The following is a 144179-nucleotide window of genomic DNA, read 5'->3' as shown; positions in this document are numbered from 1 at the left end:
ATCCCAGGACAAGGGCAGAGGAACGCTACAATATGGCACATGGGTGAACTAGGAGAGTGATAGAAAGGACCTTCGGCCTCCTGAAGGCCAGGTTCTGGTGCCTCCATATGACAGGTGGTTCTCTCTACTACTCACCAAAGAAGGTGTGCCAGATCATCGTGGCCTGCTGTATGCTGCACAACCTGGCTTTGCGATGACAGGTGCCTTTTCTGCAGGAGGATGGTCCAGAAGGAGGTCTTGTTGAAGCTGTGGAGCGTGTGGATTGTGAAGAATAGGAGGCAGAAGAAGAGGATATTGACAACAGAAACAACGTGATTCAGCAATACTTTCAGTGAGACACAGGTAAGAAGACATCACTGCCTCCTACATCTCATACAATTGTTAAACCTATCATAAGTCTACCACTTTCACCCAGTGTATGGACCCTGACCTGTCACTTTGCCTTTCCATTTCACAGATGTGGGTCCCACTGTGTGACCTCTGCTATGTTACCTCATGGACTAGAGCTGTGTGAAATAGGAATGTTGACAATACAATAGACATTGCTATGTTCCTTAGTTATTGCACATACACATTTGTGAAACCACAGACTGATTCCAGATTGTATTGTGATTCAATGGTGTTTATTTAAGTGCAAATTAGTGGAGCGGGTTGGAAAATGTCCAGGGGTGATGGTGGAGGAATGTCCATGGCAGAGTCCAGTTATTTGTCTCACAGGTGCACTGTCCAAAGGGGCATAGGAAGTGGAGCTAGGGTAGTTAATGGATGGACAGGGTGACGAAGTGGGACAGAAGGATGACATTCAGGGTGGTCTCATTTCTTGGCGGGGGTCTTGGCATTGTTCTCTGTCTTTGTCCTGGATCTCACGGACCATTTGTGGGGGGGTTCTCCATCTGCAGGTGGTGGGGTGCTGGTGTCGTGGTCCTGTGGCGGTGCCTCCTGTCCACTAGCGCCAGCAGAGGTGGTGGGCAGTTCATTATTGAGGCTAGTGTCAAGGGCCCCTTGTTGTGCCACAGTGTCCCTCCTGGTGTTCACAAGGTCCTTCAGCACCCCTACAATGGTGACCGGGGTGGTGTTGATGGACTTCAGTTCCTCCCTGATCACCAAATACTGTTATTCCTGCAGCTGCTGGGTCTCCTGAAACTTGGCCAGTACCGTTGCCATCGTCTCCTGGGAATGATGGTACGCTCCCATGATGTTGGAGAGGGCCTCGTGGAGAGTGGGTTCCCTGGGCCTGTCCTCCACCTGTCGCACAGCAGTCCTCCCAGTTCCCCTGTTTTCCTGTTCCTCTGTCCCCTGAACTGTGTGCCCACTGCCACTGCCCCCAGGTCCCTGATGTTCTTGGGTTTTGGGTTTGCCTGGGTTCTCTGTAGTGGTGGACACAATGCTGCTTGACGTGTCTGGGGAGAGAGGTATGGGCCTGCTGGGTGGGTGCTGTGCTGGTGTTTCCTGAGGGGGGAGGCTCTATGGTGTCATGTGCCAGTGTGTGGGGAAACAACTGTCCAAGGTCCCAGATGAGCCAGGCTGGTCATCTAGATCCAGTTGGACAGAGCTGCTGTTATCACTGTGGGCCTCTTCTGTGGGGGGTTGGACATGTCTGGAACCTCCTGTCCGGTGATGTTGGGTAGAGGTCCTGCAGGGGTGTAAAGGCATGATTATTGCATCTGTGTGTGCCATTGTGTGCAATGGGTGGGTGACCCTGTACCCCAGTGCTTACATTCTTGTCTAGGACCTTGTGTGATATTTGGTTTGGGGATCTGTGTGGGTATGTGTAGTGGACATGCTTTGGTGATGGGTGTCCATGCTTTGGTGTTGCATGTAGGGCTTGGTGTTGAGATGGGTGGGTTGTGGTAGTGGGACATTTGTGAGGTGTTGGAGTGATGGGGGTGAGGGTGAGGGTGGGGTATGTGATAGCATGCAGGTGGGTAATGGGGATGTGATAGTTAAGATCTGACTTACCAGAGTCCATTACTCCATCTACTCCTGCGAGGCCCTCAGGATACAGTATAGCCAAGACTTGCTCCTCCCATGTTGTTAGTTGTGGGGGAGGAGGCGGGGGTCCACGTCCAGTCCTCTGAACTCCAATCTGGTGTCTTGAGACTACGGAATGCACCTTGCCCCGTAGGCCATTCCACCTCTTCCTGATGTCATCCCTAGTTCTTGGGTGCTGTCCCACTGCGTAGACCCTATCTACGAATCAGGCGCCATAGCTCCATCTTCCTAGCAATGGAGGTGTGCTGCACCTGTGATCTGAATAGCTGTAGCTCTACCCGGACGATTTCCTCCACCATGACCCTGAGCTCCTCCTCAGAGAACCTGGGGTGTCTTTGCGGTGCCATCGTGTGGTGTGGGTGATGTGTGAGGTGGTGTGTGTTGTGATGTGTGAGGGGATGTGTTTGTGTATGTTGTGTGAGGTGTGTGGATGTTGTGTGAGTGATGGTGTTGTGTGTCTGTGGATGCTAGTTTGGTGTTGGTGGTGTCTCTCTCTGTGCTTCGTTCTCAATTTTTGTCGTAGGGGGTTGTGGGTGATGTGGGTGTGTGTTTTATATTTTATTGAGTGTGTGGGAGTGGTGTGTGTATGTGTATCAGGTGTGTGTATTTCAATTTGTCCAATGTGGTTGTGTTTTGTAAATGTGTGTGTATTTTGAGTGCGGCGGTGTGTACCACCAATGGAATACCACGGTTGAAAGACCGCCACGTGGATTTGTGGGTTGTGATAGTGTGGGCGTTTTCCTGTTAGTGTGACGGTGGAGGTTTTGTTAACGCAAGTTTATCACTGACCTTTGGTGTGGTGGACTTGTGTGGGTGTCTAGATTTTGGCGGATTCCTGCCTGTGGGTTGTAATAGCTGTAGCAGATTTCCGCGGCCGCAGCGGTGTGTTGGCGGTCTTCTGCACGGCGGTAAGCTGCATTTACCGCCAATGTTGTAATGAGGGCCTTTGTCCCTTGTGAACGTTTCAGCAGTACCAATTCCTGATGGGATTTTGTGGGATAAAGTTCCATTTGATATATGTGGGCCTACTGAAGTCATTCAAATTCCATATGTCTTTAAGGTTTCAAATACTGATGTAATTACAGCTGGTGTTGTATCTGATGACTGGGAGGTTCAAACAGTTGATTCCATGTTAGACAAAATGAAGGATTACACTGTATTTGAAAGTGATGATGTGTACACTAACACAAAGAATTATGGAGAGATGTTCTGTTATGACAACTGGGGACATTACAACCTGCACCGTGCAGCTAGACACAGAACAATAGTTAATTACATACAGTGGGAACACTGTTCAACTCCGCCTGTGGGGAGCCCAAAACATTATTCAGATAAATTCACATGATTATCTGGGCATGACATCAAGAATGCAGAGTTATACTATTTCAAGTTACCACCTTCTAAAATTAGGAACATTTTGCTAACAAATACAACATTTATTTATTCAGAATCCTTTGTTTCCTGACTTGCAGTTGAAGGCTACGAATACTGGAAGATGATGTAAATACTGTATAGGGAATGCAAGATTGGCAAATTCAGGGTAGGAAAGCTTTATTTAGAGCGTGCCTTATTCCTGTGCAAATTATCATTTTAAATTACACAATTCAACAGATATCCTGTATAGGGTTAACCAAAATGAAGGAAATGAATGCGTCCATTATCCACACACTGGCAAAATTCACCAATTAGGAGTCCTTCCTGAATGTCACTGAGGAAGAATTAGATGCAAAGGTTCAGGCTGGTACCAATAATTCACCTCTTTCCAGTCCTGGCGAGTGGTTATTATCCAATAGACACAAATGGGTGTCAGGTGCATTTTGTGAATTTCTCTGGGGGTTTCAAGATTAGACGGCCGGACCCTTGCTTTGTCTCGGGTCAACAATCGGGTATAGTTACTACATATAGGTGGTCATTACAACCCTGGCGGATGGTGTTAAAGCTGCGGAAATACCGCAAACAGGCCGGCGGACAAAAAAAGGGAATTATGACCCTGGCGGAAACCGCCAACAAAGACAGCCACTTTAACACATCGCCCGCCACGGCGGTACAGACAAGCAGCGCAGCGGTTACTGCCAACAGACAGGCGGGAGACAATGTACCGCCCACAGTATTACAACCCGCCAATCCGCCACCTTTTCCGGGGCGGATTCACTGTGGATAAAAACACGGCGGAAACAGCATTTGCTATGGGAAAACGCTCACCTGAACAAATCCCACGAGGAACGAGGACTCGATGGACCCGGAATTACAAATACTCCCTGCCCTTGTGTTTCTGCTCCTCTATGAACAACAGCTACGTAGGCGTAGAAGACACTGGTGAGTACTGCACCTACGACACGGGGGAGGGGGGAGGCAAAAGTTAGGGGGACACCCACCAAACACCCCCACCCTCACATATTACAACATACACACCAATGCATTCACAAAAATCAACAACCCACAATCCCCCCGGAAGAATGAAAAGACAATGCGAAATTCGGTCAAACATTATAATGTGCCAATATACATGTCATACAAAAATATACAGATATATATTTGAAAATCACTCATAATTATATACAATACGAGAAGTAGTGCAGATATGTACACAACAATGTCCGTGCACCAACAGTCCAAAAATGCATGGGCGAGGCCCACAAACGACACCTGACCACAATCGGAGAGAACACTGCCGGGGCATCAGATAGAAATACTACAGGCCCCCCCGGGGGGAACGGAAGGGGGGGCACCTCAGCCAGATGAATGCGAAGCCAGATCCATGACGGGGCTCCATGCCCAATGATGTATCCTGGGGAGTGCAAAGCCACAGTCTCTCAAGTCTCTACACTGGGTGGGTTGCCCACTGTGCCATCCTGGGGAGTGCAAAGCCACAGTCTCTCAATTCTCTACAGTGGGTGGCTTGCCCACTGTGCCATCCTGGGGAGTGCAAAGCCACAGTCTCTCAAGTCTCTACAGTGGGTGGCTTGCCCACTGTGCCATCCTGGGGAGTGCAAAGCCTCAGTCTCTCAAGTAGATGCAGTTCTCTACTGATACTGGGTGGGACTGGTGCCCATACTGGATGAGTCTCCCCATGAAAGTTCATGTCCTGTCACTGTCCCAGCTGCACATGGGATAAGGATGCCTGATGTGGCAGCTTTTTCATTCCTACACGGTGCTTGCCCTGTTCAACGGTCTTCACCATGGCGGTCTTTGCCCTGTTCAGCGGTGCTTTGCCATGGCGGTCTTTGCCCTCTTCAGCGGTGCTTTGACATGGCGGTCATTGCCCTGTTCAGCGGTCTTTACTATGGCGGTCTTTGCCCTGTTCAGCGGTGCTTTGACATGGCGGTTCTGGACTGTTCAGCAGTGCTTTGACATGCCGGTTCTGGACTGTTCAGCGGTGCTTTGCCATGGCGGTCTTTGCCCTGTTCAGCGGTGTTTTGACATGGCGGTTCTGGACTGTTCAGCGGTGCTTTGCCATGGCGGTCTTTGCCCTGTGCAGCGGTGCTTTGACATGGCGATTCTGATACCGACATTGGTGTGTGGCATGACGATCTCTACACTGGCCCTAGTGGCCCGTGCACTCCACAATCCCTGAACACGCACCACTGGTATTGGAGGCTTTTTGGCTGCGGCGCTGCAACGGGACTGATGAATTGGAGGGTGGGGTGGGGGCAAAAAGGTCAATTTAACAGAGGGACAGTTTCTGACGAACACTGGGATGGGTAGCTGGAGGGGGTCTGGGAGTGGAGGAAGAGGAGGTGGTTGTCGGAGGTGTTACTTTAGCTGTTTTGGGTGCAGGTGCAGGTACTGGAGGCTGTCGTGAGGTGGATGGATGTTGGATGAGTGATTGCCGGCGTTTGTGTACTTTGGGAGGGGGCGTCACAGACACACTGGGAGAGGACACAGGGGACGTGTAAATGGCAGTGGAGGTGGTGAGTGCAGGTGAGTGGCTTGTGGTGCTGGGTGTCCTGGTGCGATTCCTGATGCCTGTAGATGTGGTGAATGCAGGTGTGTGTGTAGACGAGACTGGGAGGGAGAAGGGAGAAGAGGAGGAGGGGGACACAGTGGAGACAGTGGATGATGCTGTGTCTGTATGGGTGTGATGCTTGTGTGAGTGCCTGTGGGATGTGTGGTGCCTATGTTTGCTTGAGCTACTTTTGGGTGTTGACTTGTGTGCATGCTGGTCTGTAGGTGTGCTGGGATGGGCTGGGGTTCAGGGGATTGGGTCTGGGTGGAGGAAGTTGGAGGGGGGAGGCTCGACACAGGGACATTGGCTGCCATCTGTGCTGAGGCCAGAGATTGCAGGGTTCGCTGAAGGACAGCCTGACCAGAATGAATGCCCTCCACGAATCCATTACCGTGTTGCAACTCTCGTTCTACACCCTGGATGGCATTCACAATGGTAGACTGCCCAACAGCGAGTGACCTGAGGAGGTCAATGGCCTCCTCACTGAGGGCAGCAGGGGTGACTGGGGCAGGGCCTGAGGTGCCTGGGGCAAAGGTGATGCCCACCCTCCTGGGTGAGCGGGCACGGGGCGAAGGCTGAGGGGCTGCTGGCAGGGCGGTGCTGGTAGGGGATGTGGCGGCTGTACCTGTAGAAGTGGGGCGCACAGATGGTGCCGCCACCACAGGGGAGTTCCCATCGGCGGACGAGTCCGTGTCGCTGGCTGGTGATCCGGTGGCCGACGTGAAGCTCCCCTCGCCCTCCGTCCCACTGGTGCATTCAGAGTCCGTGGTGTGGCCCTCCATGGCCATGTGGGATGCAGCTCCCTCGTGCTCCGGTGCCACTGTACCTCCTCCTGTTGATGCTGATGTACAAAAGGACAGGGAGATCAGGAAAAGGGGGGGAGACAGAAGAAAGAGAGTTTTCGTGCATGGCATTCCGCTACCGTTGGCGGACAAGACAGACGCAGCAGCCCCCTGCATTACGCCGTGCTCCTGCACTCTACACACGCAATTTCTGGGTTATGGCCTACATGGCAATGGTGGACATCTGCGCACATGGATGCCACAGGGCCACTATACCTCGACTTGGCACTCTGCTGAGGTGGGGTAGAGTGCCACATGGCCTACATTACAGAGGGGCCTTGCCTACCTAACTTGCCCTGGCCTAGGGACACCCACAGCCCACCTCCCCCACCCAGACACCTCCACTGCACGCAAAGTCCGCAGAATGAGGTTGTACTCACCCCCTTGTGTCTGCTGTGATGCCCCCAAGAGCCCATCCAACTCCGGGCACGCCACCGCCAGGATCCTGAACATCAGGGGGGTCATGGTGCGACAGGCACCCCTCACACGTTGGGAGGCCATCCCCAGCTGGGCCTCCGCCGTCTTCTTGCTCCGGCGGCGAATGTCCTCCCATCTTTTACGGCAGTGGGTGCTCCATCTGTGGTAGACCCCCAGGGTCCGGACGTCCTTGGCGATGGCACGCCAAATATCTTTTTTCTGGTGGGCGCTGACTTACATGAATTGTACAGGGGGAAAAGAAAAGTTATTACCAACTGCACCGTCACAGTCATTGGCCCCCATCCCTACCCTTGCCATGATGCACATGCACTCACCGTGGCTTCATGCACACCTCAATCTCCCCCCCATCTTTCATCCACCCCACTCCACACAGGCATAGCCTATACAGCATGCTCCCAGTGAATTTACCTGTTTGTCTGGAGGACCGTGGAGTAGCGTGTACTGGGGAGTACCCCATCCACGAGTTTCTCCAACTCCTCCGATGTGAAGGCAGGGGCCCTTTCCCCAGTCACTCTTCCAGACAGAGGTCACAGCAGCACTTGCAGTGTAGGTCCTCTCCTGTCGAATATCAGGTATCGAGTGATTAAACAGATAGAAAATGGCGGTCACGTCCGCGGCGGTGCGTACCGTCATCGCCGGCATACATCGTCATTGGCTCCTGGGACCCATAGGGTCCAATGTTAACCAATGCAGGATTGAGCCGCAGTCTTCTACCGCCTACCGCGATGGTGTACAACGCCAGCGCAGTTACCTCACATCCCATTGTCCCGCTTTACAGGTCAGGCAGCAGCCATTTCAGGGGCCCACATGGCTTAATTTTTAATTGCGTCACACATACCTAGGCCTAGCATCAACACACATACAGGCCAAATATCGGATTATGATTCGTGTTTGGTGTAAGCGGTGTTTACATACCTCTCAGTTGTTTGACTCTGTGCTCGCTGTTGTCCTTCATAGGCACCGTCCGCTGGGACATGTGAGGAGATGGCGGCATCCTCCGGTGTACAGACCGCTGGTGGACCTGTCGACAATGGAGAAAAGACATGTGATCATCACCTACAGGCTTGACCGTGCCACAATCCAGGAACTGTGTGCCCAGTTGGAGCCAGACCTGATGTCAGCTATCCACCATCCCACAGGAATCCCCCATCAAGTGCAGGTGCTCTCAGTGCTCCATTTCCTTGCAAGAGGGTCATTTCAAACAACAGTGGCCATAGCATCAGGGATGTCCCTGCCTATGTTTTCCAACGTGTTGTCCAGAGTGTTGTCTGCCCTGCTGAAACACGTGCAGAGCTATATCGTTTTCCCTCAGGTGGAGGATTTGCCTACAGTGAAAGGAGACTTCTATGCCCTGGAACATATCCCCAACATCAAAGGAGCCATTGATGGGATACATGTGGCTTTGGTCCCCCCCGCAGGAGTGAACAGGTGTACAGAAACCGGAAGAGTTATCATTCCATGAATGTGCAGATGGTGTGTTTGGCAGACCAGTACATCTCCCATGTGAATGCCAAGTTCCCTGGCTCAATGCATGACGCTTACATCCTGCGGAATAGCAGCATCCCTTATGTGATGGGTCAACTCCAGAGGCACTGTGTGTGGCTATTAGGTGAGCACCTGGAAGCAAGTCAGTGGGAATGGTTGTCTGGATCTGGGGATATCACTCCAGGTTAGTGTGTGTCTAACAGTTGTCCCTCACCATTTGCAGGTGACTCTGGTTACCCCAACCTGTCATGGCTACTGACCCCAGTGAGAAATCCCAGGACAAGGGCAGAGGAATGCTACAATGAGGCCCATGGGTGAACACGGCGCATAATAGAGCGGACCTTCAGCCTCCTGAAGGCCAGGTTCAGGTGCCTCCATTTGACAGGTGGATCCCTATTCTACTCACCAAAGAAGGTGTGCCAGATCATCGCGGCCTGCTGTATGCTTCACTACTTAGCTTTGCGACGACAGGTGCCTTTTCTGCAGGAGGATGGTCCAGATGGCGGTGTTGTTGCAGCTGTGGAGCCTGTGAACAGTGAAGATGAGGAAGCAGAAGAAGAGGACATGGACAACAGGAACTCAGAGATCCTGCAATATTTCCAGTGAGACACAGGTAAGAATACAAACCTGTCCACACCAGTAATCACCATCACAGCCGGCAGTGATCATCATGGACCCCTGTTCTCCATAGTCTTCAATGTTAACCAATGAGAAGTTGCAAGGCGGTTCAGACCACCCTCTGCCATGACGACAAATGCTGGTGGAGTGAGGTCACTTCCACCTTTCCTCTGCATGCAGGACAGGCGGATGCCATTTTCTGATGATCTTGACCATGGTAGTCAATGATATGTGCATCATAGGTACTTCAAGGCAATTCCTACATGTCTACATTAAACATTTGGTGGCAGAATCTGACTCATAAGTTTGAGCTCACACCAGTGCACTGCTTGCAGAAGAGTAGTTGACAAAAATGTTAAATGTTACAATACAAATCACGTCTCACAAACTAGACTACATCTGTGAAGCAGTATGACCATTTAATTAAATTTCATAATGTCAGAAATCCGTTTGCATCTAAAGGTCACCAAAGCAGATTTCAATAATTGGTTGCCTGAAATGTTTGAGAAAGCTCTTTAAACTGTGATATTGTGTGTTTCCCTCCGTCCTGCTATCACACACTTGTGATGTTTGGTTTGTCCAGATACCAACCACTGCGGAGGAGGAGGAATGCACCCGTGTTCAGACCCCTAGTTGACTTGGCTACAATGGAGGAATGCCATATAATACTCACCTATCGTCTGGACAGGGCCAAAATCACGGACCTGTGTGAACAATTGGAACCAGATCTCATTCCTGCTCCTTTTAGTCCTACTGCAATACCTCCTACAATACAGGTGCTGTCAGTGCTCCACTTTCTGGCCTGTGAATAATTTCAGATGCCAGTGGGCTTGGCTGCAGGTATGTCTCAGCCAATGTTTACTAAAGTGCTGAAAAGAGTTCTGAATGCCTTGCTGAAGCACATGAGCAGCTATAACACATTCCCCCAAAGTGATGATTTGACCACTTTTAAGGCTGCATTCTATACAATGGGAAATATTCCACATGTGATTGGGGCCACTGACGAGACCCATATTGCTTTGGTCCTTCCCAGGATAAATGAGCAGTTGTTCAGAAATAGGAAGAGTTACCATTCTATAAATGTGCAGATCTTGTCGCTTGCTGATCAGTATATTTCTCACATTACTGCCAAGTTTCCAGGATCTGTACATGATGCCTGCGTAATGAAGAACAGCAGTGTCCCACAGATGATGGCACAACTACAGAGAGAGTTTGGGTCATTGGTGAGCATGATGTTTCACACAATGTATGTCACAGTGTGTTACCTGGAGTTGTACTCTGTGGTATTGTACACATGTAGGGGCATATTTATACTCCGTTTGCGCCGAATTCCCATCGTTTTTTTCGACGCAAATTCGACGCAAAACTAACTCCATATTTATACTTTGGCGTTAGACGCGTCTAGCGCCAAAGTTCATGGAGTTAGCGTCATTTTTTTGCGTGAACACCTTCCTTGCGTTAATGATATGCAAGGTAGGCGTTCCCGTCTGCAAAAATGACGCCCGGGAGTGGGCGGGACTAAAATACCCGCATTTGCGCCGGATTTTAGCGCCTGGGTCAGGGCAGGCGTTAAGGGACCTGTGGGCTCAGAATGAGCCCAGAGGTGCCCTCCCCAGCCCCCAGGGACACCCCCTGCCACCCTTGCCCACCCCAGGAGGACACCCAAGGATGGAGGGACCCACCCCAGGGACATTAAGGTAAGTCCAGGTAAGTATTTTTTTTTGTGGCATAGGGGGGCCTGATTTGTGCCCCCCTACATGCCACTATGCCCAATGACCATGCCCAGGGGACAGAAGTCCCCTGGGCAAGGCAATTGGGCAAGGGGGCATGACTCCTGTCTTTGCTAAGACAGGAGTCATTTCAATGGGGGATGGGCATCGTAAAAAAATGGCGCAAATCGGGTTGTGGCGATTTTTTTGCCTCAGCCTGACTTGCACCATTTCTGGACGCCCATACGCCATTTTCCCCCTACGCCGGCGCTGCCTGGTGTACGTCGTTTTTTTTAACGCACACCAGACAGCGCCGGCGGCTAACGCCGGCTAACGTCATTCAATAAATACGGCGCCCGCATGGCGCTTCAGAATGGCGTTAGCCGGCGCTAGTTTTTTTTACGCAAAACTGCGTTGGCGCAGTTTTGCATCAAAAAGTATAAATATGGGCCGTAATGTGAGTTTCTCACTATTTCCAAGTGACTCCTGCTACCCAGAACTATCCTGGTTGTTGACATAGTGAGGAATCCGAGGACAGAGGCAGAGAATCGATAAAATGAGGCACATGGACAGACCAGAAAAGTAATCAAAAGAACATTTGGGCTACTGAAAGCCAGGTTCAGGTGCTTACATATTTCTGGTGGATCCCTACTCTACTCCCCTGTAAAGGTCTGCCAGATAGTTGTGGTCTGCTGCATGCTTCAAAATGTGGCCCTCAAAAGACATGTGCCATTCCTGCAGTTGGAAGGGGGAGCCAATGCACCTGTGGCAGCAGAGGAAACTCAGGACAGTGTTGAAGATGGGGAGGAGGAGGGTGTGGACAACCGGATACATTTGATACACTAGTACTTCCAATGACAGTCAGGTAAGTCTGTAGTTCTGTTCATACCACCAGTTTAATAAAGAGCTGTGTGGAAGCAATGGTGTACAAACCTCCAATGTGTGCATGATGAAATCTACCACTGTTCCATCTGTGGTTGGTGTAGCCAGTGGTCTGATGATTGGTTAAAAGAGCTATTTCTGACTGTGCAAGCTATTAACTGTTTTGCAGTTTCACATGTATGCCCAAGTCCAACTGTGTCCCCAGTCCATACAGTACTTAGCGTTTGTTGCAGGAAATGTAGTGTGAGTTTAAATGTGCTTACACAACCTGTGATTTCATTGTCCCTGACAGTTTGGCCTGGACTTGGTGTTATAGAGGAGGGATTGGCTTACTGAGAACATGGCATTGCTCATACCATGGTATCTTGTCTAAGGCCGTTACAAAAGTTGTGTATTGCTCACAGCTAGTGTTTGGAGTTAACTGCATTGCAAAACATTAACGTGATGTGACCAGATGAATGTAGGCTGTCATGTTACAGGGGCCCATGTTGCTTTACATCCCTTTACTACCAATTTGAATGTCACTAAAGGCTTCTCTTTTTTCAGATGTTGGTGTGGTCACTACTGTGTACTCATGGAATTCCTACAGACTGCTATCACACAGTTTGGTGGATGTTGTCTTGTGGCAAGCACTTACACTGGTAATGTATACTCCAAGCTGTCTGTACATTAGATGGATTCACACTTCACATGATATTTGCACATGGAATAAAGTTCAATACATCACATATACATGCAAGACACAAATCGTTCTGTTGTGTTTAAGTGTGTTTAATACAATTACAAAAAGGTAGGGATAATGCAATTGAGTGGAGTGATGGTGGACAAAATCTTCAGTGTAGAGGCCCAGTTAGTTTGTAACACAGGTCCAGTATCCATGGGGCCATAGGACAAAGGAGCAATGGCAGTCCAAACTGAACAAGGTGCCTCAGTGGCACACAAGGGAGAAATGTTAGTGAGGCTCACTTCCTGGCAGTGGTTTTGGTCTAGGCTACAGTCTCTGTAGGAGGTCTGGCTCACAGAAAACGTTTGCGGGTGGTTCCTCTGCTACAGAGGGAGGGGTGCTGGTGGGCTGTGAGTCCTGTGGCAGGTCCTCCAGTCCACTAGCTGCAGCAGATGTGTAGGGCTGGTCAGTACTCTAGCTAGCAGAAGGGGCCTGCTGGTATGTTGTGGACTCACACATGATGGTGGCAATTTCACTGAGCACCCCTGCATTGGAGGCCATGTTGGCATTGTGGGCCTGCAACTGTTGCATGACCTCCTGGTGGTGTTGCCGCTGCAGCCTCTGGTTCTCCTGCAAGGTGTTAAGTACCAGGCCCATCCTGTCCTGGGATTTCTGATATGCTCCCAGGACTTGTGACAGTGCCTCCTCAGCAGTCATTTCTCTGAGTTGGGTCACCCGTTGGTGCACAGATATCCTACAGGCCCCCTGTGCCTGTGGTCCCTGAACTGTGTGCCCACTCCCACTGACACCAGGACCTTCTTCGTCTTGCCTGAGAGGTGTTGACTACAGTCCCTGTACAGGTGGGCACACTGTTGATTGACATGTCTTGGGGACAGAGGTTTGGGGACGTTGGGTGGCTGCTATTGTCGTCCGATGTGGGGTGCTCTGGGGTGGACTAGGTGTTGCTTGTGGTGTCTGACTGACCAGCAGTACCAGATGGGCCAGAAATATCTTCCAGATCCAGACATCCAGAGTAGCTGTCGTCACTGGGACCTTCGTCTGGTGGAGGACTGGGTAGACGAGGCACATGCTGGTATCCTGTGGGCATGCATGATAGTTGTTAATTTCATCCTCAGATATATGTTAAGCATTTATGGGTTTCCTAATGGGATATGTGTGATTTTGCCACCTTCTGTTTGTGTATGATGATGCATTGTGGGATTGGTATTGCTTCATGGTGACCATGCATTACTTATCTTTGTGAATGACAACCTTGGAGAGGTGTGATTTAAGTGGGTTGGGCATTCAGGGGAATATTGTTGAGGGTCATTATGGGGGTGGTTCTAAGTTTGGGATAGAGTGGTTGAAGTGAGATAGGGTGACATGCCATGCAGGTGTATGTGGTGGTAAAGAAGTATGGGTGTCTTACCAGTGTCCAGCCCTCTAGTTATTCCAGTGAGACCCTCAGGATGCAGGATAGCCAAGACCTTCTCCTCTCATGTTGTCAACTGTGGGGGAGGAGGTCGGGGTCCACCCCCAGTCTTCATGATGGCAATGTGGTGCCTGGATGCCATTGCATGCACCTTCCCCCGTAGGTAGTTCAACCTCTTCCTTATGTTGTCCCTTGTGCGTGGATAGGTTCCCACATAGTTCACTTTGTCTACGATTCTCCGCCATAGCTCCATCTTCCTGGCAATGGATATCTGACAGCTGTGGCTCTACCCTCGAGATTTCGTCTACCATGACCCACAACTCCTCATCAGTGAAACGGGGGTTCTTTTGTGGGGACATCACGATTGTGTAGTGTGTGTATTGTTCAGAGGGTGGAATGTTTGGTGGGGGTGCAGGTTGTATGAGGATGTGAGATGCTGTGAAGTAGTGATTGAGTGCAGTGGTGTTGTGTGTGTTTGGTGTAGAGGTATGATGTGTGGTGTGTGATAAGTGAAGGGTGTACAGGTGGCTGTGGCTTGTGTGTTCAGTTCTAGGGATATGTGGGCTGGCAATGTGTAGCAGAATTTGGGATTTTGCAAAGAATTGTGGTTTGTGTGGGGTGTGCAGGGTGTGTGTATGTGTATCAGGTGTGGGTAATCCAGTCTGGCCAATGTTGGCTTCTTTTGTCGTGGAGTGGCAAAATTGACCGCTGTGGTGATTCGTAGGTTGTAATTTGGAGGGCAGTTTGTTGTTGGTGTGGTGGTAAGGGTGGTGGGACCGACTCTCTCCCGCCTTCACTGAACCTGGCGGTGTTGAATTTATGGCTGTTTTCAGGTAGTTTTGTTTTTGTGACTCATGATACAGTGGGTGAATTGCAGTCTCTGCGGCTGTCTTTTGGTTGCTGTCACCACAGCGGTCTTCGGTATAGCCTGCCAAAGTCGTAATGAGGGCCACTGTTTTGGAAGATTTTGTGAAGATTCATCAAAAGGCCCCAAATATATAGCAAAGTCAAAAAATGCTTTTTCGTTTAAACTAGGCCCTAACCATATATATATATATATATATATATATATATATATATATATATATATATATATATATGTACACACAGAGAAATATCAAATTAACTGAAAAGACAAAGGTTACACAGACATTATAGTTAGGTTCTGAATTTACTTGTACAAAACCATAGAACTTCAGCAGTTATAGTTAGAATTATTTCAAGTAACTATAACTTGAGCCCTTACTTAATTATAACTTGTGCTCTCGCCATGCACAGTTTTCTCTTCTTCTATTGCAAATGTTGCAGTGATAATATCAAAGATGCCATAGAAGGTATCATCAATGATGTAATAGTGGAGTAATTTGCTGGGCATGGTGAAGGCATGGTGAAGGTGATTGCCACTAGATAGTTATAGTTAGGATTAAGGGGCATTTTGCGCCGAATGTGTGTCAAACATTTTGACGCACATTCGGCGCAAACTGTGCACCATATTTAACGTTAATGACATGCAAGGTAGGCGTTCCCGCCCCAAAAATTACTTTAAGGCCTGTGCGCCTTATTTATAGCCTGATGTGCGCCGTTTTTTAACGCCTGGGTGAGGACAGGCGTCAAGGGACCTGTGGGCTCATGTCCAGCGGTGCCTTTCCCTGCCCCCAAGGACACCTCCTGCCACCCTCGCCCACCCCTGGAGGACACCCATGGATGGGGGGACCCATCCCAGGTAAGTACAGGTAAGTTGAGGTAAGTATTTTTTTATATTTTTTTAAGTGGCATAGGGGGTCCTAATTTGGGCCACCCTACATGCCACTGTGCCCAATGACCATGCCCAGGGGACAGATGTCATTGGGCAAGGGGGCATGACTCCTGTCTTTGCTAAGACAGGAGTAATTTCAATAGGGGTTGTGCGTCAGAAAATGCTGTAAGTCCGGTTTGAGGCAAAAATCTTTGCCTCAAACCTGATTTGCACCATTTTTTGACACACAACCCCCATTTTCAACTACGCCGGTGCTGCCTGGTTTGAGTAATTTTTTTTTACTCTGACCAGTCCGTAGCGCCTGCTAACTTCATTCCATATAGAAGGCGCCCGCACGGGAATGCCTACTTTGCATCTCATTAAGGCAAGGTAGGTCTCCTCTTCCAGAAAATGACTTTAACTCCATAAATTTGGCGCTAGACGGGTCTAGCACCAAGGTATAAATATGGAGTTAGATTTGCACCGAATTAGAGAAAAAAAAAATGACGCTAATTTGGTGCAAACAGAGTATAAATATGCCCCTTAATGACTCATGATGGAGCTGAATGGATAGACATGAGATTTTTGGGAATTGCAAGTGTCAATAGCAATGAGAGAGGAGGAAATAGAGAGTTACAACTGAGACCGTTGGAATCACATTTTATAATATAGCTTAAAACTAAGAGTCCGAGGGGCCTCAATGGGGATGAAGAATTACATTATCATCTATAAATTTAGGAGTAATAATGTTTGTCTTAATATACTTACCTAAAAGTAGGAATGTGGAAATGAGAGAAATAATCCTATGGAATAAGACAAATATTCCCCATGTGATTGGTTTAGAAATGGACGTGATCAATATTTTTAACTGTGATATTTTCTGCACTTAACTAATTTTGTATAATTTGGTAAACCTATGGTGGATGGGACTCTGTTTGTTGTTTTTTAATTTGATAAATTCATCTCATTTCTAACAGACTACATGTCCCATAAGGCATTAGTAGGGGCAATAGGAGAGACACTATAAATAAGAGACACTGAAATGAGACTAGTTACTGTGATCAAGACCAGCAGGTCGAAACACGTCAGTGGTGATGGATGGTGACTGTTTTTGACTGCAATAAATAAAGAAGAGAAAAATCTTTTCCTCCTGGAGTGCAGGTGCAGTTGTTATCAACTGTTTGTTTTCAATTTGTGGGAGGAATGGTCCATTACTCAGATCTGCACCAGCATGAAATAGCGCGCCATAAGGAGGACCAATTTGTTTGTTTTGTGTAATGGATTTATGGCAGTGCCCGACATTGTGAAAGTAAGAGACGAGGATAATCCAAAATACTGTGGGGAAGTGATTGCTTTTACCAATAACGATGATATACTCTTTGAAAATAAAGCTCAAGTCACACAACTGGGAACAAACACATGTGACTGTTTAAAGACGCGAGGGAGAGTTAACAACCATTGCGCTTAGAGTTTTTGTTTTAGAATACGGAGCCTCTTAAACTGGCATGCGACTCTTGAGAAACACGGAGGTGTGCTGATCTAATGGATTAACAAAGGCACAACAAAAGGAGCCATGTAAACAGAATGGTAATGGGTAATTTCTAATTTTGGGAAGCAGCTAACTCACGTTTATTTAACACGCATCCTAGGAAAACGTGGTGCTGCTTTCCGTCTGTGATCAAAGCTCAGTAATATAATTGATCGTACAGATTAACTAATGAGAGTGTGGAGCCTCGTGTTGTGACTAGCTAAACTTTACATATGAATGATATAACGATTTGGGGGCAAAATTTGGGAGTATATTCGTCGTTACGTATGGACACTTTAAAAAGCATTCATTTATAACCATATCAATCGATAAATGAACGTTTGAAATGAATACCATTATTAGATATTTGTGATGCAGTGGATTTGGTTTTGGATAATAATAGGCAATATAGAATGAAAAGACAACCTAAAGGGGTTCTATTATTTGCCTATTTGAATATATATATGGAATGTCGGTGCGATCCAATAAGGGAATTCTTAATTATCTATGAAGTGTCTTTCGCTTTTCCCTTATGAAGGATTGGGAGGAATATTTTGTAGATTAATAAGAAGCAAGTCAGTTTAAAAAATAAAAAAGAACTGTCACCTATCTGTTCACTTTGGAGTATTTAGTCCATATCGGACCCACCACAACATAGAATAATAAACTTAGGCTTGGGAACAGCCCTTATTGTTCAGGAATATGGAAGCAAGAGCAGCCAAAAGAGAACAAAGAACAGAATGCATATTTGATAAAGACAAAGGCCCTCATTACAACAGCCGCTTACCGCCGTGCAGAAGACCGCCAACACACGGCCGTGGAATTCCGCCACAGCTATTATGACCCACAGCACGGAATCCGCCAAAATTCAGACACCCACACAAGTCCACCACACCAAAGGTCAAAGATAAACTGGCGAAAACAAAACCTCTACCGTTACGCCAACAGAAATACTCCCACACTATCACGACACAGAAATCCACGCGGCGGTCTTTCAACCGCGGTATTCCATTGGCGGTACACACCACCGCGCTCAAAATACACACACACTTACAAAACACAACCACATTGGACAATTCGAAATACACATACCTGATACACATACACACACCACTCCCACACACCGATTACAATAAAAAAAACACACCCACATCACCCACAAACCCCTACGACCACAATTACTGAGAGAAGGCCAGAGAGAGACACCACAAACAACTACCAAGCATCCACAGGCACGCAATAGCATCACCCACAGAACTTCCACGCACCTCACACAACACACCACTAAATATCACCCCACTTATCACAACACACACCACCCCACACATCACCCACACCACCCCATGGCACGGCAAAGACACCCCAGGTTCTCTGAGGAGGAGCTCAGGGTCATGGTGGAGGAAATCGTCCGGGTAGAGCCACAGCTATTCGGATCACAGGTGCAGCACACCTCCATAGCTAGGAAGATGGAGCTATGGCGAAGAATTGTGGACAGGGTTAACGCAGTGGGACAGCATCAAGAAATAGGGATGGCATCAGGAAGAGGTAGAACGACCTACAGGGTCTCAAGGCACCACCTCCTCCTCCCCCACAACTAACAACATGGGAGAAGCAGGTCTTGGCGATTCTGCATCCTGAAGGCCTCGCAGGAGTAGATGGAGGAATGGACTCTGATAAGTCAACGCTTTACTATTACATCCCCCATCCTACCTGTATGCCATCACATACCCCCACCCTCGCCTCACCCCCATCACTCCTACTCCTCACAAATGTCCCAACATCACAACCCACCCATCCCAACACCAAGCCCTGCATGCAACAACAAAGCATGGACACCCATCACCAAAGCATGGCCACTGCACATACCCATACACCCCAGTAAACCACCATCACACAAGGTCCCACACAGGAATGCAAGCACTGGGGTACACAGACACCCACCTATTGCATACCATGGCACACACAGATGTAATAACATCCTTTTATCCCCTTGCAGGACCCCTACCCAATGTCAACAGACAGGAGGGTCCACACATGTCCACACCACCAACAGAAGAGGCCCACAGTGATGACAACAGCTCGGTCCAACTGGATCAAGATGACCAGCCCGGCCCATCGTGGACTTCGGGAAAGTCGGTTCCCCTCACACAGTCACAGGCCACTACAGACCTTCCCCCCTCTGGAAACACCAGCACAGCACCCACCCAGCGGGCCCATACCTCTGTCCCCAGGACACATCAATCAGCAGTGTGTCCACCACTACAGGGAACCCAGGATAACCCACCATCCCAACAACAACAGGGACCTGGGGGCAGTGGTAGTGGGCACAAGGTCCAGGGGACGGAGGCCCAGGAACACAGGGGAACTGGGAGGACTGCTTTGCGACAGGGGGAGGACAGGCCACCACTCCCAGTAGACGATGGCAACTGTACTGGCCAAGTTTCAGGAGACCCAGCCCCTGCAGGAGGAACAGTATTTGGGGTTCAGGGAGGAACTCAGAGCCATCAATCCCACCCTGGGCACCATCGTAGGTGTGCTGAAGGAAGTTCTCAACACCAGGAGGGACACTGTGGCACAACAAGGGGACCCTGACACTAGCATGGACGATGAACTGCCCACCACCTCCGCCGGTGCTAGTGGACAGGAGGCACCGCCACAGGACCACCACACCAGCACCCCACCCCCTGCAGAGGGAGAACCAGCCCGCAAACGGTCCGTGAGATCCAGGACAAAGACAGAGAACGATGCCAAGACCCCCGCCAAGAAATGAGACCACCCTGAATGTCATCCTTCTGTCCCACTTTGTCACCCTGTCCATCCTCAAACCGCCCCAGCTCCACTTCCTACGCCCTTTTGGGCAATGCACCTGTGAGACTAATAGACTGGACTCAACCATGGACATTCCTCCACTATCACCCCTCACCATTTTACAACCCCCTTCAATATTGAGCACTTAAATAAACACCCTTGAAGCACAAAACAATCTGGAGTCAGTCTGTGATTTTGAAATGGTGTATTAGCAATTACGTAACAAAATGCTCTTTCAATTGTAATGTCAACATACCTATGTCACACAGCTCTAGTCCATGAGGAAACAAAGCAGATGTCACACTGTGGGACCCACATCTGTGAAATCGTAAGGGAAAGTGACAACTCAGTGACACTACACTGGGTGAAAACGACAGACAGTGGAGAGGTAGTAGTGTTAAAGTACATGTAGTAGGCAAGTTTTGTATTCTTACCTGTGTCCCACTGGAAATATTGCAGGATCACCGAGTTCCTGTTGTCCGTGTCCTCTTCTTCTGCTTCCTCGTCTTCACTGTCCACAGGCTCCACAGCTGTAACAACACCGCTATTTGGACCATACACCTGCAGAAAAGGCAGCTGTCATCGCAAAGCTAAGTTGTGAGACATACAGCAGGCCACGATGAACTGGCACACCTTCTTTGGTGAGTAGAATAGGGATCCACCTGTCATATGGAGGCACCTGAACCTGGCCTTCAGGAGACTGAAGGTCCGCTCTATTATTCGCCGAGTTCGCCCATGGGCCTCATTGTAGCGTTCCTCTGCCCTCGTCCTGGGATTCCTCACGGGGGTCAATAGCCATGACAGGTTGGGGTAACCAGAGTCACCTGCAAATGGCGAGGGACAACTGTTAGACACACACTAACCTGTGGGGATATCCCCAGACCCAGACAACCATTCCCACTGACTTGCTTCCAGGTGCTTACCTATTAGCCACACATGGTGCCTCTGGAGTTGCCAAATACCCCATCAAATAAGGGAGGCTGCTATTCCGCAGGATGTAGGCATCATACACTGAGTCATCGAACTTGGCATTAACATGGGAGATGTACTGGTCTCCCAAACACACCATCTGCTCATTCATGGAATGATAACTCTTCCAGTTTCTGTACACCTGTTCACTCCTGCAGGGGGGGGTACCAAAGCCACATGGGTCCCACCAATGGCACCTGTGATGTTAGGGATATGTCCCAGGGCATAGAAGTCTCCTTTCACTGTAGGCAAATCCTCCACCTGAGGAAAAACGATGTAGCTCCGCATGTGTTTCAGCGGGGCAGACAACACTCTGGACAACACGTTGGAAAACATAGGCTGGGACATCCCTGATGCTATGGCCACTGTTTGAAATGAACCACTTGCAAGGAAATGGAGTACTGACATCCCCTGCACTTGAGGGGGGATTCCTGTGGGATGGCGGATAGCTGACATCAGGTCTGGCTCCAGCTGGGCACACAGTTCCTGGATTGTGGCACGGTCAAGCCTGTAGGTGATGATCACATGTCTTTCCTCCATTGTCGACAGGTGCACCAACGGTCTGTACACCGGAGGATGCCCCCATCTCCTCACATGTCCCAGCAGACGGTGCCTATGAAGGACAATAGCGAGCACAGAGTCAACCAACTCAGAGCTACGTACCTACAGCTTACACAGAACAAGAATCATAATCCGAAAATTGTTGTTTGTTGAGGCTAGGCCTAGGTATGTGTGACGCAGTTAAAAATTAAGCCATCTGGGCCCCTGAAATGGCAGCTGCCTGACCTGTAAAGTGGGACAATGGGATGTGAGGTAACTTCGCTGGCGTTGTACACCGTCGCGGTAGGCGGTCAAAGACCGCAGCGCAATGCTGCATTGGTTAACATTGGATCCTATGGGTCCCAGGAGCCAATGATGATGTACGCCGGCGGTGACGGTACACACCACCGCGGACATGACCGCCATTTTCCATCTGTTCAGTCACTCGATACCTGATCTTTGACAGGAGAGGACCTACACTGCAAATGCTGCTGTGACCTCGGTCTGGAAGAGACAACGGCTCATGCGTCTGGAAAAGGGCCCCTGCCTTCACATCGGAGGAGTTGGAGAAACTTGTGGATGGGGTCCTCCCCCAGTATACGCTACTGTACAGTCCTCCAGACAAACAGGTAAGTACACTGGGAGCATGCTGTATGGGCTATGCCTGTGTGCAGTGGGGTGGATGAAAGATGGGGGGGGGATTGAGGCGTGCATGAAACAACGGTGAGCGCATGTGCATCATGGCAAGGGTAGGGATGGGGCCAATTACTGTGACGGTGCATTTGGTAATAACTTTTCTTTTCCCCCCGTACTATTCATGTAGGTCAGCGCCCACCAGAAAAAAGATATTTGGCATGCCATTGCCAAAGACGTCTGGACCCTGGGGGTCTCCCACAGACGGAGCACCCACTGCCGGAAGAGATGGGAGGACATTCGCCGCTGGAGCAAGAAGACGGCGGAGGCCTAGCTGGGGATGGCCTCCCAACGTGGGAGGGGTGCGCATTGCTCCATGACCTCCCTGATGTTCAGGATCCTGGCGATGGCGTACCCAGAGTTGGATGGGCGCTTGGGGGCATCACAGCAGCCACAAGGGGGTGAGTACACTCTCATTCTGCTGATTTTGCACGCAGTGGAGGTGTCTGGGTGGGAGAGGTGGGCTGTGGGTTTTCCTAGGCCAGGGCGAGTTTAGTAGTCAAGGTCCCCTTGTTCTGGCAGACCCTGTGGCACCCCAACCCACCTGTGTACAGTGCCAAGTACACCTAGTCAGGCTCCTGTGTCATCATTGTGTGCAGATGTCATCCATAGCATTGTAGGCCATGTCCCAGGGATTGAACAGTGGAGCCCAAGTGCACGGCGTAGTGCAGGGGGCTTCTGTGTCTGTCGTGTCCGCCAACGGTAGCGGTAATGCATGCACTCAACATGTCTTTCTTCTGTTGTCCCCCCCTTTTTGTGGTCTCCCTGTTCTTGTGTGCATTAGCATCATCAGGCAGAGGAGCAGTGGCACCAGAGCAGGAGGGAGCTGCATCCCACATGGCCCTGGAGGGCGACACTACGAACTCGGAGTTCACCAGTGGGATGGAGAGCGAGGGGAGCTCCACGGCGGGGACAGGAGCTGACACCAGTGACACGGACTCGTCCTCTGATGGGAGCTCCCTTGTGGTGGCAGCAACATCTGTGCCCCCGCATCTACAGGTACAGCCGCCCCCCCCTACCAGCACCGCCCTCCAGCAGCCCCTCAGCCTTTGACCCGTGTCAGCTCACCCATGAGCGTGGGCATCGCCTTCGCCCCAGGCACCTCAGCCCCTGCCCCAGTCACCCCTGCAGTCCTCATTGAGGAGGCCATTGACCTCCTCAGGTTCCTCACTGTTGGGCAGTCTACCATTTTGAATGCCATCCAGGGTGTAGAAAGGCAGTTGCAACAAACAAATTCATTCCTGGAGGGCATTCATTCTGGTCAGGCAGCCCTTCAGCGAGCTTTTCAGACTCTGGCCTCAGCACTGATGGCAGCCATTGTCCCTGTCTCTAGCCTCCCCCCTCCAACTTCCTCCACCCAGACCCAATCCCCTGTACCTCAGCCTATCCCAAGCACACCTTCAGACCAGCATGCACACACCTCAACACACAAGGGAAGCTCAGGCAAACATAAGCACCACACATCCCACAGGCACTCACGCAAGCATCACACACATGCAGACACACCAACATCCACTGCCTCCACTGTGTCCCCCTCTTCCTCGTCTCCCTCCTCCCTCCCAGTCTCATCTACACTCACACATGCATGCACTACATCTACAGCCTCTACTGCCATCACCAGCACACACACCACCACACCCCGCTCACGTGCAGTCACCACCCCCACTGCCATTCACACGTCCCCTATGACCTCTCCCAGTGTGTCTGTGATGCCACCTCCCAAGATACACAAACGCAGGCACACACCCAACCAACAGCCATCCACCTCACGACAGCCTCCAGCACATGCACCTTCACCCAAAGTCACCAAACGAACACCTCCTATAACCACAACCTCTTCTTCGACTCCCAAACCCCCTCCAGCTACCGGTCCCAGTGTTTCCCAAAAACTTTTCCTGTCCAACCTTGACCTCTTTCCCACACCTCCCCCACCCTGTCTGCCTCCTAGGGACCGACTCTCCAGGTCCCAACCTAGCACCTCAACCACAACATCTCCGGGACCAGTGGTGCCTGTAGTCACCGGAATCTGGAGTGCACCGGCCACCAGGGCAGCCAGTGTGGCACAGAGCCACAGCATGGACAGTCCCCCACCTGTGAAGCATCAAAAGTTGGCCAGTGCCCGGCCCGGCGGGAAAGGGGGAAGACTGCAGCCACCAATGCCGCTGCCAGGGGTTCAGGTGGGAGTGTGGAGTCAGGTGCGACTCCTTCCAAGGTGGGGAAGGGGCACAAGAAACCTTGCAAGTCTGGGAAGAGCAGCACGGCGGAGAAGACCACCATCATCCCCGCTGCGCAGAAGGCCACCACCATCATCCCCGCTGCCCAGGAGGCCACTGCCATCCTCCCCGCTGCCCAGGAGGCCACCGCCAGCACCTGCCCTGCTGCCCAAGAGGCCAACGCCAAAAGCCCCTCAGCCCAGGAGGCCACCGCCAACATCCCCGCTGCCCAGGAGGCCACCGCCAGTGGCAGCCCCGCTGGGCCAGAGAGGACCGCCAGCACCAGCCCCACTGGGCCAGACACGACTGCCAGCACCAGCCCCGCTGGGCCAGAGAGGACCGCCAGCACCAGCCCCGCTGGGCCAGAAACGAGCGCCAGCACCAGCCCCGCTGGGCCAGAGAGGACCCCCAGCAACAGCCCCGCTGGGCCAGTGAGGACCACCAGCACCAGCCCCGCTGGGCCAGAGAGGACTGCCAGCACCAGCCCCGCTGGGCCAGACACGACCGCCAGCACCATCCCCGCTGGGCCATGAAGGACCGCCAGCAGCTGAGTCACTGCAAAGGATCCCCCCGCAACAAGCACCGCTGAACAGGGCGCCGCCGCCACAAGCACCGCTCAACAGGGCACCGCTGCCACAAGCACCGCTGAACAGGCCACCGCCACCACAAGCACCGCTGAACAGGGCACCGCCACCACAATCACCGCTGAACAGGCCACCGCCATCACAAGCACCGCTGAACAGGGCACCGCCACCACAAGCACTGGTGGCCCATGAGCACCAAGGGCACTGACGCTACTGAGTCTGTCACAAGCAGGATGAAGCACTCTGGGCACCAAGCCCCCTCCAGAACCAGTGGAAAAATACATTCACTACCTCAGTCGTTGGCAGGATGAAGCACTCTGGGCACCAAGCCCCCTCCAGAACCAGTGGAGAAATACATCCACTACCTCAGTTCTTAGCAGGATGAAGCACGGCCTGTTGGCGGTCTTACTGTCGCTTTAACACTGTCCGCCAGGGTTGTAATGACCACCAAAGTTTGTAATTCAACCACTACAAATCTAACGGGAGCTACACACATGGAGAATAACTTGAAATGGCTATATGTCAAGTTAGAACGGTTACTGAAAAAGGAGATTGCTAAGAGTTGGGAGTGTCTCACATTGGAGAAATATATAGAAGTGGGGAGAGTACCTAGGGGTTTGAGGATTTTCACATTGCCGAACCAACCAGATACAAAATTGGAAATGCTTGAGGAATGGGGAGCTAATACCATGAAACGTTCTAAAAATATGATGCGTATTATTATTAAATATGCAAAGAAGGATATTGAGGAGATTTTTAAAAACATACAGGAAATAGAAGGAAATAATATGTGTTAAATAAGGAGGATGAAAGTAATAAACTGAGAACTATGATCGAAAATAATTTGGAGAAATATGAAAATATAATAGAAGAGCGAAAACAGAGGAAGTTTAGAAGAGATGAAATTGATTATGAAACTGGCAGAATCCTAACATTTGCTAAAAGGTTTGATGTATTGAAACAACAAACAAATATGGGGGTTGAAAAGACGAGTTGTTCCCCGGAGACAACGTTAAGTGAATCGGATGTGGAATTGAGTGAAGGAGAATGAATGCCTACAACTGTAAACAAAGTAACTTTTTTAGATGAAATGAAACTGATCTATATGGATCAGAGAACACCAAAGGGCAGAGGCAGAGGTCAGACACGAGTAAGAGGGAGAAGACTTGGAGCAGAACGAGGAAAAGTCGGAAAACAAGGAGGGGACATAGAAAAAACAAGAGGTTACCCACTGAGAAGCAAACAAAAGAACTAAATGGACCAATGGAATTGGAACAGGATGTAAACTTGATAGTCAATCTTTCCAATCATGAATTGACGCAAGAGGAAAGAACTCTTTAAACAGAGGGTTAACGTTCTGTCCTGAGAAGCACTATGATTATGTAGAAACTAGAGTGGATCTATGTAAATATGTGCGGAAATTAAAATTGGCAAAATTCTTAGCAAAAAGTGCGCCCAAGAAAGTTATGAACAATGATGCGGTCTGACCAGTTCAAGCTTGACTATTCAACAAAAATCTGAAATTAAGACTATGGGGGTTATTACAACTTTGGAGGAGGTGTTAATCCGGCCCAAAAGTGACGGTAAAGTGACGGATATACCACCAGCCGTATTACGAGTTCCATAGGATATAATGGACTCGTAATACGGCTGGTGGTATATCCGTCACTTTACCGTCACTTTTGGGCCGGATTAACACCTCCTCCAAAGTTGGAATAACCCCCTTTGTTTGATCTAATGCATAATCTTGAAGATGATCAGTTTACAGAGACACAAGTTTTGGAGGAATTGCAGATTGAAACATCAGGACATTGCTGCACAGACTTCAAGCCCAAATCAAAATTTTGTCCTGTATTGTCACCAGGAAATAGAATGGATACATTCCATGACCTGGTGATAGATGACCTTGACAAGATTACTAAGACTAAAAATAAGAAAAGTGAAAATATCACTCTACAGGAACGCCACATGTCAAAGGACACTACCCTGCCCTCACACAAAGGACTGCCATGCCTTCTAATGAGCCCCTGGCAGATAGGATTGAACTGTCAGGGGACCTTGTGCACTTCTAAGCCACTCTTTGAAGTCTCCCCCACTTCAAAGGCACATTTCGGTATTTAAACAGGGCCTCTGCCCCTACCAACTCAGACACTTCCTGGAGAAGAGAACCTGAACCAGAACCTGCAACCTGCCAAGAAGAACTGCCTGGCTGCCTAATGGACTCACCTGACTGCTTTCTGTGAAGGACTGCTGCCTTGCTGTTGCCCTGCTACCTTGCTTTTCTTTGGCTATGCTGAGAAGTGCTCTCCAGAAGTGCTTGGATAGAGCTTCCCTCCTGTTCCCTGAAGTCTCAGGACCAAAAAGATTTAATCTCTGCAAGAGGACTGCTTGTGCAGCAAAAATTTACACACAGCCTGCCAGAAACGAGACACAGCCTGCATCACGGTGGAAAGTTCACTGCACCGTGAACCGGAATGAGACAGCCCGACTTCACAATAAGAAGATCGATGCAGCATCAGCGAAGTGACCGGAAATTTTACGCTCAGCCCACTGGATCGAAGCACAGCCGAGCTGGAACGATGCAGCCCGACTTCCAGTGAGGAATCGACACAGTGCCTGTCATGCAGTAGAAATGTCCACGCAATGCGCACCGGATCAACGCACCCCCTGTGACTTCATCCTGTCAGCACTGGAATTCCACGCATCTGTCACGACTTACGTGCTGCTTTAACCTGGAGTCTGCAGAACGAGTGGTGTGGGTCTTGTTCTTAAATGTTCGGCCTTGGCCCAGGTAGGGGTGGCTCTTTCTGGTAGCCACGGTGCTGCAGGCAATGGGAACGCCAAGAGCAGACCGTGTCGTGTGACCGTGCAGAAGTAGCGCCAGAGGAAAAAAAACCTAAAAAGTGGAAAAAACCTCCAAAAAGATAGGTTCCTGAAACAGGAACAAAAAAGAACAGGTATCAACAGAGGCAAAATACAGGAAAATATATGGGAAGGGAGAAAACACATAAAGGAGGGCACAACCAGATAGCCAGAAAAAGCAGAAAAGAAAAGAACAGGTGAGTGGAGGGGGTCAGACCTTCCTGTGAGAGGGATGCGCGAAAGTAGAACGGGGCCCCATGCCCAATTTGGGGCCTCGGAGAACGCAGAGCAGCCTAGGGGCGCGGCCCGTCTTGTGACCGCGTGCTGCGGGCCGAGCCGAATGTTCGGCTCGTGCTGCGTGCAGCGGCGCAACAGCATTGTCCCTGTTGTGTCCGAAAACGCCGCTACCCAAAGACGATCCAAGACCGAGCACCGGAAATCGACGCAAAGCCTTCCCTGCGTGAAAAATAAATGACGCATCGCTGTGTGCGGCACAAAAAATCGATGCACACCTCCCTATTTTCCATGCATCTCCTCCTCTGCTGTTCCCTGCGGAGATTTTGAATGCAAACCAGGTACTTTGTGCTTGCAAGAGGCATTTATTGCTTTTAAGAGACTAAAGACACTTTATATCATTTTTACAGTGATAGCTCAACATATACTTATTGCATCTTAATCGTTTTGACTTGCATTTATCCAGATAAATATCATATATTTTTCTAAACACTGTGTGGTGTATTTTTGTGGTGTTCTACTGTATTATTGCATGATTTATTGCACAAATACTTTACACATTGTCTGCTAAGTAAAGGATGACTGCTCAGTGCCAAGCTACTGGAAGGTGGGCACAGGATAATTTGGATTGTGTGTCTTACCCAGACTAGGTTGAAGGTCCTTGCTTGGACAGGGGGTAACCTGACTGCCAACCAAAGACCCACTTTCTAACAAATGCTATACCAAAGAAGATAAGATTTATTTTCAAGAGGTACCATCACAGTATTTTGATCAGTTGAAAGGATGGTTTAAGGAACAATTATTAAGTTTGGATGAGATTAAATTTTTAAAGAATGATTTTTCAGTTTTGGCAACATTATATTTACTCCCTAAAATACATAAAAATAGAACAGGTCCACCAGGGAGACCAATAATTTCCTCTAAGAACAGCTTATTTTAAAATACATTCATTTATGTGGACCATTTTCTAATTCCATTTGGGCAGAATCTGGCCTGTTATTTAAAAGATACAAAGATTTTCTTAAGATAATTCACAACATTGGCGGGGAGAATTCATACATCATGGCTTGTTTTGATGTTTAAAGTATTTATCCAAGTATCACAAAGATGGTTTGTCAGCAAGTAGATATTTTCTATGAGCTAGAGGGATCAATTACTCGGCCAATACCCACATTATTAGCAGTGATTAACATTTGTTTGACAGAAAATGTCTTTCTTTTTGAGCAGTGGTTATATAAACAAATACAAGGGACAGTAATGGACACCTGCTTCACCCCCAGTTATGACAATTTATTGGTGGGCTGGTAGGAGGAGCAGGTGCTCTGGGACTCCAAGATGACACAATGGACTGACCAGATTATTATCTCGTTACTGTAAAAAGAAGACATCTTTTGCATTTGGAATGGTAGTGAGAGTGATCTATCTGAGTTCTCTGGGGAATTGAGTAACAATGATCTAAACTACAAGTTCACCATGAGTCCTAGTAGGGACACTATTAATGCCAGAATAAGTGTACATGAAAATATACTACACATGACCCTGTTTAGGAAAGAAATTGCAGGCAATTCTGTTTTACATGCCCACAGTAGCCATCCTCCGAGTTTTAGATGGAGCATACCTCGCAGTGAATTTCTCAGTGTCAAGTGCAATTGCATCTCAGAGGATAGTTATAAAATGGCATGTGACCTGATGTTTTGAAGGTTTAAAGCCTGGAGATATCATGACAGACATCTGGATGCAGCTAAGAAGAGAGCAGATCAAGTTAGCGGAGATAATAATCTTTTTGAACAATGTAAAACATCTGAAAAAAATTCCAAACAGAATTCCATACATTTCATTACCAAATTTTCTGAAGGGTCATATGCCCTCAAAAGGATAATGAAAAGAAGATTGGATATCCTTACACAGGATCCAGTCCTAAAAAATAAGATTGGCAGTCATCCACAAATAATATATCAGAGAAATGTCTCGCTGAAGGATATGTTAGACCATAGTAACCTCAAAACTAAGACCAGCACTTGTTGGACCGAGTGAAAGGTTCTAAAATATGTAGCCATTGCAAAGCCTGCAAGTATAGTAGAGAAAATACAGGAGGTAGTGTTGAAGTAAGCCTCAGCAAGGCCTACTAGTGCAAGGGGTTCACCCGTCTCTGCACAAAGTCCTCAGACCATATAGGAAGAAGTTGGCACAGAAACTGAAATAAAAGACAAAGTTTAATAAACCTCATGAGGTGGTACTACAGTTCAAACAGCTCTCTTCGGTAATGTTTGAAGTAGCACACTGAACTGAGAGAGCATGGTCCTTTTATACCCACGCAGGGGCTAAAAGGAGGTGGTGCAATTATAAAAGCAAGACTTCTATACATATAAGGTCATGTGGAAATCCACAGTCGACAGGTAGGAGGGGCTAACAGTTTTCAAGGACTAACAGCTGCAGACCTTACTGGGCATGTGCGAAAGTGGGAGATGCTAAATATAACTTGTCACTAGGCAGATTTTCAAGAGTAGTTAACAGAAAGGGAGGACAGAGCACATGGTGAGCACATGCAGCATGTGGCAGAGAAAATGGCTGCCATGAATACAAAATGGATTCCGCAAAATCTTCACAATAGTTGCTAAATACAAGATGTCTTCTGCTAATGCTTAATCTAATCGTTGCTAAACTACAACAGACGACCCTTTCAGCATTAGCTGAAGACATTCGTCTTTCTGGGATAATCTAAATATTCATCTTGTATATTTATGCTCATCATTTCAGCTATTTCCTTATCTAACATGTGTTGTGCTTTCATTTCTGTAATATTTCTTTAGTAGGCATACAAGCAGTAATACACATGGAGCAGAACATTGGACCACACTGAATACAGATATAGCATGTGAAAAATATTGCAATCATTACACACACCTGACCACCCAACAGGTAGTTGGTAATATCCATAGTTACCACAAACAAAATATGTATTATGTGAAGCTGTAAAACTACTATTATTTACACCCTCAATAGTAAAAATCAAGGTACAATCGCTTATCCCACTGGAATTCGCCCAATGTTACGTATACATAAATCTACTTTAGTTTTTGTAACAGAAATCACAATTTGTTCTTTCTTGTCAGAGTCTCTTATATTTGTGAGGACATATGGTATTGAAACATTGTCCGGTTGATACTCTTCCCATTCCCATTTAGTTCCTTTAGCTTGGGGATACCCATCTTTGTCTTGGTAGCATACTTTATTAAGGCGAAAAAAAAAAAAAGTCCGCCCTCTGTACGTTTTCCAGATGCAAACAAAAATGTGTACCAAGCTTGACAAGAACCATTGTGTGAAAAAGGAAGAGGAATGAAAGGTGTTCCTCCTTTCTTTTGATGCGCAGGTATCATTCCACATACCCAACAGTTAGTAGTATTTGTGGCATTATGAGTATGATGCAACATCTGAATGAAAATATTATTGCAGTACGATTGACGGTGCTTCTGCTCATGATAGGGAAGCGTAAAGTAATAGTGATCCTCTGGTACTGGAGTAGTGGCAACAAAAAACTTACGAGCAGGAGCCTTCTTTTCAACAAACCAGGTGATTATTGCTATAACCACCAAAACAACAACAAACCCCATAGTACTAATGATCAGTTTGTTATTCATTTCAGCAACAGTGATAATCGACCCTTTCAGAAATTAATTAAAAACAATCGTTGGAGCTCTTATCCCTGGGCAGCCGCTGATTTCTTCACCACGGGTGTTCTGCTTTCCTACTTATCTCGTTTTCAGAGCTTACAGAACATATCAAGAATGCACTTCTGAGTTCAAAGAAGACTTTTATTGTTGTTAATTCTTCCCCACCCACAAGTTCGTAAGAGACGAATTAATAGATTTCAAGCACACGTTCAATGAAAACAAAATATATTTGCAATGTACACAGCAGGTTATATATATAAGATATTGAATGCAAAGCAAAACAAATACTTCACCGTGTGAGAAACTATTTACAGCTTCATCTTTCTAGGGTCTGCAAGTTGATGACTCCAGTCAACTGCGAGAAAGAGATAATCTACCCACACGGGATACTGGCAACTGGCACCAAGTTCCAGTCCGAAGTCAGGCAGATTCGAATCTAATTCTCTGAAGCCTGTGAGCCACCCTTAGAAAAGCGTTTCCCCTCCTCTCAGACCCGGGAAAACTACGCAAGCCTTTGGAGATTGGCCAGATCTCCTAGACTGCTCCTCTTGCCAAGCTTGAGCCGAAAGGAAAAACACCAGATGTACCCTCTCTTATCAGGTCTAGTCTAGTATGAGAAGAAAACAGCTTGGTTCATCTTGTGCAAAAACACAGCTTGGAAAAATACAGCTTGAATTCTCAACTGCAATGTCTAACTCCACGTTAAAGGCAATAGGCAGCTAACCTAAATATCAAATGCAATGTCTAATGTCATGTCAAAGCCAATAGGCAACTGAACTGAATACAAAATGCAATGTCTAATATCATGTCAAAGCCAATAGGTAGCTGAGCTGAATACAACATGTAATGTATAATATCATGTCAAAGCCAATAGGCAGCTAAGCTGAATACAAAATGCAATGCCTAATATCATGTCAAAGCCAATAGGCAGCCAAGCTGAATACAAAATGCAATGTCTAATATCATGTCAAAGCCAATAGGCAGCTAAACTGAATACAAAATGCAATGTATCTAATAGCATGTCAAAGCCAATAGGCAGAATACAGAATGTAATGGGTAATGCAATGTCAAAGCCAGTAGGCGGCTAAACTGGATACAGAAAGTAATGGCCAATGCCATGTCAAAGCCAATAGGTGGCTAGGCTGAACAAAACATATAGGGGGTCATTCCGGCCCCGGCGGTCGGGGTTGGCGGGAGCACCGCCAACAGGCTGGCGGTGCCCCGCAGGGCATTCTGACTGCGGCGGTTTGGCCGCGGTCAGAACAGGAAAACCGGCGGTGTCCCGCCGGTTTTCCGCTGCCCTGGGAATCCCCCACGGCGGCGCAGCTTGCTGCGCCGCCATGGGGATTCCGACACCCCATACCGCCATCCTGTTCCTGGCGGTTCCGCCCGCCAGGAACAGGATGGCGGTGAGGGGTGTCGTGGGGCCCCTGGGGGCCCCGGCAGTGCCCATGTCAGTGGCATGGGCACTGCAGGGGCCCCCGTAAGAGGGCCCCACTTTGTATTTCAGTGTCTGCTTTGCAGACACTGAAATACGCGACGGGTGCCACTGCACCCGTCGCACATCCTCCACTCCGCCGGCTCCATTCGGAGCCGGCATCCTCATGGAGGGGTGTTTCCCACTGGGCTGGCGGGCGGCCTTTTGGCGGTCGCCCGCTAGCCCAGTGGGAAACCCAGAATACCCGCGGCGGTCTTTTGACCGCGCAGCGGTATTCTGGCGGTTCCCTCCAGGCGGGCGGCTCCCGCCGCCCGCCGGGGTCAGAATGACCCCCATAATGTGCTACTGGTGAACATTGAGCAACTAATATGCACAGTGGTGAAACACAAAGTCATTGGTCAAACTCCATTAATATCATCACAACGGGCTAAGACGGGTGTCACTACTCTAATGCATGGCTGATCCACCCCCTTGCCACATTGGCTCTCCGTTTCACTAACCCAGGGCGGTAGCTCAACCAGTTTTTTTCAAAACAATTTCAGATTCTTTCCTCGGTCTCAAATTATATCACAACCCTCCAGAAGTCGTATGCTCCGGGAAGAACTCCGCAGATTCGTCAGGTGATATAGCACGGCCTTTCTCCGTAGTCAAAATCTCTCGATGATCGGTCAGCACAGCAGTTTCCACCAAGGTAGGTAGCACTCTCTTGCAATGAGTACTATGGACCCAATTCTTTCGGTTCGTCACTCGAACTGCTGTCCTTGTTGCAAGGAGCACCTGTTCTGGGCCTCGCCACCATGGTTCCAAGCTGCTTGATCTTTCAAAGGACTTAATCATCACCTGGTCACCAGGTCGAAGTTCATGGCCTTCACCTTTAGATCTGTCAGGAAGTGCTTCTCGAACCTGTTGATGAATAGAAACCAAATTGTCGGTTAACTGTGCCAAATAATCACTCATCAGGACACAAGGTACATCATATACAGAATTTGGCTTAGGAACTCCCCAAATGTTCATTGGCCTTCCAAACACCACTTCTTAGGGAGTAAGGCCAATTCGAGAGTGTGGCACTGACCTAATAGACAATAATGCCAAGGGTAATACATCCGGCCAAGTTAAGGATGTGGAAGCCTGTATCTTCGCTAACTTCAGCTTCAAAGTAGCATTATACCTTTCCACCAACCCTGCTGATTGTGGGTGGAAAACCGCATGGAATTTCTGTTTGATCCCAAATCCTTTCAGGACATACTTAATAACTTCCCCAACAAAATGGGGTCCGTTATCATTCCATAAAAGTCTGCAAACACCAAACCTAGGGAAAAATGATTTCAAAAGCACCTTCGCTGTGGTAATGGCAGTATTATCCTTTGTGGGGTACGCCTCTATCCATTTACTGAAGGCACATACCACCACCAAGACATACTTTAAATTGTTGCAGCGTTCAAGCTGAATATAATCCATTTGTAGAACTTCAAAAGGTGCAGTTGGTGTAGCAAACCCTCCCGCAGGAGTACGTGTCCCTTTTCCAGGATTGTATTGTAAACAGATCAAACAAGACTGTACTACTCTCTTAGCTGTACTGGAAATTTCTGGATGCTCCCAAACTTGCGTAAGCAACTTCGTTATTGTTGAAGCTCCAACATGTGCCAGCCCATGTGCCATCTGAACCATAGGTTGTACAAAAGCTATAGGCAATTTCCATTTATCCATCTGCTTATTCCTCCAACAGCCCTCATCATCCAATTCTCCTTCTTCAGACCATTTCTCATGTTCTTTCACAAGCAGATTTCTGTATATCTAATACGTCTTTTCTAGCATTATGCCAACGTTCAGCTTGTGACTTCACTATATACATATGTTAGAAATTGGGTTTTTGGTTGGCAGTCAGGTTACCCTCTGTCCAAGCAAAAGCCCTCACTCTAGTCAGGGTAAGTCACACATAATCCAAAATCAGCCTGTGCTCACCCTCCGGTAGCTTGGCACGAGCAGTCAGGCTTAACTTAGAAGGCAATGTGTAAAGCATTTGTGCAATAAATCATACAACACCATAGCATAACACCACAAAAATACACCACACAGTGTTTAGAAAAATATATAACACAAGATAATATTTATCTGGGTATCTTCAGGTCAAAACGATCAAAGTTGCAATATGAATTTGTAAAGATATCACTGAAAAGTGATATAAAGTGTCTTAAGTCTTTAGAAAGTAAACAGAGTCTCTTTCAAACACAAAGTACCTGGTTTCTGGTGGAAAATCTCCTCAGAGGGCCACAAAGGAAGAGGTGCGTGGAAAAAGGGTGTGTGCGTCGATTTCTCCCCAGCACACACGGACTTGCGTCGTTATTTTCCAAGCGGGGAAGTCGGCGTCGTTTTCCGGCGCGCGGACAGTCTCTTTCTGTGGATCGCGGGGATTACCAGATGTCCCGGGTCTGTGCGTGGATTTTCCTGCTTGTTCTCCGGCTGCGCGTCGGTCTGCGGGGCTGTGCGTCGAAATTACGATCTCACAGCAGGCGTCGCGTCGATTTCTCCTCTAGACTTCGATCTGCGGGGCTGCGCGTTGAAATTACGATCTCACGGCAGGCGTCGCGTCGATTTCTCCTCTAGAGGTCGGGCGGCGTTGTCCTTGCGAGGCCGTGCGTCGGATCTTCGATCGTCCCAAGAGCGTCGCGTCGATCAGTGTGGGAGTGCGGCGTTTTTCTCGCCGCGAAACAAGCTGTGCGTCGAAATTTTCGGCGCACAGAGCGTCCAAGTAAAAGAGAGAAGTCTTTTTGGTCCTGAGACTTCAAGGAACAGGAGGCAAGCTCTATCCAAGCCCTTGGAGAGCACTTTCACAGCCAGACAAGAGTTCAGCAAGGCAGCAGGGCAACAGCAAGGCAGCAGTCCTTTGTAGAAAGCAGACAGGTGAGTCCTTTGAGCAGCCAGGCAGTTCTTCTTGGCAGGATGTAGTTTCTGGTTCAGGTTTCTTCTCCAGCAAGTGTCTGATGAGGTAGGGCAGAGGCCCTGTTTTATACTAAGTTGTGCCTTTGAAGTGGGGGTGACTTCAAAGAGTCTCTAAGAAATGCACCAAGCCCCCTTTCAGTTCAATCCTGTCTGCCAGAGTCCCAGTAGGGGGTGTGGCAGTCCTTTGTGTGAGGGCAGGCCCTCCACCCTCCCAGCCCAGGAAGACCCATTCAAAATGCAGATGTATGCAAATGAGGCTGAGTACCCTGTGTTTGGGGTGTGTCTGAGTGAATGCACAAGGAGCTGTCAACTAAACCTAGCCAGACGTGGATTGAAGGGCACAACAAGATTTTAGTGCAAAGAAATGCTCCCTTTCTAAAAGTTGCATTTCTAGAATAGTAATATTAAATCCGACTTCACCAGTCAGCAGGATTTTATATTACCATTCTGGCCATACTAAATATGACCTTCCGGCTCCTTTCAGATCAGCAGCTGCCACTTCAACAATGTATGAGAGCAGCCCCAATGTTAGCCTATGAAGGGAGCAGGCCTCACAGTAGTGTAAAAACAAATTTAGGAGTTTTACACTACCAGGACATATAACCACACAAGTACATATCCTGCCTTTTACCCACACAGCACCCTGCTCTAGGGGTTACCTAGGGCACACATTAGGGGTGACTTATGTATAGAAAAAGGGGAGTTCTAGGCTTGGCAAGTACCTTTAAATGCCAAGTCGAGGTGGCAGTGAAACTGCACACACAGGCCTTGCAATGGCAGGCCTGAGACAAGGTTAAGGGGCTACTGAGGTGGGTGGCACAACCAGTGCTGCAGGCCCACTAGTAGCATTTAACCCCTTCGCTGCCAGGCCTTTTCCCCCTCCTGTGCCAGGCCTTTTTTTGCCTATTTGGGGCAGTTCGCGCTTAGGCCCTCATAACTTTTTGTCCACATAAGCTAACCAAGCCAAATTTGCGTCCTTTTTTCCAACATCCTAGGGATTCTAGAGTTACCCAGACTTTGTGGGTTCCCTTGAAGGAGGCCAAGAAATTGGCCAAAATACAGTGAAAATTTAGTTTTTTTCAAAAAAATTGGAAAAAGTGGCTGCAGAAGAAGGCTTGTGGATTTCCCCCTGAAAATGGCATCAACAAAGGGTTTACAGTGCTACACTCAGCAGCTTCCTAGCTTTCAGGAACAGGCAGACTTGAATCAGAAAACCCAATTTTTCAACACAATTTTGGCATTTTACTGGGGCATACCCCATTTTTGCAGTTTTTTGTGCTTTCAGCCTCCTTCCAGTCAGTGACAGGAATGGGCATGAAACCAATGCTGGATCCCAGAAACCTAACCATTTCTGAAAAGTAGACAAAATTCTGAATTCAGCAAGGGGTCATTTGTGTAGATCCTACAAGGGTTTCCTACAGAAAATAACAGCTGAAAAAGAAAAATATTGAAATTGAGGTGAAAAAAACATCAATTTTTCTCTACGTTTTACTCTGTAACTTTTCCCTGCAATGTCAGATTATGGAAAGCAATATACTGTTACGTCTGCTGGACTCCTCTGGTTGCGGGGATATATAGGGCTTGTAGGTTCATCAAGAACCCGAGGAACCCAGAGCCAATAAATGAGCTGCACCCTGCAGTGCGTTTTCATTCTATACCGGGTATACAGCAATTCATTTGCTGAAATATAAAGAGTAAAACATTGCTATCAAGAAAACCTTTGCATTTCCAAAAAGGGCTCAAGATAAGGTGCTGAGGAGCAGTGGTTATTTGCACATCTCTGAATTCCGGGGTGACCATACTAGCATGTGAATTATAGGGAATTTCTCAAATAGATGTCTTTTTTACACACTCTCCTATATTTGGAAGGAAAAAATGTAGAGAAAGACAAGGGGCAATAGCACTTGTTTTGCTAATCTATGTTCCCCCAAGTCTCCCGATAAAAATGATACCTCACTTGTGTGGGTAGGCCTAGCGCCCGCGACAGGAAACGGCCCAAAACGCAACGTGGACACATCCCATTTTTTTGAAAGAAAACAGAGGTGTTTTTTGCGAAGTGTCTACCTGTAGATTTTGGCCTATAGCTCAGCCGGCACCTAGGGAAACCTACCAAACCTGTGCATTTCTGAAAACTAGAGACCTAGGGGAATCCAAGGAGGGGTGACTTGCGGGGCTCAGACCAGGTTCTGTTACCCAGAATCCTTTGCAAACCTCAAAATTTGGCTAAAAAACACATGTTCCTCACATTTCTGTGGCAGAAAGTTCTGGAATCTGAGAGGAGCCACAAATTTCCTTTCACCCAGCGTTCCCCCAAGTCTCCCGATAAAAATGATACCTCACTTGTGTGGGTAGGACTAGCGCCCGCGACAGGAAACACCCCAAAGCGCAACGTGGACACATCAAAAATTTTGGAAGAAAACAGAGGTGTTTTTTGCGAAGTGCCTACCTGTAGATTTTGGACTCTAGCTCAGCCGGCACCTAGGGAAACCTACCAAACCTGTGCATTTCTGAAAACTAGAGACCTAGGGGAATCCAAGGAGGGGTGACTTGCGGGGCTCAGACCAGGTTCTGTTACCCAGAATCCTTTGCAAACCTCAAAATTTGGCTAAAAAAACACATGTTCCTCACATTTCTGTGGCAGAAAGTTCTGGAATCTGAGAGGAGCCACAAATTTCCTTCCACTCAGCGTTCCCCCAAGTCTCCCGATAAAAATGATACCTCACTTGCGTGGGTAGGCCTAGCGCCCGCGACAGGAAACACCCCAAAGCGCAACGTGGACACATCCAACATTTTGAAAGAAAACAGAGGTGTTTTTTGCGAAGTGCCTACCTGTAGATTTTGGCCTCTAGCTCAGCCGGCACCTAGGGAAACCTACCAAACCTGTGCATTTCTGAAAACTAGAGACCTAGGGGAATCCAAGGAGGGGTGACTTGCGGGGCTCGGACCAGGTTCTGTTACCCAGAATCCTTTGCAAACCTCAAAATTTGGCTAAAAAAACACATGTTCCTCACATTTCTGTGGCAGAAAGTTCTGGAATCTGAGAGGAGCCACAAATTTCCTTCCACTCAGCGTTCCCCCAAGTCTCCCAATAAAAATGATACCTCACTTGCGTGGGTAGGCCTAGCGCCCGCGACAGAAAACACCCCAAAGCGCAACGTGGACACATCCAAAATTTTGGAAGAAAACAGTGGTGTTTTTTGCCAAGTGCCTACCTGTAGATTTTGGCCTCTAGCTCAGCCGGCACCTAGGGAAACCTACCAAACCTGTGCATTTCTGAAAACTAGAGACCTAGGGGAATCCAAGGAGGGGTGACTTGCGGGGCTCGGACCAGGTTCTGTTACCCAGAATCCTTTGCAAACCTCAAAATTTGGCTAAATAAACACATGTTCCTCACATTTCTGTGGCAGAAAGTTCTGGAATCTGAGAGGAGCCACAAATTTCCTTCCACCCAGCGTTCCCCCAAGTCTCCCGATAAAAATGAAACCTCACTTGCGTGGGTAGGCCTAGCGCCCGCGACAGGAAACACCCCAAAGCGCAACGTGGACACATCAAAAGTTTTGGAAGAAAACAGTGGTGTTTTTTGCCAAGTGCCTACCTGTAGATTTTGGCCTCTAGCTCAGCCGGCACCTAGGGAAACCTACCAAAGCTGTGCATTACTGAAAACTAGAGACCTAGGGGAATCCAAGGAGGGGTGACTTGCGGGGCTCAGACCAGGTTCTGTTACCCAGAATCCTTTGCAAACCTCAAAATTTGGCTAAAAAAACACATGTTCCTCACATTTCTGTGGCAGAAAGTTCTGGAATCTGAGAGGAGCCACAAATTTCCTTCCACTCAGCGTTCCCCCAAGTCTCCCGATAAAAATGATACCTCACTTGCATGGGTAGGCCTAGCGCCCGCGACAGGAAACACCCCAAAGCGCAACGTGGACACTTCCAACATTTTGGAAGAAAACAGAGGTGTTTTTTGCGAAGTGCCTACCTGTAGATTTTGGCCTATAGCTCAGCCGGCACCTAGGGAAACCTACCAAACCTGTGCATTTCTGAAAACTAGAGACCTAGGGGAATCCAAGGAGGGGTGACTTGCGGGGCTCGGACCAGGTTCTGTTACCCAGAATCCTTTGCAAACCTCAAAATTTGGCTAAAAAAACACATGTTCCTCACATTTCTGTGGCAGAAAGTTCTGGAATCTGAGAGGAGCCACAAATTTCCTTCCACTCAGCGTTCCCCCAAGTCTCCCAATAAAAATGATACCTCACTTGCGTGGGTAGGCCTAGCGCCCGCGACAGAAAACACCCCAAAGCGCAACGTGGACACATCCAAAATTTTGGAAGAAAACAGTGGTGTTTTTTGCCAAGTGCCTACCTGTAGATTTTGGCCTCTAGCTCAGCCGGCACCTAGGGAAACCTACCAAACCTGTGCATTTCTGAAAACTAGAGACCTAGGGGAATCCAAGGAGGGGTGACTTGCGGGGCTCGGACCAGGTTCTGTTACCCAGAATCCTTTGCAAACCTCAAAATTTGGCTCAAAAAACACATGTTTCTCACATTTCTGTGGCAGAAAGTTCTGGAATCTGAGAGGAGCCACAAATTTCCTTCCACCCAGCGTTCCCCCAAGTCTCCCTATAAAAATGATACCTCACTTGCGTGGGTAGGCCTAGCGCCCGCGACAGGAAACACCCCAAAGCGCAACGTGGACACATCAAAAGTTTTGGAAGAAAACAGTGGTGTTTTTTGCCAAGTGCCTACCTGTAGATTTTGGCCTCTAGCTCAGCCGGCACCCAGGAAAACCTACCAAACCTGTGAATTTCTAAAAACTAGAGACCTAGGGGAATCCAAGGAGGGGTGACTTGCGGGGCTCGGACCAGGTTCTGTTACCCAGAATCCTTTGCAAACCTCAAAATTTGGCTAAAAAAACACATGTTCCTCACATTCCTGTGGCAGAAAGTTCTGGAATCTGAAAGAAGCCACAAATTTCCTTTCACTCAGCGTTCCCCCAAGTCTCCCGATAAAAATGATACCTCACTTGTGTGGGTAGGCCTAGCACCCGCGACAGGAAACACCCCAAAGCGCAACGTGGACACATCAAAAATTTTGGAAGAAAACAGAGGTGTTTTTTGCGAAGTGCCTACCTGTAGATTTTGGCCTCTAGCTCAGCCGGCACCTAGGGAAACCTACCAAACCTGTGCATTTCTGAAAACTAGAGACCTAGGGGAATCCAAGATGGGGTGACTTGCGGGGCTCGGACCAGGTTCTGTTACCCAGAATCGTTTGCAAACCTCAAAATTTGGCTAAAAAAACACATGTTCCTCACATTTCTGTGGCAGAAAGTTCTGGAATCTGAGAGGAGCCACAAATTTCCTTCCACTCAGCGTTCCCCCAAGTCTCCCAATAAAAATGATACCTCACTTGCGTGGGTAGGCCTAGCGCCCGCGACAGAAAACACCCCAAAGCGCAACGTGGACACATCCAAAATTTTGGAAGAAAACAGTGGTGTTTTTTGCCAAGTGCCTACCTGTAGATTTTGGCCTCTAGCTCAGCCGGCACCTAGGGAAACCTACCAAACCTGTGCATTTCTGAAAACTAGAGACCTAGGGGAATCCAAGGAGGGGTGACTTGCGGGGCTCGGACCAGGTTCTGTTACCCAGAATCCTTTGCAAACCTCAAAATTTGGCTAAATAAACACATGTTCCTCACATTTCTGTGGCAGAAAGTTCTGGAATCTGAGAGGAGCCACAAATTTCCTTCCACCCAGCGTTCCCCCAAGTCTCCCGATAAAAATGAAACCTCACTTGCGTGGGTAGGCCTAGCGCCCGCGACAGGAAACACCTCAAAGCGCAACGTGGACACATCAAAAGTTTTGGAAGAAAACAGTGGTGTTTTTTGCCAAGTGCCTACCTGTAGATTTTGGCCTCTAGCTCAGCCGGCACCTAGGGAAACCTACCAAACCTGTGCATTACTGAAAACTAGAGACCTAGGGGAATCCAAGGAGGGGTGACTTGCGGGGCTCAGACCAGGTTCTGTTACCCAGAATCCTTTGCAAACCTCAAAATTTGGCTAAAAAAACACATGTTCCTCACATTTCTGTGGCAGAAAGTTCTGGAATCTGAGAGGAGCCACAAATTTCCTTCCACTCAGCGTTCCCCCAAGTCTCCCGATAAAAATGATACCTCACTTGCATGGGTAGGCCTAGCGCCCGCGACAGGAAACACCCCAAAGCGCAACGTGGACACTTCCAACATTTTGGAAGAAAACAGAGGTGTTTTTTGCGAAGTGCCTACCTGTAGATTTTGGCCTATAGCTCAGCCGGCACCTAGGGAAACCTACCAAACCTGTGCATTTCTGAAAACTAGAGACCTAGGGGAATCCAAGGAGGGGTGACTTGCGGGGCTCGGACCAGGTTCTGTTACCCAGAATCCTTTGCAAACCTCAAAATTTGGCTAAAAAAACACATGTTCCTCACATTTCTGTGGCAGAAAGTTCTGGAATCTGAGAGGAGCCACAAATTTCCTTCCACTCAGCGTTCCCCCAAGTCTCCCAATAAAAATGATACCTCACTTGCGTGGGTAGGCCTAGCGCCCGCGACAGAAAACACCCCAAAGCGCAACGTGGACACATCCAAAATTTTGGAAGAAAACAGTGGTGTTTTTTGCCAAGTGCCTACCTGTAGATTTTGGCCTCTAGCTCAGCCGGCACCTAGGGAAACCTACCAAACCTGTGCATTTCTGAAAACTAGAGACCTAGGGGAATCCAAGGAGGGGTGACTTGCGGGGCTCGGACCAGGTTCTGTTACCCAGAATCCTTTGCAAACCTCAAAATTTGGCTAAAAAAACACATGTTCCTCACATTCCTGTGGCAGAAAGTTCTGGAATCTGAAAGAAGCCACAAATTTCCTTTCACTCAGCGTTCCCCCAAGTCTCCCGATAAAAATGATACCTCACTTGTGTGGGTAGGCCTAGCACCCGCGACAGGAAACACCCCAAAGCGCAACGTGGACACATCAAACATTTTGGAAGAAAACAGAGGTGTTTTTTGCGAAGTGCCTACCTGTAGATTTTGGCCTCTAGCTCAGCCGGCACCTAGGGAAACCTACCAAACCTGTGCATTTCTGAAAACTAGAGACCTAGGGGAATCCAAGATGGGGTGACTTGCGGGGCTCGGACCAGGTTCTGTTACCCAGAATCCTTTGCAAACCTCAAAATTTGGCTAAAAAAACACATGTTCCTCACATTTCTGTGGCAGAAAGTTCTGGAATCTGGGAGGAGCTACGAATTTCCTGCCACCCAGCGTTCCCCCAAGTCTCCCGATAAAAATGATACCTCACTTGTGTGGGTAGGCCTAGCGCCCGCAACAGGAAACACCCCAAAGCGCAACGTGGACACATCCAAAATTTTGGAAGAAAACAGAGGTGTTTTTTGTGAAGTGCCTACCTGTAGATTTTGGCCTCTAGCTCAGCCGGCACCTAGGGAAACCTACCAAACCTGTGCATTACTGAAAACTAGAGACCTAGGGGAATCCAAGGAGGGGTGACTTGCGGGGCTCGGACCAGGTTCTGTTACCCAGAATCCTTTGCAAACCTCAAAATTTGGCTAAAAAAACACATGTTCCTCACATTTCTGTGGCAGAAAGTTCTGGAATCTGAGAGGAGCCACAAATTTCCTTCCACCCAGCGTTCCCCCAAGTCTCCCGATAAAAATGATACCTCACTTGTGTGGGTAGGCCTAGCGCCCACAAAAGGAAATGGCCCAAAACACAATGTGGACAGAACATATTTTTTCACAGAAAACAGAGGTGTTTTTTGCAAAGTGCCTACCTGTGGAGTTTGGCCTCTAGCTCAGCCGGCCCCGGGAGGGGAGGGTGGCAGAAATGCCCTAAAATAAATTTGACCCCCCCAAGCTCCCCCTGCCCCTGCCCGGGAACAACCCCTGCCTACGGGGTCGCTCCCCCTGCATGACATTGGCGCCAAAAAACAAATCCCAGGTGCCTAGTGGTTTCTGCCCCCTTGGGGGCAGATTGACCTAAAATCGGCCAATCTGCCCACAAGGGGGGCAGAAATGGCCTAAATACAATTTGCCCCCCAGGGGAGCGACCCTTGCCTGATGGGTCGCTCCCCATCTCGAAAAAAACAAACAAACAAAAAAAAACCACAACAAAAAAATTTGCCCTGGTGCCTTGAGGGTTCTGCCCCCCCCCTGGGGGCAGTTCGGCCTAATAATAGGCCGAACTGCCCCCATGGGGGGCAGAAATGGCCTAAAATAAATTTGCCCCCCCCACCCCCGCCCCCGGGAGCGACCCTTGCCTACGGGGTCGCTCCCCCTGCGTGACATTGGCGCCAAAAAACAAATCCCAGGTGCCTAGTGGTTTCTGCCCCCTTGGGGGCAGATTGACCTAAAATCGGCCAATCTGCCCCAAGAGGGGCAGAAATGGCCTAAATACAATTTGCCCCCCAGGGGAGCGACCCTTGCCTGATGGGTCGCTCCCCATCTCGAAAAAAACAAACAAACAAAAAAAAAAAATAACAACAAAATTTGCCCTGGTGCCCTGAGGGTTCTGCCCCCCCCCCCCCCCCGGGGGCAGTTCGGCCTAATAATAGGCCGAACTGCCCCCAGGGGGGGCAGAAATGGCCTAAAATAAATTTGCCCCCCCCCCAGCCCCTACCCCCGCCCCCGGGAGCGACCCTTGCCTACGGGGTCGCTCTCCCTGCGTGACATTGGCGCCAAAAAACAAATCCCAGGCGCCTAGTGGTTTCTGCCCCCTTGGGGGCAGATTGACCTAAAATCGGCCAATCTGCCCCCAGGGGGGCAGAAATGGCCTAAATACAATTTGCCCCCCAGGGGAGCGACCCTTGCCTGATGGGTCGCTCCCCATCTCGAAAAAAACAAACAAACAAAAAAAAAAACACAACAAAAAAATTTGCCCTGGTGCCCTGAGGGTTCTGCCCCCCCCCCCTGGGGGCAGTTCGGCCTAATAATAGGCCGAACTGTCCCCAGGGGGGGCAGAAATGGCCTAAAATAAATTTTATTTTACAGGGGAACTGTAGCCTTGGACGAGATCATCTCGTCCAAGGCACAGAACCGGTTAATCTACCTGCCCTAGGCACATGTAGTGCACTCTACCAGGGACTTACAAGTACATTAAATAGTCAATCATGGATAAACCAATCAGTAGTACAATTTACCCAGAGAGCATATGCACTTTAGCACTGGTTAGCAGTGGTAAAGTGCCCAGAGGTCAAAAGCCAACAACAACAGGTCAGAAAAAATAGGAGGAAGGAGGCAAAAAGTTTGGGGATGTCCCTGTCAAAAAGCCAGGTCCAACATGACCTCCTACCAGCCTAAAGCCAGGGGAGAACTATCACTATCCTGATGTACTTCCCTGTTTGAGGCGACAGAACAAGGACCCAGGCCCACAACAGCAGGGGCATGCTCCAGTTCTTCGCCTTCCTGACTCCAATTGGATCACTCTGTCCATACTCTCAGGGTCCACTAAGCCAACCCATGGGGAACCTTTCTCCTTACCTGCGGATCCCATCTGTGCTGCACCTAACCTTACTTTGCTCACAGATGTATCCCAGGAGCCGGATAGTACCACCATGACCAACACAGTGGTGTTGCCCACTCTACCCCCGGGGTGTGACACTTGTCCCCTCCCCAGGGATAACTCTGTCCACCCGGACAGCAAGCCACAGTGATTACTGACAGCTGTCAGGGATGAGAGCCAGGCCCCAGGCCTCTCAAAGCTCTCCAACCACTGTGGCTGTGGAGAGTGGGGGGCGGTAGCCCCAGGTGCTGGGCACCCTTTAACCACTCTCCCTTCCACCAGGTCAGGGATGACAGCCTGAACCTGGTCCTCCCCTCTGGGGCTCTGTACCCTCCCTCCTGGAGCGGTACCCCCAGAGTCCAACATGGTCAGGGTGCTTACAGAAGTCGCCCTGTACCATTCCTCGACCAGTGCAGGGCTGTTAACCTGCAACTGGCCCTCCAACCTGGGGTCTGTACCTTCAGGTTGGACTAGGGCCCGGGGTGAGGCTTCCCCCCCCCTGCCCTCCCTTCTGGGGTCCAGCACCCTCCAACTAGGAGTGGCCTCCTCAGAAGACAACATGGTAGGGGCACTGTTATCAGTAGCCCCTCCCTCCAGGTCCGGGGGGACACCCTGAACCTAGTCTTCCAGCCCAGGGTCTGTACCCTCAGACTGGATCCCTGCCTGGCAAACCAGGACTTTCTGGGAGGCACACCTACCCCCCACCAGGTCAGAGTTTAACCTCTGCACCTGACCATTCAACTCAGAGTCACCACCCTGAAGTTGAACAATTGCCTGGCACGCCAGGACTTCCTGGAGGGCACACTGACCCTCCACCAGGTCAGAGTTTAACCTCTGAACTTGGCCATTCAACTCAGAGTCACCACCCTGAAGTTGAACAATTGCCTGGCACAGCAGGACTTTTTGGGAGGCACACCTACCTCCCACCAGGTCAGAGTTTAACCTCTGAACCTGGGTATCCAACCCAGAGTCACCACCCTGAGGTTGAACAATTGCCTGGCACGCCAGGACTTTCTGGGGGGCACACCTACCCCCCACCAGGTCAGAGTTTAACCTCTGAACCCAGTTATCCAACCCAGAGTCAGCACTCTGAGGTTGGACCACTGCCTGGTACACCAGGACTTCCTGGGGGGCACACCTACCCCCCAACAGGTCAGAGTTTATCCCCTGAACCTGGTTAGCCAACCCAGAGTCATCACCCCGAGGTGGAACCATTGCCTGGCAGGCCAGGACTTCCAGGGAGGCACACCTACCTCCCACCAGGTCAGAGTTTAACCTCTGAGCCTGGTTCCCCAACCCAGGGTCACCACCCTGAGGTTGGGCAATTGCCTGGCACGCCAGAACTTTCTGGGGGGCACACCTACCCCCCACCAGGTCAGAGTTTAACCTCTGAACCTGGTCATCCAACCCAGAGTCAACACCCTGAGGTTGGACAATTGCCTGGCACAGCAGGACTTCTTGGGAGGCACATCTACCTCCCACCAGGTCAGAGTTTAACCTCTGAACCTGGGTATCCAACCCAGAGTCACCACCCTGAGGTTGAATCTTTGCCTGGCATGCCAGGACTTCCTGGGGGGCACTCTCACCCCCCACAAGGGACACAGCGTCCCCAAGGGCCACACAAGAGTCTGGTTGGCGCAGGTCTCCCGACCTCTGCCCATCCGGCAGAGTCTGGGTTTCCCCAAACCAGAAACGGTTTCACCTGGGTCATTCCTGGGGGGCTCTGCTCTCGGAGCTGTCCCCTGACTCTCAAGGTCCTCCACTGGGGTCTGCAACCCCCTCTTAACCCTATGTCTGGACTTCTGCACCCCCTCACTAGGAGGGGTACTGCCAGACACAAGAACTGTTGGGATGCTGGCTACAGTCACCCCCCCAAGTTCTTCTGACACTGCGGGGCTTCCCTCAAAAGGTGGCCCTACGGTACAGGCTAGGCTTCCCTCCTGGTGTTCCCTCATGGAACTCTCTAGGACCTGGGACCTACCTGGGACACTACAATCCTTTCCCACCCCACTCGGTTGGGAACCACCTAGACCACTCCCTTCAGGAGCACCCCCAAATGCCTCTTCAGACTCTCTGGTACTCACCCAGAAGTCTGCCTCCATTGTAAGTTCCCTGGGGTCAGAGAACTCACACTCCACCTGGTGTTGGCGTAGCTCTGGAAAATAAGGATCAGACATATGCTCTCCAGCAATTACATCACTCTGCCCTTCACATGTATTAACCACAGTACCCTTCACCCAACCATCCAGTAACTCAACCTTGGAAAAGCACTCTACTTCACCCTCCTGAGACTGGTGAGACAGTATCTGTCTGTCCCTGACACTCAACCCATACTCTTCTGGGATGTCTCTACACTCTATATCCAGGACGTCCACCAGGGGGGAACCCTTTTCTCTGTCACTCTCTGCTAGAGTCAGTAAAGTGTCCCTCCCCCCAGTAGGAATATGACTCCCTGTGCCAGTTCCCCAATCCTTCTCAGGGACCCTGTGCATAACGGGAACTACCTCATACCCTTGAACTGCCTGGGGTGTGTCAACTCCCTTCTTCAAGTTGGGCACCAAATCTCTGGGCTTGTGCCCTTCTTCAGCAGTACTAGATGCAAGATTTTTGCTGCCACCATCTGAACTGGACTCCGCCCTTCCGGCCTCCAGTTTCAGCTCTTTACAGCTCAGCTCTTGAGCTGCAATCTTTTCTTCTTCCAGGGCTAAGAGACTTGCTGTCTCAGCCCTTTCAAGCTGCTCATCTAGCTCTTCCATACACCGCTGTAGAGCTAGGAGCCCTTCATCTCCCACTAGTTCTCTTTCCTCATCTGAGTAGTCTTCCTCCTCGTGTGAGTAGTCCTCCTCCTCATCTGAGGGGTACTTAGTCATTTGGTTTCTTGCTGCTTCTCTCTCTGCCCATCTTTCTTCCCCCCACACTATGTAGGCATGTAGCATCTCCGCCTTAGTAGATCTCCTTGCTACAGGAAGGCCCCATTTTCTGCAAAGCTTCCTTAGGTCAGCCTTAGTGAGGTGGTCAGTAGGCACAAAGAATGAGTAGGTAAGCAATCTCATTGCTGACAAAGTCTTACTGGCAAGAACCAAAATCCAAAGTCCAAAATATCAATAGTATATCCAGGAGGACATCAGAGAACCAAAAGCGAAAAAGATGAAAAATCAAGTTGACCTTCAACTGTGGGTAGGTAGTGAAATACTTAGCTACTGTATGTCACTGCACAAACACAAGTCCTATCCTCACCGCTGATCACCAATGTTAGAAATGGGGCTTTTGGTTGGCAGTCAGGTTACCCTCTGTCCAAGCAAAAGCCCTCACTCTAGTCAGGGTAAGTTACACACAATCCAAAATCAGCCTGTGCTCACCCTCCGGTAGCTTGGCACGAGCAGTCAGGCTTAACTTAGAAGGCAATGTGTAAAGCATTTGTACAATAAATCATACAACACCATAGCATAACACCACAAAAATACACCACACAGTGTTTAGAAAAATATATAATATTTATCTGGGTATCTTCAGGTCAAAACGATCAAAGTTGCAATATGAATTTGTAAAGATATCACTGAAAAGTGATATAAAGGCCCTCATTCTGACCTTGGCGGGCGGCGGAGGCCGCCCGCCAAAGTCCCGCCGTCAGGTTACCGTTCCGCGGTCGAAAGACCGCGGCGGTAATTCTGACTTTCCCGCTGGGCTGGCGGGCGGTCTCCTTCAGACCGCCAGCCAGCCCAGCGGGAAAGAGGCTTCCACGATGAAGCCGGCTCGGAATCGAGCCGGCGGAGTGGAAGCTGTGCTACGGGTGCAGTTGCACCCGTCGCGTATTTCACTGTCTGCGCAGCAGACAGTGAAATACATTTAGGGGACCTCTTACGGGGGCCCCTGCAATGCCCATGCCAGTGGCATGGGCACTGCAGGGGCCCCCAGGGGCCCCGCGACCCCCCCTACCGCCATCCGGATCTCGGCGGTCCGACCGCCGGGATCTGGATGGCGGTAGGGGGGGTCAGAATCCCCGCGGCGGTGCAGCAAGCTGCGCCGCCGCGGAGGATTCAATGGGGCCGCGGTACACTGGCGGGACCCCGCCAGTGGTGCCGGTCCGACCGCGGCTTTACCGCCGCGGTCGGAATCCCCATTGAAGCACCGCCGGCTTGTCGGCGGTGCTCCCGCGGTCCTCCGCCCTGGCGGTCAAAGACCGCCAGGGTCAGAATGAGGGCCAAAGTGTCTTAAGTCTTTAGAAAGTAAACAGAGTCTCTTTCAAACACAAAGTACCTGGTTTCTGGTGGAAAATCTCCTCAGAGGGCCACAAAGGAAGAGGTGCGTGGAAAAAGGGTGTGTGCGTCGATTTCTCCCCAGCACACACGGACTTGCGTCGTTATTTTCCAAGCGGGGAAGTCGGCGTCGTTTTCCGGCGCGCGGACAGTCTCTTTCTGTGGATCGCGGGGATTACCAGATGTCCCGGGTCTGTGCGTGGATTTTCCTGCTTGTTCTCCGGCTGCGCGTCGGTCTGCGGGGCTGTGCGTCGAAATTACGATCTCACAGCAGGCGTCGCGTCGATTTCTCCTCTAGACTTCGATCTGCGGGGCTGCGCGTTGAAATTACGATCTCACGGCAGGCGTCGCGTCGATTTCTCCTCTAGAGGTCGGGCGGCGTTGTCCTTGCGAGGCCGTGCGTCGGATCTTCGATCGTCCCAAGAGCGTCGCGTCGATCAGTGTCGGAGTGCGGCATTTTTCTCGCCGCGAAACAAGCTGTGCGTCGAAATTTTCGGCGCACGGAGCGTCCAAGTAAAAGAGAGAAGTCTTTTTGGTCCTGAGACTTCAAGGAACAGGAGGCAAGCTCTATCCAAGCCCTTGGAGAGCACTTTCACAGCCAGACAAGAGTTCAGCAAGGCAGCAGGGCAACAGCAAGGCAGCAGTCCTTTGTAGAAAGCAGACAGGTGAGTCCTTTGAGCAGCCAGGCAGTTCTTCTTGGCAGGATGTAGTTTCTGGTTCAGGTTTCTTCTCCAGCAAGTGTCTGATGAGGTAGGGCAGAGGCCCTGTTTTATACTAAGTTGTGCCTTTGAAGTGTGGGTGACTTCAAAGAGTCTCTAAGAAATGCACCAAGCCCCCTTTCAGTTCAATCCTGTCTGCCAGAGTCCCAGTAGGGGGTGTGGCAGTCCTTTGTGTGAGGGCAGGCCCTCCACCCTCCCAGCCCAGGAAGACCCATTCAAAATGCAGATGTATGCAAGTGAGGCTGAGTACCCTGTGTTTGGGGTGTGTCTGAGTGAATGCACAAGGAGCTGTCAACTAAACCTAGCCAGACGTGGATTGAAGGGCACAACAAGATTTTAGTGCAAAGAAATGCTCCCTTTCTAAAAGTGGCATTTCCAGAATAGTAATATTAAATCCGACTTCACCAGTCAGCAGGATTTTATATTACAATTCTGGCCATACTAAATATGACCTTCCTGCTCCTTTCAGATCAGCAGCTGCCACTTCAACAATGTATGAGAGCAGCCCCAATGTTAGCCTATGAAGGGAGCAGGCCTCACAGTAGTGTAAAAACGAATTTAGGAGTTTTACACTACCAGGACATATAACCACACAAGTACATGTCCTGCCTTTTACCCACACAGCACCCTGCTCTAGGGGTTACCTAGGGCACACATTAGGGGTGACTTATGTATAGAAAAAGGGGAGTTCTAGGCTTGGCAAGTACCTTTAAATGGCAAGTCGAGGTGGCAGTGAAACTGCACACACAGGCCTTGCAATGGCAGGCCTGAGACAAGGTTAAGGGGCTACTGAGGTGGGTGGCACAACCATTGCTGCAGGCCCACTAGTAGCATTTAATCTACCTGCCCTAGGCACATGTAGTGCACTCTACCAGGGACTTACAAGTAAATTAAATAGTCAATCATGGATAAACCAATCAGTAGTACAATTTACCCAGAGAGCATATGCACTTTAGCACTGGTTAGCAGTGGTAAAGTGCCCAGAGGTCAAAAGCCAACAACAACAGGTCAGAAAAAATAGGAGGAAGGAGGCAAAAAGTTTGGGGATGTCCCTGTCAAAAAGCCAGGTCCAACAACATAGAAGTAGTACTTCGCTGCATCGCAGTCTCACGTGCTACGCGGTCCGCAAGAGCATTACCTTGCCCTATCTTATCAGTCACTTTCTTATGTGCACTACATTTCACAATAGCTAGTTTCTTTGGATATGTCAATGCAGTCAAGAGGTTATGCACTAATTCTCCATGCATTATCTGCATCCCGTGGGATGTGAGGAAGCCTCTCTCCTTCCATAGCAAACCAAAATCATGAGCCACTCCAAAAGCATAGTGGCTGCCTGTATAAATGTTCACACATAAGTCAGTACTAAGCTCACATGCTCATGTCAAAGCTATTAGTTCAGCTGCTTGAGCTGACTTCTGTGGTATATGAGCTGTCTCCACTACCGTGTGTATCGTGGTGATTGCATATGCAGCTGAGGTCGTACCGTCTGGCAACTTCAAACAAGACCCATCAACCCACAATTCCCTGTCTACATCTGGAAGGGGCGTATCTTGCAAATCAATACGACCCTTTGTCTGTTCTTCGGTAAGGAATATACAATCATGTGTTTCTTGTGACTGACGCTGAGTCACCGGATATGGCAACAAAGTGGCTGGATTTAGTGTTGCACATCTCTTCAGTGTAATGTGAGGAGCCTGCAATGTCAATTCATATCCTGTCATGCGAGCGCTAGTTAAATGTTGTGTCTTTGTTTGATTTAAAAGAGCATCAACCGCATGGGGTAATAACACCAACAGCTTATGTGACAAAACTATCCCTTCACTCTGACGTATTGACACAGCTGTTGCGGCAACTGAACGAAAACACCCAGGCAATGCTCGAGCGACAGGATCAAGTACTGCTGAAAAATATGCACAGGGACGCTGCTTATCGCCATGTGTCTGTACTAAAACTGACAATGCACATCCATCTTTCTCATGTACGTAAAGTGCAAAAGGCTTCATGTAATCTGGAGTACCTAACACTGGTGCTGAACAAAGGGCTTGTCGTAGCTGCTGGAAAGCAGTCTCACATTCATCTGTCCTTGGGAGGGGCATTGGAGTATCTTTAGTCAAAAGTGCTAGCAAAGGTTTAACAATGTGTGAAAACCCTAATATCCATTGCCTACAAAAAGAAGTCAGACCAAGGAATGCACGAACATCTTTCTGAGTAGGGGGTACTGGTGTGTCTAAAATTGCTTGAATATGATCTGATGTAAGTGCACGGCCCTCCTTAGACAAAAGGTGACCTAAATAGGTTACCTTTGGTCTACAATATTGCAATTTCTTTCGTGACACTTTATGATGGTGTGAAGCAAGAAAAGAAAGTAAGGATAAAGTGCACTTTTCACATTGCTCAGGGGTATCAGCTGCCAACAAAATATCATCGACATATTGTATGAGAGCCACACCTTCAGGCAAAACCAAAGAATCAAGTTGTCCAAAGTCATAGTACAAGAACTAATTGCTCCCTCAACTTTCTCATAAAAGGCGGCTGTTTTTTTCCGCGGGTCAGGTAATGCTATTTTAAGTGCCATTACATCTGCCCTATTCCAAGGAGTATACACCAAATTATAAATAAAATAACCCTTAGCATCAACAGAAGTTTTATCATCACTTGTGCCCAATCCTTTAGGAGGAACATACAAAGGCGCGGTCTCCCGCATTGGTTTCGAGTTAACTATCATAGTTTTATCTGTTCCAAAGATGGAAGCTTGCACCCCGCCGGTCTGAGATGTCCGTGCAACTATGTCCACAGCCCTTTTCTCCTCTTGCAAACGGACTGCCACAACACATAATTTCACCAAACGTCTGATTGCATCAGCCACCTGGGAGAAAACAAAAAGACCATCACGCATTTGCTTATGATCAGCTGCTACATCTTCGGGCTCTAACTCATCAGAATATTTCCGATATAGTTCAATAACTTCTGTGCCAAATGCCTCAGTAAAATATAGCTGCTCCTTTTCTGTCCATCCTTTCATGTTGTCTAAAAGTTCAGAAGTAGAGACAACGCTACGAATTGTTTTACGAGCAATAGATCTAAGCTCAGACGCACGGTCAGCAGGCAACGTAGAGCGACTGTCTCGCATCTTTTGTTGCTCCGAACCGGAGGCCTTAGCTAACTCATGAGAGGCAGAAGGAACGACATACGGAGGTGGAGGGCGATCTAGTAACAAAATATCATTGTGTGGTTTATTAAGGATAGGATAGAGAGGTTGCCTAACGGTGTATTAACCAGTTACCTGTAATTTACGTTCTTTCTCTTCTAGCTCCTTTAAGTCATTTATTTCTTTCTTTCTCATTTCCAATGCTTTCACATATACATTCTTCCGCTGCTCTTTCTCAAGCAGGGCTTGCTCACGCTTCACTCGTCCACGCACTTCTTTCTCCCACATTCGTACACAGTCAAAAATATCTTGCCTAGACTTTTGCTTACACATACATTGTTCCACATACTCAATCTTTCGCAAATCAAATGACCCATGCATAGGCCAACGTAACTCAGGATCCGCACAAGTGTATTTATTCCATAATGTGCTGTACATTATAGAAGAAAGACCATATTTAACATACATATCTCTATTGGGCGTCCCCTCTGGGGGTGTCGGTTGAGATTCTTCCAGTCTCAAATTGGTACCATTACAAAAGCAACACATCCTACGAAGTGCGCTAAAAACAGGCATGCCAAAAATAGTGCAGAATATGCAGTATTATAATCAAAGTAGCACTTAAGGTGCCATTCAAATCAAAATTTAATTGGAGAAAATTCTCCTCATTACCTGCCTATATAAATTGCAATTTATATATCAATTCAAAGGACACAAATTGACTTGTCACTGGAAACACGAGAGCCACAGTAAGTAGTGCTAAACTTCATAACCAAACAAAGGCATCAAAACCCACAGCAAGTGCCGTAAAACGGCTCTTACCAATCACAGGGTGTCCAGGTTCCAACTGCCAAGTTCTAAAATCGACCAAATGGTCACTGCATGACGAATGAACAAAAAGGATCTCAGTCGAGGACCGGAGCCACCTGGATGGTCAATTCAGAAGGAAGGGAAAAACGCCGTGGTTGCCAAGACTCGGGTCTCCTCAGGCATTGATCGTCCGCAGCGAGATCCCAATTCTTCGTCACGACTAATCCGTTGGGCGTCCGAGTCGTCGATGAGTCCCTGTTCGGGCGCCAATTTGTTGAAGTAAGCCTCAGCAAGGCCTACTAGTGCAAGGGGTTCACCCTTCTCTGCACAAAGTCCTCAGACCATATAGGAAGAAGTTGCCACAGAAACTGAAATAAAAGACGAAGTTTATTAAACCTCATGAGGTGGTACTACAGTTCAAACAGCACCCTTCGGTAATGTTTGAAGTAGCACACTGAACTGAGAGAGCATGGTCCTTTTATACCCACGCAGGGGCTAAAAGGAGGTGGTACAATTATAGAAGCAAGACTTCTATACATATAAGATCATGTGGAAATGCACAGTTCGACAGGTGGGAGGGGCTAACAGTTTTCAAGGACTAACAGCTGCAGACCTTACTGGGCATGTGCGAAAGTGGGAGATGCTAAATATAACTTGTCACTAGGCAGATTTTCAAGAGTAGTTAACAGAAAGGTAGGACAGAGCACATGGTGAGCACATGGCAGCATGGGGCAGAGAAAATGGCTGCCATGAATACAAAATGGATTCCGCGAAATGTTCACAATAGTTGCTAAATACAAGATGTCTTCTGGTAATGCTTAATCTAATCGCTGCTAAACTACAACAGTAGTGTTGGCCTGTTCCCAGAAAATGTGGACGTATATTTCTTGCAACACCTATTATGTAGTATATACCATCATATGTCCCTGTAATAAATGATATATTGGGTCCATTTCCAGTCTTCTCAGTAAAGAAAGGCATACTTGAGGATTGGCATGCAATAATGACTCATGACTTAACATATAGTACAGCAAAACATTTTTACGAATGTCACACCAGTAATACAAAGTTAGCCAAGTACTATGGTTTGGGCACAGTACCTAAACATAAAAGGGTGGAAACAGATTATTAGTCTTGAGGAGATTGAGATTGAGATTAGAATCTAGGCTAATCATGGAAGTAGGTAGCATGATCCCAGCTGGGATGAATATGGATAAGGAGCTATCTGTTCATTTGTGATAATGGATGGGATTGAACATTGGATTTTTTCTCAAAAGATTTGCTTTGGTGCGTTCCCCTTTTTCTCCTCCCTAGTTTGTATTGATTAGTATGACAATTCATTCAGGGATATGTGTCTAGTAGCAATTGGTTTATTTGCATTGATTAGTTGTTTGATTATGGAAATGAGTTTATGAACACTAGTACAAAACTCTTTATTGAGAGGGCTAGTGGGTATAAATCACTGAAAATAAATGTAGACTTAAAAAATTGTGAACAAGGTCAATTTGTGGTAGGATGAGAAATATATTCAATAATTGGCTACTTCAGCCATGATTAGTTGGTATATGTAGGAATAAGTTTAAAAATATTATTACATAATTTTGTGAGTTAGAAGTACCCATTTGGAAATGTTTACATCAATTCACCTTGTTTTAGATATTGTTTATTGCACTTTGCCGGTATATGTGAAGAATTTTCCTCAATCTTAAACATGAATTGTGATGTTTTATGAATTTATTGTTAAGTTTATTCATGATGTGGAACTATTGGGAGATTAGTATTTTTTCTATCTTTTTTACGGTTGTAGTCTTTTAAATGGGTGGTGAATGGTTGTAATAGTCAGATGATCAAGACTGTAGTTTTTCCTGTGTGCCAAGTAAATGAGTAAATGAATGACCAGACATCGTTGATGTGGCTCGTTTTTCTTAGTGGTGACGGGTGTTTCAAAGCAGAGATATATATATATATATATATATATATATATATATATACACATGTATTCACTGAAAAAAACAAAGATTACAGGGACGTTATAGTTAGGTTCTGAATTTACTCACACAAAACCTTAGAATTTCAGCAGTTATAGTTAGAGTCATTTCACCCTTGGGTAACTATATCTCATTCCTCACCATGCACAGTTTTCTGGTCAATAATTTTATTGCAAATGTTGCAGTGATAATATCAGAGATGCCATAGAAGGTGTAATCAGTGATATAAAATGTGGAGTAATTAGCTGCACATGACGAAGGTGCGAGTTGTAGTTTCCTTAGGGCTGATGGGTGTCATTTTCGTAATATATCTGTGAAATTCTTAGACAAGAAGTGACCTGACCTCTGAGATAGCATTGTGATTTTGTTTTTAATGGTGACACAGTTCAGCTTGCTTTTCTTTCTCAAACCAAAAGCACTTAGTGCAGTGACAATATCATAAGTGACAAAATCAAACATAGACAACAGACTTTGTACCGTTCTTCTTTAGGTTCGTCTTCTACTGCATGCTGAACTACCTCAATTATAATGTCAACAAACATACATATTATTCCTTATAATGCTAAAATAGATTGTTGTTGTAGAATAAAATAGATCCCAGGGTTAATGGTGAATAATTGTGAGCATCCATTACATAGAATATGTATTTATTTCAAAACATAACCGTGGTAAATCGTTTCACATATTTTGTATGAGAAATATATTTAATCTTATGATGCGCAAACATTCCGGTATATATGGTCATATAATCACAATTGTTGCACAGAATCAGTATTTCCAAGGTATACAGTTATGCAAAGAGATAATTTCACCCCACAGTTTCCAGTGTTGGGTCAGTGTGACATTGAAGTTATTTTGTAACCGATCTCTATTCGGCACTGAACTCATTGTGGCATGTGTATAAATGCTATGTCTCTTATTTAGTCATGGCCCCACCAAAGGCCAAGTCCTATGGGTTTTCCGCATATGCCTAAATGGGCTTATCACTGCTAGGTGGACATGGCATTTATCATTCATATAATCATCTTATAAAATTATTTTTTGATCCCCAATCTGACGTCCCTGCCTTGGAGATACAGACAGGTCATTTGGTTCATCTCAGACAAGAAAGAAATTGAAAATCACTAAACAATCTTAAAAAAGAGACTTAACCTTACCTATGAAATTCATAATCTCCATGTGTCAGTCAATTAATATGAACCGCCTACTTCAATGTTGAATCCTTCTGAGTACTCTAGCTCGATGAAGATTCCGACTTCTAGTTTTCTCAGTATCTTCCCCGTCTCCACCTCTTCTGCGTGTTTGTACCATGACAATGCCAAAGAACGACAAGAGTTGTGCATGACAGGCATGTGCCTCATCAAAATGTCTTGATAAGTGATAGGAAGGGTCCCTATTCCTAAAACCCTGAGGTATTCCAACGTCCGATTTCTGACCGGAAAAATGATGCTGCCAATACAGTGTAACCTGCAAAGGCATTTTGCACATATGTGCCAAAATAAGAGCTGCATGTTATAATTTTCTTTATTCTTTTCTTCTCCTCAGCCAGAGTGCAGTACTCTGCAATTTTCACTGTTCCTGGAGGATCTACATTTGCCACGTACACATGAACCTATCATAGATTTTATCCAGCTGTCTTCTTCATATGATGTTAAATCGCTGTATATTGAGCAATCTGCTAATGATTTGGTTCTGCGATACGCGACAGAAACAGAACCTTTCAACTCTTTCACTATTAAACTGTCTCCTTCCAGAACACTGAAGTGGTTGTTCAAGAGGTTCTAACTTCAGGGGGGGTGTGGCTGGAGGTCACGCAAGATGGCTGCTGCTCTTTAGAGCTCCGTGAGGCTTCAGCACTTCCTGGAAAGAAGGAGATGTTTTCACATCAAAATGATTAATTTCTTCAGCATTTTTGTGCACCGGAGCTTTGCCGCTGCATAAATATACCTTTATTTTACAGAGACATCGAGTTTTGAAGTCATTTCAGAGACTTCATGTGAGGACCTGAGGTAATTATTTATCTGCGTCATTTGCGTTTCACTCCCTGCACAAACCTACACTTTCACAGAGATGTTTCTATTTGACTTTTAACTGCTTGCCTGGATATGATTCTACAAATCTGGTTTCCTCTGCAATGGAATATGTATTACCTTCTGACAGCCAGCTGAACTTTTGACCTCTCTCATCAAATACATTTAGCTGAGGTTTTCTACTTTCAGTATTCACTGGCAGCTCTTGTCAAGGAGCTATTTCAAATTGCTCTTCATAACATGGTAAATGCTTTCCTTTGACGGAGGGGATTTTTTCCTTTTCAGAAGGTTCCCTTAAAACTAGTCACCAATTGTTTGACTATGTGCAGTAAAGTGCTTTGCTCTTGTGGTATTCTGTCATGCCTGTTATGAGAGAATAATTCTATTTATATATTTCTTTCATTATATTTTGCTCTGTTGTTGGAAACTTCTGGCAGCAGCTTCTCATGTAATATAATTTCATCAACACTTCACATTGCTGGCTTCCTAATACCAAATTGCTGCTGGCTTTTATGGGGAGACCACATAATTCTCAGAGTTGCCAGTCATCATCTTTCTCCAAGTGTAATAATCCTCTTCGAGTGGTGCGCACACATATAACTAAATCTTCTCTACCATCAGCTTTAACAATGAATAGTGCTGCAGTCTTTTTAAAGGATAGCGCCTCTTCATCTCATGCTGCTGGCGCAGTTGCGAAAAAAAACATCTAACACCTCCTCCGTCAAGCGCCTAAAAAAAGACCTTGATTCTCCCTCAAAATCACCTATACATCTTACTCTTGATGATGTCATGGAGGAATTGCGTGCAGTAAAGCCCTTTATGATGGACACTAATGCCTCTTTGCAACGTATTGAGGAGCAATGGTCCCAACACAAACAACGAATTTGTACTCTGGAACAGAGAGTCAGTAACCTTGAAGATTGTAACACTGTCAATCCTCAGATCTCTAAAAACATAGCTCAACTTAAAAGGCTTACTGAAAACTTAGAAAACAGAAATAGGAGAAATAATCTTCGCCTTTTTGGGATTCCAGAAGGTTCGGAAGGCTCTAACATGATTGCATTCCTTCAAACAGCAATTCCTTCACTTCTTCGCTTGCCTCCTACCTCTCCCCTCTCTATCCAACGGGCACATCGTTTAGGTCCACAGACTTCAACTGGCCCTCGTGCACTTCCTAGAGGAATTATCATTCTCTTTGTTCAATTTACTCACCTGATGCAAATACTCTCGGAAGCCAAAAAGATGGTCTCTTTGCTATGGTCAGGGCATAAAGTGTTTTTCACACAAGACTTCTCTCTTGCTACAGCTGCACGTCACAAACAGTTTTTGGACTTACGTCCACAACTCAAATCCTTGAATATTCGATATGGTCTTCTTCACCCATGCCTTTTCAAAATTACATTCAAGGACAAATCTTACTCGTTTGAGGAACCTTCAGCACTACAAACATTTATTAACCAACACAAAACAGAAGCAATAGAACTAGGAGCATCTGCAATTACTTGAAGATATAATTTAATTTGTCTGATGTCCTTTCTTTTTTTTTCTTTTTCTGGACAGTTTAATAGTAATGGTTATGTTTAATATGTATATCCATGGTTTTCCTTCTCTGCATCTTCTTATTTTCTTATATATATATATATATATATATCCAAACACAAACACAGTCCTGGTCAGTGACGAGGCGAATTCTTAAGCGGTCCAGCACGGGTTCCAGGAGCCCAAAATCTTGTGTGTAGCAATTTCATAATCCAGAAAAGGATAACCGGACACCATGACCATGCAAAATTACATTTATTGACGCGTTTAGGCCGTAGCCTTGCTCACAATACAAGCAAGGCTACGGCCGAAACGCGTCAATAAATGTAATTTTGCATGGTCATGGTGTCCGGTTATCCTTTTCTGGATTATGAAATTGCTACACGCGATATATATATATATATATTTTTTTTTAGATAGTGTTCTTTGTGCAATCCTCATGTTCCTTTACCAACCGTATCCCTTTCTCACCATCCAAACGGTTCTCCTACACGTTCCACTGGTAAGCTTTGATTTTATTGTTTTTCATGTCACAGTCCTTTACTGTAGTTATTACGTTATTTGGTCTCCTGAATGGTACATTTTTCGTTTGTATGGTTTTTTTTTCTTCCATGAAACTCGCCTTCATATGTTTTAATATCTAATATCACTTTTCTTGTGCTGAAGCCACTCTTGCCTGTCTTTTCAGGTTCTCTGTTGTCCCTCTACCTTTCGGGGTATTCACTTTCTATCTTGTTTTCTTTAGCTTTCGTGGACTTTAGTCCCTGTATTGCAACATCCATGTATATACAACTTCTGAAGGCCATCTTCCTCCTTTTCTTTTTCTTTACTATCTTGTTTCTTTCCCATTTCTTTGCTTTTGCAAAATTGATATGTCTAGTTTTTTCCTTGTTACAGCAGTTGTTTATTAATACTTCTTGTTATGCAACTTAGAACTGTTACTTGGAATGTTAAGGGGCTTAAACACCCCTTTAAACGTCAGCGTGTCTTATCTCACCTAGCTCATTTGAAATGCCACATTGCTTTGTTGCAAGAGACTCACCTCAACGACTCTGAGGTAATTAAGCTTAAAAAACAATGGGTGGGGGACATTTTCTACTCCTCTTCCATCACAAACAAAAATGGGGTAATTATACTCTGTCATAAATCTAGCAAACCTACCATAATTTCACAACATCAAGATACAGAAGGTCGCTGGGTACTTGTTACATTTACAATTGACAATATTTCTCTTACTATCCTAAATATATATGGCCCCACACATCCAGATCCAAATTTTCTAAAGAATCTTTTACATATTGTCTCTGAACATTCCTCAAACAATTACTAATAGGTGGTGACTACAACCAAATTCTCGATCTATTTTTGGACAGACGTTCCACATCACGTTTCATTCCACATGCCTCCCACAAAGCATATAAAAACTTTATTTTACAGCATTCTCTCTCTGATTCCTGGAGAGTATGCAATCCCGACCTCTTGGAATACTCTTTTTATTCTCCTACCCACCATTCCCATTCTAGGCTTGATTATATCTTTCTGAGTAAAGGTTTATTGCAACATATGGTCAACTCTGAAATCAGTGCTATTTTGATCTCAGATCACGCACCTGTGATTACTGACTTTGATCTTTTTCTTAATGGTTCTAAAACATCTTCATGGAGGTTTAATAACTCTCTACTTTCTGATGCTACTTTTATTGCTTCCCACAGTAAGTTTATAGAAGAATACCTTCACATCAACAATAGTGATCAACTATCATTTCATTTTCTGTGGGATTCATTCAAAGCAGCCTCTAGGGGTTTCATCATAAGTTAAGCTCACTCAAAAAAAAAGTCTGCTCAACAAAAATTGACTTCCATTCTTGAAAATATAAAGTCCCTAGAACATGAATACTATACTCACAAAACTAGAAAATCACATCTTAAAGCACTAGTCTCAGCTAAAATGGAGTTTAACCAAGATACCACTGAACAAGCATGTGGCACCCTCCTGAAAATAAATGCCAGATATTATGGTGGTAACAATAAAGCTGGTTCTCTTCTAGCTCGATCTTTGAAACAAAGAAAATAAAAAACAACTATTAAATCTATCACAGATAACAATGGTGTTAAACACTTTAGAGATAAAGATTTAGCATTGTGTTTCGCTTCTTACTATAAGGACCTGTACACTCCAGAAACACATACCCACAGTTGAATCTCTCAACCAATATTTCTCTAATCTCAAACCAAGAGACCCATTGCAGATTGACCTCTCATCTTTAGACCAACCTCAAAAGCTTACCAAACTATATACAGCTTTACAATCTCTCCCCAAGGGTAAGGCTCCAGGCCCAGATGGCTTCACAGTAGAATTATTTATTCAGTTTGCTAAGTCTCTTTTCCCCAAACTCTTTCAATTATCTAATCACTTTATAATGTCAGGTTCTGCATCTGGCTCATTTACGGAGGCCATGATTTGTCTTATTCCCAAAAAAGATCGGGATGCGACTGACTGTAAAAATTATAGACCCATATCTTTAATTAATACTGATTGTAAACTCTATGCCAAAGTTTTAGCTCTCCGTTTACTCCCATATATACCTGACCTTATTGATTCTCATCAATCTGGTTTTATCCCTAATAGAAATGTATCAGATAATTCCCGTACTTTTTTAAATATTATTAACAAGGCATCTAAACTTAAGATTCCTCTGGCAGCTTTATCATTGGATGCGGAAAAGGCCTTTGATAGGGTCTACTGGGGTTTCTTGTTGAAAGCATTGGAATGGCATGGACTAGGTACTAAATTCCGACATTTTATATCCATTCTTTATTCCTCACCATGTTCCTCGGTTATAACAAACTGTATCCGATCTCCTTTTTCCCTCTTAAAAGGGGTACTCGTCAGGGATGCCCATTATCTCTTTTACTATTTATTTTGGCTTGCAAACCTTTTCTATACCAATTAAAAATGTCTGAACAATTTACGGGGTTTCAAATCAATAATGCACACATCAAATTCATGGCATATGCTCATGATATTCTTTTGTTCATGTCTCACCCTGACACTTCTCTTCCTGCATTCCTGCATGAGCTCAACTTATATTCTGATGTATCTGGCTATAAACTTAATAGAGACAAAACAGTGGTCTTACCACTTAATGCTCATTGCGCTAGCTCTGTATTCCTTGATGCAGGATTATCTTGGAATTCTTCTAAGATGAAATGCCTGGGGGTATGGTGCTCCACCACTCTCAAGGATACATTAAGGACTAATTTAGAAATCTTATTTGCAAAGCTTGTAGATCTCACACAGAAATGGTCTCCGTTATATCTCACGTGGTGGGGCCGCTTGGACACCATTAAGATGATGCTTCTCCCTATCATTAACTTCTTCCTCATGATGCTTCCTATTAAGATACCTAAACTATTTTTTAGTTCAATTGATAAAATTCTATCCAAGTTCCTGTGGAACGGTAAACAATCCTGAATCTCTCTCTCGAAATTAAAACTTCCTTAAGTACAAGGTGGAGTTAATTTCCCTGACTTTATTACTTATCACAAATCTTTTGGCATTAAACATATACATCCCTATTTATCTACACTCAATGATGCCCCTCAAAAGCTATGGTTCTCTTTGGAAGAAACATTTATTTCTCCCTTTTCCCATAAACACATATTTATGTCTAACCCCCCAAAATTCTGGTTGCCCAGCACTGTCTCCCATTCAGTCAACTCACTGAAACCTTTTTTTATTTTGCATCTTACCCCCATTAATCAATTCTTTAAAAGTCCTATTTGGCACAATAGTTCACTTAGGAAACAAGGTAAAACCTTGTGTTGGAAGGCTTGGATGACTAAAGGTATTCTTCTCATTTCCCAATTATATCATCAAGACTTTATCATCTCTTTTACTACTCTCTCAGCAATTTATAATCTCCCTATTTGCATGAAATCCCAATATATCATTCTTTCTACTCTAGTTCAAGAGGCCCTCAATAAACTTATACATCATAATCATGCTTCTCTTGCATCATCTCCACACCCGATTGTAACTTCTAATTATCCTAGGGCAGCTGAAATTTATAAACTTTTAAGAACGTCTGTTTCACCTAGACTCAAATCACCTATTGAGACATTGTGGGAATCAGACCTTGGTGTTGTTTGGCCAACTTCTTTATGGGATAGAATATGGTATAAGATACATTCCACTGCACGCACTGCAAGCCTCACACAGACCCTATATTTTTTTATAATAGACTTTTCTACACTCCTGTACGCCTTTACAAACTCAAACTTGCACAAAATGGCAATTGTTGGCACTGCTACACTCAGCAGGGTACTGACTTTCACACGTTTGTTTGCTGTCCATCCCTATCTACTTTTTGGTCCTCAATATGGTCTCGCATTTCAGCAAAAGCTCAGATCTCCTTACCAATATCAAATGAATTACTGTTTTTGGGTGGCATACACAATATATGGAGTTCATTCAGGCCTCTTGAAAAATTGGTGGACCTTTTGCTTTCTATTGCAATCTCTATTATTACTTCTAACTGGAAATCTTTGGAGAACATTACTCTCAGACAGTGGTGGAATTCTGTATGTTATCATCAAAGACTTTACAGCTACAAGCTTGACTCCACAGGAACTTTCTTCAAACGTCATCAGCTATGGTTGCCATTAAGTAACTATCTCTCACGCACTGCGAACAAAATGGATTTTTCTCCTCCTTTTAAAAAAATGTCAATATATTTCCAGTTTTTCTTCTTATATATACTTATTTCATCTTACATTCGCTGTAACTAATGTCTATTACCTCTCTCTCCACATGGCCATCACTTGATTTCCTTTTCTATCCCTGTAGCTCTTCTCCCTCTCTCTTTCTTCTTTCTTTATTCAAACTTGGAGTCTTTGATACTATATTGCTGTATATGCCTAATTCATGTACATGTTTAATATGCATTTATAAGTACAATATTCCTTATGCATATATATTGACAACTGCATATCTCTGTCCTGGCAATGTTAAGTTAATGTTCTTGTATTTGACTCAATAAAAAACATCTTTAAAAAAAAAAATAGGTTCTAACTTCTGTACCTCTCTGGATTCTTTGTTATATGTGCAGATTAATCGGACCTAATTGTTCTCCTCCTCCCTTGTTGTGTCTCTACAAACTGCAGGACCTCCGTACTTTTTCATTGTATTTTAACAGCCGGTTTTAGAATCTTTCGTGGTTAACCTCTTTCTGTAAATGTACCTATTATAGTATGTTCCTCCCTCACGCAGAAAGGCTCGGTAACGTAATTGCCTTCTGTGTTACCTGTTGCCCTTAGGAGATATTGCATTTGAGTTTGGCAGGGTGCGTATTCTGTGCTTGAACTATACTACTGCCCACTGTCTTTTTTCAGTTGTCTAATTTCTAGCCTGCATCTCTGTTTAAAGAATATGGCCGAGATTTAGGACGGCCTAGCCCCACTTCAGCGCTGCCTTAGTGTCATTTTTTTATGCTAAGGCGCCACTAACATGACCTACGCCATATTTACAAAGTGGCACAATGCATGCCTTGCACCACTTTGTAGCCCTTTGCGCTACATTATACGTGCGCCAGGCATAATGTATGCAAAGGGGGGCGTTCCCCATGTTAGAGGGGGTTGAAAAAATGGCACAAAGAAATCTAAGAGATTTCTTTGTGTCATTTTTTCCTGGGCTTTTAATGCCTGCTTAGAGCAGACGTTAAAATGGGGCACACCGCTGTTTACAATGGGCCCTTATGTACTGTTCAAAGTTAGCGTCAACACTTTGGCGCTAGCCCTGAACAGTACATCAACAGCATCAAAAAAGTTGACGCTATTGCCCTTTATCCTTCGCCATAGTGCGCCGTCCGACATGGTGGCAGTAGGAGGGCACTAAGGAGTTCAAGGAAAGTGGTGCTGCACTGGGTGCAGCGCCACTTTCCTTAAATCTGCCCCCATATTTCATGCTTGCTAAAATGACTGGTGAATGCCAGATTCAAATTATTGACTCCAGGATGTTCTATACGCCTTTCAACTTTTTCTTTCTTGCCATTCCAGATCACAGATATGTAGTTCAATGTATACCGTGTCCATATCAACACATGCATCGTAAAGTCACTGCTTTTAGTTGCCAAGACCATCTGCTCCTCCCACCATCCCATGAATGAATATTTATAGCTGGGGGTCAAGGAAGTGCTCACAGCTTTTACCGAGTTCTGTCTGAAATATTGCTTTTCAAACATAAATATGTTGTTTTTAAGCAAAAGCTAATCACTGTCCGTGAGCAAGCTGGTGTGGTCATAAAAGTAAATCAGTCTGCTGTTGTAAAAGTGCATTTATGGTGCTAGTCTCTGCTCATGTGCAATGCGTGTGTAAGATGAGTTGACATCTAGTGTTAACAGAAGAAATGTAGGTTCCCAATCATTCTCTAGGATTTTCCTAAAAAAACAGTGTTGTCTCTGCAACATGATGACAAGTTTAGGACAAGGGGGAACATGAAGTGATTCAAATATGTGTCAGGGGTCTCCAGGAGACCAGCAACAGAAGACACTGTCTGCCTCCCGGTTTCGTTAAAGAAGGCGAAAGAGCAGAGTGGTGTGTATGTCAGTTTTTAGAAATTGCCCCTCCTTCCAGGCCTTCCTCTTCGCCCCCTCCTAAGGAATTCATTTTTTATATATCTTCTACATCAGTGATGCAGAGCTCAGGAGGCATTTCATGTGTACGTTAATTTTTGTGAAGTTTCATGTTGGCTAGTTTGTGCAACTTCAGTAGAATCAGTTTGTAGATAAAGAGAATCAAATCTATTTAGAAGGAACAGCGGTTACATTTTGTCTTAGGACAAAATATAACCCCAGCTGGAACAATAATTTCTCAGATTTAGTCGAGTTATAGTAATAAAGATTGATTACAATTCAACTGTTCTCACCATTCTGGGCCATTATATGCTGCTCCACGTTTGCACGCTCCCTTTCTCTTCAGGGGCAGTGTTTCTCCATGAGGGTGCCTGCTTTCCTACTTATTGTTCTTCTTTGTTTTCTCCTCTTCCTTTTGGTCTTCCTCTCACCTTTTTTAAGGTTAAAAGGCCGCTGTAGTGAATAAGGCGAAACTCAATTAAAAAGGGTTGTGTTGTGCTGTTTCTTGTAGTGAAGATCCCTCTTACACATAGGGGATAAAGCTCACCTCTGAACTTGACTGTGTCATGAGTTGTCGTTTTTGTGTTTTCACTGTCCTCAGACGAATTCCATCATATCGCTTGGCAAAAGTCAACACCGGGAGTGTCTCAGGTTAAAAGAAATACAACAGTTTGACTGGTCGCAAGGGCTTTTTCTCCAGTGGGCCAGTTTGGTTAGTTGCACCCAGAAATCCTGCCGGACCAAACAATCTCCCTGGAAAGAAAATGTTGTGGCTACCATTACAGGAAGAAAGGAACTCAGGGGCATATTTATACTCTGTTTGCACCGAATGTGCATCAAAACTTTTGACGCACAATTGGCGCAAACCGTGCACCATATTTAAACTTTGACGCCCGAGGCCACGAACGCCAAAATTCCGCCAGGTGCATCATTTTCTGGATGTGGAAAACCGCCTTGCGTTAATGACATGCAAGGTAGGCATTCCCGTCCAAAAAATGACTAAAACTCCTGTGCGCCTTATTTATGCTATCGCGCTAAAATGACGCACGGCCAGGAGGCGGAGGTGGAAAATGACAAACAGCCCGATTTGCGTAAAAAAATAACGCCCGGGTCAGGGCAGGCATTAAAATGGGGCAAACACACCTGCACTTAATGAAAACACAAAGAAGCAACAGCAGAGCTCCAAAAGGAAGACATGGAGGTGCTTTTCATTCAGCATGCACGCAGGCGGAGAGCACAGGACCAACAACAGCAGCTTCCACAACACCAGCAGGGACCCCAAAGGCAACACAGAAGGCAGGAGAGGATATTCCGCACCAGGACAACCCTTATGGGACTCTGCCAACAAGACATCATTCAGAGGTACAGGCTCAACTGGCAAGCCATTCAGCAGCTACTGCGCAACATTGAGCCACAGTTGGCACCCAGCTTGCAGACACCCCACACCATTCCACCAGAAACCAAGCTGCTAGCTGTACTTCACATGTTGGCAAGTGGCTCCTTTCAAACCACTGGTGCCCTGGTTGCAGGGATCTCACAGCCATCATTCTCCGCCTTCCTACCCAAGTTACTGGATGCTATCATCTCCCACACAGCCCACCACATCAGCTTCCCCAACACACAGCAGAAGCAGCAGGAGACAAAACAGGGGTTTTACCAAATTAACGGCTTCCCACACGTCCTTGGTGCCATTGACTGCACACATGTACGCATTGTGCCACCTGCTGCAACCGAACATCTATACCGCAACAGGAAACACACATACTCCATCAATGTGCAGGCCATTGTTGACCACCGGGGTTTGATCACCAACATCGTGGCAAAGTATCCTGGGAGTGTACATGATTCATACATGTTCCGTCACTGCACCATCAATCAACACTTCCACAGCAACCCTCTAGGGTACACAAAACATACACCAGGACATTGACTCGTGGACAGATGACAATGAGTTTGTGACACCGCTAGGCATATTTGATATCCTCACCCAATGAGATACACACCTAGGGACAAATTACAATTCCAAATTACAACAGATGCTACTCCAGAGCCACAAGGGGACAATTTAAAACAACACAATGACAAAGACATGGCCCCAACTGGCAGTACAATTTGGAAGATTAATCTTTCAATATCACATCAATAACACTCAATCAAACACCCTTCCAAACAATACGTACTGTGTAAGGAGTGTGTAATGTTTTTTGCTGCAGGTCAAACACCATGACACACATAACATGATGATGACTACAATGAAGGTCACATGCAATGATTGAGGATGTGCCAATATCTCACATCACTCCTGCTCTCACATTGCCCACTACCAATAAGCAAGTTGGGACAATATTGAAAGTGCACATTCCTACACATACGCATTGCGACAAATTAACACACACACAACAGATGTACAAGCATGCGGACCTTCTGAAACTCAAAATGACAACCAAGTTAGCCATCTGAAATAGAACACGTTCAGTAGTATAGGTACACGTTACAAACTGAGTCGACTTGGCAAGGGCAGAGAAATAGGTCTGCAGTGAACTTGTCACACATGTGAAATTAGTTCACAGTCAATTGTTAACACCTCAGTGCTGACAACGTACGGGGATGTGTTGCACATTGTCACCTTGCCAAATCAGAGGGTCTCTCTGATGGTTAAATAATTCAATTGCATATGTGAAATTGGATGGGATGTCCAGGGTATATAGATGCAACTGTGTTACCACCATTGTGGAATTGATTCTGTGTATGGAAGTATCATGTCACCCCCAGTTAAGACACAGGGACACCTATTTCACATGACACAATGGATGGGAGTACACACTGTAATGCAACTCTACAAAAATACTGCTGACATCCGGTCAACAGCCAAACACCCGTTTACATAAGGAAACAACCCAATGCTGATGGTACATCCTAGAAGCCTAGGATTCCACACAATAACACAAACACCGATGAGTCACAGACAACACAAGAGAACTACTGCCATGCAAAGTGATAATCATGTTGCAAGGTACATCAACATGTTCTCACTCATTTTCTCTTTCAGCTGATCAGGGGTATGGGATCCAGCCATGGATCATGACCCCATTTGCAAACCCATGAAGTGCAGCAGAGCATGCCTATGGCATCCTGAAGTCGAGATTCAGGTGCCTCAACATCACCGGAGGCAGCCTCCTATACTCACCAGAAATGGTGTGCAAGGTAATTTTGGCGTGTGCCATCCTGCACAACATATGTGTAAGAAGGTTCATTCCCCTATATGAGCCCGACCCACAAATGCCTGAAGAGGAGGAAGAGGAGGATGCTGTCCATCAACATGAGGGGGACCATCCAAACACAGCTGCATGATTGCGTTGGAGACAACATATTGTCCAAAATTTCTTTTAACTCTACTTATCCATCACCACTGTCTTACCATATGTCAATAAACACCTATACTATTTACTATATCATGGTCTGGATAATAATTTTTGCATAACATTATCTCTAACTATCAGAATCAGAGTGTGGCCTCATGGAGCATTGCTGAAATACAGATTAGGACACAGAAAAATCCAAATCTATTTTGATGCGTATGCATGTACAGCCACATTGACACACACTGTAAATGACATATGTCCTGTACATTTCACATTTGAAGGGCAATATCAGAGGACCACACCTATTTCACACATACATGTTGGCAATATGGTTAATCGCAGCATATGGCACACAACTAAGACACCATCAGTCAATAAGGGAAATAAATGCCTCATACATGAGGCAGAGGATGTGCTATTGCATTGGTGACAAGAAGGTATGAACAGACCCTTGACAGAAGTAAGCCTTACATCACCTATCTTTGCAAGGACTATGTATGACAAGATTTCCATATAAGCAGCAAATAGATAGCACAAGTGCCCCAGGCGTGACTAGCATTGCTCACACAACATCCCTTGCACATGGCAGCCCATGTCCTAAGTCCAGCCACACCCATGTTCCCTGACTCAGCCCACCCTTCTTCAGAGGTCCCTGGAATTGGAATATGTGGCCCCAGATAATCCCTCCTCTACACAAACTCAGACTCACAATGTCAATCCAGTGTGCTACCCTCTTTAGTATGGTATGCCATAGTCATTGTACTTCTGTCTGCATGGACGTCAGGTTAAATAATGCACTGGCTTGTAGTCTGTAGGACCTGTAATCACCTGTACATTGCTTCCCACGTGAAAGGTACTGTTGGCCCTTTGAACTTGAATCTCACCTACAGGACTTGTGAGAGACTGATGCTGCACACACCTGTGAGCACCTCCATGCAGACCAGCCATTTGAACATGCATTGCCCTTGCAGCTGCCTGGAACAGCAGAGAAGCTGCCATTTTATCTATAACACTCTTATTTATTGCCATATAAATCAGCTGTTTAACAGAGCCCTTAGGTTAATGTGTTACGTTCCAACACAAAGGAGAAACACAGTTCTCAGTTTCCACAGTGTTGTTCCACCTTTGACCAGTCTCAGTCTGACCACTGTGTATTTACTTGTCAAATGTTTGGATCCTGATTGACCCTGCATACTATTAGCCTGACTGGCTCCTGTCTTTGTGTTACCTTAAAGATTCCTTGTGGCTACATTTGTATCATAGTTGCTTTCCCAATCCTCAGATTCCTCCTGGGGCATTGTGTCAGGTGGGTCTACAATACATGCTCCAATACATTGCATAGCATAATCAGTTTATTTATCGTACCCTGGGGGGGACTTGTCTCCAAATAGCCGAATCATGGCCTATCCCTTGTCTGGGTTTTATGTATGCATGAGTGACAAATATTGACAGTGTACTATAGCTGTATGCATGGATTGGGTATGGTGCCTCCAGCACAGCAAACAACGTCAGATAATGTGCATGAAATGTCTATACATGTTATAACCCTGACAGTCCACACGCTGATTCACATTGCTCTCAACATCTTGATGGGGCTTGTATGGTGAATAGCTGTGGGATTAATAAGCACAGAGGCACTGATGTTCCCAGATGGAGTGGGAATTTTAGAGGCCAACCTGTGTACAAATGTTGTGAGGACACCTGCCGGTATAAGAATCCTGAGACAGTACCTTTGTCAGCACACCAAGATTGCCCTATTGACAGTCTCATAACACATCTGCAGTGACAGAGCTGGACCATCCCCATGTGTGTTCGCACTTCCTCATTGGCTTTCCTTCTATTGATCTGTGAAGGATACTTTGTAGATACAAGAAATGGCTCCACAAACTCATGACTAAACCTGCATGTAACTGTGACAACATAGAGCCCAATAATGATACAGGCTAAACATTGGCCCACGCACATGAGCCACACACCTCTGTGCATTTTACCACTTGAAATATGTGAACACGTGCTGTTTGGTCTGCTGGTCCTCCACTGCCATAGGAGAGACATGGCTCAGTTATATGATTCCAGCTGTGGCGTAGCATTACAATTGTGTATTATATTTGGGACTCGGTGTCACAAACAAGGCACCCCCATAGCATTATCCCATGTCTGACTCATGTTAGGTAAACAAACAAGTGCCTAGGAAGTAGTATCTAACATTCCAGGACATGTGATGGCAAAGGTTTGGAACATTGACATGAACAACCGTCTGCTATCAATCCTGTGCATGCTTTGTCATTGGTGGTGCCTATGTTCCCAAAAACCTAGGAAGTGCACACAGCAGTTGTTGTTATGTGTATGACTAACACATGTCCTCTCTCATTTCCATACTGACTAGCATCTGAGGGTTGGACACATTGACTCCACATGCATGCAAGCAGATTTGCAAAAATGCATCTTGTGATGGTCACACAGTGGGACAACAACAGTAGTAGTAGCCAAATCACACACATTGACCCATAGACATTGAGTTACTGTATTGAGTTGCGTCACCTTGCTATCCTCTCTTGACGCGAAACATGCCCAAACTGGGTAATACCTAATTGTATCCCACATGTTTGGCCATCTATTGCATCAGTGAAGAGTGCAAATCCAGTACAACAACTAGAGGATCATGATCCGCAGTTGTATGATCTGTCACATGTGCCCATACACCGTAATGCCCAATGTGGGTGCAATCAGCCTAACTCTGTATTGTCACAACTGTCATGTGCTATTGCAAATGAGAAATGACCCAAACCCAGTTAAAGACAGAAATATTGGTGCACACGTGTAAAAAAAGACGCACATGTGTCAAAAAATGACACATATGCGTTGAAATATGACGCACATTGCCAAGAAACATCCATTGGCCCTGACCGGTAATTCCCACAATGTACCCCCTAAAATTGGTAAAGTATGAAACATATTTAAAATTATGTCTGATCATCTTTTGAGAAAAACAGAATGCAATTTACTGAGTAAGGACCTGGGATTCTGTCCCACACAGACTAACGATCAGGTTGAGACTTTTGTTGATTTATTTAAATTTATCCGTCAACTTAAATTGAAGAACTTTTTTTCCTCCCGTTATGGAGGGACATCAAGTGGTGGTATCCCCATATCTCAGTCCGTGGATCATATAAGTGTGAGCACGGACATACCAGTTGAATCAGTATCAGACCTGTATGGTATACAACTTCTGATGTCCTTACAGGATGATGGTGTAACTAGTATTGAGGACATCAGATCTGATTTAGAAATTAAGGAGGATCTTAATACCACTAGCGGTCTTAGATTACGGTCCAAATTCATACCTTCTAACATGCACAGTAATATTGATTTATTTTCGACGAAGGTCTCATCTGATTTACTCAAATATTTTAGTACTTTCAAAATTAACTGGCAATACATAGATAATTTGACCTCATTAGAACGCAAAGCCCTCATCAGCCTTAAAAAAGATCAATCTATTGTAATTCGTGAGGCTGACAAAGGTGGAAACATAGTCATAATGAATAAGTGTGACTATATGCAAGAAATAGACAGACAATTGGCAGATACAGCATGTTATAAATGTCTCACTGGTAATCCGATCCCAGCACTGACTGAGTATATCAACAACAAACTGTGGGGATGGCAGGAACTTGGTTTACTTTCTGACCTTGAATATAAATACTTATTAGTAAAACATCCAAGACACTTGTATCTATATTCTTCAAAAATACATAAAGTAGGTATATTCCCTCCAGGGAGACCCATAATATCAGGGATTGATTCTCCCACAGAGAAACTTTCGGAATTCGTGGATTTCTTTTTACAAAAATTTGTTTCAAACTTACCTTCATATATTCAGGACAGTAAAGATATCCTTAATAAATTTGAGGACTTCCCTTGGACTGATGACCTTCTGTTCGTCACTATGGACGTGAACAGTCTTTACACGTGTATTCAGAAACCGTTTGGCATATTGGCAGTTACTTCCTACCTCAATACTCGTACTGCTGATCACTTTTCCCATAACCAGATGCTTCTAGAAATGATTGATATAATTTTATCAAGGAACTACTTTCTCCATAATACCAAGTGGTTTCAACAAATCCAGGGGACGGCGATGGGTTCTAAATTCACCCCGTCCTACGCCTGTCTTTTTATGGGATGGTTTGAGAAAGTAAATGCTTGGGGAAAACATGCCTCCCCCTGGATTGAATTTATTGTATTTTGGGGGAGGTACATTGATGATATCATCTTAATATGGAATGGGTCTATTGATCATCTTACCCAGTATCATGCCTTCCTCAACGATAACCCCTACAATGTCAAACTTAGTTTACAATATAGCAAGGTTTCTATTGACTTTTTGGACATTAGATTTTTCATACAACATCATTCTGTACAAAGTGTTTTGTACAGAAAATCCACTTCCTGCAACAGCCTCCTTCATGCGACTAGTGCACATCCATCCTCTGTAATTAACAATATTCCCTTTGGTGAGATGACATGTGTACGACGCAATTGTAGTTCTGATGACCAGTTTCGGGAACACATCGGTTTTGTTAAACAGTGATTCACTAATAGAGGTTATGATCCAATGATCCTTCTTAAAGCAGAACAACGTATTAACAATATACCAAGAAAGGACACCTTGATCCCTACACTTCGTAGCAACAAAAAATATAAAAAAAGCACTGAACACTTGACTTTTGTTACTAGATATACAGTTTATAGTCAGGGCATTTATAAAATACTCAAAAGCTATTGGTATTTGCTAATCGGTTTACCCGGACTTAGAGGGCTCTTGCCTAAAACTCCAAAGATTACCTATCGAAGAGGAAAGACTCTTAGGGACTATTTGTGTCACAGTTATGTCTCTGAACCTAACACTACCACATGCCTTCCTACAAAACCTTCTGGTTTTTATACCTGTCGTGAATGTAATATGTGTGCCTTTGGTTTGGACAAAACTAGAACTTTTAGTTACAATAATACTGGAAGATACACTATTAAAAGTTTCATTAACTGCAATAGTAAATTTGTGATTTACATTTTAGGGTGTTCATGTAAGAAAATATATGTGGGTAGCACTATTAGATCTCTTAAACAAAGAATGCAGGAACATGTGTGTGCTATTAGGAACAAAGATAGTAGGTACCCTCTGTCATCACACATTGCGTTGGTTCACCCTAATGATGACTCGATTTGGTTTCAAGGGATTGATCATATCCCGCAACATCCTAGGGGAGGGAACAGGGAATTACAACTACGCAAAAGGGAGGCAGCTTGGATTTGCCGATTACGTGCAATAGAATTGGGACATAACACGGATCATGAGTTCCATTACTTTTTATGAGGCCTGTTTATATTCAGTACTCATTTATGCGTGCTTTCTAGTATAACTAATTGGTCTATGTTTTAAACTTCATCTATGACATGCTTATGGGATCTTAGGGGGTCATTCCGACCCTGGCGGTAAAATCCGCCAGGGCCGGGGACCGCGGATGCACCGCCAACAGGCTGGCGGTGCATCCCTGGGCATTCTGACCGCGGCGGTACAGCCGCGGTCAGAAACGGGAAACCGGCGGTGTACCGCCGGTTTCCCGCTGCCCTGGGGAATCCTCCACGGCGGCGCAGCTTGCTGCGCCGCCATGGGGATTCCGATCCCCTTACCGCCATCCTGTTCCTGGCGGTTTTGGCCGCCAGGAACAGGATGGCAGTAAGGGGTGTCGTGGGGCCCCTGGGGGCCCCTGTAGTGCCCATGCCAATGGCATGGGCACTGCAGGGGGCCCCTAACAGGGCCCCACAAAGATTTTCAGTGTCTGCTTTGCAGACACTGAAAATCGCGACGGGTGCCACTGCACCTGTCGCACCCTTTCCACTCCGCCGGCTCCATTTGGAGCCGGCATCCTCGTGGAAGGGGGTTTCCCGCTGGGCGGGCGGGCGGCCTTCTGGCGGTCGCCCGCCCGCCCAGCGGGAAACTCAGAAGAACCGCGGCGGTCTTCTGACCGCGCAGCGGTATTCTGGCGGCTCCCGCCGGCCCTGCGGTTACCGCGGCCGGCGGGAGTCAGAATGACCCCCTTAGTGTCCCTTAACCTTTTTTCATATACTCCTTGACGACCATTTTCATATGACATCACTTGTTCATTGTATGTTAATGTATTTGCTTATTGTCTGAACAACGTAATCTATTTTAATTTTAATTTTATGCATAACAAGTTTATGTGGTCTTGACATTGACCTCCATAGAAAATTTCTGTTCTGTTATTCACTAAGTGTATGTGACATTTTGTGTTTCGCAAAACTGTATCCTTGTAGTTGTCTCGTAAGTCCTTTCAATGTATTTTACCTTGGTTATATATTTTTGAAATTTATCTATTTTCTGTACAACACATTTTTCCTTGTTTCAATTTCATGTACGACATATGTATTAGGTTGGAGTACGGGCTCGTATTGAAGACTTACTCTTTGTGATTGCATGTCACCATCTGATTGCTTGTTGTATATTTATCATTTCTACAGCATTGGACTCTTTCTGGTTTATTGTGTTTGTTACACGTTTTGGAGTGGTGCACCCCCTATATTTATCAGTAAAATTATGGATACAGGTTATTTCAAAGCATGTGCGTGAAAAAAAGGACGCATGGACTGAAAGCTTCATAATATTTTGAAGCATAAGAATAAAAATGCATCACATTTGAGGCAGGAAGTAATGTAATAGGATATCCTGTTTACAGAATTAGTACAGTGGGTGTACTTTCACTTTCACTTTGCAGTCTGTGATATTTCCTGACTGTGTGGCTGTGTTTTGACTTGCCTCTCTGTGCATTTTGTGATTTTGTCTCCAGTGTGGTCTTTTAGTTGTCTTTTTCTGTTTCATAACTGTCTTTTGTATCCTGTCTTAGCGTTTTTTTGGTCATTTGTAGTGTCAACATTTGTCTTTGTTGTGTTAGGAGTCTGTTGTGGGTAGTGGTAGTTTGGGTATAGTTGGGCTGTGTTCTTTGTTTTTTTGCATTTCCCTGTCCTACTTTCCCTCTATTCTCCTCTGTACCCCTCTATTCCTTTTTTTTTTTATTGCAAGCATGTTGGATAGGCCTCGTCTGGGCAGGATGGGAGAGGAGGAGCTGGTGGTCGTGTGATCCAAGGCTGTCACACAGAGGCAAGGAGGCTCCGGTGGGCAAAGGTGTTGTACCATCTGCAGAGAATCTAAAACACACCGTGCAGTGACCACCAGCTGAAGCACCGCTGGGCTGACCTTTTTGCCAGGGAGCAAGACCTGCTGGACCACCTGGGGATTGTGACTGGTGGCCCTGTTGGTGAGTACAAATAATTGTAGTGTGCACTTTTAAATGCTCTATATTGACAGTAGCTGATTTGTGCATATGCTGCAGGCAATGTTTTTGAACAAGTGGAATGCTAGTTAAACATACAGGGCCATAGTTCTACTTTGTTAGCACCGCAAATTCGACCTCTTTTGAAGCAAGAGCGGCGCTAACTTACAAAATACAATTGTATTTTCTAAGTTTGCGCCACCTTTGTGTCAAAAAGCAGAACAAATGCGGTGCAAAATTTGTATAAATCTGGGCCACAGTTGCCCGTGAGGTATTCAATATTTCCTACACATTACCGTCATTTGTTGATTTGTTGACGCAGAGGCTAGACTAACTTTCAAAACACCACAGGAGCCTGTAAATTAGTGCTGGCTTCATGTCAATTGATGATGCCAATGTGGCTCTAACATATGTTTCATGCATGGTCTGTGAGTGTATCAGGAAACATATGTTCTGAAATCCAGATTTTTACAATAAATAATGTGTCCCTCAATTGTTTTCGGATACATTTTTGAACTGGATTCTGACACATACATAACAAGTTATAGCTTACCTCAAGTAACATCTTAGACTGATATTTTGAGTTTGTAGTACCGCATTTAAATTAGGGATGGATAGCAAAAAGTATGCACACGGGTTCATATCTCTATGGTTGGTACAACTTACCATAGCTTTGGCACATCAAATGAAGACAATTATACAAATTGAGGGCTAACAACTGTCCCTGGCCCTCTGTACATTGTGCCTGTGTGTCTTAAATTGGTGTTAGTCACAATGTCTGGGTGACTGGTATTGCAGTCCTCACGGAAAGTGGCTTTGCATGTCTCTCATGGATACACATGATGAGAGAAATACACACCATGAATTTGTCTTCTAACTAATGAAGGAGCATGTTTGCCACCACAGGATAGTCAGGGCCACTGCATGTGTGCAGATATGTGTGTCTCACTCATTGGAGTCCGGGGGTCTGTACATGTTTGCAGTGGTATGTAGGATGCAGTATCATCATGTCTGAAAGGCTTGACTTTCTGAGTTCATATTACACATAGTATTTGTATTAGGAAGTGTTGTACAGTGCATAGACATTGAACACATTTCTCCCTTCCATGCCTTACAGGTGGACCTGCCCCCTACACTATCGGAGAGATGGCTCGATTTGCGGACCCAGACATCTCCAGTAAGTGTTGATATTTCTGTTCTGTGTTGTGTTTTCTGATGATGTGTGATTGACTCCTGTGTGTTTGACACATAGCAAGGTGTGATGCGCTGGTCAATGATTGGTTTTGTTCCTTGAGTGGAGTATCATTTTTTCCCCATCTTTAAGTTGGCCACTCATAAGCGTATTGTAATCATTTGGGATTGTAGGTCAGTCGTGTAGGCACGGCAATGTGAATAGGGATGAGTTATGTGGATAAAATTTGAAATCAGAAAATGTAGCAGTGAACCATATTAGTGATTTAGTCAGCAAGTCAGACCCTGATTCTCCCAGAATAGGGATGCCAAAGTCTTACCCACAGACTTCTGCTTCCCTATTCACTAATGAACATGTTTGACTGTATGTTTAACTTCCTAGAAGCATGTAGCTCCACATGTTGTGCTACAAGTATGAGGCACTTGAGTACAATGGCCTAGGTGTGCATGCAGCTCATGGCCAGAGGTGTGCTTGATAAGTGTTGATGGGATTGTCCAAGGTTTGGGTGTATCCTAGTTGGACTTCCTCCTTACCTGTGGTGTGCTGGCCAACCCCATGTACAGCTCTCCAAAGCATCCTGGGTGTCCTTGCTGTTTGAAATTATTTTTTGCTTGTCCACCCCCCCCCTCAAGCACAGGGGTAGGGTTGTGAATAGTGTACCTAGGACTGATGATCCAAGTTTAGTACATAGACATGCACATTTTTAAATCACTTGTCCAAACCTAGGATACCCACTCATGATTAGCAACTGCATTCTATACTGGCAATTCCATTTACAACTCGCAGATCTTGTGGCCCTAGATTGTCATCAAGAACATAGTAATTTGTTGGCCTGTCAGTGGTGGAGGATTTGCAGCATGATTTTTACCTGAGAAATCGCTGAACAATGATGCCAAAGTCATTCCAGTTGTTACCCATCTTTTAGGGTTTTGATGTGCTGTTTGATGATAGGACATGTGTAGGCTGGCTTGGCATGTACTGCCTCAGGGACAATCAGTGATCTGTATGATGATATGGGCTGTTTCAGGTACATTTGATGTATTGTCTGATTTACTTCTTGAGCCATTTCACAGAATGAAGTACCTAAATTTGTTTTTCAATTTGTCTTAACAGCTGCCAATATGACTCCCATTCAGATTCAAGAGTTTCAGCGCAGGGCAATGCGTTACCGTCACATTCAGGATGTGGAGTCTGGGTTCCGCAACATGGCAAGGCGTTATCGCCATGAAAGAGCCTCTGGAGCGTGGAGGGCATTTGCCCAAGAGGACCCTTCGGTGTCCACCACAGCCACCACCACCAGCACCACCACTACCAACCAGGTGGCACCAACATTATCAGGGACCTTTGCTGGACCATCATCATCCACAGCTCCAGGACCTGTCACAGCACCACCTGCACCTCCTCCTACAGACATGGCACTGACAAGGGTCCATACTTCCTCCATTGGCACACAGACCACCCCTACTGCAGTCATAGACCCTGCAGCTTTTAACCAGATGCAACGGAACTTGGACCGTGTTTTGCGTAAAATGACCAGGCTGCAGCAGGAGATGGCACAAGTGAATTGGAGGGTGCATGCCATCAAAAAGACAATGCAGAGGGCCAACTTGAACTTGTAGGCTTATACTCAGCCATGATTCCCTCCCCTCCCTCCTCTTTCCTGGTTCTTTAATTTAGCAGGTTTAGGGGGCTTAGTGTTAGATTAGTATTGGCTGTTAGTTTAGTTAGTAGTAGTGGGTGGGGGTATCATACTTTTTACAACTGTTTCTTATTATGTGTGTTAAAGATGTTGGGGTTTTGGTGTTTTAAAAAAAATACAAAAAATTTATATTTGTTTAGTATAAGATAGTATGTGTTAAGGTTAGTATATGTTGTCCTCCATGTGTCCCGTTTAGATCGTTTCGTTAAATGTGATAAGTAAGTTTAGCTTAGGTTAGTTAGGGACAGTTGTGGGAAATGTGTAGTTAGAGTAGTTTAGGTTAGGTAAGGTGTTTCCCCTGGTTTTAGCTTCTGTTTTTACTGTTTTATAAATATCTAGGTTACCCTTTACAGCAAGTGTCAAATTCTTGTAGATCAGGGCCTTGGCATAAGTGAACAGTGTCTCTTTGGTGCAACCATATCCCAACTGAACTGTTACATTGGCAGCTACACCAAAGCTACTTAGCTAAGATTCAGCCATCCATTGCACCCACCACTCACGGTTACTATGGATCCAAAAGTGTGGGTATTTTGTGGTGTATGTTTTCAATGTCACATACTTTGCTAACAGATTTTGTATTGAGGACACTGTGTTAAGTCTGCCTGCAGCCTGATGTCCAAGCGAATCCTTATAAGGTGAGTGGTAGTATGCTCCCATGTAGTATGGTATACATTACTCACACCGATCATTTGTTACAAATTTAAGCCTGGTGACTTATTTCTATGGAAACTCATACACATCCATTCATGCTGTATGGTGTGTGTTAGCTAAAAATTGGGGCAAATGTCACACACATAAGTTTTAACTTTCAGAAATAATTGAAGGCACTATTTTCTGGCTTAGACATCACTTGAGGAAGCGTTATTCTGTCCAACACAGCATTATGGTGTAAAGTTTCTATTTTCATATGAAATGACCCTTAGGGATGGCAGATGATGGTACAATCCAGACCACTGTGCATATCAGCCAAGATTCGTTCAGGTCAGGTGTTTTGACAATCAATATTCATTGACCTGAGGTAAACATCCCTGATGGCCATCAAGGTTGATGTGTCACATTACACAGAGACAAAGTTGTTGTATAAGTGCTATTTATTTAAAAGCGCTGTAGTGCTATATGTACATTGTCCATGATTGTGAGTCCATTATTGTGACATCTTCCATTGTGATCCTACACAAGTGAAAAAGGACATGTCATTGGACATGCTGGGGTGAAGTGTCAGACAGTGCAGAGGGACAGGATTTGCCAATGAGGTAGTGAGAGACAATCGCAGGGCAGGGTGACAAGATAAACAGTAGGTTGAAGAACAGTGCTTGAGTACAGTTGTTGCAAGACTGGCATGTTACAAGGCACAGGACCTTGGTAATAGGTGGCCATGTGGCAGGGACTAGTGCTACCGGGTACTCTTATGGGTGAAGGTGATCTGTTCCACATCTTCATCTTCTGATGTGTGTGTTGTCTCCTCTGTCCTTGGTGGTGGTGGTTGTGAAGGGGCAACACACACCTCAGTGTTTGAAGATGTGGAGTCAGACATCCCGGTAGCTGCCAACTGTGGGGCTCTTAAGGGCAGTACTGCAGCAAGGAGGAACTGCTGGTTCTTAAGAATAGCAGCCACATCACGGTGGTAGGCAGCCAGGTCGGCCCTGAGGGGTTCAATATTGCATTTGTGCACACGTTGACAGGATTGTTGTTGTAGGTGTTGGGTCAACTCTATTACAGCTGTGCTGATTTCCTTCAACCCTTTTTCAAGTTCCTGCAAGATTGTTGTTCACCCTTGCATAGCTGCTGCCTGTTCTACAGTTAACATCATGCACGACGCACCCCCTCTAGGCTGGTTGCCATATTTTGCATACCCACCATAACCTCCTTGGCCAGCTCCCACTGTAGTCCAACTACAGTTCACTCAAAGCTGATGGCAGTGTCGTCAGAGTCCTCAGCTGTGTTGGAGCTGGCAGGTCGTACAATTGGGGTGGTGGGTGGATCCTCTGTGATGGCTGCTAGTTCTGTGCTCCTCCTTGTGACTGAAGGTGGGGTCTGGAGGGTTCCAAGGACATCTTGGAGGGTCTGCTGGCTGATGTTTGTCAGCTTGTCATCCATGTCATCAGGGTAGTCCTGGACAGGCATATCCGAAGGAGAGGCATCGTCCTCTGCAATTAGATATGGTAAAATTAGTGTGTCTGTGTTGTGGGATTTGTAATGTGACATGCCTGCCTTCCGATTATTTTCACATTGTGATCTTGGTTCCTGTTCATTGTTCCTGTCTTTCATATTAGCATTCTCCCAGACCTATGCCCCACCTCCATGTCACATGTATTGAGGTCAGTTTGTGGACTTGTCAGCATCACATCCTCTAGGTGTTTGTTCAGGCCAAATTGTGAATTGCCACCTTCTTGTCCTACTCAACCCTCCGTCTACTTCCATTCTCATGGTGAGGCCTTTCACTGGCTGTGGGTGTTCTGATGACAGTAGCACGACACTTAACAATCTGGAACTGACCCAGTCTCTGATCTTTCACATCCACCTATATGTTGTTGAGATCTAGCATATACTATGTATAGCATTGGTTTGGCACGATATGGATATCAGCATTGGTAATGTGTACTGCTGATGTTGGGGAATGTGTGGTACATTGGATTGCACTGATTGTCCTAGCAGTGTTATATTTCCTCCTCTGACGGTGCGGGTGTATTTCTGTAACCAGTTACATGTGTCCTCCCCCTCAATGCTGTTGTCTGAGCAGTATGACATTTGGGATGTTGCATGGTGTCATTGGAGCTATTGTGACCCAGGCATAGGGTGGACCCTGACATATGCAGCATGGGTATGACATTGGTGCTGTGTACCTCATAATGTTTATGACAATGGCTGATGTTTGTAGCAACTATGGACAATCACATTTGACAAGATTGGGACATTTGTATTCGATTTCAGGGAATTGATAACGTTGTCTTCCTGAACCCTCTAATTTGGGTGTGTTTGATCCATGGGGACGTTACTGCCATTAGATATTTGACCTGAACGCACAGCAGAGGTGGTAGTGGCTACTGTTGTCAATGTCACATTCCACTTGCAGATATGGCCAGAGGTTCTTAATTGGGCACTAGTTAATGTAGGGAGAATACTGGCTGACGTGTGAAAGGCTGCCAGTTTAACATTGTACCCTGCCCTCCTGGCCTGGCTTTACCTTTGCAACATCCTTAGCATGGCAGCATACTATGCAAAGGTTGTTGGTGTAGTATTGTGCCCCAGGTTTCCTCTGTATAGCCCATGCCCCCGTGCCCCTTTATCCATGCCACTCCCTGAATATCATGACTTACATGCATTGTGTAGTAGGTATGCCCACCCCCGCTTGCAGTTAACATTTGTGCATTTTAGTTCCCCATGCGACTTACCCTGCATGTGTGTTGTCTCCTGGTAGTCTGTGCTGTCCTGTCCTTGAATCCCTGTGACGATCTCCTCAGGGATGACGGCTGCGACCATCTCCTCCATGTGGTCCAGGGCCTCCTGCGATGCTGGACTCCCATCTCCAGTCTGCAGTGCTGCCTTCCTGTTCCTGGCCATCATTTCCCTGGTCCTGAGCTTGCAGTCATGCCAGCATTTCTTGCACTCGATGACTGTTCTCCGTACTTCTGCCACACTGTTAATCTTGTCAACAATTTGTTGCCATATTGCCTCTCTCCTACTGATTGGTAACTTTGAGGTGACAAACAGTTGGTGCTGGGGTTCCGTCACCTCTTTCACCAGAATTTCCTGCTCCTCTGCACTAAAGCTACACATCCTTTTCTTCTTCTCCCTGTCTCGGACCTTGTGTGGGTCCTCCTGGCTGGTTCCTGGTCTGTTGCCATCTTCCTGGGGTCTGTGCAAGCATCTGGGATCCATTTTGGCTCTTCTTAGCACATTTTGCAGTGTTTGCACCGCTTTTTGATGCAATTCCGTAAAAAAACAGCACGTATCCGGTTTACGACGTCGTAAAAGGGCTCACAGTCATTTTCGCCACGTTAACGTCGTTTTCCTTTACGACGTGACGCATTGGTTTGAGTGAAAAAAAAATGACTCACACCTGTGCTTTGCGCCGCCATGCGTCAAAGTATAAATTTGACGCCCGCACGGCGCAAAGAAATGCATTGGCGCAGTTTTGCATCAAAAAGTATAAATATGGGCCTCAGTACCCGTGTTCTGAAAAGTAAAATTAAAGCCAGTGTAAGGGGACAGGGTAGGGGAACCATGACTTTCTTGGCCCTCATGAACCCCCCTGGCCTGGGGTCAAAATGTATTTCTTTTCATCCTGCTAGACCCGTCGTACTCTCACTGGAGATTATGACTGTGGGAGACCCATTGACCCAGTGTGGCACCTCCTTTGTGGTCCTGTGGGACTCCTGTTGGAATCAGTGTATACCTCTGTGCTCACACCGGAGTCATGCAGAAACGAAAATAAATAAATAAACAGATAGGAAGATTGTGATGTGGGTTCCGTGGTTAGTTGGCTGGTTGAAGGACTTGACAAGGCCCTGAAGCCAACCCCACTCTATTACCGGAAACGGGGGCACGGTAGTAGGTTTGCACACCACTAAACATACATTAAGCATTTAGGTACATGAATTTGAAATAAAGAACGTATTTGACTTTTCCAATAATCTTTCCCAGCAAGATTAGGGTCTGAAAGAGGTACACTGCCAATGGCTTTGTCATATGGCACGATAATAATACAAACCCTCTGGAATTTGCAGAGTGGCTTAGCAGCATGAACCACTTCTTACAGATCAGATTCACCATCAATGAGAAAAAACGTAATTTTTTGGATTTACACATCTTTTCTGATGATGGGATACTCAAATCTGAGGTTGATTATAAACCAACAGATAGAAGCAATCTCTTGAGCTTTGAGAGCTTAGTCCAAGGGGAGCTAGGGAGAACCTTCCCTTTAGCCTATTTCTGCACTAAAAACGTAATTGTACTGAATTAACCGACTACAGGAAACATGCTAAGAAACTAAAGCTCAAATTGAGAGAGAAAGATTAGAATCATAAAGAAAGCATAGAAGAGGGCTCATTACAGCAATTGCAACCTACTTCTACAGACTAAAACAAGGGAGCAGGGCAGACGATTAGTACTTGTTACAGTGTACAGCACGTTCTCCAACAAGGTCAGGAAATTGATTACGAAGGATTCGAAGATCCTGAACTATGGACTTTTGAGCACGGAACACCCTATGTTTTCTTCAGAAAAGGGTAGGAGCATAAAGGATATAGTAGTCCACACGAAACCAAGGACCAAAGTAGCAGGACCCAGACAGCGAATGTTATGGGATCTACCTTCCCAGGCCTCCCACTGCAGCGGGTCATCACCCTGGCAGACAGTGCAACATACGCTTCCCTTGAAAAAACAGAACTGAAATATCTAAGCCTACCGACCCGGTGGACCATAAGGCATCATAGCGATTAAAACTCAGCAAATATGGGATACGTTATCATATGTAGGTATGGAGTGAAATGCATAGGCATGATCAGAGGAAAAGTAAGGACACAAATTAACATCGGACTACATTCAGATGCAAGAAGGCAACCACTAAAATGTTGAGACATTATATTGACCAAGGACACAATGAGAAATATTTGAGGTGGTATGTACATAAGAAACTAGCTCCAGGCAGGAATGACATGTAAACAAACTATCTGAGCTTCAAACAAAGGTGCGTCGACAGACTTACATTTTTTCGTGTTTAATAGACAGGCCCCACTGAGAGAAAGGTGCAAACTAGACACTTGAATTTGTAATTTGATTACGAGTATGTTGGAATACACCTGACAGTGTGCAAAGAGTGTGAATGGTACTAAGGGCCAGTTGCTAACACTATTGTGCAAGTGATTAGCCAAATGTTTGGATAACTTGCCTTGGACCATGAATTTGATTAGGCACATAGTAGAATAATATATAATGGCAAGTCAACGGTCTGTTACTACTGGACCAAATAGATGAAAATAAAAGTCATACTGCTTGAGCGAATCATGACCCATGTCATATGACTTAATAAGTGACTGAAGTATAGGTTATAATATCGTTTAACATCTATGAACAGACACTTGTAACTTAGGGCTACTAGAATTTGGCACATCGCAAACAGCTAATCGGGCCGTTTGCGATGTGCAAAATGCACTTTGGTATGTTCAACCCCATTTTTGCAATTCGGTAAAATATTTACCGGGATTGCGAGTCGCAATTAGGAAGGGGTGTTCCCTTCCTAATTGCGAGTCGCAGTCCCATGTATGTTTGTTTTGTGACCCTGAATGTGGCCGCAAAACAATCATAGTTAGCACCAGTGTCAAACTGGTGCTAACCCATTCGCAAACGGGAAAGGGTCCCCATGGGACCCTTTCCCCTTTGTGAATGGCAGTAAAAACATTTTTTCAGAGCAGGCAGTGTTCTGAAAAAATTAAATGAAAACATTTCATTTTTTGTTTTTGAAATGCATCTCGTTTTCCTTTAAGGAAAACGGGCTGCATTTAAAAAAAAAAAAAAAAACTGCTTTATTTAAAAGCAGTCACAGACATGGTGGTCTGCTGTCTCCAGCAGGTCACCGTCCCTGTGAGGGTGGCCATTCCAAAGGGGGTCGCAAATTGCGACCTACCACATGATTATTCATGAGGTAGGGCATTTGCGACCCCCTTACGAATTGCAAACAGTGTCATTGACACTGTTCAACATAAGGTTTTGCGACTTGTACATGTAGCCTTTAGTATCTGACAGTCATCTATCACGTCACAGACATATGACAGAACCATGAACACTACACCTTGATTTCCAAACCAGGCAGGTAATCCATACCTTTTAACACATAGAAGGAAAATCATGATCAGACCAAATGACAAGGTTTAACAAATTAAAGTGTTCTCTTTCTATTTCACAAATGTGTGACAACAGAAGAGGTCCCTCTCTGGTGAGGTCAGTGTGGCAGGAATCCCTAAAATGTAGGGTAAGTGAATGCAACTCTTGAGTTTTGTTCACGCTTTTTCAGACGTGTGCTGTTACCTTTGTGGGGCAAAGATAATAAAATAGGGAAGCTGTCTGACCAGTGTAGTGGATCCTATTTAGTTTTAATGGGAATGAGGAGCTAGCTTAGCCTTCTGGCTTTCAGGCCTGTGCCCCCGTCACCCAGTGACTTTGAACCTACTTAGCTTGCTCTGTTTTAGCACATTTATTTAATTAATTCTTCCAAGATGGCTGCCATGTTTATAGTTAGGAAGATGTTTTAATTTCACTTTATCAGTGCCATTCTGCAAAGGCATCACTATCAGGGTCAAAGATAAATGAGATGCGTAGGTTTTCCCACTTTCGTGTACCAGTAACATAATGTACCTTTTCAGGGAATTGTTTATATAATTGCCATCCCAAGCATGCATTCTTATTTATTGTTTTTGAACATACCTGCATTAGGGGTCATACCAGATCTATGTAAATACATTTCACACAGACAAGATAATCAGATACTAGGTGCCATCAACGCTATCCATGCTACACGTCGCCTTGATGCTGACCCAGTCTTCGTGTCCCTAAGGAGTCTGATCTAGAGATCTCATTTCAAGGTAACGAGTGTTAGGGGCTCTTCTTATGGACATGGTACTGGCAGATTAGGATTAAAACACCTATCTGTTTTTAGATTAGAGATTAGGTTCATCATGCTAGGGTATTAGGGCCTACGTCACATCTATCCCATACTATATGTTATTGCAAGATGGTGGGGGTCTTTGTATTCATAACTATTGTTTTTTCACCATTCTGTTCCTTGCATCATTCATTATCCTAATCATTGTAGCCCATGCAATTTAACAATTTAACGTAGACGGCAGTCTTGTTACTAAAACCTTTTGACAACTTTACTGCATCTCTTTCATTGCCTGTATTTGACTGAGACATGTTGTTCATGTGACAAAGGAGTAATCTCCGTTTAACCACGACCTCCCTGAGATGTCGCACTCTTGAGTCCATGCGTAAAGGTTGCCACAAATCACCTTTTACTGTTTGGGTTTTTGGTGAGGTACTGCTTGTGAGCAGGGAGGGTTGGGACGACAGTTGCGACTTGTTGAAGGATTGGCCAAGTCGCCGACAAACAAAAGTACTGTCATACTGTCACTTCTTAAACCAGCAGTCTTGCCTAGAGCAAGAGTCAAACTATGACATGGAGAAACCAATGATGGTGTTTAGGCACTAATTTACGGATACCCTGACTATCACGGTCTCACACACAACAGGTTCCCTAAGTACCATTTTATGGAGACGTCTGCGGTACTGGGGAAGATCCTACTCAGCTGAACAGAGAGAACCTAAATAGACTGTAGGTTGTTCGAGGTTGATCTATTAAAATGACTTTTCTCCCCACTTTGTGTTCTATCTCTTTACCCATTACACAATATGGCTAACTCCATAGACATTCCTGAGAATGCTAGACAAGCATTAGCATTACACCTAGTGGTGAATGGCTTAACAGGGCGGGAATGTTACATTCATACTAGAAGCTAGCAAAGCTTACCAAACAGAAACATTTGACTCTTGGGTCACCTTTCCTGAGGAAGACCAAAGATCATTCAAATTCCACGCATAAAGAATTGCAAACGTACCTCAAAGGAGCAAGCATACCAGTATCTTGAAATCCAGATTACTTATCAAGAACATCAGAACTGGTTTAATGGCACTCTACCAAATGTAATACAACCCGTGAGATTAGGTCCCTTAGGTAATGAAGGACTGACGTGGCCTATGTTTGCCACATATACACCTCACCCCGGTGTACAAAACATGCAGGCAGCAGATCTTCTCAATCTATACCTTGAGCTAGTAACACTACATAGATGACTTGTTCAGTTCATAATGCAGACTCTGAACACTACACCAGCGCGTCCAGCACCACCAGCACCTGCTGGTTACCAATTGGCTACTACTGGGATTAATCCACAAACGGTACATTCTATAGAACAAAAGAAAATCCCATTCTGGATAGCCCAGAAAACAAATCAGCTGGAAGCTGTGTTTCCCTACACTGGACCACAGGAAAAACATAGAATTCTCACAATGTGCTTGCCCTTTGGGATGGTTCCCTCGGTGGATGACTTTACCACATGGGGTACAGTCTTCGCTGCAATTCATACTACCACACATGGTACCCCAACACTTTACAATTTAATGGAAGTGTTAAAACAAATTCAGAATGAGCATGGGGCTGAACACGCCCGAGATTTGAAATTGATGCGTGACTTTGATGCAGTCTCCTCAGTAATACTTAGTAACATTAAAGGGTAAGCTTCGGCATTGGTCATTCTCCAGCAGCTCCAAGAGATTTCAAATTTGGACCAGGAGAAACAGCTACCGAAAATAATTTCTGACACCTATACCAGTATAGTGTGGGATACTTTGGAGCCAAGCCGAAAAAGCACGAAATACAAAGTGCCACCTCTTGGAAGGTATTAAACAAGCACAGGAGGGTTCTAAAAAGCGCTGGAATAAACAAAAGCAAATTAAAGACAGACAAAGTCAGAGAGCAGATTCCCACTACCCGAAAAACTCTGAAATAGAGAAAATATATAAGCTCCTGACAGATATACTGATTCTTGTCCCTCTCGTTCCTTTCAGGATGCATTGTATAGATGTAGGGAGAGAGTGAGCCAGTCAGAGCGATGTCCTGACTACGTGAAAGAGAAGAAAGACTCACCACAATCTTCAGACAAAAAAGAAAATAAGTCCCCACAACAAAAGTCACAGTTTAAAAATAAAAATGTGGCAGCACTGTCAATTAAAAATGCCAGTACACTTGAGAACATTGCTGAAGAACAAGACATGGGCAGTGACACTGCTAGACAACGCAGCAGAGGTCACAATATGTTGCCAGAGTCTGAAAGATGATCTGGATGCAACAGCAACTAGCGACTTTATTGAGGTCTAGACTGCGGATGGGTGCGTTCCCGTTGCGAAACCCAACCATTCGAACAGAATATATAGAATATCGTAGATTATAGACAGTTAAACAGTCATACTTGCACATACACAATACAAAATTCACACAGTACAGCACTTATTGATATGAAAGTGTGTAAAAAATATAAAATAACTTTGGATATCTCCAACGTTTATTTCTGACGAAACTTAACACACGAAAGTCAAGACCTGAGTGTATTCTCGTTTGGCTCACAAAAACGCTTCTGCCATTTGTCCCAAGGCTATAAGAACAGCCCAGGGCTCTTCTCAGCCTGTGTCCTATCAATATTGCATGGTATCAATCCTAAGGCGTTGTCCTATATGGATGACATCTATCTCACAGATGACAACTCCAATATTCATCTTGCCAGGGTCGATGGGAGCGTTCTAAGATTCGCACCTTTGGTTACAAATGTAATTTTAGGAAAACTGAAAAAGCCTTTCTCAGCATATTGTTCCTGGAATACAAGCTATCAAACAAGGACAAGAGCCAGGCCCCACACTTTCTAGGAAAATGTTCTCAACTCCAGTCACCAAATATAATCAAGAAACAACAGTCTCTATTTGGTTTCTTTAACTTTGGCAGAACTTACATTCCTGATTATGGACAGCGTATCTAGCCACTTTATCACTTAATATGCCCTGATTTTTCTAGCAGAAACTGGACAGAACATACACTCATCCTTAGAGGACCGCAACAGGACATGCTTGAAGCAAAACAGTTACACACTAGTGACAACAAAACACACTTGGTCATCAGAATAATTGCTGGTGCCATTGGGTTCACTTATGTCACCTTTAATGAAGGCGACACGGTGCCCATAGCTTACAAATCACACCTATACTCAAATGCGTTTTGCACCCACAGCAACAATTATGACTGCAGTCCAGATGGCTGTCATCAAGGAGAGACCACTTGCCCAAGGGAAACGCATTATTGTTGTTACTGTGGTGCTGGCCTTAGAGGCCTTCACCAAAGCCAGCATTCCTCACACTAAAGCATTACCTCCATGCTGGGTTTCAATGGGCAACTTCCCTGACTGCCACTGATTGCCTGTGACATTGATTACATCTTTGATCCTAAACTTCAAACACAAGAATTTCTCCAATATGAACAGGAGTATCCCACACCTCTAGACATCTTGCCACTTGACAGATACCATACTATCATTTATACTGTTGATTTAGCACAACCAGCTGTAGGTACTAAACATCAATACTCAGCCGCTTATGCAGCCGTGAGCAGAGTGATGAAGGCTGGTATATTCCACCCTCACAATACACACAGACCCTAGGGGATTGCACAGTTGAGTTGGCTGAACTCAAAGACCTTATTCTAGCGTTAGAACACACAGAGCAAGGACTACTGACTTTGATTGTCTGTGACCCATACTACTGTGTCCAGTCCTACAATGGTTATCTTAAACATTGGCGATTGAACGGGTTCAGAGATTCCAAAGGGAATACTATAACACACAGAACTCTGTGGGGGAGGATGGCTGATCTTAAGGATAAGCTACCTTGTGCCCATGTAGTGCATGCATTGGGCCACCAACGTGTAGGAGTACACGTTACTGGCAATAATTTGGCTGATGAAGCAGCCAAATCTGCAGTAGCTACAGCTTCTGTGGCTGCAGTGACTCGTTCTCAGATGAGATTGGATAAGGAAATTTTGGCCTCCGTGAAAGCCTCAGCTGAAGGCAACCTTCTACCAAAAGCACACACTAAAACATACTCTTACCACATCAGTGCACAGAATGGTGCCTATGAAACTCTTCCTGGGGTTGGGGAGGTTGGGGACTGAGTGATCCCCAATTAAGACCAGAGATTAGATCTAATCAAAGCAGCGCATGAGGGTGTCGCCTCTGCACATGCTGGCATAGCAGCCAAAATAACACAGAAATGCTTCTGGTGGCCAGGTCTATACAAGCAGACCAAGCAATGTGTCCTTTGCTGTGACATTTGTGAGCAAATAAAGGGTCCTAAGATCAAAATCCCTCCACAAACATCCCTCCTAGTGTCCAACAGGCAACTACAATGTGTGTACCTGGACCATTGAGGTCCCCTACAACCTGATGGTGCATACAAATACATCTTAGTCGCTGTTGATTCCTGTTCTAGAATCCTATGGGTATGGCCTCAGTGGTCGGCAGGCACTCAAACTGTTATAAAAGACTTGCTTACCTTTATTGGTACATAAGTGGTTGCAGCTTTCCATTTGGACCAGGGCCCTGGCTTTACCTTTAAGACATTCAGGGACACCGTGGTGACAATGGGTATTGAGCTCCATTACTACTCACCCTACCATCCAGAGGGAAATTTGGTTGTGGAGAGGAGGAATCGGGATCCAAAGCAGTCCTTAACAGCTAGAGTATTAGGTTCTGGCCGCAGCTGGCTTAATCAACTATATGGGGTACAGAGAGCACTGAATAATCTGCCAAGAAGGTCCTTGGGGGACGCACTCTTTATGAGGTTCCCTTTGGGATACCTATATATGTCCCAAATCTAGATGGCCCTGGTTTGGCGGCAGCAGATACACCGATTGACATAAATGGACGTCTCACTGTTTTACAGGAGCTTCAGCAATTTTGTGATGATAAATCACCCGCCGGTGCTGCCACTTTAGGAATAAGGGATTTGCCAACAACTTCTACTGGCTGGATTCCTAAAGTTGGGGATCTGGTTTGTGAGAAGATCGCTGTGAAGGAGGAATTTGGCCCATCCTACAGAGCACCGGTCCAAGACCTGGGAATACAAGGTACCAGAACAGTCACCTTATCACCACTGGCTGGTTCCAAAGCAAATAAATTTGTCTCCATTGACAACATTAAACTTCACCATGTGGCTGATTCTGCATAGTAGACCCAGAGGTCCCTTGGGTACTTCCTGGTCCTCTCTCACTGCCCAACAGGACATACTTCTTCAAAGAAGAAACAACAGCACTTCTGACTACAAAGGTATGTCCAACAATGCTACAAATACCTCCTTGACCATTGGGAGGGCAGAAAATGAGCTCTTGATGATTCCTGTTACCACTTCAATTACATCACCTGTCCAAGATGTGGCTGTCTTCTATTCCAACACAACACAAACTGAGAAAATCGTCTACTATGAACCTCCACGTGATCTGGATCTGTCCCACAGTGCACCAGCCCCTGTGTTTGCAGAGACTGCTTCTAGTTACTTCAATGATATTGTTGATTTTTCTTCAACTTATCCACTTCTGGTATTGAAACCGTTTCAAAGACATGTAAGCTGCATATCTGGCTTCAAAATAACTATTTCAAGTTTCCATGGAACTATCTGTGGTTATTACTGACATTGCTGAATTTGTTTCTATTGCTTGGTTTTGTGACTATTATAAATGGTCATTACCTTCCTGAACACTCCTCTGTTGAGCCTGTGGATGAAGTCTTAACTCCATATCTTTCCTCGCATAAGGTTTGCACAGACTTGTCCCTTGTGAACATTTCAGCACTACTTATACCTGATGGGATAGTGTGGGATAAAGCTCCATTTGATACATATGGTCCTACTGAGGTCATTCAAATTCAATATGTCTTCAAAATGTCTATGACTGATGTAATTACACCTGGTGTTGTATCTGATGATTGGGATGTCCAGACTGTTGATTCCATGTTAACTGAAATGAAGGACTACGCTGTATTTGAAAGTGATGATGTGTGTACCAACACAAAGAATGATGGCGGAAATGTTCTGCTATAATAATTGGGAAAATTACTACCTGCACCATGCAACTAGACACAGATCAGTATTCAATTACACACTGTAAGAACACTGTTCATCTCCACCTGTGGGGAGCCCAAAACATTATTCAGATAAATTCATTTATTTTTATGAGTACAACACCAAAAATGCAGTCATATTATTTAAAATTTCCACCTGCAAGAATTAGAATTTTTTTGCTAACTAACACTAAGTTAATTTACTCAGATTCCTTTGTTTCCCATCTTGCAGTTGAAGGTTATGAATACTGGAAGAACACTATTGATGTAAAAAGTGTGTGGGGAACACAAGATTGGCAGATACAGGGTAGGGAACTTTAATTTAGAGCATGCCCAATTCCTACACAAATTATTTTTTTAAATGACACAGTTCAACAGAAATCCTGTCTGGGGTTAGCAAAAATGAAGGAAATAAATGCGCCCAGCATCCCCACACCAGCAAAATGTATTACTTGGCAATCCTTCTTGAATGTCACTGAGGAAGAACTAGATGCAAAGGTTCAGGCTGGTACCTATAACTCTTCTTTTTCCAGTCCTGGCGGGTGGGGCGGGTGGGTATTGTGGCCAATGGACACAAATGGGTGTCAGGCACGCTTTCTGAATTTCTCAGGGGGTTTCAAGATTAGCCAGCTGGACCCTCGCTTTGTCTTGGGCAAACACAATGGTATAGTTACAACATACAGTTTGGGTAAACTATGTCAACAATGGTTACAGACTAACACATTAGCTGTAGTTAAGGAACATCTTAACACTCTTTCTGAAGATATAGAATTACAGGACATCTTGTTAGGTCCAAGAAAGCCACGTTCTAAAAGATTAATCCATGCCATATACAATGAGATGTGGAAGCTTTCTCAAATAAAAGCTGCTGCGCGTTTAAGGCAGATAGACAAAGAAAATTTGGAAAAGGCTTCATTTGTTGTCAACAACGACATGAACACTTTGTTCAACAGGATTTATTCCCTCAACAATATAGGCCCTCATTTTGACAGTGGTGGGCGGCGGAGGCCACCCGCCAATGCCATACCGCCATCAGGTGGCTGTGCAGCCTGAGCCCTGCTGGCCCTATTATTGCTTTCCCGCTGGGCCTTAACATTGCAGCAGCAATGTGGTAGTACAGCGGGTGCAGCAGCACCCGTCCCGCATTCCACTGCCCATAATTCGGGCAGTGGAATGCACAATGGGGCTGTACATGGGGGCCCCTGCACTGCCCATGCCAAGTGCATGGGCAGTGCAGGCCCCCCAAGGCCCCCGAGTCTCCCATTCTGCCAGCCTTTCCATGGCGGAGTTTACCGCCATGGACAGGCTGGCGGATGGGGACTCTGATTACAACCACCGGGACCACCAGGCTACAAGCTGCAGGCCGGGCCATCACTTTGCAAGCTGTCCGACCGCAACCGTGACCCTTGTGGTCTAGTGACTGCCATGGTAAAAATGCCCCCCATAGTGTCATCTGCAATTGATATAATCCAGACAGACATTTCCCTTTTACACCATCAACAAAGTCAGCTGCGTTCCATCATACAGTTTGGTTGGACACTACAGATTCTGAAAAATGACCTCATTCCGTGGAAGTATATTAACAAAAATGACTTGTTTGCTGCTTTTAATTTGTCCAGGGAACAACAGACAATGGCTAAAAGGAAAGCGAGTTTCACAATGCTTCACCTAGAAAAGCTTGAAAAGTTGCCTTTCACAGTTGCAGAGAGTCCATCTACAGTTATATGATTTCCTCCATTTATGCTCTGGGTGTTTACAATGAGACCTTTCTTGTCTTAGAGCAGCCAGTCCTGCTATCCTCGAGATAGATGCTTTTCTAAGGGTAATGAGATCAAAGGCTTCAAATAAACCAGCTATTAGCATTTTCTACATCAGAATCTAAAGACCCAGCTTGTTCATAAGGGATTAATTGAGGAGCCTCAATTAGCAAAGGCTCCAAAATTTTATATCATGATCTTGAGGTTTTCTGTAATACCACCTGTTGCTAAATCAGTGAGGATTTTAAAAGGTATAAGAAAGGGATCGGTCCAAATTAGCTTAAGGGCCAGGCTAAAATGTACATTCAGAGGGTGAGAAAAAATAGGATTCAAATCATGTCCAGCGGTATGTGTTGGGAAAGACCCAAGCTGTTCTACATTGAATCCATCTAGAGTAGTCATAAACTGTCTGGTTGTTGTACAACTTGCATCATTTATGCACAAATTAAAATTTCCCAACATTATAAAATTTGAGTGAAGTATGCATAGTTGGCCTAGCTGTTCCATAAGAGAGCAGAGAAAATCGTTAGAGCAATTTGGTGGGCTATAAATTAAGATGCCCTTACAAAGTGAAAGCAGGATCCACAGCAATGGAAAGAATAGACCTTCATTAGTACCTATATTTGCAAGTTTGGAGATTGAGCAGGAAAAGGTAGCAGGATACTTTACAACCATGTCGTTTCCCCTTTTATTATCCCTATTAATATGATGAATTAAGAACCCTGAAGTGATGGCTAAAGCAATGTCAAATGAGGAGGAGTCTGTAATCCATTCTTTAGTAAGGAACACATCCAAATTGCCCTCAGAAAGCAAGTAAAAAATATATCAGAAGCATGTTTGGGTAAAGATCTAAAGTTAATCAGACAAGCAGAAAAGTTGTTACTCATCGAAGCAACCTGCTGACTCCCATTCACACATGAAGAGTTTGCATGAACATGGGACTGATTAGAGTCAGCTGAGACAAAAGAGTAAGTGCATGAAGAGCACTTATCCATAGGGCTATTGCTAGAGCTAGCACAGAAATAAAATTTATATACATAAAGTGAATTTTGAAAATGTAACAAATCTTTCCTGGAATATACCTGTATAGGGGAAAGCATGCAAGCCCCACTGGCAGCATGGTCAGCGCTGGACACGATCTGGATGTGGACGGGAGCAGACGGTCTTGCCTTTGGCACACCTGCTGCGCATCTGCCGCGTGCCCGTGGCATGGCCCAATTTAAATACTGAGACAAGAAAGAACCTGATTCCAGCCACTAGAGCTTGTCGGAACCAAAATGGCACCTCTGTGGTGGAATCTGCAAAGTAAAACACCAGGAAATTACCTCTGATATTGAAAAATATATTTAAAAGCTGCTCTTAGCAGCTCTATACATCGCCTGTATGCACAAACACAAGTAAAAAGATTAAACAAGCATTTGCAAAGCAATCGGTCTCACATTTGCCAAAGATAGAGCTATTGGCATTGTAAATGGCAATGCCTTCTATCTATGTGTTTTGGAGTGGACGGGATATACGTAGTTTGGAGTGAAATTTTGTGGGTTGAATTAGAATTGTTAGTTGTGGAATTGTGTAGTGGAATTATGTGACATGGTGAATAGATAGGGGTGAGAGATGCACAGAATAGATAGAAAGGAAGACAGACGGGGATAGGTAGTTTGTGCACAAAGTGCTGAATGAACTCTATTTAGAGGAACAGAAACAGTGTGAAAAAGAGACAAAGAAGAGAGTATCCCACAGATGCATAAAGAGGGAGCACCTGTGCATGCAGAATAGACTTTAAGAAGAGGAGGAGAGTTTGGGTTAGGGGGACGAAAGAGTTTAAAAGGCACAGGAAAGGAATTGTACTTGAAGACCTGAAGAGAACTAATATAAGAGTGGTAGGAAGAGTGCATGAGAGAGCAAGAGGGAGGTGTAATAGAGAGAATGAGAGAGAGAGAGAGAGAGAGAGAGAAAGAGAGAAAGAGAGAGAGAAGGAGAGAGAGAGGTGGGGGGCATGTAGAAGGGGCACCCAGAGGTTGGGGGGGCAAGAGATGGACTTTTGTACAGCATGAAGTGGTACAGGAAGATAGCATGTATAGAGAGGACACACAGAGTGTGAGGGAGAGATGAGATGGAGTAGTGGAATTGTGAGATGAGATGGGGTAGTGGCAGTGTGAAGGAGAGATAAAAAGGTCAAGGTGTGTGGGGGAGAGATGATAGGGTTGGTAGAAATGTGAGTTAGAGAGGTGTTGTTTTAGATTTGTTTGTTGTGGAATTTGTATGGTGTGGGATTCTAGGGTGAGGTGTGGAGTCAATAGATAATTTGTGTTTGTCAAGAAGGTGAATGGGAGTGAAAAGATAGCAACACATGCCAAATAATTCAGGTTTAGAGGGCAAAGAAAACCCTTGGAAATGTCAAGTAAATCCACACGACTCATGTTTGAGCTGTCAGCCCTAGAGTTTTTTAAATTATATTTAATTAGTAAACAACAATTCGAACTAATGGAGTCACCACAGCTGATCGATACACAAGGCAGGCTCAAAGATAATCCATACTGCCCTGGCTCACTCCATGCATTTTTCTGTTAGGCCAAACTGTGAGGCAGTAGCGTTGGGGGTTACTTACCCTCCGCCACTTCCACACAGCAGGGTAGAGAAACTGGGACCTCCCACACCCATCACAGAGGGCAAAGGTTAACACCCACCTAGCTGAAACACACTCTGCTGCCACAATCGGGCAGAGACTAAAGAATATTGTGCCAGAAGTTTGCTGCTACCAGACACCGCGCAACCGAATGTTTAGTGAGAACACCGTATCTTGTCTTTAAGAACATGTTAAATGAGCCAAGACTATCACTCCCATAATGCACGTGGCTGCTAAATGGCAGAAAATCATACAATAATGCTACCAGAATGATACAGCATGTTATGGCCTTTCAGATAAATGCCATTGTATAATGAACTCACTCAGTAGTTTCCTTTGCAGACTTGTATTTAGAACCCTTTAAAAAAAAAAGCACCAGGTGTAACAAAAGACAAAAAAATAGACTTTGTGAGCTCTCTACATGACTTAATTTGTCCAGGCACAACCCAATGCCCATGGTCTACACCAGTTCCTGGACCGCACGGCACTGCTCTCACCTGCCCATAGTGTGTGCTCCTCGGCAGAGGCCTGCTTCGTGCCGCTTTGCCTATGGCTTCTAGGGTGCATGTTCCCCATTTGTAGAATGTCTGGCAAGGGGCGACGTGCAGGTCGCCCACCACTAGCTCAGCCTGCAGGCAGTGCAGGCATGCGATCCGAGTGGTAGCTGCTGAGACAGTCGCACTGCAGACATTACCATAATCTACCTAGCAAATAATGATTGCTGCACGCTGATTTTCTTGAGATTGGATCTGTTTTTGCAAACTTGAATTTAATAGCCATTTAGAGTATGGAAAATACAACGTTATATTTTTTCATTTTAATTTACTGTATACGTTTATGCTTCTTCTGTGACTCCCACTGTGAGGCAATGAAAATGGTTTGACTAATGAAACTTCAAAGCGCCATGGACGTCATGGACCGGGGGACAGACAAAAGAAACAAGAAAAGTCCAGGTAGGAGTTTACAACGCTAATAGCTCTAACTCGAGCAAATGCTATTAGCTTTGTAAACTCCTAACCGGACGTTTCTTGCCACACAAATGAAAAACAAAACGCAGCGCGATCGTCTTTTCATTTGTGTGGCAAGAAAAGTCCAGTTATGAGTTTACAACAACATAAAAAAACATTAAGGGGAGAGTAAGCTGCCCCTGGAAAGGCCCCCCTCTGTTTTATTATATTTACAAAGGGAGATGGTGGGAAGGAGGGACTGAACAAGCACCCACAGTGTTGAAGTGAAACAGGCAAATGCTAAAAAAAAGTCCCTTACAGAAGAGATAAAAAGAACATAGCGTAATCACACAGTACTTTGTGCTGCTCCCAAAATGAAAAAAGGCAGGACAAAGAGGCAGAACTGACCACTAGCAAGCAAGGATTTTTGAAGGACAGTGTAACTAACAAATGAAAACGCTGGAACTCACCCTATAGTATACTTAAAAGTATACAGCAGGCCGGACGCTAATGCTCGACCTAAAAAAGACACAAGAAGAAAAACATAATTAACTGCAATGCCTTGCGCTGGGATTGAGTTTCTTTTCTAATGCAATTCTGACTCCAAGTTTTCAGGTGCCATTTAATATCCAAAGCAAATCATTATTTGGATTGGATAGTTACCCTAAGTACTGCCAAGCTGCATAATGTCACTTCCTTACATTATTTTGCATCAAAGTGGAGATCCTTTGGTGGTGCATTTGCTCCCTCTTAGTCTCCCTAGGATTTTGCCTCAAATCCCTGTCTGTGACAAAATTCTATGCCTCCTAGAAATAGGCGTGATGAGTATAAATGTTTTCCTTTTGCCTCACTTTTTCCACTTTGCATTGTGCTGCATTATACAGGACAACCACAAAGTGGGAAAAGCCCTCATGCCTAGGTTTTGTCCAGTATGGTGTTGTTCTGCTCTTTCCCTTTTACTCAACACAGCGCAGCAATTTTACTTGCTGTTCTGCGCTGTGTGACTGCTTGATAAATCTGGGCCTAAGTGACTTGTTCAGAGGTATAGGAAAGATTCTCTCCTTTCAAGTCTTTTTCCACCATCCTTTGCAGTAAGTTAGCCGCCATCGGAGCCTTCTATATTCTCTTGTAGAGTTACCTGCATGTGGGAAATAAGACAGATTTATGCCAAAATAAATTCTGCAGGCTCAATAGCAGGTTTGGGAAAGATCAAGACAGTACTCAAGTTTTCACAAATGACAGAGTTATTTCGAGAGGCATAAAAAATGTGCTCTTGCGTCTTTGATACTAAGCTATGACAAGGGGACACACAACAATAAAGCCTTTGACACCAAATAACTCACGGCTCTTTGACATATTTTCTATTGTTTTTTGCAATCCATTGTGTCTTTTAAAATGTATGAAAATTCATCCTAAACAGAGTTTTATCATTACCACATTCAATTGAACTTGTCAGATTGTTTATTTGTTATTCATGTTTGCCATTTTGAGTTGGCTTCCGTTTTTCTGCTTTACTACACAGCCTCTTGTTGTGGTACTTTCATCAGTTGCGGCTCGCGACAACAGGAAGTGGCGAGGCGGCACGCGGAGGTGTAAAAAAGAAAAAGAAAAACACTTAACTCCTCCTCCTCGCACATCTCCTCTGTCCCTAGTTGCTCCAGGTTGAATGCACAGGCTCTCAGCCTCCCAGCCTCCCCTGTGGCCAATCCTGACATTGCTCAACTCTGTTGCCAGGCTTGAGAGGCTATTGTGAATGTGTGTTTTGCTGGCCCGAGACGGAGCTGAGAACTCCCCCTTGCTGCTTGTAACCCCTGTGGCCCCACCCGTTTAAAAGAAAAGGATAATAAACAAAGTTTATTATCTTTGTCTTTAAGAGGTTGTGCAGCTGCTGCTGCTGACAGGGGGGGCGATGCTCTTCTGCCCTAATGGAGGAGCCACCCCTAACTTTCAGACTTACTTTTGGAAGATTTGGCACTTCCATTTATTCCCACTTAGTCTCCTTTTATATGCCTTCAAGGAGCCCTTCTGATGTGACCTTTTTGGATCCACTATGTTTTTCTTCATAAAGACTCCCTGTCCCCACGGGTGTTCCCCCAGAAGTCTGTTGTGTTGCTTTTCTTATCGAAACTAATCAAGGAATCCTAAACATGAAAATACATTGAGGTTAAATATAAATTGTAAGAAGGTACTGCATTATTTTGAAATTATTTTGCACATAAGGGTAAGGATAAAATGCTATGTGAAGAGTTATATGTGTACATGAGGCATAATCGAGGAGGTTGCACTGAAACAATGAGCTGGTTAATGGAGAAAGAACTTTGAAATACAGAATTTGAAAACTGTGAGAATCCAATGCCACAGGCTAGCTATTTATTTGTACCTTCTGCTATGTCCAATCTGCACCTGCAGCACACAGTTATTACCATAAGTAATTGATCAAAGGCTTATGAAATGTTTAGGAGTAGGGGTGTATCCGGAAACCATCATTAATTTCCATACATTGCTTGACATTGTCTAACTTCATGTTGTATCAAATTCCAGACGAAATGGAGGATGCACTTGCTAGCAAGAAGGAAAAGGTTAAAGAGCTGCAGATCGAATTAGAGAATCTGGAAAGAGTCATGACAAGAACAAATGAGGTAATGCAAATGTTTAATAAAAATGTCAAGTTTAATTCATAAATGCCGTAATAATGACAATCAGCACTGTCAAAGCAAGTAGTGCTCTATTGAATGAGCTAATTAATTAAATCACAGTCAAGCCCAAATTCATTCGTACACTTTGTAACATTAAAGCTAGACATCCTCGGCCTGATTCACAGACTGTCCCTTGCAGGTAGTTTTATATTACTACACTACTACTACAAAAAATACTACAAAGTGCTGTTCACTGTTAGAAATGGGGTCTTTGGTTGGCAGTCAGGTTACCCCCTGTCCAAGCAAGGACCCTCACTCTAGTCAGGGTAAAAGAGAATCACTCTCAGCTAAGGCCTGCTCACCCCATTGGTAGCTTGGCACGAGCAGTAGGCTTAACTTCAGAGCGCTAGGTGTAAAGTATTTGTACCAACACACACAGTAACTCAATGAAAACACTACAAAAGGACACAACACAGGTTTAGAAAAATTGAAAATATTTATCTAAACTAAACAAGACCAAAACGATAAAAATCCACAATACGCAAGTCAAGATATCAATTAAAAACCAAAAAGAGTCTTCATGTAATTTTAAACACAATGCTAACGCTGTTAGCATGGAAATGTACCTCAGTGGGCTCAAATATAACCCCGCATGGGTGAGTGTGCATCAAAAAGGACTTGCGATGTGTCAATATCACCCACAAACGAGACTGTGTGTTGTTTCTCCTTCAGTCGAGTCGGCGTGTTTCGTTTCTTTTCTCCGCAGGAGAGCGATGCGTCGATTCAAACCTCACTCTCAGGTCCGGGCAGGCCTTATGTCGTTTTTACACACCCAGCGATGTTTGCATCGGAAATACTGCTGCACGATGATCCGAAAACCACACAGCATGAGTTGCGATCTCACTAGCCCCCGTCAGCGATACTGCGCTTCGTTTCTCCAGCCTTGTGCGTCGATCTTCCAGCCGTGCTGCAGGTGAGCGTCAATTTTTAGCTGTGAAGCCGATGGCACGTCGATTTTTCAGCTGCGGATCGGAGTTGAGCCGATCTTTTCCCCACACGGCGGTCGTGTGTGGATTTCTCACTCTTGGGCTGCCAGCTTCCCCTATCAGGGTCCCAGGAACTGGATGGGCACCACTTGGCAGAGTAGGAGTCTCAGCAGAGGCTCCAGGTGCTGGCAGAGAGAAGTCTTTTCTGTCCCTGAGACTTTAAACAATAGGAGGCAAGCTCTAAATCAGGCCCTTGGAGAGTTCTTCACAAGAAGGAAGGCACACAAAGTCCAGTCATTGTCCTCTAGCACAGGGAGAAGCATCAACTGCAGGATAGCTCAACAAAGCACAGTCACAGGCAGGGCAGCTCTTCTTCTTCAGCTCTTCAACTCTTCTCCAGGCAGAGGTTCATCTTGGCCTCCAGAAGTGTTCTAAAGTTTGTGGTTTTGGGTGCCCTTTTTTTATAAAGAATTTTTATTGATTTTAGAGAAAACAAAAGGGAAAAACGTAAATGCAGATACAAACGTAGATAACATGGCACCATTAACCTGAATACTTCTTCGCCCTGTCGGTCCCCTAGGGCTCAATAAACACAGTGTGTACACACTCAAAGAGATCGACATCAGTAGTCCTCAGTGTTGCAATAATCAATAGAAATTGTCTGAATGATAAAATAACTATAGCACGGTTCCTTGAACACATGATGTTGTAACTCTGAACAGTCTTCCCCCCCCCTTTCCGCAGGCTCTGTTCAGGAGTGAGGTGTTTTTCGGTGAGTTCGACTATCGCAAACAGGCTAGCTAACCAGTGTACTCTCCCATTTCCCCCACACTCTATTGTGTTTGTTAGGGCATCCTCTTGCTTCATAGACTAGTTTTTCGCATTGTGCACACCAGTCTACGCCCCGCCTCCACTTGGTGATGGCCGGGGCTCTCTCAGATTTCCACTCTGTCATAATGTCTCTTTTTGCCACCAGGCACACCACTCCAAGAAAGGTCTGGTCTGCTCTATTCAACCCTGTCTCCCCGGTGGCCCCCAGCAGGATCGATACAGGGGACATCTCCACTACTGTTTGTAAGACCTCTGAGATCTCCTCTACAATCGTTCTCCAGTATCGCTCTATAGTTGGGCAGGACCGGACCATGTGAAAGAAGTCAGCTTCTGGGTGTGAGCATCGGGGACAATTTGCTGTGGGTCGGAGCCCGGACTATAAGAGCCTTTTGGGGGTAAGGTATGCTGTATGCAGATAAAGGGTTTGTAGTAGTTGGAATCGAGATGTTATGGCCGCTGACCGGGGACCATTAATACTTCCCTCCAGTTTGTATCCTCTATGGGGCCAACCCACCCTTCCCATCTTTGACGGAGTCCCTCGAGGGGGGGGGGATGTATTAGTGAGGATGGAGCAATATATTTGGGAGATTCTCCCCTTGCCCAGGTTTCCCATCAGATCCTTCGCTTCCAGAGGGCTGTGTTCAGGAATATTGTCCCCTGGTCGTATGTGTAGTAGCAGAGCGTGTCTGAGTTGTAGATACTTATGGAATTGGGTACTGTTCAATGAGTAAATTCCCTGGAGCTCCTCAAAGGATCGCATATGTGACCCGCCCCAGATGTCCCCGAGGGTGGATATCCCGATGTTATCCCATTTCCGGAAGCCTTCCAGTGCGGAGACTTCACCCAGCCACTTCCCCTGCCAAAGAGGGGTCTTTTTGAGTGAGGCGGTTCCACCAACCCGTTATCCTTTGGGCCGCTCGCCACCCCAAAAGAATCATTCTGGTCACCTCTGGGATATTTTGTGGGATCGAGCCCCCATATAGTGCATTAAAAATTCCGCTATAGCCCATTACTTGGAGTTTTAATCTGTATGTTGGGTCTGCCCATCCTCCAGCCAGCCAATCATTAACCACTAGCAAGTGCATAGCCAAATAGTAAAAGTAGATGTTAGACATCCCTAGCCCCTCGTCGTGGACATCCCTTTGGCATGTGGCAAAGGATACTTTGGGGCGGGAGCCGTGCCACAAAAATTGGCGCGTTGTCGCCTCCACGTCTTTTAACCATTTCCGGGGGACCGGGAGTGGGAAGTTCTGTAATTGGTAAAGAAATCTGGGGAGTATCATCATTTTATATAGTGCTATTCTGCCCAATAGGTTGAGAGGTAGATTCCGCCAGCGTGTGAGATCTCTCTTGGTGCTCTTAATGAGTGGGGTAACATTTAGCTCCCATGCAAGTTTAGGTAACATAGCTATATGGACACCTAGGTATTTAAAACTGTTTCGACGGATCAGGATATTTCGTTGCCAGTCGACACAGTCTCTGGAAGGGTGCAAAGGAACCAGTATGGATTTGCTCGGATTTAAAGTCAGACCAGAGGCCTGAGAGAACAGGTCTAGAAGTTGCAGGATTCGGGGGCCCCTTGTGGCCGGGTTAGAAAAGTATATGAGGACGTCGTCCGCATACAAGGCTACCCGGTCTTCTGGGCCCGCAGGCCACGACCAACCCTCTAACAGAGGGTCCTCCCTCAACAGCTTTGCCAGTGGTTCAATCGCAAGAGCAAACAGCAACGGGGACAGTGGGCATCCCTGCCGAGTACCTTGACGAATGGGGAATGGTTCGGATGCTACCCCGTTCACTTGAATACGTGCGGTTGGGTTGGAATAGAGAAGCCTGACAAGGCCACGGAATTTGGGTCCGATTCCATTATGTCTTAGGACTTGCACCAGGTAGGACCAGTCCACAGTATCAAAGGCCTTTTCAAAGTCAAGTAGGAGAAGGACCAGAGGGGACCGAGTCAGAATGCTGCGGTGCGCCAGTGCGACGTGCAACCGTCTAATGCAATGTCTGGTATTACGTGATGGCATAAATCCACACTGGTCTGGGTGTACCAGTGAGGGGAGCACTTCCTTCAACCTGGTCGTGACTGCAGTTGATAACACCTTAATCTCGGTGTTCAGGAGTGAGATAGGTCTATACGCCGAGCGGTTACGCGACGGCGGTTGGGTCTTCGGGATTACTACTATTGTAGCTTGATTGATCCCAGCAGGGAAACAGCCGGTCTTCTCAGCTTCGTCATACATGTTAAGCAGGTGGGGGCCCAGAACGTCTCTGCATCTGTTGTAAAGTTCCGATGGGAAGCCGTCTGGGCCGGGCGTTTTGCCCGAGGACAGGCTGGATATTGCTGCCGTAATCTCGGCCAGCGTTAAGGGTTCATCTAGGTTCTCCCTGGTGATATCTTAGGAAGGACAATATCGTTCAAGAGGGGGGACTCCATCTCAGCCAGAGGTTGCGGCCGTTCCATGTATAATTGTGCGTAGTAGGAGGCAAAACTCTGAGCAATTTCGGTAGGAGTCTTCGCGAGTGAGCCCGTTTCGTCTATAACCTCGGGGATAACTCTGTCGGCTAGTGGGCGCGAGGCTAACCAGTGCAAGAGTTTGCCGTTCTTGTCTCCCCAGCCGTACATGCGAGCTGCTGATGCTCTCCAGGCATGTTTTGCAGAATCTAGTAATAGTTGTTTTATTTCCTCCCTAACCCTAGTAAGGCGTCTCAAAACTGACGCTGAGGTGGAGGAGGTCTCCAATCGCTCAAGTTCTAATGCCTTGGCTTCGAGATCTGCCATCTGTGAGTTGCACGCACGTTCTCGGGCGCGCACATGGTGTTTAGCGTAGCCTCTAAGTGTGGCCTTACACGCTGCCCATATCGTGCCCGGGGACTTCACGGACCCTAAGTTCTGCTCAAAATATTGGTTAAGATGGTCCCTTATCTCAAGGGTATAGTCATTGTCTTGCAGGTACCACGCATTCATACGCCACGTTGGGCGTTGGGTCGGGTCAACGTCATCCAACCGGATACGTACCGGGGAATGGTCTGAGACACCGCAAGGTAATATCTCTGCGCTGGTGACCCTAGAAATATCCAGCGCGGGCATAAACACAAGATCGATCCTGGTCTGTGAGTGGTGGGCGGCTGAGGTGTGTGTGTATTGTCTCGACCTAGGGTGCCAGGTCCTCCACACTCCACAGAGGCCCAGACCCGTGGCCCACCCGTTCAAGGTGGACGCCCTCCCAGAGCGAGTGACGGATATAGGTCCAGACACATTGAGATTTGGGTCCAGGACAGAATTTAAGTCACCCCCAATTTGTGTAAGTCCCTGGGGGAGGCCTGTCAGTACCCGGGAGAGTGCAAGTAAAAAGGTGTCAAAGCCCGCTGGTGGTGCATAGGCACACACAAGATTAAACGGTAATCCCTGCAGCGTGCCGGTCACCGTTACAAACCTACCCTGTGGGTCTGATTGCGTGGCGGTAACCACTATGGGTAGTGAACGGTGTAATAGAATAGCTACTCCCCTAGAGCCTCTTGCGAATCCCGCATGGAAAACCTTGTCAAAGTTCCCCTGAGCCAACATGGGGCATTTAGTGCCGAGTAGGTGGGTCTCCTGTAGCAGGACCACCGAAGGGGCATATCTGCGCAGGGTGCTGAATACTGCGGATCTCTTAATTTTGTCCAAGAGACCGTTCACATTCCATGAAAGAATCTGTGTCAGAGAGGGAACTGTGTGCATAGTGGCCATGTATTGAAGTGTCGCGAGCCCATTCGGGGATCCGAGGACGAATGCTCTAGGTGAAGAGGATCGTTATGACAGGTGTAGGTGCAACTAAGGGAACTTACCAAAACAACTTTACTAAACCCTAATGAAACCTTTGTACCCTTCAACCTCCCCCACCCCATACTTCTACCCTGGAAGCATCTGTCGCACAAAAACCCAACCGGGGTGTCACAGTCATAAGGACTGTCACTAAATGGAGTGTTGGACCCCTCCTTCGTAACGGATCATTTGCAATCAACTAATGAACTCCTACCCTAAGGGGGAATTGAAACATGTTGTGTTATGTTAATGTGTATGTGGTCCTGTTTCACCTGATCAGCTCAGTATCCATTGCAGTCATTATAGTCAGGCCCCTGGTGTGCTGCCACATTAACCAAGTGCTGGGGACTGGCTCAGATGATCGTCTTCCGCATCTCCCTTTGGTGCCCGGGTTACCGAGGAGTCCTTACCCCCTCAGTCGCCAGGGAATTCAAGTCGGGCTGAGTGTCCCCCTCCGCTGGTGCACCAAAGTTCCTCTGCCTCTCGTGCCTGGACCTCGTGCGCTTCCGACCTCTTCGCGTGTCCACTCGGGGGTCAGGTCCCTCCGCCCCCAGCACCCCCCTGGAGGAGGAGCCCACGTGACCCCTTCGGGCCTCAGTACTTTCCTCTGTGAGCCATTCCCACGCCTCCTCAGGTGATTCAAAAAAGTGTGTTTTGCCGGCCAGGATGACCTTTAGGCGTGCGGGAAAGAGGAGCATGTAGGAGAGTTGCATCGCTCTTAACTTTTGCTTTACATGTTCGTACGAACGACGCCTGGCCTGGACCTCTCGAGTGCAGTCTGGAAAGATCAAAATTCTTTGGTTATCCCAAAGGAGGTCGGGGGAGCGCCTAGCTTCTCTGAGGATGGCGTCTCGGTCTTTAAAATTGAAAAAGCGTGCGATCATGGGTCTCCGAGGCCTGCCCGGTGGAGGCCGTGGGGCCAGGGCTCTGTGTGCACACTCAATCGCAAACCATGGTGAGAGAGTATGTTCTGGCATCCAGGACTTAATCCAACTTTCCAGAAACTCAGGGGCCTTGCTGTCCTCTGCGCCCTCCAGAAAGCCAATGAAGCGTAGGTTGTTGCGCCGGGAGTGATTTTCGGCATCTTCGGCCCGGCGGTGTAGTTCGCCAGTTCGAGTTTGTAGTTGGGCCACCTTGGTTCTGAGGTCAGCCAATTCGTCTTCTATCTGGGAGACACGGCTCTCCACCTCCGTCATTCGGCCCACTGCATTTCTAAGATCTTGTCTCATGAGGCCCATGTCTTCCCTCACTTCTCCAATTTTGGTTTCCACTGCCCGCTGTGATGTTTGGATTGCCTGAAGGATAGCATTGACCCCTTCCGGGGCAGGGTCATTTGACGAAGTGTCACCACAGTTCTGAGGAGCCGCTGGTGTGGTGAATTGATCAATCCTCTGCTGGGAGGGCTGCGTCTGTCTTGAGGCTCTGTCTTTTCCAATCTTTCCTTTGGGACAGGCGAGGGCAGTTGGTGCGCTGTTCGTCCGTGTGGACTAGGGTTGGTTACGTCGCTGGCCCTACCCCTACCTCCACAAGGCAACTCCAGGTCCACCAGACCCCAGCGCACGAGCAACCAAAGATGCCGGTGCGTGGATTAATAATCACGGGGCGGGGTATCAAGTTCTTCGATGAATTCACGATACCGGAGGCAGAGAGGTTCTCCACCCCCCAGTCACAGCGACCTTCCCAGCCCATTCAGCCAAGGGGGACGCCTCTCCCGTCGGGTGAGCAAAACCGGGAAATGTTCTTTTAGTTGGATGTCTGGGGCCACTTACCGAGTGTACCCAGTGCTGCTCTGACCCAGCGGTTGCCAGTCATTGGTCATCTACAGCGTTCCGGTGCCTTGGCGTGATCTCGCAGACTCAGGTGGTTTCCTTTCTTCCTTTCCACTTGTGGAGACAAAGCTGTCCATGTGCGCCCAGGCCGTGCGGCGGGGACTCAGGCCCCCAGTGGTCCCTCCAGCCCAATGATGTCACCTCTGATCGCTGCTGGGTGGGTCCTGCCCGGCCGCCGCCCAACACAACAGCAGGCTGGCCAGACCACCCAAGTCCCTCTGGTCGAGTCGCTTCGTTGGCGCCCAGGCCTGGTTTCTGCCACTGGACGCACCCTGCTCAAATTCCAGCTGGGGGGGGCGGATCCCACGGCCCCTGCGTCCCCTCCCCGACTGCCACAAAAGTCAAGCTGTGGCCCCTGAGAGCCCGAGGAGTCTCCGCAGCCTCCGCTCCAGCCTCGGGCCCAAGGGGGAGCGTCCAGGTCCCGGGGGGAGGCCAGCCCCCAAGAGAATCGAGAGCATGCAGGCCGGCCGGCCCCGCAGTCCTCCCGGCCCGGCCACAGTCAGTGGGTACGCGCCGGGTGGCCGCCCAAGCTCCTGGCCGCTCCGGCGCAGCGCACGCATCCAGCGCTCGGCGCCGGCAGTCTCCGCTCACCTTCTTGGAGACGCTCCGGCCGGGATCCAATGCTTCAGCTCCAGACGCTGAGCGGCTGGCTCCAAGCGCCGTGCACGCCGCGTGCCAGGCCTGTTTTCGGGACCGCGCGGCCCCCGGGCGTCCCAGCTCTCGCCCCACAAGGGGCCGCAGTCACCAGGGAACTCTCAGCATTCCACAGAGCAGGGGAACAGGACCCAGGAAGGCAGAACGTTCAGGCGGATGACGGAGGGGTCCAGATCACTCTCAGAGTGCGACCGCCATCTTGACGCCCGTAGCCACGCCCCCTTGGGTGCCCTTTATACACCCATTTTGCCCTTTGAAGTAGGCTTACTTCAAAGGAAAGTCTCTCTTGTTTGTGAAATCCTGCCTTGCCCAGGCCACGCCCCAGACACACACCAGGGGGTTGTGAGGGCAGGCAAAGCCCTTTCAGGTGTGAGTGACCACTCATCCCCTCTCTCCTAGCAAAGATGGCTCATCAGGATATGCAGGCTACACCCCAGCTCCCTTTGTGTCACTGTGTAGTGAGAGGTGCAACCAGCCCAACTGTCAAACTGACCCAAACAGGGAATCCACAAACAGGCAGAGTGACAGAAATGGTTTAAGCAAGAAAATGCTCACTTTCTTAAAGTGGCATTTTCAAACACACAGTCTCAAAATCAGCTTTACTAAAAGATGTATTTTTGAATTGTGAGCTCAGAGACCCCGAACTCCATATGTCTATCCACTCCCAAAGGGAATCTACACATTAATCATATTTAAAGGTAGCCCCCATGTTAACCTATGAGAGGGACAGGCCTTGCAACAGTAAAAAACGAATTTAGCAGTATTTCACTGTGAGGACATGTAAAACACATTACTATATGTCCTACCTTTACCATACACTGCACCCTGCCCTTGGGGCTACCTAAGGCCTACCTTGGGGGTGTCTGACATGTAAGAAAAGGGATGGTTTTGGCTTGGCAAGTGCGTACACTTGCCAAGTTGAATTTACAGCTTAAAACTGCACACACAGACACTGCAGTGGCAGGCCTGAGCCATGTTTACAGAGCTACTAATGTGGGTGGCCCAACCAGTGCTACAGGCCCACTAGTAGCATTTGATTTACAGGCCCTGGGTACCTCTAGTGGACTGTACTAGGGACTTACTAGTAAATCAAATATGCCAATCATGGATGAACCAATTACATACACATTTTGTGTAGGAGCACTTGCACTTTAGCACTGGTTAGCAGTGATAAAGTGTCCAGACTAACAAAAACAGCAAAAACAGAGTCCAGCACACATCAACAACCTGGGAAATAGAGGCAAAACGTTAAGGTAGACCACATCAAGATTGAAAAGTCTATCATTCAAAAACTGCACTTTTTTAGTAGCTTACACTTTTGAGTACGTTTACCACATTTTTCAGTATTCTTAACTGCAATTTTGTTGTAACATACACCTTTGTAGTAACTTAAACTATTGTAGTATGTCCCTACCTCAATAATGTTCTATGGGATGGTATTGCAGTGTCAGTTGTTGGCCATGTATAGAGCTGAACTATAGCAGTGTATGCTACTACAAGAGTATACTTTGTGAATACTAAAAAGTTGTAAACCTACTGAAAAGTGTAAGTTACCATTGCAAATTAGGCCTTTTCTTTTTTTTTTGTGATCCTCATTTACCTTCCAAATCTCCACCCATCTCTGACATAGTCGCTCCTGTCTGGGGCAAACTTTCCACCCAAGCTCCAGTGCAGAAAGCAGAAGAAAGAATATAATCATAGGATCACATCCGATCTATTCATACCTCACCACTTCCCAACCATTGCTTCAGCGGATTCCAAAATCTGATCCTCTTACAAACCTTATGACAGTCTAACTTAAGATGGTAAATTAGAGAGTTTTTCCATTCGAAAAACGTAGGGGGAAGAGGGCTGATCCATTTCCTACAGATCTCCCTTCTTGCCACAAGCATCATATAAAACAACAGTTTAGCTCCATCTCTACCCATCTTCTGCGCCTCATATGAACAGCCAAACATCACTATCAGAGGTCTTACCTTCGGGCTTGTGGGAAGAATCTCCTTAATTGCATCACCCACCTCTTTCCAAAACTTACGGAGTAAAGGGCAATCAATAAACATATGTAGATCGTCAGTTGATGCTGAGCCACACTTCTTACACCTCACCACGTAACCCTGTCTCAGCCTGGACAATTTTTTGAGAGTCCAAAAGGCTCTGTGAATAGAAAATAGATGATTTTTCCTTAACGCAGCAGGTGTAACAGTATTATACAGAAGTGTAGTAGATACTTGCCAAAGGTCTTTAAGCTGCGGCTCCGGCAAGCACTCCCTACAGATTTCTCCTGGGAGATTAAATTCACCATTCACAATGTCCATCATCAGCCAATACCATCTAGCCCCTTCTTTCTTTATCGGAGTATCCAGCTGCATCTGGTCCACAAGTCTGTTAGTACTTCCCACTTCTTCTGTCAAATTCCCAACCCAAGTCTTCATCTGAAGGTATTTAAACTTAAGGTTATCAAACTCCCTAAGTTTACCATTATAACAGAGATGTCTCCATTGCACAAAACCTGCCTCTTTCAGAGGAATAGCCAGGGCATCTTTAGTCCACTCCAGAGAGGCAGGAGAATCACAAGTCAGCGCATACTCATTATTATATGACAACCTCATGATATTCCTCACCTCATACCACAACACTGCCCAATCATGTACTATCTTAAATCAAATTGTTTTAAAGAACTTCGAATCCCCGAAATTATACAAAAAACTCCTATGGGCCTCCTGACCTTCCATCATAGCAATTAACACCTGCCCCAGCTCTGAATGATCTAATGCATTAAAACTCTGTCTTACATTTTTTAACAGATAAGCCCATGCGTAGTACTGCATATGAGGAGCCGCCAGACCACCTTTTTCATTCTTCCTCCTGAGCTTTTTCCATGATATACGAACACCTTTAGATGTCCAAATAAAACTGCTAATTTTCCCCTGCAATTTCTTTAAAGCAGCCTTGTTAAACATTAATGGCAATGCATTGAAAATAAAAGTTAATTTGGGAAAAATGACCCTTTTTACAACATTAATCTGACCTTTTATAGTTAGTGGAAGAGTAAGCCATTTTCTCAGTAAAAGGTCCACCTCCCTCATAACCCCAGCAAGATTTGTTTCCTCCATTTTACATATATCATGTGTTACAGTGATCCCCAAATATTTAACTTCTTTCTTTACATTCACTACATCATTTAGTTCCATATTCCCTGCCATAATTTTGGTATTTTGTTTATTAACAGCATAACCAGAAATTCCCCCCAAATCCTCCATTAACTGTTGTAGAACTGGTTTGGCCTGACTTAAATTCGCTGTATAAATCATTAAATCATCCGCATATAAAGAAACCTCCCTGACCAGATCTCCACACCGCAAAGGAAGTATTCTCTTATCTCTCCTAATTCTACAAGTTAATGGTTCAATATAAAGGTCAAATAATAATGGGGATAATGGGCACCCCTGTCTCGTCCCTCTTTTTATTTTTTACCGTAGGAGTGAGCATACCAGTGAGCATACCATTAACCGAAATTCTTGCAGTTGAGTCATGATAGATTTTTTGCAATGTTCTAATAAATTGGCCTCCAATTTTATATGATTCACATACCGTAATCAAATAACTCCAATTAACCCTGTTGAATGCTTTTTGTTGCATCCACCATTACCACCGCCAAAGGCATATGCATCGAAGTGGCTAAATCAATCAACGCTGCTAATCCCTGTGTCAAATAATGCTTATGCCTACCCTTCAAAAACCCTTTCTGGTCTGTGTGTATGAGTTTCCCCATCACCATCCCTAGTCTATCAGCCAGGAGTTTAGCAAAGATTTTATAATCACAATTTAACAGTGATACTGGGCAGTATGAATCACACTTCCTGGGGTCTTTGCAGGGTTTTAAAATTAACATAATAATTGCCTCTTTCAAAGAAGAAGGAAGATTCTCATCCCCCCATAGTATTATCACATAATTGCTTAAGAACTTTAGAAGTACTACTACCCAGACCTCGATAAACCTCCATGGGTAACCCATTTGGTCCTGATGCCTTCCTCAATTCGCCAGCTAAAATGACCCGTTCTACCTCGCTCTGCTGCAACGGATTATTAACTGCACTTCTCTTCATTCAGAGTAGGTAAGTCTAATTCCCCAAGCCCCCCCTTCAATACCTTCAAAGGCGGCTTCAAATCTTCTGTATATAAGTCCTTAAAGAAATTGAAAAAACCTTCTTCCACCTCCTCACCACCTTTTCTAATCGCACCTGAGTCTTCATCTCGAATTTCTGTCACTCGATTCCTAACCCTATCTGATTTTAACTTCCAAGCCAACAATTTACTGCTGTTCTCACTGTACTCAAAATGTATCACCCTATTAGCTTTACATCTCAATCTAACCCTGCGGTCCAAAAGAGCTGCCAACTCCAAACTAGCTGTCTGACGTTGCTTATGTAAATCGTCAAATTCTTCACCCTGCTCCTTACTTAACATTCCCTGCTCAAATTGTCGTATTTGACCCTCCAACCTGCTTATTTCTTCATTATATAATTTCCTCCTGTGTGCAGCTATCCTGATCAGACATCCCCTCAAAAAGGCCTTAAATGTATCCCAAACTATTGCTAAGGGAGCTGAACCCAAATTTATCCTAAAAAATTCCTCTGAATCCACCCGCAATTCCGTAACCGCCTCATCTTCCAAAAGCAGAGTTCTGTCTAAAGTCCACCTCTTTTCCCTCCTTTTCGTTGGTAACCTAAGATCTAAACTAACCACTGAGTGATCTGATAAATGGTCCCCAATATGTACTACTCACTCAACAAACTCCCTCAAAACATTATCCAAAAGGAAGTAATCAATTCTGGATTGATGCCGATACTTCTTATTATTATAAGAATAACATCTCTCTGACCCCCTCTTATCCCTCCAAACAACATATAACCCCCATTGGGACATCATTACCCGAATCTGACCCTGCCTTTTCTCATTTGTTTTGGACCTACTATCCGCTGATCTATCTAATTCGTAGTTCAATACAACATTAAAGTCACCTGCCCATATTATTGGATCTAAATATTGCAAAAGAAGACCTGAAAGCTCCCTTAATGGGCCTACATCATCCCTATTAGGACCATAGTATCCTACTGAGGTAAAGACATATTCAAAAGCAGACAGCTTCCCCAACACCCACCTCCCTGAGTTATCTATGGGACCTTCCAGAAAAGTAATATTGGCATGATTCTTGATTAGGACAGCCACCCATTTACTACCACTCAAACAATTTGAGCTAGCTATCTGCTGAACCCACCTGCATGAATTAAAAACTTAAAAACATGCAAATTAGGCCTTTTGTCTTTCACAATAATTGTTTTCACAACTTCTATGAAAATCAAGTTCTTAGGGAAAATGTTAAATGTAGGTAGAATGCTTCAGTGCACAGAAGCTTTATAAATAAATGACCCAGTTACTTTGAGATGTGGTCTTCCATTTCACATTCTTTACACATTGAGAAATTGTCTCTTTTCATAGACATTGTTTACCTATCAAAACTAGAACTAATACCACTGACTCATTATGGCACCTTTCATGTATTCACTTTTCCTTCATCCCAGAATAATAAAGCTTTTGTGTTCCTGAAATTGTCAGGCTTAGAGAAAGGCCAATGATCAAACAGCAACCACAAATAAAAAGGAAGGGTGGGAGCCAAGGAGTGTGACAAAGAAAACCAGGACTCGAGGTTTTAAAGATTAGCAGTAAGTAACTGCATCATTACCTTCTTGTCCTTTTTCTTCATCACAGTTACACGTTGAGGGTGTACAAAAGCAGAAAAAATAAGTAAACTCTCAATGAACCCTAAGAAAAGAATTGCAAAACTTTATAATGCAACACCTATGACTTTATTAAATTGTTAACGTTTTTAAGATAGACCATTTTGTACTGAAGATAACATGAACCAATATCTGCAGACAAATCTCCCCCAATTGCAGAGGATAATGGCTCATAAAGATGTGAAGAAACACTCAATCTGCCACCTCACAAATATATTTAATTGAGGCATTCTTGAAAGCTGTCCTCTTCTCATTAATATTTCCTGGACTGGACCAGGAATACACACCCAGCAGAACTACAAGGAACAGAAATAGCCAATTTAAACCAATGAGAAAGCATAGAAGAGGGACGCAACCCAGAAAATCCAAGGGTTACAAAAAGGAAACACATTTTCTGGAAGGATGATGATAAATCCAGAGGGCTCTAGGCACGTCAAGAGAATGCAAACTTATCTCCTCCTTTGAGATAGGTGTATAATATAGGATAATTGCTGTGTTGTGTTACTCTGGTCCAGGGAGGCGTTCCTTGGGTGGAGCGTGGCTGCTCCCATGCATCCACCGATGGTTTTTGGCACATCCCCAGATTTACCATTGCTGGTAGACCTGGGAATGTGTCAAAATTCTATGCCTCCACAGGTGAGGCGTAACAGGGAGAAATATCTTTATTTCTCCTCGTTTTTACCTCTTTCTCCATGTGCTGCAATCTGCATGCAGAGGTTACTGAAGCCAACCGTGGTGGTTGAGGCCTTTTACTTTTGATGTCTTGGGGTCCAACCTACTATGGATCCTGAGCAACTGGGCTATATACCCTTTCTGCACTTAACTTTCAATGATAGCTATGGTCAAGCAGTCCGAAGCTCCCTCTTAGGGCAGTGGGTGGAGTGAAGACAGATCAGTGAACATGACTCAATGATTCATAACTCAAAGAGTACACAGCACTGTCCATAAATCAATGTACAGTCAAATACATATTTTTATAATATAAATGAGTATTTATTTTCAAACTGTAAGCATTCAAAGCAATATTATGACATATATAAACAATAACATATTTCCTCTTGAAGTTGGGCCCTATTGTTGCATTAGCAACTCCTATCGCACCTGCTTTTCATAAGGTGATAGGCTTTCTTCACCATTCAGTGATGGCCCCATCCAGGGAATGTCCACTAGTATGCATTAAGAGTCTTTATAAAATAGTCAAAAGCGTCTTGGTACCACAGTGCCCTCAATAGCCAGTTCTCTGGGGCCCGATAGGCCTTTAACCATTCTTACCCACTCAAGGTGCAGGGAGGCTTGCAATGTCCCAGCGAGTGCCCTGACCGCAGACCTGTACACTTCTCAAGTCCTGTTTGGAGAGTCTGCTGGTTGTGGCCCTCTCCTGAGTGTACTTGGCCAGCTCGAGCAGTGATTGGGCAGCGATTGTAGGTGCTTCGGCGCTGCTATGTCATCGTACGTTTTGGACTTCCCACACGGCAGTGGGGTGGATTGGCTTCCTATGCTGCTGGTTGGGGTCTTGGTGATGCAGCCATGCACACATCGCATCTTCCTCAGTTCCAGTAGGTGCAGGTGCAGTTTCAATGTTAAGGGGAGGAATCTTACCGAGTTAGACTGCCCTGACAAAGTTCAAGCTGCTGAGCATATAGGGGGCCCTCGTGGGGTGGCTGGCATTTGGGTGCCTGCTGGAAAAGTTACTCATAGAGTACAACAAACCAGGACATTAGATAGCATTTTACAACAGTCTGAAGCAAGATTGTTATCATCTACGAAACAGGCCCAGGGTATGGAGAGATTAGGAGGCATTATCTTCATGGTGGAGGTACCAAAGTTGCCATTAGGGTCCATAGAAAGGCAGGTTTCCCTAATAAATAAGGTAATTTACTGGTTGAGAGCTCAGCATAACTGTCTTTCTGTTGTACGAGCAGATATTTTGAGATTGAAAGACAGCCAGCCATGATCAAACCTTGATTTTATTTCTATTTGTTTTATTGACAAGCTGTTAGTGACCAACCTTATTGATTTCGAAATGCACATCTGCTATCTTAGGAATCCTAAAGGGATTGGTATCACTTTAAAACTCTCTCTGCCAGATATCAGTATACCCACAATCTGCAGGGGAATAGCAGGTGGGAAGTGTGATTTCAGTCAAACACATGCCCCTGTCTTAGTAGCAAATAACCTCTCTATTCCAACAGCTGTCAGTTGACTAGCCACTGAATCCTGCTCAACAATTTTGACAGCAGCTTCTGTGGGCAGCTGTGGGGTAACATCTGGATCTGTTATTGTAGGGAAGAGTTCAAAGCTCAGCAAGATGGGTCTAATATCTTGGTAGATAGTGCAGAAATATCCATTATGTCCTGGCATGTGCCCTGGTTGGGTAGCAAACTAGTGGATCCTGATTGGGCTACCTACGTAAACAAGCAGGATACATGCATATTCCAGGAGACTTGGTCTGTAGGCCCAGTCTTCCTGGATGTTTTTTTATCCTACTACGTGGAAGTCCAACCTGCAGGTTAGGATGGTGGTCGGGCCAAGTGTGGTCTTTTGGTACTGATAAACAAGAATCTGTAATGTATTCACTCAGCCCTAAAAATAGATTCCCTTGATATATTAGGTTTAGAGCAAGAATTGAATTGAGGTTTTAAGTTAATAGTAATTAATATATATGCTAGATTAGTGTCACCGGGAGTAGAGTCCCAGACTTTGGCTCAGTTATCTGAATTTATTGATACCTACACTATTCTCTTAATCTAGTGGTTGCAGGTGATGTTAACTGCACATTCGGACCCTCTTTTATTAACTGCGACCTGACGGCACATGAAGATAAATACTGGGGTATTCCACAATTGACTGGTAAACAACTGCGTATTTGCTCTAGTGCCTCCCTTCAGCTAACATTGCTTTATTTTAAGCGAGGGTGTAGGCTCGCAATCGTCGTACGTTCTCTGATCTAAGCAACGCTCCCACCTTCAAGCGCAGCTAGTCTACAAGTGTCATTGACTATTTTCTAGTGGATGTTAGGATGTGGCTGTGTTGGCTGACATAAGGGTTGACTTCCGCCATGACAGTGATCACAATCTTCTGCTTCTTACTTTACATAGCGCTATATTTAGGAGGTCTCAGAACACTCACTCCACCATGGTCCCACCATGGTCCCCGAGCCATTAGTGGCTAACAACCACAAACTTGTTAGCTGGTCAAAAGTGATGTCTAATCCTGAATCCCTTAAGGAGATTTATAAATCATTTGTTGATTTTATGGCTAACTATGAAGAGCATGAGGTCAGAAATATTCCAATCCTCAGCATCCATGAGATGCTGGTGCCTAAATTACAGAATATATTTTATAGGAAGATTACTACCAAGCAAACTGCTGCTTCATATAAAAAAAAGAGTGGTTTAACAATGATTGCTCTAGGGCTAAATCAGTATTAAAGTCAGCTACTGTGTCTAATTCACAGGGGATGATCAGAATAGCCAGATCTGCTTATAATATGGTTACAGAACAGGTAAAGAAAAGCTGGGAAGACTCAATCTGACAGAATTTGCTTGATGCAACTAGACAAAATGATAATAGGAACAATGAGGGAAGGAGTCCTAACTGTACTCATATACAACCAGAGAGTTGGGTGGATCATTTTACCAACCTTTATGCCCCACCCTGTGATACACTCATTCATGATTCCTTCCCTCTGCAGTTGTCTGAAATGCACTCTCTGCCAGGTGGGCCACGGGTGGGCTTCAGAAATCTCGACAACTGTATTGTCTTTACTCTGGGGAAAACCACTGCCGCAATTGACTCCTTAAAACCTTCTAAAGCCCCTGGTCTAGATAAGATACCAGGGTATTTATATAAGTCAGAGCCCAAAATTTGTTATATTAACATGATATCTAATTCAATATCAGCTGGGGGCCAGATACCCAGTACCTGGAAAGGGGCTGAAATAATACCAATTCACAAGAAGGGTGAAGTGAGCTCTCCCGCCAACTATAGACCCATCAGCCTCATCGATAACCTTCAAAATCTTTTTGCTAAACAACTACTGGATAGGCTGTTGCACTGGGCTGAAGACAATCATGTGTTGTCCCCCCTACAGGCGGACTTCCATTCCAAAACAAGTATTGCGGATCAAGTTTTTCGGTGGGCCCTCTTATATTGGAAATACGTATCTCTTGCCAAACAAAACTTGTATGTTGTTTTGTGGACCTCCGGTCCGCATTCGATTTGGTCTCCAGAGAGAAACTGTGGGAGGGTCTACACAAAACAGGTACTCGAGGGAACATAATTCATCTTTTACACTGGCTACATGAGGGCATCTATGTTCAGGTGAGATGGGGCAATCAGGAAGAATTAACTGACCATATCCCTATCCAGCGGGGGGTTCACCAAGGTTGTGTCCTGGCACCAACACTATTCACCTTGTACATAAATGAGGTGGTTCAATCTGTGTTTCTTTGACAGAATGATGCTCCTTTTTTGAATGCTCAAAATAATCCCTATACTACTTTTTGCGGACGACTCCCTCCTTATTTCCAAGACTCCGATGGGGTTACAGACTCTTGTTAATAAGTTTACAGCGTTTTGTGCAGAATGCAGGCTGGAACTGAATGTCAGCAAGACCAAATTGATGGTGCTTAACCCGGGCCCACTCATGAGATGCACTATCACAGTAGACGGGGTTCACTTGGACAAAGTCAGGTCAATAGATTATTTGGGTGTTAAGATCTCTCATGAATTCAACTGGGAAGACCAGATTAGTAAGAGTGTGTCTCTTCTCTAACACAGATCAGGTGCCATCTTGCGCTGATACAAAAGTACTGACACGAGAACAGTCTCTCCGGCTCTAAAGGTTTATCTTGCAAAAACACAAAATGCTGCTGCCTATGGTGCTGAGGTGTGTTTTTTTTGCAAAACTCATAAATTATCTGTGAGTGAAAACTGCTTCACTAGAGCGCTACTTGCATGTCCAAGCAGAGCCCCTCTGGTTCCTGTCTTTTTGGATCTTGGTTTCAACCATATCTCAGATATGTTAGCCCAAAGAATGCTACTTTTCTGGGTAAGGATTTGGTCTACACCAGAGTTCGCTACTTATAGGGACTCACTTCTTGATCTTTTAAAAAGACCTAGTGTAGCCTCTATCCCATGGTTTAAGCATGTGCCAAATTGGTTTCGTGTTCTGGGTCTCTGGAGCTATTGGGAGAATCCTCAGGGTCTAGGAAAGGCTGAGAAGCAATCTTTGAAATTAGACTTTTGGTCCTATGTTAGGAATAATTATCTCCTTGGCTACACTCATGGGTTGCTGTCCAACCAATTTCTTGATTTTAAATGGTTCCCCTCGTTGTGAATCCTTTTTAGATGTCATCCCTGTATCCTTAAGCAAGAGCTTGCATGCCCGTTTCCATTATGAGTGCTTGCCACTAATGTCTTTTACTAGTAGTTGGAAGGCATTGTTATGTAACCTGTGCCCGGCTTGTGGCAGTGCTTCTGAGTCGGTTGAACACTTTTTGTTCTTTTGTACAGCATAAGCTACGACCAATTTGCCAGAACCTGGGCATTAGACAAAATGCTATTGCCCTTAGGATTTTAAAGAGCGATACTTCAACCGTTTTGGTTTGTGCAGTTAGCAAGTTTCTTGTGCCTGCATGGCATACACGCACTCGCCTTTTGAAAAAATTGTAATATATCTCTATTATGTTTGTTGATCAATGGTGTTAATTATGTATGCTCTGCGGCTTGATACCTGAAGAATTTATCAATTTTATTGCACCAGTATTGTATGATGATTTTAATTGATTTATCTATTTTTGTAATTTGTATAGACTATTATAGCTGTATACTTTGATGGATTATGACCGAATAAAGCTTGCTATAATGATGAATCTGTATCGTTTTGACGTTAATTTAACCAGATAAATATCTTATATTTTTCTAAACATGTGGGTTGTATTTTGTGGTGATGTCGCTGTGTTACTTCTAAGTTAAGCCTGACTGGTCAGTGCCAAGCTACCAGAGGGTGGCCACAGGATCATCTGGATTGTGTGTGACTTATCCTGATTATCATTGTGGTCCCTATTTGGACAAAGGTGAATACCTCTGCCAACTAGAGACCCCATTTCTAAAAGTGTCTAATAATGTAGTGTTGGTACACTGGGGAAGGGCTCAGATGGTAACATACATCCTTACTCGCACCAAACTAAAGAAATCCAGCTGTTCTAGTTAGTTATTTCAAGTAATAATAACTTGTGGCCTAAGGCAACTATAACTCGTGCTCTCGCCATGCACTGCTAATTACCCCAGATATTACAGCAGTAATGAAAGATTTTATAATGTCAATAAAAATTAGAAGTCAAATTATTGCAGAAAAATCTGTGCATGGTGGAGACGCGAGTCATAGTTACCTTAGGCCACGAGTTATAGTTACTTCAAATAACTACAACTACAGAATTTCTCTGGTTTTGTGCGAGTAAATTCCGAACCTAACTATAACATCACTGTAAGGTTTGTTTTTCAAGTGTATATCTATCTATCTATCTATCGATCTATCTATCTATCTATCTATCTATCTATCTATCTATCTATCTATCTATCTATATATATATATATATATTACATAGAAGTGGTGGTCACCACTAGGAAGTTATAGTTAGGACCATGTTTCAATGTAGTGCACATTGAAAGTTTCAGGGTGATCCATCAATAGGGGGCCAAGAAAAAGGGGTCTCAAAAACATTGCATTTCCCATGTTGATTCCCCTAGGATCTATCAACATTTCTACAGCGCAAACCGTTGGACGGAATTACATCAAATTTGGGAGAAAGCTAGCTGTTGGTACTCAGATTGTGCTTTATGTTAATTAGTGTAAATCCATCCAGTAGAGAAATTTAGGGAAATTCTAATTTGTATACCTCTGGCCGCAAAGTATTTACGAACAAAGACAAGCTTGTGCAAGGAAATGCTGAGATCTGATTGGCTGTCAACACTTTAAACCAGGAAGTGTTGGCAGCCATCTTGGGACTTGGCTTCAGTCGAGTCCCAGAAAAAAAAAAAAAAAAAAAAGGAAAAGAGACTAGGGTAGAGACACCCTGACCCCTTCCCAGAGCAAGAAAGCATTTTTTAAAATTATTTTTGCCATGAATTTACAATATTTGCGAATTTGCAACCAAAAAATGAAAACGAACAAGTGCGTGCTCCTGTGCTTGTTTTTTCATAAGACCCCGGGTGTGCCAGGTCCCATGGGCATTAAAAAATTAGTTTTCAGCCCCATCACAGCCCGGGGAACCACCACCCCCCAGGGCTTATTATCTCAAAAAAGCTGGGGACTCCTGTGCCCCACCACCTCCCCGGGGCTTTCATCTTCATATTTGAGGAGGGCCCACACCCTCCCCGTCGCCCTGGGAACCACCACCTCCTCAGGGCTTCTATATAAATATATGTAGGGCCTGTGGCCCCCACACTCCGGAGATCACCACATCCCCAGGTCTTCTTTTTAAATATATGCAGAGGGCCCGCAGCCGCCACGCCTCAGCAAACATTTCGGGTTTTGACAGTGGGACCTTTGAAGCATGTCCCGCTGTCAAAATCCGAAGTTTTCTTCTCTGTCCCCTGCACACGTGCAGGGGACAAAAATTTAATAATTCAACAAGCACAGCACTGCTGTAAAGGCATGCTCCCTGCTTTCTGAAGTATTGGCAGCCCAAGGGAAGCCGTAAGGCTTTCCTCGCAGTGCCAGAAAAAAGTTAAAAAAAGTTTTAAAAAATAAGTAAATAAATAAATCAGTAGGGATCACAGGGGAATGCTTAAGGGCTTCCTCGTGGTCCCATATAGGGTAAAAAAACAAAAAACAAACCCATAGCTCAATGTGAAGATTGCAGGCCTTCACCCTGAGCATTGGCCGCTTGAGTCCAGCTGGAGTAATTTCCATTTTATTTATTTTTCATTTTTTTATAAAAAACGAATTATTATATGTTTTAAAAATTACAAATACATTTTTAATTTAAATTGTAGACAAATATCTCATTCTAAGTATTTCAGTCATCAAAGCCTAAATGAATTCTCTATCTTTTTCCCTCTCACTTTCTTTATCTCTTTTTCTCTCTTTCAATCAATTCTCCCACTCACACACCCACTAAGAGACTTATGCATCCACTCACAGACTCACTCACGCACCCACTCACAGACCCACTCATACATCACACATCCACTTACAGACCCCCTGACAGTCGCACCTTTGCCATGCACAGATACTTACTACACATATTATACCATTGATGAAATATTCTATGGCATCTTTTATATTGCCACTGCAATATTTGCAATAAAATCGTTGATGAGACAACTGTGCATGGTGAGAATGAGAGTTATAGTTACCTTGGGGTGTGAGTTTTAGTTACTTGAAAGAACTATAGCTATAACTGCTGAATTACTACTCACCTAATACTTAAATTTAAAACTCAACCAAAACCCACCCTAAAAATGCCCACCCTAAACGCTTCATGTACTTACCTAATACTTACATTTAAACACATATGCCTTTACCATTCATGCCTTTACAACAACATTTGTTGTAAAGGCATGCGTGGTAAAGGTATGTGTTGTAAATTCCTGAGTGGTAAAGGTTATGCGTGGTAATGGCAGTCGAGTTGTAACAGCTGCGTTGCATTGTAATGGCCGTGTTTAGCTTGTAGGTGGACTGGATGTCGTATGTATATGAATCTTGTTGCTACAGTAATGCTCTTGTGCAGGCTGCTTTGCAATCTACTTACAGTCAGGATTTCATTGTCTCACTTCTGATATTTTCCATTACCCTGAGAGTCTCCTATTATGTGGTATTCAATCTATCAAGGGTTGTACCTCTCTAATAATAATCTTGTTGTGCTCTGTGCTATTTAGCCAACAGGTTCCAAAGGTACCATCAACTCCAGCAGGAATAGGGAGTTTTTCAGTAGCTTTCGGTGCTATATAAGAACTCATGTTGCAGAGGAGAGGGACCCTTCCTTAGAATCATACCAGGCAATTCCTTTGCACTTGTTGACACTACCTCATATGACTCAGTAATACACCATGCAGCAGACCATCACAAAGGCAAACTGCAGTTTGTGGAGCAAGAGAAGGACTTCCGCATCAAAACAGAGCATTCATTTCAGTACCTGTCCATACTAAAAAGTATACTAAAATGCTCTACATAGAACTTTAAGGGCCCTGTCAAGACCAGAGTGGACACACCAAAGTCAACAAAAAGTACAATGCAGTGTCAGAGGGTTTTGTTTATATCAGGGGTCATATGACCCAAGGCTCATTTCCATCAAAAAGGCCTTTCGCGTAGGGCACAGGGAATGTTGCACTGGCTGGTAAAGAGCAAGCACATTGATGATATTAACAAACATGTGGCTTTGGGTGCTGCTACTCAATGGCAAATAGTCAATTCGATGGAGCTACTGTCACAATAAGACCCTTATCACTGGGTGAAGCTGTAGAAGCTGATGAATACTTTCCGGAGGCTTATAGGAAGTGCAGGAAAAAATTAATCAGCAAGGCAATGGCCATATCAAACACAAGCATTATGTTTTCCCTGGATGCAGATGTTTCTACCTCTGTGAAACAAATACCAGTGTTGACAGCATGCCTGCCTGGCTGTCTCTGGATTCTGACCAGATGTCAAGCAATACCTCCTAAGTGCACCTTTTAACATAAAGTGCCTTTTCTGCCCTCAGGTATACACAGTGCTGAAAAAAAAAAAACAAGATCATGACACAGTCAATGTTACGAGGGCACTCCAGATAAGCCTGCCCTAAGAAGGGCTGACCTATGGTTCACTGTGGCAATATATAGGTATGCACTTGTATATGTAGTAGTTATGGGCAACAATGACACTAAAACCATAATGCACAGCAGTCAGCAGCAAATTGTAACTTATAACACTGAAATTCACATGAGATATCACCTATCAGAGTTGTCCATCACCAGCACTAAACTGCAAACTTTAATACAGTCCATCACAGCAAGTTCGAAATATCCAAACAGTATGACTGTTTCTTTACGTCTCACAAAGACACTTAGATATGGGATGATAATAAAAATGCCCATTCCAACATATCTCTCCACTTTTCTTTCTCTCTGTTCCACCCTTCTAGCTGAGGACCACCACTGTACACAAATACTCAGATTAGACAACCCAATGCAATAACCAGCTCTGCAGACTGTATCATATGAAATACTCTAGAGGGTCATGCAGACCTGATCAAAGCTACCAGTATACTAAAAACCAGAAAACTGTGCATATGTCTGTCACACTTCATCATCCAACACACTGCTATGTGCTGCGTCCCATAACACAATAACTGCACCTTGGTGCTCATCACATTTGACATGGAAACACTTTCCACATAGGATTAAAACAAAGACAACATTGTTCCACCCACATGCTATATTTCGTGTAAAAGGCTCCTGATGTAGGCAAGCATTTCAGGGCCCCACATAGGGTTAGTTAGCTCTATATAAATGCGTTGATGCGATCCAATGCAAAGTGAACTCCAAATGGAGGAGAATCTTGTTGTTGACAGTAACAAAAGGTACACACAGATAAAGAAGGATTGGTGCATTCCATTGCCTCTTGCTAAGAGGAGTTTTTCATGTGCAGGAATGTAGAACTGGTTCCCCAATAAGGTTCAAAGTCAGACTTGAAGCCTTAGAGGAGGCTAGTCTCTTCCAAGTAAGCAGGAGATAAACAGTGATTAGTATTTCTAGACTCTTACCAGTGGTAGGCAGGCCAGAGACTGGTGGGATGCTAGCCTAGGAATTGAGGCCTTAGTCCTAGAAATAAACATAAAGACAAAATCACATCAACTGCCTAAAGGCATACTTGCTTTCATTAATTTCCTGAAAATAAATCCCACATACCAGGGTGTTTTTCTAATCTTGTATGCAAGAGGCTCTAGAGCCAGGACAAAATGTCATAGAGAAAATTGCACCTTACTAAGTGAAAAGTTTCAGAAAAGTTGCTATTCACTCTTATCACAGCTGTTGGTTCAGTAGAAAGCAGAGCGATAACCCCAGAGAGAAAGCATCTTTCAAATAAGTTGAACACTTTTTTGATGTTGATTAACCAAATTACATTGGAGGGCTCTAGTATGGAATATCTGTTCATACAGTTGTGGAGACGGTGCAGTGTTAGATACAATAATCAATGAAGCATGAAACTCAACTTAAGGATTTTAGTGTCGAATTTCAAAGAAAATTGGGTTGGTAGAACTTACAGGATTGTGCCAGCTTACCCTGTTTATCAATAATAATAATGACTGTAGCTTAGATGAGCCTACAATTGACCTTCTCTTTGCCTCTTAGAATAGCTTCAAGAGATAGTGAACCACATGACTTGAAAAACACTTTAAACACTGTACTGTACCTTTCAAAGAATAAACCACAATTTACTGCTTTAAATCAATAGTGGTAAAAGTTTACTTGAGGTCGTGGTAGACTGGGGTAAATCCAAAGTGCAGGCCAACTGTGAAGGAGGGTACGCCGGTTACAGGACCCATGCAGAGCCCACTGGAAAAGTATGATGGATGGAGCAAGCGTCAGTTTTGAAGACTCCATGAGGAGGTTCCAATCCATGCACCTAGGTAGATGCGTTGTCACTGAGCTTCGCACTTGGGTCCTGGGTCGAAGTCAGACACCTTTCAATGCAGGCCATGCATCATCGTAGAGCCATGCAGGGATGTTGAACTTTTCAGTTGAGTCCTAGATTTTCATCGAATTGGTATCCATTGGCGCAGAGGGCACTGCCTTGGTTCAGCTTTGATGCGTTGATTTTTGAAGAAAAACAGCTGCAGAGTCCCCTGTCAAGACCCAGGACTGGATTGGCACCTCTTAGCAGAGTAGAGCACATAGTGGCAGAGTCTGGCAACTAAAGCAGGGTTGAGGAAAGTCTTTGATGGCCCTGAGATTTCCAGAACAGGAGGCAAACCAGAAAGCCCTTGGAGTCCCATGGTTCTGTAGAGGATATAGAGAGTTAAGTTCAGTCCTTCTCACTCCCATGCAAGAGGCAGCTGGCAGTAGGAAAACACAGCAATACAGTTGTGCAGAGTCGTAACAAGGCAGCACAGCAGCACAGCGGTCCTTCATCCTGGCAGAATGTCCTCCGATCCAGAAGTGTACTGCTGTGGTGGGGTTTGGGGTCCAGTACTTATACCCAGACGAGCCTTTGAAGTGGGGGAAACTTCAAAAAGATGCATTTGAAGTGCCCAAGGTTCTTGCCTTTCCTTCCCTGGCTCTAGACACTCTACAGGAGGTTATGCAGATCTTAGTGTGAGGACAGGCACAGCCCTATTAAGACCCGTCAGCTCCTGCCTCCCATCTAGCCCAGGATGGCCTATCAACCTGGTAAAGCGGCCATCAGGATGCAAATGTCACATCCCCAGCTTGCTTTGTGTGTGACTGTCTAGAGGGAATCCTCAAAGCCCAGCTGTCACCCACCCCAGACGTTTATTCAGAGACAGGCAGAGGCACGGAATGGTTAGAGGAAGAAAATTCTAATTTTCTAAAAGTGGCATTTTCAGACTTACAGAATAAAATCCAACTTCACCATAAGTTGTTATTTTAAATTCTGAGTTCAGGGACACAAAACTCCAAGTTTCTATATTTTCTCAATTGGAAGTTACACTTAAACACTGCTTCAAGGTAACCCCAATGTTAACCAATAGGAGCGCTAGGCCTAGCATTACAGTAGTGAAAAATATATGTACTAGTTTGTCACTAGCAGGACATGTTAAGATTAAAAGTACGTGTCCAACCTTTTAAGTACACTGCATCCTTCCCTTCAGGCTAACCAAGACCTACCTTAGGGATGAAACGTAATAAAAAGAAAGGTTTGGGCCTGAAAAGTGGGTGCACTTGACAGGTCGATATGAAAGTTTAAAACTGCACACACAGGCTCTGCAGTGGCAGGCTTTAGGAATGTGTAAGGGGCTACTGTAGTGGGTGGCAAAATCAGTGCTGCAGGCCCATTAGTAGCATTTAATGTACAATCCTTGCGCATATAGCGCACTTTATTAGGGACTTACAGTTAAATTAAATATGGGAATTGTGGATAAGGCAATTTCACCATGTATTAGCGTACAGGGCACCTGCACTTTAGCATTGGTTAGCAGTGGCTAAGTGCACAGAATCCTAGAAATTAAGTCAGAAAAACAGGTCAGAAGGCAAAATGTCAGGGGAAACCAAGACAAGAATGTCCGGTCTAACAGATGACCTCTTCCAATTTCAAATGATCTGAATCCAGCAGCATTGAAAGTGTGAGATAATTAAAGAACCGCTCAATAGCGGGTCATTCTTGATTAGATGGGAGCTGTCTGATGGATGTACAATGTTCCATAATCACTCAGGCGACATTCACATCATTAAAGAGAGCAATCTGTCACATTGATTATGGCACTTATCCATTGTGATGCCTTCTTGTGACAGCTAAGCCACACTATCATCTTATCAACCATATTCCCATCTTGTAGATACTCTCATGCATTCCAAGATATTGTATCCGTCTCAGCCTTCCTTACTTCTTCTATAATACTCATTTGCCCACCAGTGCCAGTGAACTGCTTCTACTGGAAGCATTGCCTCATAGTGAAAATGGTTTGTGGTACCAGAATAAATAAACTAACATATCATATGACAGAATATTATATCCTATTTATTGTTTTACAAACATATTGCCAACCATTGAAATTAGTAACCAAAAACCTACTACTTGTTGTGAGATATTTCTGTAAACAATATTTAGGACAATATGGGGCTTATTTACAAGTCCCTAGTGCCAACGTTGCAGCATTTGTTTGGAAGCAGAGGTGGTTCTAATCAGTCCTCTACAGTGTCCCACGTTTACAAACTGGTGCAATGGCACCATTGCTCCAGTTTCTAAAGCCTTGCGCCACATTATAGCTGTGCCAGGTATAATGTATGCACCATAGGCATTCCCCCGCTAAAAGCCATGCAGTACTGGTGCAGTGAAGATTTCACTTCGTCGTTCTGCACCTTCACTGCATCAAAAAGTTAATGCCTGTTCAGAGCAGGCATTAAACTGACATAAGGCTTATTACAAGGGGGGGCCTTCCATGCATTGCTGGAGTAGCATCATGGAGCTCTGTATCAAAAATACAGCTCTACCATGTTGTTGTAAGGAAGGCACAGACTGCACAAGAAATCTGACGCATCGGACCTCATGTGTCAGATTCTTGTAAATGAGACTCTATATTTCTGTCAGACATGATTTTTGCAAATTATATTCTGATATACAACTGATGAGAATCGGAGAGCCCAGATCTTTGATCATCTGATCCCTAGACCTATTCTTGTGGGCATTGATCAACGTCGCCTGTCTCTGGAGATCAGACTCATAAGTCCTACAATGACCCAACATTTAGTAATAGTTAGTGATTCTAGATATTCATTTGCAGGTACAAGTCATCAGTTTTAGAGGACATAATTGATCACTAGGTACGAGTTGCCACATATCGCTCAAAACTTTTGCTTCAGCAAGGGACTCCAGACTGTTGGTTGCCGCCATTAAGTATGCGCACACATCAGACCTATTCCACCCGCTTCAATAACGTTGTTAAAATCTCGCTCTAAAGCTGCATGCAAGAGAGCTTTGCAGTAGTTTAACAACAGCATACACCTAATCAAGGCATCCACCTGAAAGAACGCAATTAGAAGTACAGAAGAATTGTGCCACCAATGTCTGTTTTGGAGGATCACGAGGCAGAGGCCAGGGGGAGGACGCTGTCCTTGAAACCCTCAGGCCAGTGATCGAAGTGCATTAAAAAAGTATGAAAACTGTGATGCTGCATGCTAAAAAAAAAACGAAATATTCTGTAAGTTGTTTTGATCTTTCACTGTTAGGTATCTACATGTAAAATATCTTGCAGCTTAAATGAAAAATACATTTGATAAAGTTGAGGTAGTCTGTGGGAAGCACACCATTGAACATTATGAAACATCTATTAGTTAATGGACTGCAGGGTCTGTGTATAAAGACACAATTAGTTCTTTGTAAGTGCCCTTGAGAATAATGTCTTGTGTATTGTTAGTGCAACGAGGTCCCAGATTGTGACAGAAAGCACTGTGAAGATGTAAGTCATTATTTTAAACTTGCATTACACTCAGTATAAGATAGACTGCTACTAAATGTGCAAGAGGGTTTAAGATGAAATGGTGCCAAAATATAGATTTTACAAATAGTGATACTGTACATAATGATTTTATATCACTGCCCTTAAAAGCACACACTTCAAAGCTCACTTGGCAACTACCACTCAAAAAGAATAAATCTTAGTAATCACAAAGCTTCATCTGGTGCGATCAATTAACCACTACCGGATCCCAAGCCCCCTTTACATTTGTAGGTTGACCACTTGAGCATATCTGCATTTGTTTGAGGTAAGCAGGCACCCTGGCAAGGTCGCTTGTTTTATAGGTTAGCTGTTTTCCAAGTGTCACTTTCACAGGATAGGAAACTGTTGAATGAAACTTCAGCTGAAGCATTTGAACTATCAGAATTAAACCATTCCTGGCCAGTTGTCTTTTCATAAAAAGTAGGGGAACAGTTTTTAATACATTTAAAAAAGTATGGCCATAGCGTGTTCCTCCTAGTCCGCCATCTCTGACCTCTGCCTCAGGGGAAAAAACACGATCTCCATCAAAGTACCTTCACATATTGCATGGTCCGTCTGGCCAGTCTTGTAATAAAGCTAAATGTCAGTTCACAGAAAGTCTCTTTCACAGGTAATACTTACCAGTGGAGCTGCTCCAGCACTCCAGAGTCCTGACAAGAAACGTACAGTAAGGAACGGAACTCCGATTCTACATGGGTAAAGAAGAAGCAAAAATTGTGCAGCTGTCTACAAATAACACCATGGGGAGAAACAGGCATGGGAGGAGAGATCAAAATGTTGGAGAAGTGGATTTGCACCTAAATCCAGCCAAAACCAATGCTGATGCCTATATCGTACCAACTCACCACATACGCGGGGTGGTCTTACAAGGCGTACCCGAATGCACGGATTGTATTGCTTAGTTCCAGTGTTACCCTGGAATGTTAATAACAGAGAACTGGGTGACACTAAGTTAGTCATGAACCTGCCTTAAAAGAAAACACATCTCCTCCTGTTCATTGCAGCGCGCTAGGCCTTGGGGAAGGCCATCTAGCTCTGACATGCTACACTGGCGACTAGGTGGGCACAAGTTCTAGCCCCTGCTGCCAGGTGCAGTGAGCAGATCTTTGGCTGTGCTACACCGAGACATTTTTACCCACATCAGAGCAGACGAGTTTACTTCTCGGCTTCAGCCCGGGGTGGGACTTCTTCCCCCAGGCTCCCCGGCTCAGGAACAGGCCATTAAAACCGACGCAACCTCGAGCGGCGCAGGACTCGCAGGTAAGACTTACTTCTCGGCTTCAGTCCGGAGTGGGACCTCATCCTCCAGGCTCCCTGGCTCAGAAACAGGCCATTAAAACAGATGCGACCTCGCGCGGGACGTGCAGGCAAGACTTACTTCTCGGCTTCAGCCCGGGATGGGACTTCATCCCCCAGGCTCCCCGGCTCAGAAACAGGCCATTAAAACAGACGCTACCTCGTGCGGTGCGGGACGCATAGGGAAGACTTACTTCTCGGCTTCAGCCCGGGGTGGGACTTCATCCCCCAGGCTCCCCGGTTCAGGACCAGGCCATTAAAACAGACACGGGCTCACGCAGTGTGGGAAGCACACGGGACGCGCCTGGGCACATGCCCAGGTGAAGACCGGGCCAAGACGGGCCCGTCTTTTCCCGTCATTGCCCGATAGAGGCCGGGCAGGACGTACCAACTTGGCTGATGAAAGTAAGTGCTAAGTAAGAGTTAAGAGGGACTATTTTGGCTATTTGGGTTGCTATTTATACTTACCTCCTATTAACTACTATGGGGAAAAGGAAAGCTGTTGACGCTCCTGCGCCACTGAATGGCAACAAAAAACCTAAAAAACGTTCCAGCAAACAAGTGAGTTCGGTTATCTCCCAAGGATCAAATTCCTTTGACAAAATTGACTTATTGTTTCAGGAAGTAGAGGCTATTTTAAATAATAATACTCACTCAGCTGGGGGGGTGTCCATTATGAGGGGTTTCTCTGGAAGTGGGAAAATCCCGGAGATCTTCACAAGAAAGAAGAGGATGCAACCATCATATTCCCCTGTAGAGGTTGCTGGAAGTGGGGAACCGCATATTCCAAAGGAAACTACTATATTTCTATTACCGGCAATACCTTGCAGCACCCCCAGTTCCCCATCATGCCAGAGGGGTACTTCCCCGAAGGGAATAATGTCCTTTCCTCCTCCGCTAAGTCCAGTGGTTAGGGTGGTTCCAAATATATTGTGTACTAATAGTACAATCTCTGCCCGGAGTTGCCATTGACGATAATGTTTTGATTAATCCCCCGCTTGATCCTGAAGGGTTGGAACTATTAGATAATGGAATTGACTTGGCTTTTGTCCTACGGAAGTTGGACGAAGTTAAGAGATTGGTTTTATCACTAACAGGATTAATGAAGGAGAAAATGGTACAGAAATGTGGTTGCAAATGCCATCTGGATGGTGGGGATGCAAGGGGGGGTGAAAACTTTGTCACATCTAAATTAATATCATCAGATAATATCCCCCTTAAGGAGGTAGTTAGACCTCCTGCTCATGAAAAACTGTCCATATTTGGTGCAGAGGGTCATCAGTTAGAGTCTATAAGTGACAGGCGGACGTTCAATAGAGCTTCCAACTTCAGGGATTTCTCGGGGAATCAGATCTGTACTACTGCTTACCCCGATGTTCCTGAAGACAGGCTAAGATTAAGGGGGAATAATATCCCCAAAGTAGCTGGTAGGGTGGTTGGTCCCCTCGCCCCTATGATCAAACCTTTCAAACCCCCCACCAATACTAACTCTCATTATGATGTTAGTGGATCTGTAACTATGGATCAGGGTCTAGGCATAAAAAGTAGAGATAGTATAATTTATATGGTTGATGTGCCAAAGTTGTCACCAGGCTCCTTTGAGAATCATGAATCCCTGATTAACAAGGTCATTCATTGGATACGTGTTCGACGCAACTGTCTTTCAGTTATTCGTCCTGATATTCTTGCTGCGGACAGATGTAGCTTTCCTGGGTTGAATTCTGATTTAATTTCTGTCCACCTTGCTGATAAGTTATTGGTGGACCAACTCATGGATTTTGATTCACGTACTTGCCACTATAGGGAGTCGAGCAGAGTGGGTATTAGCCTTGCATTCAAACCACCCAGTGCTTGCTTAACCATAACCCATGAAAGATCAGCTCACTCCCAGGAAAGCAAATCACATATGGCAGCCAAAATCCCTTGTTCATTGCCAGTTCGTGAATGACTAAATACTGTACAGGAAGCACCCATTGGGATTTACCTTGAGGATTTGCATGTGAACGAGATCATTCGGGCGGTGCCACTTGGGACACATAATGAGGTTATGCATATGAAGGAGGCTGGATGCTCCACTCATGGAATTGAGTTAGATAATCATGAGTCCTATATTAATAATCAGGACATCTGTCTTTTTCAGGAAACCTGGGCCAAGGTTAAAATTATTATAGATGGGTTCCTTCCATTTAGTATCTCTGCTCAACCTTTAGAGAAGGGTCTAGGCCACGCCAAAGGAGGCCTATTAGTTCTTTTAAATAGGAAATTGCAATGTGACCATATGATATTAAACATTGATTCTGTTGACTTAATGGGTATGCAAGTCTCCTTTCAATAGAATCTTAAGATCATTCTTATCAATGTTTATGCCGGGTCTGTTTCACAAGGTTCTGAGTATCAGACCTTAGTCTTATTTTCTGAATTTTTTGATATCTTGCATCCTTTGCCCCTTTTAATTATAGCAGGAGACCTGATTTGTACTTTCAAACCTTCCATTTTGATTAGTGGATTAACGGTTGAATAGGATGAATTCTGGGGAATCCCACAGATAACTAATTCTCTGTATTGCACTCGTCTTCTGTAGCCTCTTAGTTGGCTTCTTTATGTTTAAAGTATTGCCTTAGGGCTTGTAACGGTCGTACGCCCTCTGACTTAAACATTGCGCCCACATTTAAACGAGGTATGTCCACAAGTGTTATTGATTATTTTTTGGTGGACGTCAGTTTATGGCCTTTGTTGAGGGACATGAAGGTGAAACCCCGATATGAGAGTGACCATTATTCTTTGCTTCTTACTCTTTCTGGGGATGCATTTAGGAGAACACTTAACAATCAACATACAGTGGTCCCATCCCCATGTTTGAATAACAGTCATACACGGGTTGGCTGGCCAAGGGTGATGTCTAACCCCTATTTGATAGGTAGGATCCATCAATTGTTTGTAGATGATTTGTAAAAAGGCTGGCCACAGGCTCCGTGATGATAACATGAATAGCAATGGGTGGTGTAATGAAGCCTGTTCTAGGGTGAAGTCTGCATTAAACACTGCCATCATGATTGGTTCCTTAGGGGAGATCCAACAAGCCAGACGTACTTACAAGGAGTCTATATTGCAAGAAAAAAGGTCATGGGAAGATACTATCTGGCGGGAACTATTGGATGCCTCAAAATCTAATAATAATAAGTTGTTTTGCGAATTACTGTCTAAAAGGCAAAGAGGGGGCAGGAGCAATATTAGGAATCACATACAACCAGAATGCTAGGTGGATCATTTCACCCATCTCTATGCTATACCTAATAACTCCTTGCCTTGCAATTCCCAAAACTGTGATTCTGCCCCCCACTGATGGCTAGTGTGAATACCAGCCTTGATTTATTAGGGGCGGGTGCCCATACGCCTGAGGATTGTATTTTCTTCTCTATAGAGAAAACTATTGATGCAATCAATTAATTAAAATCAGGTAAAGCTCCTGGTCCGGATAAGCTTCCGGGAGATCTTTATAAAATAGAGCCAATCATATGGTCCTGGTATATAAATCTGATCTCGAATAAAATTGCTGCAGGCGGTGTAATCCCGAGTACGTGGAAAGGGGCCAAAATCATCCCTATCTATAAAAAGGGTAATGCAAATTTCGCAATCAATTACAGCCCTTTTAGTCTCATTGACAATTTACAAAAAAATGTTGCCAAACAACTAGTAGGGAGGCTAATAAGTTGGGTCCAAGACCATCAGGTCCTTTCCCCGCTAAAGGTGGGTTTTCGCCCAAAAACCAGTACGGTAGATCAGGTTTTTAGGCTGGCCATCTTACACTGGAAATATGTAGTCCTTGCCAAGCAACATTTATTTGTTGTGCTTGTGGATCTACAATCCGCTTTTGACTTGGTTCCAAGAGAAAAACTATTGGAAGTACTACATAGATTGAGAACTCCAGCTAATATAATTCAATTGTTATAGCGGTTGCATGAAAACACATATGCACAAGTGCGATGGGGCAATCAAGGTGAGCTGACTGAAAAAATTCATATTCGGAGGGGAGTTCGTCAGGGCTGTATGTTGGCTCTGATTCTATTCACTTTATTTATCAATGAGGTGGTACAGGTTCTGACTTCTTGCCAGAACGATGCTCCTTCAATGAATGCACAGAAAATCCCTATCCTTCTTTTTGCTGACAATTCGCTTCTTATCTCTAAGACACCCATGGGCCAACAAACCTTATTGATAGATTTAAATTATTTTGCACAGACTATGGGTTGGAGTTGAATATCAGTAAAACTAAATTGATGGTGTTTGATTCTGGACCTTGCAGAAGATGCACCATTAAATTTGATGGGGTTTCTCCAAGCAAGTTTAGTTTAATAGACTACCTGGGTGTGAGGTTAACAAGTAAATTACATTGGGAGGACCAGATCAGTAAAAGTGCAGGGCTTCTACAGCATAGAGCGGCACCTATCCTGCGCTTTTACAAAAGTTTGGTGACAAAAGCTGTATCTCCAGCTATTAAGATTTATTTGGCAAAGGTGCAGGGAGTGGCCGCCTATGGTGCAGAAATATGGGGATTCTCTAACAGTAATAGATTACTGGGTGAAAATAATTTTGCCAGGGCCCTGATTGCGTGTCCTCGCAATTCACCTTTGATCCCAATGTTTCGCGACTTAGGGCTAAATCATGTAGTTGATCTGATAGCTTTAAGATCCTTGCTCTATTGGATAAGGATTTAGACTGTTCCCGAATTGGATATATATAGGGCCTCACTTCTTGATAGAGACCGAATGTGGCTACCATTTCTTGGGTTAGACACATGTCTAATTGGTTCCGTACTTTGGGTCTGGGAGGCTTTTGGGAGAACCCGCATAAGTTGGAGAAATCCCATAAAACTGTTTTGAAATCTGCATACTGGTCCCATGTAAGGAACGATTATATTTGTTGTAAATCACACAGTCGATTAACTAACCTATTTATTGATTTTAAGTGGTTCCCGCAGTATGAACCATACTTAGATATAATATCAGATTTACTGGGTAAAGGTTTATACGCCCGTTTTCGCTTTGGGAGTTTACCGCTGATGTCTTTAACAAGTAGTTGGGGATCAACTGCTACCTCTGATTTATGTCCAGTATGTCGCGGTGGCCCGGAGACTGTTGAACATTTTGGTGGTCATTACAACCCTGGCGGACGGTGTTAAAGCGGCGGTAAGACGGCCAACAGGCCGGTGGTAAAAAAATTGCAATTACGACCGTGGCGGAAACCGCCAACAAAGACAGCCACTTTAACACTCAGACCGCCACGGTGGTACAAACAAACAACGTGGCGGTCACCGCCAACAGACAGACGGAGGACAAAGTACCACCCACACTATTATGACAGGCCAATCCACCAACTTTTCCGGGGCGGATTCACCATGGATAAAAACACGGCGGAAACAGGAAAATCGAAGGGAAAACGCTCACCTCTACACACCCCACGAGGACATCATGGAACCGGAACTCCAAATTCTACCTGCGATAGTCTTCCTGCTCCTCTATCAGGAGCACGAACGCCGGCAGCGAAGACCACGGTGAGTACTGCACCTACGACACAGGGGAGAGGGGAGGTAAAAAACAGGGACACACACACGCAACACCCCCACCCTCACCCACTACAACACACACACTAATACATGTTGATACATTACAGTTACACCCCCCAAGGCCCCCGGAAGAATGCAAAGACAAAAGCAAATGATTGTAACGATTGTAATATATAAAAATCCAGTACTCCAAAATATATATATACACTATAAACAAATATATACACCAATAATACAAGTCCAGGTATTGCACCATTTATAGTCTGTGGACCACTGGGCCCAAAATGCATGGGCGAGGCCACACTTGATACCCGATCAAAGCAGAGAGAACACTGCCGGGTCATCAGATAGAAATACAACAGGCACCTCAGGGGGAAGGGAAGGGGGGGCACCTCAGCCGGATGAGTGCACAACGCCAGATCCACGAGGGGGCTCAATGCCCACTGTTCAATCCTGGGGAGTGCAAAGCCACAGTCTCTCAAGTCTCTACAGTGGGTGAGTTGCCCACTGCTATATCCTGGGGAGTGCAAAGCCACAGTCTCTCAAGTCTCACAAGTGGGTGGGTTGCCCACTGCTATATCCTGGGAAGTGCAAAGCCACAGTCTCTCAAGTCTCACAAGTGGGTGGTTTGCCCACTGCTATATCTTGGGGAGTGCAAAGCCACAGTCTCTGAAGTCTCTACAGTGGGTGGTTTGCCCACTGCTATATCCTGGGGAGTGCAAAGCCACAGTCTCTCAAGTCTCTACAGTGGGTGGTTTGCCCACTGCTATATCATGGGGAGTGCAAAGCCACAGTCTCTCAAGTCTCTACAGTGGGTGGTTTGCCCACTGCTATATCCTGGGGAGTGCAAAGCCACAGTCTCTCAAGTGGATAACAGTTTCCACTGGTTCTGGAGGGGGACTGGTGCCCAGAGTGCTTCATCCTGTGAAGGACAGAGGTAGTGGATGGATCTCTCCACTGGTTCTGGAGGGGGACTGGTGCCCAGAGTGCTTCATCCTGTGAAGGACAGAGGTAGTGGATGGATGTCTCCACTGGTTCTGGAGGGGGACTGGTGCCCAGAGTGCTTCATTCTGTGAAGGACAGAGGTAGTGGATGGATCTCTCCACTGGTTCTGGAGGGGGACTGGTGCCCAGAGTGCTTAATCCTGTGAAGGACAGAGGTAGTGGATGGATCTCTCCACTGGTTCTGGAGGGGGACTGGTGCCCAGAGTGCATCACTCACCCTGTGACGGACCCAGTTGCGTCAGTGCCCCTGCCGCTCATGGGCTAGTGGTGCTTGAGTTGGCGGTGCCCTGTTCAGCGGTGCTTGAGTTGGCGGTGCCCTGTTCAGCGGTGCTTGAGTTAGCGGTGCCCTGTTCAGCGGTGCTTGAGTCGGCGGTGCCCTGTTCAGCGGTGCTTGAGTTGGCGGTGCCCTGTTCAGCAGGGCTTGAGTTGGCGGTGCCCTGTTCAGCGGGGCTTGAGTTGGCGTGCCCTGTTCAGCGGTGCTTGAGTTGGCAGTGCCCTGTTCAGCGGGGCTTGAGTTGGCGGTGCCCTGTTCAGCGGTGCTTGAGTTGGCAGTGCCCTGTTCAGCGTGCTTGAGTTGGCGGGGCCCTGTTCAGCGGTGCTTGTGCTGGCGGTCCTTCATGGCCCAGCGGGGCTTTTGCTGGCGGTCCTTCATGGCCCAGCGGAGCTTGTGCTGGCGGTCCTTCATGGCCCAGCGGTGCTTGTGCTGGCGGTCCTTCATGGCCCAGCGGTGCTTGAGTTGGCGGTGCCCGGCCCAGCGGGGCTTGTGCTGGCGGTCCTTCATGGCCCAGCGGGGCTTGTGCTAGCGGTCCTTCATGGCCCAGCGGGGCTTGTGCTGGTGGTCCTTCATGGCCCAGCGGTGCTTGTGCTCACGGTCCTTCATGACCCAGCCGTGCTTGAGTTGGCGGTGCCCGGCCCAGTGGGGCTTGTGCTGGCGGTCCTTCATGGCCCAGCGGGGCTTGTGCTGGTGGTCCTTCATGGCCCAGCGGTGCTTGTCCTGGCGGTCCTTCATGGCCCAGCGGTGCTTGAGTTGGCGGTGCCGGCCCAGCGGGGCTTGTGCTGGTGGTCCTTCATGGCCCAGCGGTGCTTGTGCTGGCGGTCCTTCATGGCCCAGCGGTGCTTGAGTTGGCGGTGCCCGGCCCAGCGGGGCTTGTGCTGGTGGTCCTTCATGGCCCAGCGGGGCTTGTGCTGGCGGTGGCCTCCTGGGCATCTAGGCTGGGGCTGGCGGGGCCCTCCTGGGCAGCTGGGCTGGGGCTGGCGGGGCCCTCCTGGGCAGCTGGGCTGGGGCTGGCGGGGTCCTCCTGGGCAGCTGGGCTGGGGCTTGCGGGCCCCCTCTGGGCAGCTGGTCTGGGGCTGGCGGTGGCCTCCTGGGCAGCGGGGATGATGGCGGTCTTCTCCGCCGTGCAGCTCTTCCCAGACTTGCCGGGTTTCTTGTGGCCCTTCCCCACCTTGGGAGGTGTAACAGCTGACTCCACACTCCCACCGGGACCCCTGGGAGCGGCTTTGGTGGCTTGAGTCTTCCCCCTCTCCCGCCGGGCACTGGCCAACTTCTGATGCTTCACAGGGGGGGACTGGCTGTGCTGTGGCTCCGTGCCACACTGGCTGTCCTGGTGGCCGGTGCACTCCACATACCTGTGACTACAGGCACCACTGGTCCCGGAGATGTTGTGGCTGAGGTGCTAGTTCGGTACCTATGAGATGGACGGGGTGGGGGAGGTGTGGGAAAAAGGTCTAGGCTGGACAGGAAAATTATTTTGGACACACTGGGATGGGTAGCTGGAGGGGGTCTGGGAGTGGAGGAAGAGGTGGGGGGATTAGGAGGTGTACGTTTGGTGACTTTGGGTGCAGGTGCATGCGCTGGAGGCTGTCGAGAGGTGGACGGCTGTTGGGTGGGTGTGTGCCTGCGTTTGTGTATCTTCGGAGGGGGCGTCACAGACACACTGGGAGAGGACACAGGGGACGTGTGTATGGTAGTGGGGGTGGTGACTGCACGTGAGCGGGGTGTGATGGTGGGTGTGCTGGTGAGGGAAGTAGTGGCTGTAGAGGTAGTGCATGCAGGTGTGAATGTAGACGAGACTGGAAGGGAGGAGGGAGACGACGAGGAGGGGGACACAGTGGTGCCAGTGGATGTTGGTGTGTCTGCATGTGTGTGTTGCTTGCGTGAGTGCCTGTGGGATGTGTGGTGCTTATTTTTGCCTGAGCTTCCCTTGTGTGGTGAGGTGTGTGCAGGCTGGTCTGATGGTGTGCTTGGGATAGGCAGAGGTACAGGGGATTGGGTCTGGGTGGAGGAAGTTGGAGGGGGGAGGCTAGAGATGGGGACAATGGCTGCCATCAGTGCTGAGGCCAGAGTTTGAAAAGCTCGGTGAAGGGCCGCCTGACCAGAATGAATACCCTCCAGGAATGCATTTGTTTGTTGCAACTGCCTTTCTACACCCTGGATGGCATTCAAAATGATAGACTGCTCAACAGTGAGTGACCTGAGGAGGTCAATTGCCTCCTCACTGAGGGCAGCAGGGGTGACTGGGGCAGGGTCTGAGGTGCCTGGGGCGAAGGTAATGCCCACCCTCCTGGGTGAGCGGGCACGGGGTGAAGGCTAAGGGGCTGCTGGGAGGGCGGTGCTGGTAGGGAGGGTGGCGGCTGTACCTGTAGATGCGGGGGGCACAGATGTTGCCGCCTCCACAAGGGAGCTCCCATCAGAGGACGAGTCCGTGTCGCTGGTCTCAGCTCCTATCCCCGCCTTGGAGCTCCCCTCGCCCTCCGTCCCACTGGTGAATTCTGAGTCCGTAGTCTCGCCCTCCAGGGCCATGTGGGATGCAGCTCCCTAGTGCTCCGGTGCCACTGCTCGTCCGCATGATGATGCTAATGCGCACAAGAACAGGAAGACCACAAAAAGGGGGGGGGGAGACAGAATAAAGACATGTTGAGTGCATGGGTTACCGCTACCGTTGGCAGACAAGACAGACACAGAGGCCCCCTGCACTACTCCGCACTCTTGGGCTCCACAGTTCAATTCCTAGGAAATGGCCTACAAGGCTATGGACGACATCTGCACACATAGATGACACAGGGTCATGAATGGCTGTACTTGGCACTCTACAGAGGTGGGGTGGGGTGCCACAGGGCCATGCATTTCGGAGGGGCCTAGCGTACGGAACTCGCCCTGGCCTAGGGAAACCCACAGCCCTCCTCCCCCACCCAGACAACTCCACTGCGCGCAAAGTCAGCTGAATGAGAGTGTACTCACCCTCTTGTGTCTGCTGTGATGTCCTCAAGCACCCATCCAACTCCGGGTAGGCCACCGCCAGGATCCTGAACATCAGGGGGGTCATGGTTCGACAGGCACCCCTCCTACGTTGGGAGGCCATCCCCAGCTGAGCCTTTGACGTCTTCTTGCTCCAGTGGCAAATGTCCTCCCATCTTTTCCGTTAGTGGGTGGCACGCCAAATATCTTTCTTCTGGTGGGCGCTGACCTACATGAAATGTACAGGGGAAGAAGAGAAGTCATTAGCAACTGCACCGTCAAAGTGAGGGGCCCCCATCCCTACCCTTGCCATGTGGTACATGCACTCCCCGTCTTTCATGCACGCAGCACTCTGCCCCCTTCCTTCTTACATCCAGCCCTCTCCACACAGGCATAGCCCATACAACATGCTCCTTGTGTACCTACCTGTTTGTCTGGAGGACAGTAGAGTAGCGTGTACTGGGGAAGGACCCCATCAATGAGCTTCTCCAACTCTTCCAATGTGAAGGCAGGGGCCCTTTCCCCAGACGCACGAGCCATTGTCTCTCCCAGACTGAGGTCACAGCAGCACTTGCAACGTAGGTCCTCTCCTGTCAAAGATCAGGTATCGAGTGATTGAAGTGATAGAAAAGGGCAGTCACGTCAGCGGCGGTGCGTACCGTCACCTCCGGCTTACATCGTCATTGGCTCCTGGGACCCATAGGGTACAATGTTAACCAATGCAGCTTTGCGCCGCGGTCTTCTACCGCCTACCGCGACGGTGTACAACGCCAGTGCAGTTACCACACATCTCATTGTCCCACTTCAGAGGTCAGGCAGCCGCCATTTCAGGGGCCCACATGGCTTCATTTTCAACTGCGTCACGCATACCTAGGCCTAGACTCAACACACATACAGGCCACCTTTTGTGTATGATTGGTGTTCTGGGTAAACTGTGGGGACGTACCTCTGAGTTGTTTGACTCTGTGCTTGCTGTTGTCCTTCATAGGCACCGTCTGCTGGGACATGTGAGGAGATGGCGGCATCCTCCGGTGTACCGACCGTTGGTGGACCTGTCGACAATGGAGGAGTGACATTTGATAATCACCTACAGGCTTGACCGTGCCACAATCCAGGAACTGTGTACCCAGTTGGAGCCAGACCTGATGTCAGCAATCCGCCATCCCACAGGAATACCCCCTCAAGTTCAAGTGCTGTCAGTGCTCCATTTCCTTGCAAATGGATCTTTTCAAACAACAGTGGCCATGGCATCAGGGATGTCCCAGCCTATGTTTTCCAACGTATTGTCCAGAGTGTGGTCTGCCCTACTGAAACACATGCAGAGCTACATCGTTTTCCCTCAGGTGGAGGATTTGCCTACAGTGAAAGGTGATTTCTATGCCCAGGGACATATCCCCAACATCATAGTTGCCATTGATGGGACCCATGTGGCTTTGCTCCCCCCCCACAGGAGTGAACAGGTGTACAGAAACCGGAAGAGTTAACATTCTATGAATGTACAGATGGTATGTTTGGCAGACCACTACATCTCCCATGTGAATGCCATGTTCCCTGGCTCAGTGCATGATGCCTACATCCTGCGGAATAGCAGCATCCCTTACGTGATGGGTCAACTCCAGAGGCACCGTGTGTGGCTATTAGGTGAGCACCTGGAAGCAAGTCAGTGGGAATGGGTGTCTGGGTCTGGGGTTATCCCTCCAGGTTAATGTGTGTCTAACAGTTGCCCCTCACCATTTGCAGGTGACTCTGGTTACCCCAACCTGTCATGGCTACTGACCCCAGTGAGGAATCCCAGGACAAGGGCAGAGGAACGCTACAATGAGGCCCATGGGCGAACTAGGAGGGTGATCGAGCG

Source organism: Pleurodeles waltl, chromosome 1_2, assembly GCF_031143425.1.
Source record: "Pleurodeles waltl isolate 20211129_DDA chromosome 1_2, aPleWal1.hap1.20221129, whole genome shotgun sequence".
Classification (NCBI taxonomy): domain Eukaryota; kingdom Metazoa; phylum Chordata; class Amphibia; order Caudata; family Salamandridae; genus Pleurodeles; species Pleurodeles waltl.
The sequence above is the reverse complement of the archived record's forward strand: the minus strand, read 5'-3'. Positions refer to the sequence as shown.